The sequence below is a fragment of the Carya illinoinensis genome, chromosome 9, assembly GCF_018687715.1.
Source record: "Carya illinoinensis cultivar Pawnee chromosome 9, C.illinoinensisPawnee_v1, whole genome shotgun sequence".
In the NCBI taxonomy this organism is placed as follows: Eukaryota; Viridiplantae; Streptophyta; class Magnoliopsida; order Fagales; family Juglandaceae; genus Carya; species Carya illinoinensis.
In genome coordinates this window covers 2,837,613-2,978,533 of record NC_056760.1, presented here as the reverse complement: position 1 = coordinate 2,978,533, position 140,921 = coordinate 2,837,613, and the positions used below count along the sequence as shown (strand labels likewise).

The window sequence follows — 140,921 nt, the reverse complement described above, 5'->3', positions numbered from 1 at the left end:
CTATTCCCTCACCTTTCGAAGGGTTGACTAACATTACTTCCAAGTTCTCTGCGGTTGGTCTAGACACTAATGATCTTGTTGCGTTATCCGGTAATAATTATTCTTCTGAGCATCCTAAAAGTTCATTGGTATCAGCTGATACAGCAGTTAAATTCACCACGTTTAATCAAATTTTCACAGGCGCTCACACTTTTGGACGTGCTCAGTGTCGGTCATTCAGCAACCGGCTATACAACTTCAGCGGGACCGGCAACCCTGACCCAACACTAAGCTCATCATACTTGACTACTCTCCAGCAAACATGTCCACAAAACGGGAGTGGAACTGCTCTTGCCAATCTTGATCTCACAACCCCAGATAATTTTGATAATAGCTATTTCACCAACCTTCAAAACAATCAAGGCCTTCTCCAATCGGACCAAGAGTTATTCTCCACCAGCGGTGCTGCTACAGTCTCGATTGTCAATAACTTTAGCAGCAACCAAACTGCTTTCTTTGAGAGCTTTGCTCAGTCCATGATAAACATGGGAAATATAAGCCCACTAACGGGAAGCAATGGAGAGATCAGGTCGGATTGCAAGAAGGTTAATGGAAGTTAATGAGATATCTGGGTGTTAGATGATCGGTTGGAGCTAGCACACTCAACAAATTAAGCTCGGGAAACACAAATATATATATATATATATATATATATATATATATATGGTTCTTCTTTAAATAGTCAAAAGCTCGTTTTGCAAAGCCTGCGAGAAAGAATAAACAGTTTTGGATTGAAAGTTCAAGACTGAAACGCAGTTACGTTTGTTGGTACAATCATTTCAGTAATATGGGAGTCATGAAACAGACCAACTTTCTACTATATTTACGTTTACATTATCAAAGTAATTGCCTTTAGCCTTAATCGTGTAATGTAACTTTAGTGGTTAATTACACCAATGAATTGAATACAAAGGAACCTCTTTACAAGCTAGCACGTACATATTTGACTACAAGTATTGATCATGTCGCAATTGATATATTATATTATATATAATTGTGTTATTCCTTGGATCATAAGAATTAAGTGGAACTAAAGTCGTACGTGCATGCCGTGATCTTCATGCAGTGAATATTGCTTACCCTGTTGACAACATTCTGATTTCTGTAAATCAATTTTTGTAAACTCGGTGAGGCAATTTAAATAGAGTAATATTAGATATAGTCATGAGTTATTTTACTTACTATTTTTAAAATGAGTGTGTAATACTTGTATACTTTATAACTGCACAGTAGTTACACACAACTATAAATATTATTTCTTATTTAAATATTTGTTAAGTTAAATCATTCAACACCTAAACTCTTTTTTATTTTTAAATCGCTATCACTCCCAAAGAAAAATCGTGACTATGCTATTATATAATAAAAATATGAGTCGGAAATTCCACATCGATCAGTCATTAATCCTTACGAGTGAGATAATAAAATTCAAAATAAAAAGTAATATTTTTCTTAAATTCTATTCGTATGAGAAAATCATTTCGACACCTACATTAAAAGCGTTCAAACAATTTTTTTTAAAAAAAAAATAGTGTTACATCGAATATAGTCCAAACAAAGAAGATTTTCATAAGATGTTGATAAGATTTTGACAAATTCTACCATGTAACATATTGTATATAATCCTCATTCTAATAGTTAGGTAGATGCAGTAATATTACGAGGTTTGCTACATTTCCGTTTACACCGCACACTATATTTATTTTAATTTTTAATTTTATTTTTATTTTTATTAAACTAATAGAGTTCATATACTTATTATTTTTACACCACATACTTATTAAGAGAACAAAAAATTAAAAATAAAAATAAATGTATAATCACTATAAGAAAAATGGATTTTTACGACTAATTTATAACAACGAAAAGACTATTAACAATCAATTTAGACGTAAAGATGATGAAAATAATTTATTTAATATTATACACCATCAAATTAAGAGCTTATACTAGAAAGAAAATAAATTTGATCCAATTAATATTTAATTAGACAAGAGTCATGAGAGTGGGGTTTAGAAATACTGTAATTTAGGATTTCAAGGTATGGTTTTCTAAAGTGTAGTGTTATTATGCTTCTCAGTTTGTCGGCTTAGTATGCCCTTAATCTAAATTGTACATTTTTATTTTTTTTATTTTTTATTTTAAATATTTTTTAAACATATTTAAATATTTTTAAAAATTAAAAAAAAAATTACTAACACTAATAGCGGAAATGAAGGACATACTAACATTATTATTTTCCGAATGTGTAGTCCAACTGCAGAAGTCAATTTTATCCGTTCGATCACACTAACAATTGGGCACTAAGTTAACTCGGACGAAACACACTTCATCAAAACCGTCCGTTACATTCTGTATGCTCTAAATAGCACAAATACGATCGTACAAGAGTATTTCCCTCTCTCTCTCTCTCTCTCTCTCTCTCTCTCTCTCTGTGCGTTTCTTACACACTCGTCTGAAACCCCCTGTCATGAGCCTTATCGCTCTCTATCTCCATTTATCCGTGGCCTAGATCGCTGACCTGATAGGCGAACCATACATGGCGAGTCGACTGGGAGCCAATCCGGGTCAGGAGGTCACCACGTCGGCCTCGAGCTCAGATTGAGTCTGAGTTGATCGTCGAGTTCGATCCTCGCAGACCCAGGTGTTGAATTTTCTTCTCTACCTTTCAATTTAACTCTATTTATCTCTTCCCACTTGTATACCCCTCCATTCTCGTCCACACACTGTTAGCACAAGACCCAATATACCGGTCACCATTTTGATGACCTAAACCTAGTTTAAGGTCCTCATTTCGTCGTTACTGCTTGGGTCTTTACATCTTTCTATTTGATCTAGGTTTCTTGAATTCTGTACTGAAAATTAAGGTTTCTAAGTTTACTCATTTTTTTGCATCCAAGTTAGGGTTCTTGTGTCGAATTTGTTGTATTGTATTAGAAAATTTGAGGCTTTGTGATTTGGGTTTCTGTAATCGTAGAATAAGGCTAAGTTTCTTAATCTGGGGTAGTTGAATTTGTGGTGATTCAAGTTTTTCTAATCTGGGTCTGTTCAATTAGCGATGAGCCAGGAGACTTCTGATACAATGAATCTTGACTTGAACCTGGGTCCTATCCCCGAGCCTCAATCAGGCTCGGTACCTAATGACCCGTTGAATTTGGATGATTGGGTTGAAGATCCTTCTAGGCTTAGGGAAGCTATTAGGCTTAGAGCTCGACAGCAGCGGTGGAGGAGATGGCGGCCAGTTCACATTCCACCTGAAGCTCAGAACATTTCTTTGGAATTGAACCAATTGATGGTCAATTCTGGTGATAGGAGTACATTGCAGACAGGTGAGGGCAGTGGCCCTGCGGAAGATGGAATTAATGAGATTCCCAAAACGTGTGAAAATAACAATGGGATTTTAGAGAATGAGATATCAGAGAAAAACATCGATGTGGAAAAGGGTAGTGGCAATGATGGGAGCTTTTTTGACTGCAACATATGTTTGGACTTGGCTAGGAACCCTGTTGTGACTTGTTGTGGCCATTTATTTTGTTGGTCATGTCTATACCGATGGTTGCATGTCCATTCAGATGCAAAGGAATGCCCAGTATGTAAGGGAGAGGTGACAATCAAAAGTGTGACCCCAATCTATGGTCGTGGGAACAATATTCATGAGCCGGAGGAGGATTCCAGTCTGAAGATTCCTCTTAGGCCTCATGCACGACGGATTGAGAGCTTGAGGCAAACCCTTCATAGAACTGCATTTTTCCCTGTGGAGGAGATGATCCGTCGCCTTGGAGGTAGGTTTGATTTGTCCCGGGACTTTATTCAGCCACCAGAGCCTGACAGCACACGCGAAACAGTGGATAGAACCTTGTTGAATCGGATTTTGACATCTCGGGCTCGCAGAGAACAAAATTCAGTGGCTCCTGATGTAGTGGATTTAACACAGAGCGACATGAGTAGCCCTGAGATTGGAGAAAACCGCCACGTGCAGTCCCTTTTACTCCGAAGGTCACAATCTCATAGAACATCACTTCATTCTGCATTGAGTTCTGCTGAAAGGTTAGTTGATGCATTTTTGCGTAACCATCCTGTTGGTAGAAATCAAGAGCAGACCCAACCAGTTGATGATAGAGATTCTTTCTCAAGCATTGCCGCTGTTATAAATTCAGAAAGTCAGGTGGACACTGCTATGGAAATTGATTCCATGGTGTCCCTTTCAACATCATCTTCCCGAAGAAGAAATGATGTTTCAAGGGGTTCAGATGTGGATAGTGGAGATTCTCGTGCCCATAGAAGAAGACGGCTGCATTGAGAAAAGAAAATTATCCTTTTATTCAAATATCCTGTTATTGCTCGAGAAATACTCCACATATGCAAGTTCACCTTGACATAATATCGCGTTAACTCTTCAATGTATTCACCTTTATCTTGTATCCTGTTGACTGTCAAGAGGTGATTATTAAGCTTTTGCAGCATGTGCTGCTTTCAATTTGTATGAAATATCTAGCGTGAAATATTTATCCTTCTCCTTCAACTGATCTGTGATTTGAAGGGCAAGTCAAATTTGTAGTGGAACACTGGAGCTGCTTTATAAGTTTCTTTTGTACATAACCTCGGAAACTTTATATGTTCGAGTAAAGTTGCTTTAAATTTTCTCTGTTTTCTTTCTTCTCCGATTTGAAATTTTAATGAGGAACTCATAATTGTTACGGACATTAGATAGCTACTATAATTGTCATGGCTGGTGTTATTGTCGCCATCCCAATTTGATTTAACAGAATTGCATCTTTGTTGGTTTTAATTTGAAAATTTGACTCATTATATATTCACAGTTCTTTCTTTTGCCTAGCAATCCTATATGGGATATGCTATATGGTACACTTGATATGGTATTGTCTATCAATCATAGATCGACTCTTACTTTTAAGAATAACAAATTCAAGAGGTAATGGACAACGGCAACATAGGATAGGAATCAGATTAGGGTGTAGTCAATAACATTTTCTTTATATCTTAGTACTGTTTCCTTGAACTTTTATCTGAGAACATATTTTTTAGGTGATTTTTGGCCAATCATCATACGAATCAATTTCGAAAGAACTGAACTAAAAGGCCAACCTCTTTCTATTTTTGGAATTATTCTGGATGTACGCCTCTATGCGCAGTTGTTTTATGGTGGATGGTAAATGTGAAACAATAGTCTTAATAAATGTATGTTATACGTACTCTTATGTTCTTGAAAACTTCACATACCTTTAAAAGCATAACATTAGCTTGCCTGCTTTTACGTCTATTTCGTAGAACATGACCGGAAATTTCTTGAATGTGGCTTGTATAATGCACCATGCACTTTGTCCATTCGACATGTTTCCTTACGCCCCTCCCCCCCGGGATCTTTCCTACATCGTCCTTTCAAGCTTTCCATGATCTAATCATGCTACAGGCCCATTCTCAATTACTTGAAAGTTCATGTTTCCTGCAGTATATGCCGTATTTAACAAGATAGAGAGACAATAAGAGAAAAATTTGGATGCATGATTGTCGTTGTTGTAATCTGTGAGCAGGGATTTTGGATTTGTATGACCCGTGAAGTCATACTTTGGAATTATAATTCTCACTTTCATAATCGCATTTTGTTTTTCTTTTTCTATACTGCATGTGGATGTGATCCTCGAAGATATATGTTAACGTCTGTTTCGTAGTTTCATATGTCTGGAAAAAATTCTAGCAACTCAGACCAAGATCTTCAGAAAGAAGAAGGTGGACTTGGGGTAGTTTGGAGAGCCTCCAATGCCTCAGTGAGTCTCTTTGTTTGTCTATTAATAGCTTTTTTGTATTCAAAGTTCAAAGAAAGTTCTTTGTACTTGGGGCGTAGCATTTATATGAAGTTACGATGGGACATTCGGTTCCCCCATGTCAAGGTTAAACCATCCCGCCTCCATCTATTTTTGATGGGATCTTTAATGCAGTGGGATCTTCTAAGACGGAGCTTTCAATACAGTGTGGCTTCTAGGGAGTGTCTCGGCGGTAGATGATTGACACGGTCACTTTTGATCCCCTTCGCCAGATAATGGAGGGTCGTCTTGTCCACGTTCTCCATTTACCTAGCGATGTAAATCCTCTAATGTTAGGTGCAACAAGGGATATTAAAGTTTGCGTGTCCCATCTATCTCCCCTCATCTGCCTTTCTATGCTACGCATACTCCTTTCTCTTATAGACCCTGTGGGCAATTTTGGACCTTGGAAGGGTGAGACGTGAGCGAGGAACCAGCCCCCAGTTTTCAGGCACAAGCCCACTTAAGATGGGCAGGGGAAATACCCCTCCCAACCTAAGTTGAAGTTTCATTCATTAAGCACATTTAGGGTTTTGGTTGTGCCTAAAATCAGAACCATGAATTTTAAAAAGTTTTTCAGTTTGACATGGTTGTTCAAGGAATAGTTCTAAAGTTGCTTCACATTGAAAAAAGCTTCTAAAACCTTTTGGTTACACAAAATCAAAAAATTCATCTTATCTCATTTCAACTCATCATTACAACTTTTTTCAAATTTTTATATAAAATATAATAAATAATTTTATTTTTTCAAATTTCAATACAAAATTAATATTATAAAATTATATTATAATAATATTTTATTTATTATTATTTAAAACATCTTATTTCATCTGTATAACCAAACGAAATCTTAATTTTCAGACATGTGATCTGCGAATAGTGCTTTTACTTTTAGTTTGAGGTCAGAGTTGCTATATTAGTCAAAATTGTTTTAAATGGTTGTAAGTTTTGAAAAAAGCCTCCGCTGTCATGAAGTTGTTAATACCAAAGCGAGGCAGATGGTGTCTAGGCAGTATTATGCTTTAAAATTCACATGACGCATCCATCACCTGTGCAGCTGTGCTAATTGCCCGCTGAATGAATCTGCTGTGAATATTGCCTTTAAAAACTTCTCTTCAATATGATCATCAGAAGACAACCTCTCAACCAAAATACCAAACAGCAGTAGAAATTAAAGCTAATCTGGAAGCCTTGATTGGGACAGTAGCAGATGCCAGATATAATTCTTCCTCGGGTCCTGTTCCCAAAGGTTCATCCGTTTGCTTTATTTCCTTTCCATTTTCGCCCAGTGGAGGATCGACCATGGTATTTAAAACAACGAACTTTACCGTTGTACCAAGAATGCCATTTGAAAATTTTCGCTTTTAATTAACCATGAAAAGCCGATGGGAGACCAATAGACCGTGTTAATAATGCGTGGGTCGGTCCAATTAATATCTGAGCTCCTTTATTAATTACTCTTCACTTATAAAGTAGGAATACTTTGCATGTTTTCCTTTATTTCAATTAGTTTTGTTATTGTTTTTTTTTTTTATCAGAATACGATAATAAACAAGAGTTCCCCAAGGCCTGAGAAAATGGCAATGGGACGATATGATAGGCATAGGCAGCGACCATGATTGAGCACACGGAAGTCGTGTCTGTTTCAAGCCCCATGTCGTGCATTCCCACTGTCCTCCGATCTACAAACCTCATCATTACTCCAATTCCATCTAGTGTTTGAGTAATTGATGAACAGAAATAATTTAGCAAAAGACAACAATAAATCTACGAATTATATTATATTGTTACTTTTATTAAAAAAATTCTTATAAATGCTACTTTGGATTTAGAGATGAAATGTGAGGATTTTAAATAAAAATTGAATAAAATATTATTTTTTAATATAATTATTGTTTTAAATTTAAAAAAATTGAATTATTTATTATATTTTATATAAAAATTTAAAAAAATTTTAATGATAAAATAAAATAAAACACTCCAAACTCGATATTCTTATTAATTCGATAGAATAAATGAGAGAAGAAACTGAAATTCGCCCTTTTAAATGAAAAACAAAAAACATTTAAAACTCTTAAATTTTTAAAAAATAGTAAACACAGACGCGCTCACTTTTGTCAAAATGGAGCAGCGGAAGCCGAAAAAGGTCGAGATTCCACCCATAGTAGGAAAACTCGATCATTTACAGCCTATGCTTCTTCCTTGCAGGCCTATGGGCGAGATTAGGCCTGCAACATCCCAACAAATGAGCAAGAAAATAATCGTGGCCCCAGGTCCTGCAACCTACATCACTAAATGGGCCACCTTCTAGCAAATACAGCCCAGATTGGGGATGGGTAGGGTCAACGGTTGCTACATCAGTTCCATGTACAAGAAGCAAATAAAGCGTATAACTTATAAACAGAATATATTATTAGATATGGAGAAAAAACAATCGACTTAATAATTATTGGAAGTGTATCAGTAAACAGTACATAGAGAAAAGCAGATGCAGGTTTTCAGGATGGAGTTTTTGATCAGGGTCTACTGTCCCCATTATGTCCCAGCATTCCACAGCATTCCAGGATAGGAAAAAAAAAGGGACACTGGAATTGTGATGATGATATCGTGATGATTATGACTATGATAATGAAACAAAAGCTTGACAAAGGCCTAATAATGATGTCTACGGAGGGAGCAAAAGATCCTTCCATTTCCAGGGTTGCATGACTTGGTCCATGTCTTATCTCTATCTGCACTCATCTTGGTAATCACAAAAGAGCAATTATATGTTTACTAAAGTTGTTTTTAGCCTTCCATCATGAGTGCTGCACTCTGCAATCATTTACATGATTAATTTATATCATGCATGCTTACAGGAACTCTTTTTAACTCTTTCAATTTCCACATTAGCGTCTGATTTCAATCCATCCGTCCCTGGTTATGATCATGACACTGTTAATTAAAACGAGGCCAAAACTCCTTTTGTGCTGGGAATAGTCAACAAAATAATGACTAATATTTGCATTGCCATTATTGGGATTCTCTTTTCATTTCATTTCGTTGAAAAAAATTCCCACGATGTTATTGATATCATTACAAATAACTAAATGAAGTCAACAAAAACTCTACACTAAATATGAGAAACCCATCAACCTATACGTACAAGACGAGCGAAAAATGAGAAATTCTCAATGAGGATAATGATCTCTGGAAAATACTATACGCCATCATCAAAACCTGGAACGATCCTCCATTATAGGTGGCATTGAATTTAAATTGATGTACTGCTCCCGACACCTTAGACATAGATTTTAATTATTGATACGGCTTGGCCGGGGTTTAAATTTCGCTGGCAGTACGTCCAGGTTTTCAGTAACTATATGGTCGTTAACAACTCAGTCCCTTTCGTTTCCAACTAATTGTCAAGGAAAGAGTCCAAAGACGCAGAGAGAGAGAGAGAGAGAGAGAGAGAGAGAGAGGAGGGAGGAGTGGGGGAAGCAGTAGTAATAGAAGAAGATGGGATATTGATGCATGGTGGGACGGAGCCTGCATTAAAAGGGAGTAAATCTTAGTCACCACACATTCAGAGGGGGTGACAGAAGGGACCCAGAAACAAGTCATCATTGCAAAAAATAAATAAAAAATTGACAGTAGCCCTTCTGCTTCTGCACAGAGAGCACTGCTGCAGAGTGAATCTATATATATTTTTTGTTTTTGTTTCTCGACATAGCTAGTTTTTACCGTTACTAGGCCCATCTCTTGCTAGCTCCTCTGTCAAAGCCAAATCACCAAGATTCTATTGCTCACTCCCAGTATCTACCCTCTGATCGCTCCAGTCAGGAAAAAAAAGCTACTTCCTTCTGATATTTCACATCATTCTTAGCTCCTACTACACCTTTTACACCGAGCAGCCCATACCACCTACGAGTACGTATAGTTTCGAAAGAAAGATTATACACAAGCAGTATTTTTCAGGGAAAAAAAATTCTATTATCATTTGCATATATTATACATTATATTTTTTTTATTAAATATATGATATATGCATGGTGAAAAGAAAATTTTAATTAATTTAAAAAAATAAAACTAAAATAATTTTAAAAATAAAATAAATAAAAATAAGTATAATGTGTAATATATGAACATGATAATGAAAAATAATATTATCCACCACACTCTCATTCTATTTTCATCTTATTAAATAATATGTGACTTATTTATCACCATTAAATGATAAAGAAACATATAATAAATAATCATTCAACAATAATAAATTTGCTACATGATACTTGGTGAGACAAAAGTGAAATAGTAGTATAGTGTATAGAATTTTATTTATAAAAATAAGCTTATTTTACATCATTTACATGTGAAAAACTAGTATAAAGAGTTTTGTATAAGTATTTCTTATCTACCCTTTGATTAGTGCGTTTGAACAATTCTCAATAAACAAGTTAAGATAAATACATTCCCACGCACATTCAATATCCCTTGCATAAGGCCAACCATATATATATATAAAGGTTGCTCAAGATTCATATTCCAGTACCTAAAAAGACACGCAATTAATCCATACGAATTAAATCCAATAATTGGGTGGGAATTATATCCACCAAGTCTACAAGTCTAGAGAAAGTACATGACTAGTTGTAGTAGCTAGCTAGCATTTATTACAAGTTTATAACATTGCTATTCAAACACACAGTTTTTATTAAAATATATATATAGTAATTAGTATGTACACTTTGGTTATAGAGTTGGATTCCTTTCATAAAATATGGTAAAGAATGAAGATAGATGGACCCATGATGATGACAACCCTGGATGGAATGCATTGCATGAATATTCTCTAATTTAGCTTCATTCACGCTGTGATGTCAATGGGATTATTTCATAGTTAGGACTAATCAAAACCTCATACTCTTAACGTGGAAGAAATCAAATTGAATACGGAAGTTAGGGTCCCCCGAAAACATATTTAAATAAAAAAATAAAATAAAATAAAGGGTGCATGGTTGAACTAAATAAAATATAAAAGGTGAAGGGCAGAACGACGAGGCATGGCAGAGACTACTCAAAGCAATCAACCAATAATTAAGAGGAGGTGGGAAGGTGGGTGGGGGTCCATCAAATAATAATTAAAAAAAGAATGAGCAAACCCCAAATACATAAACATCCGACGTACAAATGATTGCTGTTGTATAAATTGTCTCCTTAAGACACTGCATCTTGTCCCCTTTCTCCTTTGGGTCCCACTCCTATCTCCACTCTGCTATCATTATTATTGATCATTCGTCTCGATGTATAGTGTAAAAATTTTCTACCTCTGCTGCAGCAGCAGCTGCAATCTGCATGCATCCCTGCTGCAATCTGCATCGCCATAGCGCCCTCGCGCCCATAACCCACCTCTCTAATCTCACTATCTCTCACGTCATTCCTCTGACTCCTCGAACCATACTCATCATTGCTTTACTCACGGGTCTGTCACGTGACTTCATCTTTTTCCCACCTAGAGCTAGCTCGCTTAGCCTCTATAAATATATATGGAAAATATATTGTATGCTGCGTAATTTTTCCCATCTCGTTACGTCCCATCCTTCCATGTATGCTGAGCTGCACTGCACTGCACTGCAAATTGTACGTATATACGTCCAGAGTAGACTTTAATGCTTGGTTGGGCATGTAACCATGCATATTGTCTTTCATTTTACTCATTTTAGCTTCAGTAAATTTCAGTTGTTTCAAAGAATAATATATTTGTATTCCTATGCCTAGAACAAACCAAAAAAAAAAATTTCTAATTCGATGTTTCGAATCAGAAGTGTAAAGTTCATAATTCACGTTACGATTATGTTTTGGAATGCATTTTTTACATCAGATAGCCGCATTTGTCCATTACATGAATACGAACATGACCTCTTTCTTTCCCAATTACGTGTCGTCTGAATCCATTAGATCTTTAACCTGAACAGTGAGTAGGAGGATAGGATACGTGCGGTATTTGGAGATCAATGAATCCTGTTCAGGATTATTAATATAGGACCATCCTGAAAACCCAAACAACGTACGAAACTCCGTTACTGTACTCGTATACGTAGTAAATATGCCTTTGAAGCTTGCACCTCCGATCGATTATAAATTTTGCACGTACGTACCTTTAAAACAGACATAGGGTTTGGATCTTTTGTTGCAAAACTTTCCGAACCGAACTCCCTCCTAAATCGAGTACATAGATCAGTGACTTGCATCAAAGGAAGTACTCGAATTTATTTTACAACCCTTTTAATTTTCCCCTAGCTAGATTGGTGGTATTCTTTTTCCCTGAACTTTGCTGTGGGTGTTTCAGTTTTACAACCATTTGTTTGGTATGGACCTATGGTGGTCCAAAATGTGAAGTGGCCCGTTCATGGAAACACCAGCAGGTAGTACCTATTAGTGTTATTTTATGTACATGAGGGAAAGATCATCCAGGTCAAACATGACAAAGCGTTCCCATGATTCCATCATGACATCCTTATATATAAGCCACGCATAAAAAATAATAGGTCGAAAACCTTTCTTAAAGCCAAGTTAACCAAAGCAAAAGACTTTTCAATGCCACTAAAATTAAAAATCTCAGTAAGCTGTAAACCTTCAACAAAGGCAACGATATTCTAATTCTGAGAGTGTTGGAAACTTCACCACAAACATCTGAATTTGCTTTGCCAACTATTTTGAAATTTGAAATTTAGGGTTGAATCAGGTTTTGAATTGTGGGATCAAACAACATTAACATCGACACGTGATTATTGGGTCTGGACAAGTATTATATTATATGTATACGTAACATAGTCAAAATAGGCTACATACTTTCCTCCACCTTATATGCGACTGCTCATAATGTTTAAGAAATAAATAACTGAGAGCTCCCCTCCCCTAGATTATGCCCGGTTTTAGGGCAGAGGGTCCTTCTCAGAGCTTTTTAGTGAGGAAAGGGTTGGGTGTGAGCTGCAACACTGCATAAATCGATGCTCGAAATGATTGGCTTTTTTATATTCCAAGATGGGACCATTCGCCTAACATGACTAGGTGGGAAGTCCATCTGATATGTCAGAAACACATGTGAATGCCCATCCAAAACATCGAGTTAGGCACTCGGCTACGTTTCCAGCAAATGATTGGTAGTTTTCTGTCTATTTAACAAGTTCATGATCATGTGCGACACCCCCCATCACCACAACCCTTGGATTTTTTTGGGTATCCAATATACAAGTCATGAATGTCATTTGATTATATCCTGACTTTTCATGTCCAGATTCCTCTCATGAAGTCAATTCCAGGATTGCAATTTCAGACTCGACAAACCCACCATCTCAATGAAAAACTAATACGAAAAATCCTTTTTTTCTCGATAAATCAGTACCTGAACAAGATATTAACCTGTTCTTGTCTGGATTGAGAGAAAAGGCGATATCATGCATATTTTTAGTCATCTCGAGTTGCTAACTTCATAAGCATATATATATATAAAAGACACGATGTCCATGCCCAATGAGTTGCCTTGACCAAATCACTAATACAAATGTCATATGTATGCTTAATCATTGCAATAAAAATGGTGATTAGGAATGTTGGAAGTAGTAGTTGGTGTGGCTTTTCGATGGGGTCACCTTTATCCCACGGTTCCCAGGGTCCCACCCAATAATTCATCCATATCTCTCTCTCAACTTATCATTAAAGCCTGCATGACTTCAATAATTGCAATGATCCCAAAAGCATGACATATCTGACCTGGTCACATCCTCTAGATGTCTATTTTAATCACGACTTTGTTTAAAAAGCTAACCCACGCGCGTGGGACCACCACCCTTCTCATTTATATCAAACATCACCAACCCAAAAACAATAAACTAAAACCATAAATGAAAACCCGATGGCTGGGACCCAGTTCTCATTTACATAACTCATTGGATACCTACATGCATGTCGACCCGACGATGGCTTTCACGCTGGTTGTTCGGGGATTTCATTGCTCTTGAGCTCTTAAAATTGAAAAAAAGAAAAAAAAAAAAAAGACAGACGCAAATTAGAAAGCTAGCCACCCTCAATTATGCCATGAAAATTGTTTCTCTCAAGAACAGAACTTTCCTTCAAGTAGCAAAAGATGGTCGTTTTGTCTGCCCCAGTAAAACACATTATTATGGTCAAATTCTCGTGCCAATCCGACTAAATCCTTCCCGATGTTCTTTTTCTCTGTTTTTTTTTTTTTCCCCGTCCACGCATCACGCTTACCACCTTTGGTGGTGACCCACTCAATTAGTGCCTGACACGTGGGTGAAACCAGTAAAGGTGCACTGTCTGATTGGTAAGTCAGCGGACCGAGCCATCAGTCCTTTCGTATCGAATTACATCACAGTTATATAACTATTTTAACTCGGAAAACTGCAAAGGCTTGAGAGAAAAAAGGGTGGGCGGGGGGCTAATAGAGTAATAGGCTTTCATCATTTGAAAACAAAGAAAGCCAACAGTCCGCTATATAATTGTGAGTTTGGTAAGAAATCATTATTCATTTTCTCTAATTATCAATTTAATGATGATAATAATGTATCCATTTAGTCAATGAAACAACAGGGCCGTGGCAGCCGTTGGATGACTTATCATTTTCTCATTGTTATGATGTGGCCCTTGTTGGTAAGAACACAATAATTTAGTGACACTCAGGAGTAATGATCACTTTAATTACTAAACAGTCTTTTTTTCTCTCCATCCATCTGCATAAATGTATTCGATCCTTGCTGGCAAAAATCTCAGTGTTCACTTATTAAAGGAGGAGTTCAAGAGGCATCAAATCCAGCAAAATTAATTAGGTAGCCTGGAAACAGACGAATGCCAGCCAGCGGCCAAGGTTGAATATGTTTCCTCTAGTTAAAACAGAAGGTTCTCTTGTGCGCTTCGTTCGTGATAAAAAAGATATCTAAAATAAAACATTCTCTTGATAAAAGGAAATTCTGTATTTTTGTTTTCTTTTTCTTCCTTTCACCACAAAAAGGACGAGTTTTCTACTCTTTTTATAACCCAACTGGCTATAGGCTAAAGCTTGATCATTAGACAAAGCCTTTCTTTCTTCCCCAGGGTGTGAACCGCTATATAATTAAATAGAATCACGTGCGCTTGTCAACCTGAATTTGTCGGTCAATCTTTACTCGCACAAGGCAAAAAGAAATAAAAAGGCAGTTGTTAGGGTTTCTGTTTGTGTTTACATTAAAAAAAAAAAAAAAAGTTATCGGATAGTCTCTTTTTATACTCCTAGTTGTTCCTCCACAATCCAAAGCCAGTAAGCCATCCTTTGGGGTACTTTTTCTCATTTGGTTCAACATGGAGCTAGCTTTGAGTCTCGGTGATGCACCGAAGCCATTTGCGTTTCTTGACAAAACCACGAAGTTGTCAAACAATGGTACTCTAGGGTTCTGCATGGGTGTTGGAAGTGGTTTCAGTGGAAGATCAGACGAGAAAAGAGACACCCGTGAGATTGGTGATAGGAGAGAAGTGATCAGATCAGGCGAGGGTGACAAAAAAATCTCTTCAGATCCACCTGTTCAGCTTGATCTTCTACCTTTCTCACCTGTTCCTCGCAGCCAGCCTCCAGCACAGCTTCGATTTCCTTGGCTTACTGATAACTGTAATGCCCACTTTGCCCTATACGCGTATGTTTGTTTATAACTCTGTTTAGTTTCTAAGAAAACGGTTGGAAAGACTGGAAAACTAAAAGTAAAGTAACCCTGAATCCGGTTTTGGTTTCTTGTTCTCTTCAAATTTTCTCAGTACGCTGCCAAAGATGCTTATTTTTTTGATTTTTCGCTAAGCAAACTAATTAAAAGAGTCAGGTTTCAAGATACGAGTTTTGGTAGGATCTCCGTACTCACTTTTGTGGTTTAACATGTATTTGCTTCTAAACAGTGGTGTCTGAACCGGGTTCGTCAGATGGCATGGGAAGAGGATTGGATGTAAATCGCTTCCCGATGGCGATAGCGATGGACGAGGTAGACGATGGGGCGGATCTGTCCTCTCCGAACAGTACAGTTTCCTCGTTTCAGATGGATTTCAGTGTTAGGAACCGTGGACGAACCAAGAGAGATTTGGACGTTGAGACTGAAAGAGCTAGTTCAAGAGCTAGTGATGATGACGAAAACGGATCTACTCGGAAGAAACTCAGACTCTCCAAAGAGCAATCTGCTTTCCTGGAGGAGAGTTTCAAAGAACACAGCACTCTCAACCCTGTAAGTCCAATTTCAAAAGCCAGTTATTTTATGCGTATCATTTAGACTCTTTTTGGATTACACGGGTCTTTAGAAACAGTTAATTCATCCATTTGTTGTTTCATGTGCAGAAGCAAAAGCTTGCTCTGGCAAAACAGTTAAATCTTCGTCCTCGACAGGTTGAAGTGTGGTTTCAGAACAGAAGAGCAAGGTATTTTAGGTTCTTTTTTTTTTTTTTTTGTTCTGTTAATTTATCCAGTTTTTTGTTTGCTTGTATTTCCAACTCGTTTTTATTTACGTAAGTTTTCTATTTGGAAAAAATTATATGAAAATTACAGGACGAAGCTAAAGCAAACAGAGGTAGATTGCGAGTACTTAAAGAGATGTTGTGAGACGTTGACACAGGAGAACAGGAGGTTACAAAAGGAGCTGCAGGAATTAAGAGCTTTGAAAACCTCTCAACCTTTCTACATGCAGCTCCCTGCCACAACTCTCACCATGTGCCCCTCGTGTGAGCGCGTAGCCACCACCACAAGCTCTTCCAATGCGACTGGTACCAACACCACAACCACCACCACAAACTCAGCTGCAGCCTTGTCGCTTTCAAAGGGTCGAGTATATCAAGTGCAACCTCACATGCACCATGCTCACCAGCCTACTTCTTGAGATCATCGATGTTACTACTCCTATATGTACTCCACTTTTCCAGTTGTATATACTTTTTGGCTTGGAACATTTTCCTGTTTCCCGTTGCGACCAATTTGTCCCTCGTGGTTAGTTTCTTTTTTTTTTTTGGAGTTTTTGGTTGGGGAATACAGAAGGGTGGATATTTGTTGATTGATCATGAGAAAAATACAAAAGATTTTATTACAAAATTCTCTAGTTAATTGTTGCTTTAGTTTTTGTTAAAGACTGCATTGTGTTTTCTTTCTGAGAATGCATAACAAAGGACTTGGGCTGAAGAACTAGAGGGAGATCAGCACGAATGAACTTTGGATGCCATTTATGTTGTGAAGATGATTTTGCATGGTAGTAGACCTATTATACAGTTGTTTTGTGATCCTACTTTTGCTGATGAGGATCTGCATGACCCATTTAATCTTATTAGCTATATGGTAAAGCAAGGCTCATTTGAGAGCAGGTTCAGTTACTTGCCAAACGAGGAAAAAGATTTCGATCTTGCAATCTGTCTGCAGCCTTGCAGGATCTGATTTCCTGCTGCCAGCGATGTAACCTTTAGTTAAATTCGCATTGCACGCGTCCATGGCACAGATTGTCAGATTTAATATAATCGGGTGATAAAGTAGATGTACTTAACTTGAAAGGGTAAAAGTTCAAAAGGAAAACATTTTGCTGAAAGCTCTCGTGATTATTTTTAATTAATTATAAGGTATGCATATGTATAAAAGCTAGCTGTTAGTTAATTCAACATCTGAGGAAGTTAGATGTCGGTGTAGAGTCTAGAGTCTAGACAACGATCCTTGGTTATCCACACTATATTTGATATTTGTAACCTAGCTCATTTCGGCTGATTCATTCCTTCTACAAGCCTGAAATCTCTACTACTACTTTTCTTTTGAGGCCAGCCACAGTACTCCTATTTGGTATTTTTCCCATTTTAGTCATATTTTGTTCTCACGTAGTGGCAGCCTGCTGTTCCAAGAATTTTGCAGCTCCGCTATTAGTTGACATATATTATCTAGTTAATGGGGTGATGAGAATGATGGGATTGGAGAGTATTTAAATTTAAAACTCATCTCATCCAATGTCGACTGGCATTTTGTCTGTTTTGTTGTTTTCCCTTGACGTTGTCATTATACACGAGGAAGGCATAAGTAGGAGGAGCTAGCATTCATATCGACCATACCTCGCCAATGGGCATATCTCATTCTGCAGGAATCCCAGTTTTTTAATTCAAAATTCTTTCAAAAGCAGTGCAAATGCAATGCCTGCCAAATTGGATTGATCCAATTACACATTATCAAAGAGATGATTGCAAGAGAGTCACATTTACATATTGCCACTATGGCCCAATCATTTGAATGAGAGAGATTCCTTAAAGACAAAATACATTCAGGTATTGTCAGTGACTCAGTTAAGGTACAATTAATTGGATTTGTCTAATGCTACTACACAAAAGGATGATAACGACTAAACTCTGCAATAGTGCAATTCAGTATGGTATGCCAACGAAAACAAGGCTAGGCCGAAACGATTTTTCATTTTCTAGTTATCCCACAAGCAACGGTAGCACGATTTGCCATGGGAGGCATGGAGCTGCCACCAAAGAGCTAGGAAGTTGAGATTTCCCCGCTCTAAAAATGAAAATATAACATAATGAACAGTAGCACTATGTGCTTGTTGAATTGAGCATAAAACTGGATGGTTAAGGCTGCGGGACTCGTGGTGATTATTGTTGGAGAGTGCATGCAGCACGATGATTTTGACTTTGGATTCCAAAATAGTACCGTGTTTGGAGGGGGGAGATAGAGGAACACTGCACTCTTCGAGACACCCGCGAGGGGAACCTCTTTAATGGGGGTGAAACCTTTCGGCAAGACAAGGGAGGTGGGGGAATTTGAATATATTTAATTGATGGGGATTGAACTGAAAAATTCATGAAAAAAAAGGAGCAAATCTGATATCAGGTAGTAAAAGTTAAATTGTTGTGCATGCCTGTCTGAGATTGATTTGCATGGAACAGCTAAATATAGGTGCATTCAAACACGAGGTCCCACATCGGACCTAGAAGATATAGGAGAAATGATTTTCCAACGAGTGCTCTTGTACGTTTCTCAACTACAACTCTGGCCAATAGATTACTACTAGGTTAACAAAACTATCACCACTCAATTCAATTTAACCGAACTAATCGTTATAATTTTTATAAATTTTTATCTAAAATATAATAAATAATTTAATTTTTTTAATTTTAAAATAATATTAATATTATAATAATATTTTATTTAACTTCAAACTTTCATATAAAATTATCTCATCTCATCCCACTGTCTAAACTTCACAACTGTGAGCCTTTCAGGCTTCATCTATTTAGCAAAGATTGTATATCAGTTTAAATACACCCAATTAGTCCAAAAAGACTCGTTGACGGAAATAAGAAGAAACAGCAATTATTTGGATCGACACATTTCGGAAAACTAAAATGGTTTGAGGCAAAGAAGTCAAGCTATATTTACGAACGTAGACCCGAGTTTTACCTGGCAATATTTTTTTAAATTATGAACTAATTAGCATTTCTGGAAGAAATTTATTATGGACCACGAAACTGGCACAAGCAAGTTTGAGAGCCTGTGTAACAAAAACAATATGATGGGCCTTAACAACACTATTCTTTAGTCATACATTGGAGCAAACGATGACACGAAAAAGGGCCCCCATATTATTGAAAACACAGTTTCAATTACATCCATCCACCACTAATGTTGTCGTGTGATCTAATTTTGTCAAGAATAAGGTTACTCGGAATCTTAATCTCAATTTTCATCATCCCATAATATATCATTAGATGATTAAAAATTATTTATTATATTTTATTTATAAACTTATCATTCAATGCCACGTCATATAATGATAAGATGATTATGAATAGATTTTTTCGTGTAAAAAGCATATCATCCATATTATGTGAATAGTAAGATTTAATTTATAACATTCAAATTTTAAAATTTATCTTTTAAATCAAATTAGGTCATATATGTAAGTAGTTTAATGAGTGCTCTGTATGCCTACTTAAGATGATCACCATTCCGTCATCTTAGGTAATTTCCCCCCAAAATTCAATTCAATAAATTTGTATTATGTCCCTGGTAGAGCATAATTGGTCCCCCAATAATGACTCTTTTTCGATGGCAGTAGGCAGAAGACGTTACAACAGGAAGAAGCACCAACAGACAGTCAGATTCATCATTCATTCAATAATTTTCTCACGTTAATGATTAACATTCTAACATCTCATGTGACAGTCGGGAAAAAATGGGTGTGTATTTAATTCTCTCTCCGATGACTTGTAATTATGATCTCTTGGTTGTGAGTTGGGAGAAAAATAGAGGGAGAATGGGATAGCAGAGAAAGGAGGGAGGAAATGGCTTGTTCCTTCCCCCGAGTCCCGGTGGTTGTTTTCGTTGAAGATGATTGATTAGAGAGAGTTTCTGCATAAACAAAATGACATGAAACAACAACCTAATCGTCGTCCGGGACACCGTAAGGATCCCATGCATAAGGCATGAGAGGGTTAAAACCATCACGTCTTTAACGAATACAGCATGAATGCAAAAAGGTAAATAGGGGGAAAAAGTAACGGCGAAGGGATGGGGAAGAATAATTACAGAAGGGTTTTACTTCAGAAAAAAAGAAAAAAAAAAAAAAAAAAACAACAGGATATTTACAATCTTGGCTCTATTTAAAAGAATATGAAGTGGATACAGGGAGACAGTTTTCCAACAACAAATTAAACCTTAAGTTGGAACCTCTACTCTACCCTTCCCTTCTTTCGTTATATAAACAAAGAGATTTTATTACAGAACAGATTGACATCCTCTTCCAAGAATATTCAATTTTTTTCCTATCTCTCACTCTCCTTCATAATTTATGAGAAATAAAACACTCTTTCTCGAGTCATCTCTCGTATCTTGTTTGCTACTATAATTCTAAAGGGCCAAAAAAGAAAAAAACTATACTTCACATTGGTATGATTGCAACTTAATGGTTCATAAAAATGAAGATGCAGCCCAAAGTTTGCGTAGTTTTACCTAAGATTTCTTCCGCTGTTGTTGCTTCTTGTGCCGTTCAACGAGAAGCTCAGCGAAGAGAATCTCATTCCATGCATCAGGTACACCGGGAAGGCACCAGTGGCTGCAGTCCTGAAACCTAAGTGGTGATCTCCGTTCCTCCTCCGACAACTTCTGCTTCCGATATATTGAAGGGTGGCCATCCTTCCTGAAATCTGTCATTCTTGTAATATTCATGTAGGTGACATGAGTTTTCATCCCTCTAAGAATTTTCTCCAAAACCATCATCTTATGTAGATATGGCCTCAGATATGTTTCATTCTTAATAGGCTGAGTCTCCTGGTCGCATTGCCCACCAGAATTCCACTGTCCACCACTGAAGAAGAAAAAAGCCAATCATTTTCTTGATGCAATTTCAATGATGCCGAATTACAAACACATTACAGAGGTAAAAAAGGTGGCATATTTATATATGCAGTCTTTTTCATTAATACATTGTTATCGTTTACAGGGATTTGAATGCTGTTAATCTAAGAAGACTTACAAGTGGGAGGAAAAACAATGTTGTACAATATATTTTTCTTCAAATGATCAAGTGTATTTAGGGGAAATAAACCAAAATGGTATTGCCTGAATTTATTCATCCAAAAAAATAGGCATCACCAACTTTCAATTGATTTTTCTCTTAGATTATTACCTGAAATGGGTTTCAGAATAACCTCTGAAGAAGACCAGAGACTTTAATGGATTTATATTGGCATCAATCCATCTGGCCCATGTAGTTAAAGCTTTTCTAAATGCTTCATCAACATTCAGTTCACCGTAGACATGGCTGCCTTCTTGATAATAGTTTTTCCTGCACTTTTCCATAGTTAATATCAGTTGACTCCAACAGGTTTCCAAATTAATATATCATCTTTCGCACAAATAAGAACAAATTTCAGCCACCATCAATATAAAAGTGAAGTTGAACTTACCCTTTGGAAGTTTTTTCATGAGTCCACCAGTGTCCGGTGTTAAAGATAATGAAATCGGCGTCTTTATATTGATAAGAAGATCTCCCCACTAAATCAAGCCGAAGTGTTTCCTTCTTCATTCCATTTTTGCCTGGCATTTCCCATTCTTGAACTAAGAAAGGAGTTACAAAGAACTCTACAGAGCAGTTATAATCCTACACGTCCATCCATTCCAAACCCAAAACAAAACAAAAAAGGAAGAAAGATGAAGATCACATGCTAAGAAAAATGATGCAGACGCTAAATAAAATAACGAAATTAATGCAGTATATGAACAACTAGGTCTGTCATTAAACCTACTTTGAATATGAAAGAGTAAGAAGCTTCCCCACGAAAATGGTGTCTCCCATTTGCTTCATAAACGTTACTCTGATCTTTTACCGAGTTCCTCAAGATGCAAACAAGAGATTCCCACATATTCCTATTCAGAGAATCACCTACAAAAGCTAGCCGCTTGCCTCTCAACAAATTCAACAAGAGACTTCCGTCCAACCTACGCATGACAATCCACCAAAATCAGTCTCATTAAAGAAGCGAACCCAAAAACTAAATTCATGGATCGTTTCCAATAGATGTACAAGGTATAGAACAAAGCTCATAAACATTTCTTTTTTCATAAGTAGAGCAAAGCCCAAAAATAAAAACACTATCAATAACTGAAAAGGATGGAACTCACTACCTAATCTGATCAAAGCAGAACAAGCCTCGGATACTAAACTCAATTATTAGTTTAAATGACATACATATATAATATATATATATAGCATATATATTAATTCAAAGCTTAGAAGAACCATCTAACAGTAAAACCAAGGTTTATCTATTTATAACACGCCAATCTCAGGATAACAGAACCGGAATCTCAAATTTCAATCGAAAGTCAATTTTTTTAAGGTTAAAAATATCGTAATAACGGTAAAAGCTAAATTTTCGTAGAAAAATAGAAATATACAATTACGCCACATACCTTGGGAGATGGCATCCCCTGGGTTTCCATTTCATTTTCTGGTAATCTTTATCGGGCCTGCCGTTAAGAATACAATTGAACTGCTCATCGATAAGCGAGCAAGAACCGGGTTTGTAAAGCGGATACAAATCGTCTCTCACCCATTCCCCATCAAATAAATCGCAATTCATCAAAGACTCCACCAAACTATCGTTCCCGTGCTTCGCCGACACTCCTGGTTTAGTCTCGTTTCTCTGTTTCTTCGATAGCCAAGCCGTATTATTCGACATCTCACCCTTCCCTAAAAAATCTTTCACTTCTTTCCCAGAATTGCTCTTCTCGGAAGAATTTGATTTCACAGGCAGAATCGCACTCTGATTTGGAGCCACCGGAGCTTTAAGGGCGGGTATGGTAGTCTGATTTGGCTTCAAAACTTTCAGTTTATCAGAATTTTCTGAACTTTGAGTTTGATTTCTCCCAAGAAGTGATTCTTTATCCACATTAGGAGCCGAATTCACCGGCAGACTTGCACTGTGATTGCTAGCCACCGGAGCCTCCGGAGCAACAATTTTAGATTGATTTGAGTTTGGGAGTTTACCCTTACCAGAATTCACTGAACGTTGAGTATTGTTTTTCACAGTGGAAGGTTCTTCAGTGAGATTAGGAGATTGAGATGTGGTATTACTAGATCTAGAGGTACTGTTTTGTGGAGGAGGAGGAGAAAAGTTGTCAACTTGCTGTTGTGCGGATGAATTGTCGGGGAAGAAGTTTGAGAAAATAGAAGAGAATTGAGATCTGTCAGAGTCACTTGCTGAACCCATACTACTATTGGTACTACTACCACCGAAAACGTTGATGAACCAAGGAGAGGCAGAGTTGGATGAGGGACTGAAGGCTAAAAAAACAGTGAAAGCAACAAAAGCAAACACGAACCCATATACCAAAACAGCGGTTCTTCTGGTTTTGAGGATGGGGAAGAGGGTCTTGACGTCTGAGATCAGGCTCCCGCCGGCGATGGGGATGTACTTTTTAGCCTCGGCCATGGAGGAGGGTTTTTCTTGTTTCTGCCTATTTTGCCCAAAGACCTTAAAGTGGAAGAGAGTGGTTAGAGAAAGTGACACAGAGTTGTGCCGAATACGGAGAAAGAGATGGAGAATTATGGCGAGTGTGAATAAACTGCAAACCGAGAGAGAGAGAGAGAGAAGCTGGCGCTGAGTTTACTTCGAGTGGAGGAGGACTCCTGTCGTTTGGGAAAGTGAGGTGTTTAGTATGTGCTTGTTCTCTTTCCTTTTTTTTTTTTGGTTAAATAAAACTTGTTCTCTTATTAATTCCACAACTGCTACTCTTAAAGTGTGGGGCCGTTCACCTTGAATAACTGCACACGTGTCATCTAGCAGAATTGAAAGTACACACGCCAAGAAAACTGTTCCTGAAATCAATGGATAGATTATATTTCCGTATAAACTAAGCAAATTACTGTTTATAATTATTTAAATTATCACTCTTTTATCGCCTTTTTATGTATGATTAATGGTTGATATATAAATAAAAATTAATAAATAATTTATTTTAAAATAAAAATAAATTTTAATAATTTGATGATAAATTATTTTTGGATATCATCAATCATTCACTCTCTTTTGATAAGTTTATCACTTAGAAGGGATGAGGCAAGAGAACGAGATGGGAATTAAGTTTGAATCTTAAGATCAGAACTAAAAACTAATTTCTGATATTAGTTGACTGTATTTTCTATAACAAAAGCTTTCTTAATAATTAAGAGCTATTTTCATGCGATATTATCGTGAGTGCTACTTGAGATAATCAAACATGAAAACAAATTGCAAATTACAAAGGATAGGCAGGTGGACTCCCTAGGATGGAAACGGAATCCTGTACAAACCATAATTCGGAGAGTAAATTGAAATGAGAATTGGATAAAATATTGTTAAAATATTTTTTAATATTATTTTTATTTTAAAATTAATAAAAATTATAATAATAAAATAAGATGAATTAAAAACAATTACAGACCTACATGTATCCCTCCAGATTTTTTGAAAAATAAAAATATATCCTAATTTTTAATCATTATTTTATAAATATAGAAAATGACCCCTTATAAAAATTTATAATCTCCATATGTTCTACAAAATTTTATAAAATTTCAATATATTTAGAAATGTCACTCTAATTTTTTTCCTATAACCTCGTAATTTTGTATAATTTATATATATTATTTATTTTCAAGAATGTCGTCTTATCACAATTAGATCAAAACTAAGTTTAAGAGAAATAATAAACTTATTAATATGTATCTCAAAATTTATTGTTATAAAATATTAGGCTTCTTAATATAGAATCTAAAATAAAAATATAATAAAAATCATTTAAAATTGGTAATCTATATAGAAAATAGTTGAGAGGTTTTATTCTTTAGACTTCATTCAATAAGAAAAAACTTATTTAACATATGAATTATAATATTATATACTTAATGTGATACAAGAATATTTAGAATTTACATGAAACTTAATAAATTAACTTACATACTAAAATAAAAGTGACATTATCAAATATCACTTGATAGTTTATATGAAACAAATAAATTTTAAATATTTCATTATAAAAATAATAATAAATTAATATAATTTCATGAAAAATTATTGTAAAAAATTTGAAATATATATTAAGATGTATTTTTAGAATTTTATTTTTATATATAAGTTACAAATTATCAAAATCTAATTTTATATATATAATTTTTATAAATTTTAAATTTTAATACGTTGCACGTTAAAAAATTTAACTCCCTCAAAAAAATTGCCGGTCCGATACAAAGGCTCTTATAAACCAAAGGTCCAAAGCTCCTCTCATCCAAGCTGCCGCCTCTAAGCGAAGTGTTTTGTAAGTCCCAAACGCAAGTAAAAAACTGACTTACCGTGTGGGACCGTACGTGGCAACCATAGCTCGTGCGATCCAAAACTTTTTAGAGATGAAAAGGTTGGTGATCTGACTCTTCCAACGCTCCCATGATCCGACCGTTGCTGAATTAATAAACTGATCTCCACTCTCTTATCTCCTCAGCAACAAAACAAAAAGTTCACAGATCGGACGCTGCAACCAATGGTGTTATATTTGGAAGCACCGCCTCTTATTTTTTCCTTTTTTGTTATTTTTATATGATTTTTCTTGTAAAAAGCACCACCGAATGTTGCTATGAATGATATCACGACCTGCTTGTCTTTGGCGATTCTCCCTTTCGTTTTTTTTTTTTTTTTTTTGGTCGAAAGCCGGTTTGGATGGTGACAAATTCATCCGATGAGTCTATGAAGGAAATCATAAAACTCATTTTTCTTTTAAAATTCCATATATATTCGGTACTTATGTAATATTATTTCTCAAGTAATTTTCGTGTGTATGTAACTTGAACAAGAAACCCTACGTGATTAGTCAGAATCACCACATAGTGAGGACATTAAGGTTGTGAAAGGGGGTTTTTTCCCGACCCTAGAATCCTGAGTGTAAGCCCAGATGCAGGGAGCTTATGTTGGTTAGATGACCCATTGGGCCATCATTAAAGACCCTCGACCTCGATCGCATCGAAAGTCTTTAAAGATGGAAAAATAAGGGATATGTAATCACAGCCTCCCAATGTCACCTGGCATCAGATAGCCTGTACGGCCAAGCCAACGGTAAATACAAAGAGTCCTTAATCCTTTGACAAATGAGTAGGGAGAAAACTAACAGAGAGAACTTGTAAATTAATAGAAATGATAGGAAATCATGTCAGATTAAATACGCAACTCTAAAAACTTCGTCACATTAAAAGAACTTGATTGATAGAACTGTTGAGGAGACACATTCCCCTGATACAAGGCAATCTCCAAATAATAAGAATTTTCTCTAAACTCCTTATTCACTTATACTAAATACTAAGATAATATCGATTTTGGTATCGAAAACTCTCTAGCCACCATATTGTGATATTTTCTTTGTATTTGTAGAATCAAGATTAAAAATTTGACTTGCTGAGTGCCTGATTTAAAAACGTGCGAAACAATAAGTTAAAAAATGGTTTCGGACTTTTGATAGTCAAGCTTGGAGCTCGGTGAAAAAACATTGTTATAACAAAAGTTGTATGTATCATTATTTAATAATTAATAAAAAAATACTTAATAATTAATAAAAAAAATATTTCACCCGAGATATCAGGTACATTGCAGATCTAAATAAATAAATAATACACCGGGTTCACTTATCGAGAAGGACACGTTACATGTTATTAGCTAACCACTAGAAAATACGAGAAAAAAACATGATTTCATTAGATGGTACAGAAAGATAGAAAACGTTATGGTAAGGGCTAAAGAATGCATGGCAAGTGTTACGTGCAGCAGACATGCTGGGATTCTCAACAGCAACCTGCAGCAATTAAAGGGAAAAATGTAGCGTGCTGCATGGCAGTTAGTTTAAGTAACTAGTTGCCTCACTGCATTTAATTGGCAATTAATTTGCAAATTGCAAAGCTACAAAAGATTCTTATTCCGGGTAGATTGATATTCTTTCTTTTAATTTAGATTTTTTTATTCTTAATTATATTTATTATATGTATCACATTTTAAATAATTAATAGAAACAGTTATTTAAAATACATCGCATCAATATATATATATAATTGAAGATAAAATAAAAGATAGATGAAGAATAGCGCATAAGACCAAACAGAGTCAATTAAAAAATAAATAAAAAAGAATTACATATTGCTTTGGGATAATGTTGAAGAGTTGAGCATGCGTTGGTGTATATTGAATCGAATAAAGATTGGATTCGTTCCCAATCAACCACCCATCCTTTTCGGAGAATTTATTTCTTTAAAATATGAAAAACAGTTGGAATGCACGTGATCACGACATCACTTGAAATAATCGTAAATCTCATCTTGAGAAAATCTCAACATTATAACGACTGATGTGATTTTAATAAGAAGCAATTTAATTTCTACTTAAATTAACAAGACCTGTTAATAAATACATTAGACTAACAACTAAAATTGACAGGACGGCACGATACTTGCTTCGAGCTTCCGTACGACTCAGCGTGGACCTCGCTGGACTTCTGGGTATACGCGTCAGCTTGCAAACCTGGATTCTCTGTCGGTGGTTCATCCTCTCATATCATCTTTTATTAAGTAATAATTGTGATTTAATTTTACTGACCACGGAAGAAGTGCCTATATATATGAAAAAAAAAAAAAAAAAAAGGAACGGAAAAATTATATAAATTTTATATTATAGCCACTTTTGAAAAATCTGACCGTGTGAATATTTAACGAGTAATATTATATATAATTATAATTTGTGTAAGTATTATATATTTAAAAAAATATTATTAAAAAATTAATTTTATAATATAAATCTTATATTTATTATTATTATTATTATTTTAAATTTATAATTTATATTTTATAACTGTAAATATTATTATAAATATTAATTTTCATATTATATAAATAGAATCGTACTGCAACTACAGGTGAGCAAACTTTGCATATTCTTTTTAAATGCTGAGATTTATTATTAAAATTTTAGGTTTTTAATCTAAATCTCAAATTTATTTATTTTGATAGTGCGGAGCGTGCATGTCATATAACTGTACGTACAAATTAATTTTTAATACACATGCATGCATTTTTCCATAATAGTTAACAAGTTACGTATGCAATTTGTATATAACAATTAATTGAACAATGAGGCCCACTGACCCAGGCGAAATGTCTTGTGAGAAAGGATAAAATATGTAACTCATATAAGACTGGGTCTGACACCTCGCTTTAACAAGAGACTTTTAAGTGGGAAGCGAATAAATTATTATTTATTATAAAATAAATCTAATCATCATATAATATTATATTAATTTATAAAATCTCTTTATATATAAAAAATTTATCTTTAAAAATAATCCAGTACTGCATGGGTTTGGTAAAAATATGCCTATGTTGAAAGTCCATATGCATTGAGGACACCATGCATTGCATGCTACCTGGAGTAATAATACTCTCAAGCTCTCAACCATGGGCACAACTTGTACGAAATGAGGGTTTGGTAACTATGGTCCAAATATGTGTGTGTATATATATACAATGCAATATATGTGTATATATATAGAATTAAGAAATTAATTAATTCTGTATATTGCAAATGACAAATATTATTTGAAGGTTTTTATATCACACATTATCCACATGATATAATTTGATTTATAAGATTTAAATTTTAAAATTTATCATTTCAATTAAATTAATATGTCTCATGAGTGATGTTTAGTATAATTTATAAAAATCTTCAAATAAAATTATTCCAAATAAGATATTCATTAAGTTGGAAGGCAAAGTGTTTATAATAATATTCATTGTTATTAATTAATATTTTAATATATTTAAGAAATAATATTTATAATTGTAAATATATAAACGTCACGTAATTATTTTAAAAAAATAAATAAATATAAGATCTAGATAAAAATAAAATTAATTTTTTAATATTAAATTTTATTATTTTATTAAATAATTATACGGCAGTACACATTTTATATACATTACTAAATATATTTATCCCTCCATCTTAATTTCTCATTTTCATGCTATTAAAATAAAATAAATGAGAATTTATGAGAAAGGAAAACGACAACGACGAAAGGACTTCTCTCTCTCTCCGAACATGCAAAGGGGTCGGGTTCATTTAAGTCCTATACAACTCATCCACCAACGCTTATCCACCGACAGGCGAAATGAATATATACAAACCTTTACAACTATATTCAAACTTTGTAAATTTGCAGGTTCGACCATATGGAAAAAGACAGACTGCACCATTGGATCCCAATCTCTCTCTCTCTGATCTCGTATCATTTCATTTTGGTCCGTTGGACACTTTCTCAAAACTCTTGGATCTATTTTGAAAGCCGATCGATCGAGCCGAGAGCGACTTCTCAAATAATTTTAAAGCTTAAGCACAAGCTTTTTACCAAAAAAAAACTGTATAGTTAATCCCTTTTTTATTAAAAAAAAACTTATAAGAGGCTTATCCACCACAAACTTATATCTATAAATTAATTATATTATTACATGAGCTGGTAACAGCGCAAAGAAAATCAAGTGTATCACGGCGGACTAAAGTGTTTTTCAGTGATATAATACAGCAAGGATCCCACTCGATCCATTTCCACGCTAGGGATTGAAGATGGACGGCTTAACACAACAACTTCACGTCTTTCATGGACGGTCAAAAGGCAATATATATATATATATATCGATATTAGATTATAAAGAAGAAGAGTCATAATGTGAGACCTAACCACAAAAGTTGAGCTAAAGTAAGTAATCGGTATGATTAAATTAAAGAAGAAGACTCATGATCATGTGAGATGTTGCCTTGGGTACTGGATATATATAGAAACATTTAAAAAGAAGAAGAAGAAGAAGAAGAAGAAGAAGAAGAAGCTATATATAATTCTTCTGTGCGTGCTGCATGCCTTTGCTTTCAGGTACACCTGCCCCTGAGTTTCGTCCATGATCATGAAGATCACAAACCACTCCCACTCCCACTCTTTCCTTCACGAAGTTATCATGACGTCGGCCGCCTGATCAACTGATCATCCCTCCACTCTTTTATATGCTCCAACCACCATTAACCCTAGTCATCATCCTGATAATAATGCCATGCCCGCACTTGCAAATAATAAACTATGGTGAGGGGCCTCCAATATGCATCTATATAGACATATTATCTACATGCATATATATGAGGATGGAACATCAGTAGTACTGTAAATGAAGACTCGATCGGAATTTGTCCAGATCGTAAAAATGAGGCCCCATACCACTCAGATTTTACCATTCATACGTATTAATTAAATCAATCCATAATCCTATATACAGTACCTTTGAAGAGTAACAAGATGTAAGAAAGATGAACACAATGAATTACCGTCATTTATGCAGCTTGTGTACGTCATAATTAATTGAATACACATTTGATTCGGTAATAAACAAAAGCTAGTTTATTTCTTTGATTAAGAATACTAATATATTTGGTTATCTATACCTACGTGTTAAATTAATCTTCATAAACTCATGTAAAAGTACTGGAATTTAATTACTAATTAATTCATTAAAGAAAAAGAACTAATTAATGTTAATAAGTGAGCATGCATGCATCCTAGCTAGTGTGAGCAAATCACTCCAATCCGTAAAAGTGACTGGAACGTGTTTTCTGGGGCAAGCAAGCACTAGTTTGAATATCTCTATCATGAGTCAAAGAAGAAAGCAGCATGCATGCCGCCATGCAGGCAAGCTGATCTGCCCCACTACTAATATTTAATGAAGAAGTTGCTTTTTCTTCTAATAATTCATCGTAATCTTATGTTATGTATGCATCAAGCTGCTGGAAACATGCAACTTAAAAATATCAACTTTAATTAATTTCATGATGATCTTAGAACCGCGGGTTACCCACATGAACTTCCAAAATATATGGCGCAATGATAAGAAGTACTAGATTAACAAATAAAAAGGCAGCCAGATTGACCTATATATATATATATATGTGTGTGTGTGTGTGTGTGTGTGAAAAAGGCAGTAGTGGTGGTGACAAAAACAGGATAAATTTGTAAGTTCCAGAAGCTAGCAGAATTATAAAAATGGCACTTTCGGAATGGATTAAAGTATCTAATCAGAATAGATCGAAATCCACGCTAGCTAATTAACCTGCATGCACATGACCTCCTGTTTGCACAGTTAATTAAGGACGCGATCTCTTCAATTGACTTATAACTTATGGGTTTCCATTCGGGCAGTCTCACTGGATTGGCTAAATGTATATTCAAATTTTAGTTAATATCACATGAATTTATATTTATTTATTTTATTTAAATTTAATTTTCACATTAAATTATCCATTTACTTTCTATATAATAATAAAATATTATTAATTTAATCATTTTTATTTAATTTATTTTTATCGTATTTTATAGTTCTACCAATTAAATGTTAATAATAATTATATTTGTTGAAGTGAGGAAATATTATTTTAATATTTGATGAAGTTACTGAAGTTTTCTATATTTGGTGAATGATTATAGCTAATATCTAAATTCTTTTAGCAATACCCAATCCAATGTGGGGGTTTTTTCGATCCTTATTAATTAAATTTTAACCGTCCTTAAACTTTGGTCAACCTAATGAGAATGCTCACCAATTGGGCTGGCACCAATTTTTGAACATAAGAAAAGATAGCAATATTCACTACAAGAAAAATAATTTTTTACGTTACCTAAATTAAATGCAAAAAATATAAAAATGTTGCATAAAAAACTTTGACAACTATTTTTTTTTTTTGCATTTAATTTAAATGATGTAAAAAGTTATTTTTCTTATAGTGATTTAAGAAATAAACAATTGTGCGCAATTGTCGCTACATTACCAGTAGTGTGGGTCCTGCCCATGAAGTGGTACTAACTTTAGAATGTTTACAGTAAGGAAGAACAAATATCACCATAAATGGGCCTGTTGTCTACTTTGTGAGTAAGGTCTCGATTAGGCGAAATGGGCATTTTGTTTAGCTACTTTCTGAGATCGTGATTAGGTGTGCTGGGCTTTGGGTTCTGAGTGCGATTACTGAATTTCTTGAGGAAATAAGAAATTGGTTGAAACCACACGAAATATGTTCTTCGATAGTGCTTGTAAGGAAGCATAAAAATAAAAACCAATAGGCTTTCAAGTTTCAACATGGTGGCATTGTGTGCCCACAAAATATATATCGTTTAGCAAGTCATGATCTGAGGTACGTACTGCGTACTGGACTCAATTTGATTTGATTAACAGCAGCAGTGTTTAATAAATTGAGATTAAGAAACCCGTTGTAACAAGTAAATTAAATAGCTTAAAACTCTAAATATTTTATAAAATAAGAAGGCTGTATCAATAAATTAATAATAAACTAACTAGGGAGAATTTATTTATTTTTTGAATATTTCATCATCTTTCGTAATTCAGATGATTTGGTATAAAAAATAAGATAAAATTAAATCTCCGTAGTGACAAGGCGCACACCTCCTTTCCAGGCTTACACCTTTACTTTTGTCCGAGAGCCCCGCGTCCAAGCACGTACTGTGCCAACACAAAATGTTTTTGAAACGATGCAATAAAACCGGCCCAGCACCCCAATGCCTAATGCCCAAACCATGATCATCTTGAGGTGTCAGCGATCGAGGCCCGAATTATTAATGCAGGGCGCCTAGCTTCTCTAGAAGACTCTAGTATTGCATGCCAAGAGCTCAAAGTTTCGTTCAATATGATCGTCGATTTTTTGAAATTTTAGGCCGCTTTTGTTCATAATTATGAGGATCAGAAAACGGTGGCCTCCTCCTCTTTCGGTTTCGCCGCATGCAGCACCGAAGCCGGATGTCGTTCTATCTTCAAGTGATCCTGATCACCCGGGTGGGAGTCATCATCCTGATCTCCAGCCGAACGTCACAGGCACGGTAGGAATATGAGGTGCTTGCAACCATCTATGTATTGAGTCTAAAATACCAAGGTGTTAATATTTGTAATCAAATTAAAGCCGGAACCAAAATAGGCAAGCTAGCTGCATATGTAGGCAGTAGTTTAAACCCATGCATGCAAGAGGGTCGAGACTAGTTCCTAGTTTGAAGGATGACAATTAATAATAATGATGACGACGATGATAATTATAAGGAGGCATATTTGGCTTTCGATACGAAGTAAAGGAAAGTCGAGTTGGTGAAAGGCCAGCTCGGCCGGTCAATATTAAGCAATTATTTAGCAGTACTAGCCCGTCATGACTCTTTAGTTCGACAACATGATCATATAGCCAAAGATAATAGTGGCATTAACAGGTGATGCATGTCTTTTTCGCGAACATGCCACAGTACCTACCCTTTCGTAGATTAACAAACTACTACTTAATCTAGATCTTTGCTCGTGATGTTGTTCAGATTTCATGCAAACGATAACACTGTCTTGCTGATGCTGTGTCATATATGGACCATCGTTGGAGATGGTGAAAAAGGCTCGGCCCAAGGGCTTGAGAATTGACGGTCTAAAGGGGGCCTATCGGACAGTTAAAACCAAGACTACGGCCATGATGGGTCTGGGCCCCCCAAGAGAGAGGCCTGTCCAGCCCAGACCAAAACTAATGAGATGCCACCTAGGAAGGCTAGGTGGGACATACGCCAACGTAACAGGCACCTCAAATCATTCCTAGCATGTGACTGTTAGGAAATGTGTGGGAGAAGTTATTACTGCCGCCGTTCACCTAGGAAGGCGTCGACTCCTCAAGTCTCTAGAAAACAATTGTTGAGAAGTGTGTAAGAGAAGTAACCATGAATTTTATACAGAAAAAGGAAATGTATGTACCATTGCAGTAGGGTAAGAGGTAGCCTAAATTATGGTTGTGAAACTGTAGTCTTGAAAAATTGTGCCGATAATGACCACAGCTCTCCCCGCAAAGGGAGAGAGACTTGTCTAAATTGGCCAAGGGGGCACCGAGACGTAAGTCGAAGCCCAACGCTGCTGTAATTATTACTCATAGCGTACCCTTTAGCCAGTTCACATGCACAAAGCATGAGGCATGATGGGACAATTTCTTAAGATGAAGACAACATAACTCCAAACTATCTAATATAAAAGCCTAATCGAGATATGATCAAACTCATAGAATCTTAAGGTAAAAAAAAACACTTCCTAAATTGGAAACTGAGTTGAGTGTCGAAGGGTCCCCTGACCACCTCTGAGTTTCCTTTTTTATTTGTGTGTATACAAGTTTTGTGGTATATCTCCTAGTTATATGAGGAGCCCTCATGGTACATACAAAACACATCCAAACAACCGTGTTATTTAGAATTTACGCAAGTGGTATCCCTTTATAGATGCTTGGGAGGAAGCTAGGGGGGATTCATTAATTTTTCTCTAAATTTTCTGAAGTGGAAAAAATGGGAGTGGTGAATGAGTTCCTTGGCCATGGGAACATTTATATTTTATAGTCAATAAATATTATCGATTTCAACTCATGATGATGTTGTTATAAAAAAAAAAACTCATGATGATGTTAATTATCTTTATCATGACGTACGGCATCGGCATATTGCCGCTTGCGCAATGCGCTTAATCATCCCCACCTGAAATCTCGTTAGAGAAGTAAAGGTCGTTTACCGCCATGTGTATTGAAATTTGAAACGGCAACCATCTCAATGCCGTTTACGCCACACATAGACGAATAAATAAAGGAAAATGCTACTCTTCCCATAAATATCTTGGCCGTCAATAAACGTGGTCCCCACGCGTGCTTTGCGTTCCCATCCCAACTCACCAGTTGCGGATAAGCTTTTCCTTCAGCCCTTTCTCGCATTTTCCGAAGCAAGTAAAGCATTAAAAAAAATTAAGTAAAATGCAAACTTGTACTCCATCCATCCATCCCAGTTCTAGAGCCCAGTAAGTCCAAACTTCACATTACCACAAGAGAATAATTTTCCGGGTCAAGCTTTCTTCCATCCCATCAGCCTAAATTCCACCGGAGTTCCCACTCCAATTCTCTTCTTCTTCATATTTTCTTTTTGAGAAAGGGTTGCTGAGAGATCATAATGTCTGTATTAGCAGCGAATTCTCATATTTTGTACAGGGAAGTCTACCACCGAGACCAACAACAGCAATTCTTATCAAGCAGTGGGAGCTTTTCGTATCCACAAAGAAGTTCCGGGCATTGGGTCGATCGTAGAAACAGAGATTGCAAGAATATATTGAGGAGAGACATACGAGTGGACGCTTTTTGGTCAGATTTGTCAAGACCCACTACGGTCGAGATGGAACCCATCAATGATTGTGATCATCTCGATCAGATTCTACTCCATGCAAAACAGCTATCTCAACCCATTCTCATCGACTGGTATGTCTCCCTTCCCATTCTCTCTCTATATCTGGCTCTTAGCATGACAGAGTTTTCTGCAAAACGGTGTTGTTTTGACGCACACCAAGTTTATTGTTTTAAAAGTGAGTTGTTAAAGAATTGTGTCGCACTCGCACAAGGGGCTGCAGTATCTAATGCCCTTTGAGCAAAAGTCCTAGGGCCAGAATACTTGTAGCTTCAATATTTGCGCTTATGCAGTAATCAAGACGCTTTTTTTGTTTTCGTTTTTGTTTTAATGTTTAGTTCTTGAACTGTATGCTTCTTCCAAAATTGTTATTGGAAGAGGTTGGTTTCCTAATGTTGCCAATTCGCGCGCAGGATGGCTGCTTGGTGCCGCAAATGCATATACTTGAAGCCTAAATTGGAGAAACTGGCTGCTGAGTATGACACCAAGTAAGCCTATGCTTGTTATAGAAGAAAAGCTTGGTAGTGAAAGCACGTGCTGCATTGTGACCTGAAAGCATGTTTCTACAAAATTATTTCTTGCGATATTAGCTTACATTTAGTTGGGTTCTCTGAACTTGGTCTAGCCATAACCACTTTATTTGGTAACTGTTGCTTGAGCTCATTGACTTGGAGGTCAAGTCGAGTCTTGGTTTAGCAGTAGTCATGGTCAAGTTTTCGATCTCTGCTCCTACTTTTCTTGATTTATTAGATCATAATACAGTTTAGACTTGTCATCAACAAGCTTACTAGGATTGAATAGCCTTAGCTCCCAGCTCAAATGTTTCATTCCTTTCTGGAAGACGGGCACGGGCTAATGGGGCAGATGCTTTCTTGGGTTAACCAGTATTGAAGTTCTAAGATCTGTATAATACCCTTTTTTAATGTTGTTGTCTACGATTATTATTCCAATTAGTTGATTGTTTGTTTTTCACCTGATTATAATAGGATCACATTTTATTACGTCGATGTCAATAAAGTACCTCAAGCTCTAGTGAAGCGTGGAAACATCTCTGTAAGTATAATTGCAAAGCATTTCAATATCTTGTTTACAGATCTAATATAAATATATGTATATATATTCACGTATATATCTTCATTCTACTACTCTGTCAATACCATTAGCTAGCCCTTGCTTACACGATTTTAATAATGGTTTCTTGTGTGTTCTCTTTCCCCAGAAGATGCCAACACTTCAGGTATGTCCGTCTGATTTTTTGCTTTGTCAATTAACTTGCTTGTAGTGGGGAGAGATCTCAAGGAAAACTTACAAACGACTTGAATATGTGAATTTCAGCTATGGAAAGATGGAGAGATGAAAGAAGAAGTAATCGGAGGGCATAAGGCCTGGCTTGTGGTTGATGAAGTGAGAGAAATGATCCAAAAGTACGTCTAATATTGTTGTTCCATTGGCAATCAATCTCTCCCTCTCTCCAAATTCTTGTATACGGTCTTCCTTTTTTTCTTTTCCTGCCCTTGGCGTGTATTGCATACATCATATAGTACTACACTAATATTTCATTCCATCTTGTCTGTAAGGAGTGGTTAATTTTGAGGGAAGATATCTATTTTTTATTTTTACCCTCTATTCGGAGCAGCATATATACCATTTTTATGGAATATTTTGCGTCTTTCATATTTGGTATGTAACGGTAAGTGAAGAAGTTCATAAATCTTATACATTCAGAGAATCTGATTTGACATATCAAGTGAACCATATTTCGTTTGTCTTAGACTATTTTTTTTCCCTTTTCTTTGAGAAATTTAGAACGATAGTCTTTGTGCCAAGTTCTAATTTCCGAGTGGTTCTGGAGCTGGCCTAAATAATTTTGCTGTTGTATGTTATATGTCAAACCCATCGCGCAGCAAAAGCTTGAGATAACAAAAAGTGAGAGGCCTTGTTACCAAGTCGTCGCTTTGGCCGAGTGGTTAAGGCGTGTGCCTGCTAAGTACATGGGGTTTCCCCGCGAGAGTTCGAATCTCTCAGGCGACGTTTCTTTCTTTTGTTATATATATTTTGGACTACCTTCCCCATCGTTCAAAAGTGGATTTGCACTCACTCGTTTGTTTATTGTTTTGTTTATAACTAAAATCAGGAAAGTGCCTTGTCGTTGGAGTTCCATAGCTCCTTTTACAAAGAGCTCTGGACTGAATGAAATCAAACAATGGACCACCACATTGGTATAGTTAATTCTCCACAAATCGTCCACAGCATTTGTAATTAATTGATGGAAAAATGAAATATAAATCTTTAAATGGGGTTTCTTATTTAATTTTCAATTAATTTCGGACTCTGTTTCATAAAAACAGAAATTTGATGGTTCTATTTTATTTAAACAAAATCCGGATGCCTTGACATGAGTATTGCACTCTAATCGTCAGGTCACTCCTCGATAACTTCTTTTATTATCCACAAATATCCTATCATTTAACTTATGGATAAAAGGATTTAAAGTTGACCGTTGAAAGGCCTCAAGAGACATATGAAAGCACCAGATATGTTACTCAGTAGATAGAAACTTAAGAGCCAATACACAAAAGAATGGCAGTTCTCATCACTTCAGCAAAACAGGAAAAATGTCAATCAGGCAGGAGAACAAAGGATTTCCAGGATAACAATAACATCATCAATCTTTGTTGCTCATCAAACGCTGCTAGTTTAGATGAATATTCCTCGTTTCGTTTCAACCAGTCCTACTTCTGGCTCCTTGAAGGAGCAAATACAATTGTATCAACAAGATGAACTTGGCATCTTCTTTTATGAACCTATTTATCCTAACAGTAACCACCTTATATGGGCTTCATTTACTAACTACTCCCGAGGTTTCAAGACTGGAGACCAACAGGTTCAAACCATAACTACTCTCTCACTGATAACCACCATTCTCAGCATCAGTGGTCTTTTTGAATCCTTCACAGACTTATTCAACATGCTATACAAGGATGTACTCCCTAACTTCACATGCACCCCCCACGTTTCCCTCATTTCAAAACTAGCCACAACTTATCCATCTTCAAGCCGCAACCGACCTCAGAAAATGCCCTTCCACCCCCCAACATCTAATTCTAGACTCTATGACCTCTTTACCTTCAATAAAAAAATAATCATCATATACAAGTTACATTTAACTCATAGCCCACCCTCCCCTCAAGTCAAACCATGACCCTTTAAAGGTTTTCACGCTGTTAATGCTAGATGAAGCTTTGCCATTCTTACCCTCCCCCCCCCCCCCCCCCCCACCCAAACAAAAAATATATATATACAAGTGACATTTAACTCATAGCCCACCCTCCCCTCAAGTCAAACCATGACCCTTTAAAGGTTTTCACGCTGTTAATGCTAGATGAAGCTTTCCCCTTCTTCCCCTCCCCCCCCCCCCCCCCCCCCCCCCCCCAAAAAAAATATATATATACAAGTTACATTTAACTCATAGCCCACCCTCCCCTCAAGTCAAACCATGACCCTTTAAAGGTTTTCACGCTGTTAATGCTAGATGAAGCTTTTGCCATTCTCCCCCACCCCCCCCCCCCCCCCCCCCCCCCCCCCACAACAAATATACAAGTTACATTTAACTCATAGCCCACCCGCCCCTCAAGTCAAACCATGACCCTTTAAAGGTTTTCACGCTGTTAATGCTAGATGAAGCTTTGCCATTCTGCCCCCCCCCCCCCCCCCCCCCCAAAAAAAAAAAAAAAAAAAATTGGAACACAAATTATCCCCAAATTACACGCATGACGTGTAAGCACTCCATCTCCCTCCCCCTCTCTTCCTACACTAAAACTGGCAGTGTACTTCAACACAAAAATCAGACTAAGCGTAATGCACCTAAAATATTCCCAAATTCTAACATACCATTAAAGACAAATGGGCCACATCAGGCACTGCATTGCCAAACATTACGATATTCAGCATTTCCCTATGGCTTAACCCAGCCTCATACTGCCAAAACTCGGTATAAGATTATTATCCAATACTAACTATCAAAAACAAAGACTATTGTCCAATAGTAAAATTTATCAACAAGAAGTTTTTACCAACTTCTAAAACTGCTCAATTACAGTATCAGTGATGGCAAACAACAACAGTCATTCATATGTAACGGAAACAAATATATAAGAAGCACATACATAACTTTCACCAATGGTTTTCTCTCCCCAAATGAGGCAGAAGGTCACTGATGAGTTCCAATATCTTGAATGCAGTATAAGATGAAGTAGCATGAAAGATATCCAATGTTGACAAAAGCATTATCTTAATAAGACACAAATTTCTAAGTTTAAGGACATTTTTTAAATTGGAAACATGGAACGGATGATAGTTCAGATCAAAGGGCAGTTATTAAAAGACTCAAACCGCCCAATCAAGAGATTCCACGACTTGAAACAATGTCTATATAATCCACAGATTTTCAGTGACACTCGATACCGAAGAAAGAGAGATTGATTGAAAATTCTACTCTTGAGATGGATCTTATCTCAAAAATCTCAAATACCGAAACCAAAAACAGCCCGTATCTTGTTGAAAATAAGATCCCGCCATCCCCTCTCGGTGTTCTCCACCACAGTCGCATTCCCATATCTGCAACCAAAAACAATCCAAAACAAAGGGAAATCATCTACCAAAAAAATTAATCCCCACATATGTTATGAACGAAAAAGGGAAAAAAAAAAAACTAACAAACTCATCAACTAAAGCGCACCTGTCTTCCTCAGGAATGTCAGCATGCGTCAGCTTGACAACTGTAACACCGGGTTGCGGCTCATCAAGAGAAAGTTTCACCTGCAACATTCATCCAAAAATAGTCACTATGCTGACTCACATCAACCACATCCTGATCAAACCAGAAAACAATGGAACTCACCGTCGAATGAATACCATCAGGCCAGTTCCCGAACCTCCACTTCTGCACAATTAATTTCGCTTCCTGCAATTCCACATTGGTCCCAGTCACCGACCCATCAAATATGGTGAACTCCCCACCCACCTCTTTGCTAATCCTCGCATTGCTCTGCGTAAAACCCTTCCACCTATTATCGTCCATCAGTATCTCAAACATATCCCTCGCCCTACAACTAAACTTCTCCGTCAAAGTTATCGTCTTGAACCCCTTCTTCGCCTCCTTCTTCTCCACCACCGACTCCTTCGGCTTTGTTGCAGGTGCAGCCGCCGCCGCCGCCGCCGAAGAAGTGGCCGACTGAGCCTTAGGCGCTACCTTCTTGACCTCCAATTCGTCCTTGGCAGGACCACCTTTAGCCATGCTCTGCACGTAGACCCTGACCTTCTCGAGAATCAAGGGTTTTCCTTTCGACAGCATGGCATCCTTGAGTCTCCGACCAATAGGGCCCTCGTCCTTCACGGAGACTTTCAATTCGGGGTCCTCGTCGGCGTTCTCGTCGGAAATGTAGGGGATCTCGACGAGACCTTCGGCTTTAAGCAAGGATTTACCGTCGGAGTCCTTGGCCTCGCCCTCCCAGGAGAGCGTGAGGCTGATCTCGTAGCCGGGTATAATCTTACCCTTGCGGATGTTGACGTAGGCCTCGCCCTCGACCTTGTCAACCTTCTTGGTCTTGATGAAAAGTTCGCCTTCGCCGTCGAGGACGGTGAGATCAGAAAGGAGCTTGGAGAAGAGGTTACGGGACCAAACGAGGCAGTCGGTCTCGGCCCAGTGCCAGTTGTGGACGTTGGCGCCGTCGGGTCTGTCCTCCACGATCCAACGCTTGTCGCCCTCTCCGTATTTAGCCATTGCCCAATTGAATCAATGTAAGAGAACACGAAGAAAAGTACAAAGCTAGCCTCCGAGAGGGTTCGTACGGGAGAGAGAAAGAGAGAGAGCGTGCGTGTGCGTGTTCTTACACAAAGACAGAGATAGGATTGGGGAGGCGAGGAAAAGTGGGAGAACGGAACTAAAAGCTTGGAACTTTGGACCAGGAGGAGGGGTCGGGGGTGCGGCGTCTGGAGGGTTCCTTGACTGGAAGACTCTAGAATTGCTATTACTTTTATTTTTTCCTTTTTTAAGTACGTACTTAACTGATTAAAGTTGGGGAAAGAGTTTGGAAGGGTCTGGAGAGACTAGAGATCACTGGCGAGTCACGACCGCTTTAAAAACACCAATTTTTTTGAGAATTCGCCCTGTTGGATTGGAGTGTTTTGTTGGGATTTATTTATTTATATATTAATAAAAAAGGGGAAGATACTTTTAGAGATAGAGTAATTGCCTTCATGTATAAACCAAGTGATTATGGCTCTGAGTTATGGTCCTGTGGATAACCCAAAAAGAAAGAACGGAGACAGAATGCTAAAAAATTGAGCACATGGTGGCTGTCAGGCTGATACGATGATGAAGGTTTCCAGAGCTCGGAAGGGGGATATTGGTCCAACGATTTGGGATTAGCTATTGTCAAGTTAAAGGTGCTCTGTGTTCGGATCCTTCTAAGTGGGCCAAGCTGGCCTTTTTAGGTATGTAATTTGAACATCCATGACAGTAGCTTTGATTGTCCAAGCCCATGTGGCGATGGTGGAGTGATTAGAAACGTTGATGATGTTTTTACTGCGGCCTTTTCAGCCCACCAAAAGTAGGGTGCTAACTTCATTGCGGAATAAAGAAAAAAACAAAAACAAAAAAAAGTTGAAACTGTTATAAACTATCTTGAATTGTATGACCATATTTATCTAGTCGTCAAATGCATAGTGCATAGTGCTAGCATAGTGAGCTAGCATAGTCCCCTTTGTACGCCTATATATATCGTTGAATTCTTTAAGAAATTCATAAGTTTGATATACAAATCAATAAGAGAATCTCTTCTCGTTCTCTCTTAACCTCTTTGAGTTCTCTTTCTATCGTTGAATTTCTTTCTCTATTTTCATGATTTTATAACACGTTATCAGCACGATTCTCATCGTCTTCCTTCTCTCTCCAAAAACTTCATCTTCTTCCTTCGTCTCCTGTTGAGCTTTTCCTTCTTTCTCAGATGACCAAAACCGATCGGCAGATCATGATCTGACGGAGCGAACGACTCGAGAAGATATGGTGGAGAGTGTCCTGCGGGAGCCTATAGATCGGAGATGATTCCATATTCCAGTTGCGTGGCTAAACAAAGGATCGGGATGATCGTCGACAGAACTCAACAGGTGCTGGGGATCATGTAGATCCTCACGTCCCAAACCTTGAACACGGGGATCCTGTAGATCCTCACCTATTAGACCTTGAACATGCATGATTCGAGTTTTGAGTTTCCGAGTCCGTAACATAACCTCCGAGTCCTGAGCTCCCAAAATAAAATCTCATGCCAAGTTCTCCGACAACTTAATTTTGGATGGCGGAGACCAATCACCAACCCGATCTCGGCTTCTCTGAATGTCTTAAGCTTTATCTCTTCGAACTCGTTCTATATGGCTGCGAATCTCATCCCCTTCCGAGCATCCTGGATCTGAGCTTGTGCGATGTCGGACCACCGAAATCCGGACCAAAACCATCCAACAAGTGCCTCCTATACACACTTGTTTCGATTTTTTATTTTCAGCTTACATGCTCCAGGAGCAGAAGCAGAAAGGATTTAAGCTCGTGGCCATTAAAATAGTGATTCCTTCGAAGGAGTTTGCACAGAAGTATTATCTCGCACCCTGCGCTCTTAGCCTTGACCTCCGAGCTGTACACCCACGTGATGGGTCCCATCCCGATCGAATACCTATGGCTGCAACTAAGGCGTGGCGAACGGGTGGTGTGGGACGGAGGAATAATTCTTTCCACACGTCCTCGCCACGACTCTGTTTGGGCACCTAAACGATGTAGCAGCTTTACGTAAAGCTGTACACCGACTCACTTGGCCATTTTTTTTTACCACCAACCACACACTTCAAGGCAGCCACGTTGACTAAGATGAGCTTGTAGATGAGAATGGAGATTCCGATAGAATGATGGCTGTGAAAGGTAGGTGGGTGAAACTATGAAAGGACTGTGAAAGGTAGGTGGGAATTGTAAAAAGTATGTGGGTGGAAACTAACGATTTGGTAAGTGATTACTATAGTAATAGTTGACTGGTTTGGTTCCCTCTTTATAAGAGATAGAGATAAATTTTTTTTATGATATGCATGATATATTTGACTAATAATTTTAATTTTTCAGACAGGAGCTATGTACTGTGATCTTTTTTTAATCTTATTAATTTTTACAGTGCATGAAAGTTCAGATGATACTGAAGATAATAGTCTTCTATTTCAAGTAAGTTTTTAATATATTATTTACAATTGCTGAGGTGAATATTAATAATTATATTCATTATTATTACTTGATAAATTCTATATTTATTCACATAATTTATATACAAGTTTTATTTATTCTTTTTGTACTTGTTATGAATTATTGATGATATAATTTATCTTAGAATGGAAATAGAGCATCCCTGAAGGATCGCTCTAAATCAATAATTTTATTGAGTACCTCATAGTTTAAATGAATAATACGTGTACCAAAAATTCATTATAATTTATGCACCTGAAGTTGCATAATTGAAATTGTGGAAAGAATATATATTTAAATGAACGTCTCGAATATGCTCCTGAAGTAGCAATATCGAGTATGCTCCTGAAGTAGCAATATGAAATGTAAACGTTCACAATATATTCTAAATATATATCTGGTCTTTCAGTGACCGAGCAAAATAATGAGTTTTTTTTTTTTGATAAAAATCATTAGTCACGTCTTACTAGATCTACATCATTCCCTGAAGTGAATGATAACGAATTTATATCATTCTATTCCTTGAAGTGAAAAGAATGATGCGTTTCATTCAAAGAAACTAAGAGATTGGACGTGATAATGAATATGTTTTCGGGCCAGAAGCTCGTATTGGAAAAGCTATAAGCTTTCTCTTTGAGATGAAATTATACAATTATTGAATCAAATATTATGATGCATCAAAAGGTGATATGATTCAAAATATTTGTATCTTTTCATGGTTATCTTGATTATCATATGTGAACCAGAAGTTCAGATAATAATTAAATTTTGGATGCAATAAGATAAAAATGTCTCATATTCTAGCTGCTAAAATCCCAGCGAGGATTGAAGTCCCTGTAGGACAATTAAGAAATTTAGCAGTCGAAAGACATGTCTAAAGGCATGTGAGACGTATTGATACAAAAGATAGAGCATCTCAAAAGAGAAAGGCATAAATAATTGGCGCTCCTGAAGAGGCCATACCCACAGAACAAGCAATAAAGTCCATCCAATTTTTTTTTTGTATAAAATTCTCCTATATAAACTCTTGAAGAGTATAAATCTCCTGAAGAGTGTCTCTTGAAGAGATTTTTCATGAAAATGTCTTCCCTTGAAGAGGGACAGGTACCTGAAAATAACGAGATCTCGTTACATTTCATGAATAATGGAGAAATTATGAATAGAAATAAAATTGTTGTCAACAACGTATTTCCATATGAGATGGCAATTGACATTACCAGAAGTAATGATGAAAGTGAATCAAGAATCGTTGAAGAATACGACGTAAAATATTGGCCAAATTTGAAAGAAACAATTCCTGCAGAATTGATTCACTAGTAAAATATGATGCATCGGGACTTATAGTCCAAACACCTAAAGAGGCGATGCTTGTTGAATGTCAGTGGGTATTTATAGAAAGGAAATAAAAATGTGATATATAAATCACGAGTCAGTTTCTCAATTCCTGCAGAATTGATATGCAGAATTGATATCACTAAGTAAAATGTGATAAATATTGACTTGAAGTCCAAATACCTAAAGAGGTGATTTTTGTTAAATATCAGTGGATATTTATATACATGATATAAAAAGCCTGAAGCTTTTAATATGAAAATGTGATATAGAGATCACAAGTTAGTTTCTCGAAAAAACAATATTGATATGTTTTTAAAGTGGTTGAAACGATTGAGATTTTTATTAGCTTGAAAGTTACCGAGAGTTTGGATATGCATGATTAATTGCATATTTATATGGATCATTGGATCATGATATATATATATGAAAATCCCTGAAGGATAGAAAATGTCTGAAACTTCTAATATGAATACATCTGGAAATATGTATTCTATCAAGTTTCAAAGATCCTTATATGATCTAAAGCAATCTAAACGCAAATGAAAACAAGCTATTATTGCAGTTTATATATATGATTTAAATGTCATTGAAACTCCAGAAGAGCTCATAAAAACTGCACATATTTGAAATATAAATCTGAAACCCTTGCGGCTTCAAGGGGAAGATGGATGATGTTATTAGTCATGAAATGTCATCTTTTAATACAATTAGTATTTCAGATTCATATTATGGGTTTGATATGAAATGTGCATTATTAAAGAAGAAATAAAGCACACAGAACATTTACCAAAAGATAGAAACACAAATATGAATATTTGTGAAATATTATTTTATTATCTTGAAACAAAAATTACATAAATTTAAGGCACTTTATCTCATTCTTCAAATGCTCTTGTTCTTCAAGAATCTGCATGGCATCCCTATCTAAAGCGGTGGGCAATCAAAAAGAAGATTTAAGCAAGGATTTTAAATTCCTATTCTCTTGTTTTATTGATTCTATCTTCATGTTGGACTCCAGAAGAAGTCGCTGAAGTATAGCAATATTCTCGTGGAGATCGTCAACTCCACAAGTTCTGGATTGCAGTCGCTGAGAAAATGCGACAATGGATGATGAGTATCGGGTACCGAGACTCAAAAACTCATAGATAGCTTCATTATCTGCCCTACGAGTCAGATCATTATATTGCATGATAGCACCTGTGGTAAAAGCAGGAACAGCTGATGAACGAGGTGCAGAGTACTTCATATATTGGTCATGAGAAGATCGCTGAGCTATTGTAGAGTAAAAATGCAGAAAGAGATTACAGAGTAAAAATGCAGTATGATTACTGAAAAGTGAAGAAGATGAGATGTGAATGAAGATGAGCTGAATATCTCTTTTATAGAGAAAATTATTATACAACATCTCTCGTGAAGCAAGAAAAAAGAGACGAAATATAGTTTCATAGCTCTGCGGCGCCCGACAGCACGCCTGACAGCTGAGGCGCCTGACAGCACGCCTGACAGCTGCAGCACCTAACAGCATGCCTGACACCTACAGAGGAGTTGAAAATCTGCGGTGCTTGTCTGATCTCAAAAGGCTGGCCACCGTTTTTATTAAAAATGAGGTTAGCGGTTTAATGTTGATGAATTCTCCACTAACTGTGTTATTTACAAAAATTCCAGAAGAGTACAACTCCAGAAGAGTAGTGATCAGCAGAAAGATATAGTTGTGATTATTTTATCAACATGGATCAAGTCCACAGTTAGTTGGATGTACAAATACGAGTTATCTTTCAAATACACACAAGAAGATCATTGCAATTCATGAGAAGAAAGTTGAAATTGATATCAAGAAGGTACGGTCAAGTAAAAAAAAAAAATCTGGTAGATTTATTCACTAAAGCATTACCAACTGCAACATTTAAGAAGATTATGCAGAACATTGGAATGCGGAGGTTTGAAGACCTGTTATCATGCACTTTTCAGGGGAAGTAATGTCTTGAAGACTTGTGCTGATTGTACTCTTTTTCCTTCGCTAAGGTTTTATCCCACTGGGTTTTCCTTTGCAAGGTTTTAATGAGGCAATCCTAAAGCACTCGGCGATACATATGAATACTGTACTATTTTTCCTTCGTCATTGGTTTTTTCCCATAGGGTTTTTCCTTGGCAAGGTTTTAACGAGGCATATTTTTTAAATATGGTCATCCAAAGGGGAAGTGTTATAAACTATATTGAATTGTATGACCACATTTATCTAGTCGTCAAATGCATAGTGCATAGTGCTAGCATAGTGAGCTAGCATAGTCCCCTTTGTACGCCTATATATATCGTTGAATTCTTTAAGAAATTCATAAGTTTGATATACAAATCAATAAGAGAATCTCTTCTCGTTCTCTCTTAACCTCTTTGAGTTCTCTTTCTATCGTTGAATTTCTTTCTCTATTTTCATGATTTTATAACAGAAACTTTGTGTAAATTGTGGTTTTGGAATGTGGAGCTGAAATCTATTCTTTAATTAATATAAAAATAGTGTTAAGGAGGCGGCTCCAATTTGACCTGGTTTCATAAATCTTACAAATTATTTTTTCTTAATATTTAAATATTATTTAAACATAAACATTTTTCAATTTTAAATCTTCAATATTTTTATTTAATTATTATAAATTTTTCAAACTTTCAGATAAAATATAAAAAATAATTCAATTTTTTCAAAATTTAAAATAAAAATTATATTTTAACTCTTTTATTTTTATAAATTTTTTATTCAATTTTTTCTCTTTCATTTTTTAAAATTCCATAAAAATCTTAACTTAAACAATTTTATTATTATTTATAAAATATCTCACTACTATTTACATATTTCTTATTTCATTTTATTTGTGTAACCAATCGAAACTTTTATATGACTAATTTAGAATATACATTTCATTTTATTTTTTAATTAATTTAATATTTTACATGTTAAGCACTTTCAAGATTAAAAAAGTACTTATAAATTTGTTTATTTTATATAAGAATCACGTCAAGTTATTTAGTATGAGAAACGAATATTCTAAATTTATTTATAAATAACTTAATTAATCGTTAAAGAGTATATTTACACAAAATTAAGAGAATTATTTTAAATAAAAAATACATTAACTACAATGAAATTATACAAAAATAAATTCATAAAGTAATATAGTTTGATGTAATACATTATATTATAAATTTACTTTTATAAAAAAATAGATCTAATATAATAATATAAAATAATGTCATTTTTTGATTTATTTATATATGTATATTGTTTGTCTACTGCGTAACTTGGGAACAGTCGTATCCCAACACGAATGATTTAAGTGGTGATGGGGATATTAGAAAGTTAGAGCATTTAAATCCGATGCTTCAAAATATCACTTTTCTTATAGTTTGAGATTTATTTTACGATTTTGATTAAAATATCCTTTACATCCAAATCATTATTTATGAATAATAATTATCTAAATAATAGTTTTATATAATAATTATAAAAATATTTTAATTAATTACAAAAATATAAAAAATAATTTAAATATTATCATATTCACAAAAAAATTATTGAAATTTTTATTTAAAATATTAACTGGAATAATAGTTTAAAACATAAAAAAAATATTGAGTAATTAAGTTTGTAAATAGAAATAATAGAAAAATATTATTTTAATAGAATAAAGAAATAATTGGAAATAAGATGTAGAAAATTTTTAAAAAGTGAAAAAAATTTAAGAAATTTTTAAAAAAAATATACTTTTAACTATATTATAAGAAGTTTAGAAATGTGAGGAGAAGGTTCTTAGAAAGAGAATGGGAATAATTACCCGCCAAATATCCCACGAAACTGGTCCACGAACAGTGTTGAGTGCTCCTCGAACGCCTGATCAGATTGCCCATTCCTTTCCCCATCTGTCTTCTTCCTTCATTTACAGCTCCGCTTTGCTTCCACAGCCACGCGATGAACAAAACCCAGCGTTTCAAACGAGTCGCCAAACCCAAACTACCGATTTCGTCTACCCAAGCCGACGACCACGAGACTCGACCGAGTAACCGCTCCAAGGCGCTGACCATTAGGGTCAAGCCCAAACCCAAATTGAATGCTGTTCCAATCCCAGATCTCTCATTTGACAGAATGACGATCCTGTCCCCTGATTTCTATCAGATTGACGCTCTAGATCTCGCCCCACGTTTGCTTGGCAAGCTTCTTAGGAGGGACGACGTTGTTCTTCAGATTACCGAGGTAATTTTCTTTCCTGGCCTCCGTTTGTTTCCCGAGAAACATATAGGAAAACTATTTGCGAAAAAACAAAGCTTTGTTTAAAATAGAGATGTGATACAAATTTATAACCTAACTACAACTATTATGACAGGTTGAAGCTTACAGACCGAACGATTCCGCTTGTCATGGTCGATTTGGAATTACAGCAAGAACAGCCCCAGTTGTAAGACACTCGACAGAATTTGGATTTAGGAGTTACATTGTGCAGTTAAAAAATTTAAAGCTCGTATTTTTGAGGCATTAGTAGTAAAATTCTTTGTAAAATGTAGATAATATTTGTTCACACTTTGGTTGTAGTTTGGACGAGGTGGTCATGCGTATGTTTATCTATGCTATGGTCTCCATACAATGCTGAATATTGTGGCTGACAAGGAAGGAGTTGGTGCTGCTGTGTTAATACGTTCTTGTGCTCCCATTGCCGGTATTTTTTTTTTTTCAAATTTTCAAAAGCTATTTTCTATTAACTTTATTGTGATTAATTATGTTTAATTTTGTGTTATCTTCATAATTCTATCAATCATGCCCTGCCAATCCAGTATGGAAATTGATTAATAGCGACAAATATTCATCTCAATAATATGGATGTGGCTCTCCAAATATTTGGGTTATTTGCATTGCTAAATCAACTAATTGTGTGCATAATTAAACACAAGAAAAAGTATATTTTTTGAAGAGTTGGTTTGGTTGCTTAAAATCCAATTTGATTTAGTTATATGAACAGGTTCACCCGTAGGAGAAGTAACCAAACAGCTTGTACTAGTGGTGTCCTCAACAAATTTACATGGGGGCCAAGAAAATGTTACCACCTGAAAGTCAATAGCAAAGCTTGAACATTTTGGAGTAAAACATGTGCAGCATTTTATTGCAACAATATGAGGAATTAGAATTTTAGTAATTTTTACAAATTAAATCATTATCCCACTCTATAGACGTGGTAGTGTTGTATAGTCCTTGAAATTACATCTTTTTTTAACCAGGATGGATCTAAAGGTTACTAAACAATGTTACATAAATGATGAATTAACAGTGTATTCCGTAGAATTTTGTGGATGTGGAGAGAACAAAACAATTACTGAGATCCTTAGTACGTGGATTCCAGTTATTCACTACTAGTTATTTTTCAAGTTTTCTTTTTGTTCCTTAGCTGTACATTGCATAAACTTGTACAAAGGACCCTTGTTCTATCATTATATCATCTAGAATGATCTTCTGTAGTACCTTTACCATCGTTAACAACATCACAGGATTGGGCACCATTCAGCAGCGTCGAGGCCGGGAAACTGACAAGCCTGTTCTTCTTACTGGACCTGGAAAGGTCAGTTCTTTTTCCCCTCTTTTAGTCAATTTGGTGTAGTATTTTCAGCTTTCCAGGTACCGAGCTTGAAACAATTGCTAATCCTTGCTTTAACGACGCGTTCTTGAAGCCTGAAGGGAACTGAATTAGTTTTTATTATCGGGGTTTCTGGGTTTTTCCACTGCTTAACGTTCTATATTTCCCCATATTTAGATCGGTCAAGCACTGGGGCTTTCCACAGAATGGTCTAACCATTGCCTCTATACTCCTGGTGAGCACATGGATCACAATTTTGTGAGTTTTACTTTTTGATTAATGGACTTCATGTGGCTCTAAACTGAATAAAATGGTGTGGCGCAGGTGGTTTAGAACTATTAGATGCTCCAGAGCCTGAAAAGATACTGATCGGTCCACGTGTTGGCATTGAATATGCTTTACCTGAGCATGTCAATGCATTATGGAGATTTGCCGTTGCGGATACCGCGTGGATAAGTGCCCCTAAAAACACCCTGAGGCCGCCCTGATCTTTTTATATAATCTGGATTGATTTAAAGGGTAATAGAGAAGTGTCGTCCTTACTTTTTGCAATATTTGGAGGAAAGGAAGATGTAAATATTGCTTTCCGTGGAACAAATTGAAATGGGCAGAACCTATTTCCAATTGTGACCAACTAATGGCCAAGTTGGCCTTTAAACAGAGATAGAGCTCAAGCTTCGAATATGTTATCCAGATTTCTAACAAAAAATATAATGATGGGATAATGTCTCAATAACTAGGCCAAGAAACGAACTTCACCCCTTTAAACATGCACACACTAATTGATCGCACTTGCCATCAATTTCTCCATATAATTTTGACTTAATACTACGTGCAGGGGGAGAACATATCCAACATTCCATCAGGCACAAAGATTTTCAAAATCCACATTTCATTCTATGGGACAACTCAACAATTAAAGGAACAAGTTTTACTACATACAAGCAAAGTCACGTACTAATCTACGTACCAATACTGATTCTTTCATACTTAAAATTTAAATTAACACTGTTTTTAATAAAATCTACTTTTTGATCAATCACAATAGATTGATGCACATATTAGTACACAATTGTGCTTGCAATTAGATTTTTTTCTAAAGGAACATAATGGAGAGAAATTAATTAAATAGATGTGAAGGATGATACAAAACAAGGGATGACACACACATTTCTTATCAGTTGGCGAATGTATATATTATGGTACAAGTGTCCAAGCTCTGGATGGACAGCCTGTGAAAGCCGCAAGAAATATTCCAAAAGAAAATCATTCAGATATCTGATAGAAAATCCGTAAACTATCAGAATTTACCCTGATGTATATACCTTCAAGTCAATTGAACTTCCAAACAAACCATTTGGAAAAGCAACCACCATCTGAAAATTAAAGATATTCCAATGTCAGACCCCGAGAAAATACTGTAAACCCTACACACAATTACGAAAAAAGAAAGGAGCCAAGAGTTTCCTTACCTAAATCTGAGCACTTAAATATAAACTGTTATGTCCAGAGGTCAGCCAGCCCCAGGTTCAGGCACATGGCAGGAGCAGTTAGCAAATGGAAGCACTTTCTTGGTGCCTTGATCGCACAGATAACTCAAATACATCGAATTCTTCCCTATAAACTAGGAACCGAACTGCTATAAAATTCAGTGAAGTCAAGTCGGAACAGAAGGAACTTTAGATCAACATGTTGCTGCAAAGGCAACTGAGAGAGGAAGCCCTCAAGCAGTGACGAATATTCCTTTGTTATTGCATCCAAATCTTGCCCCATATTTCGAAAAAATTCACTGGCACGTTGAGTGAGGGCCTTCCTGCCATCACCTATCCAGGACCCAGGTTTTGAAGCTTTATCACTTAATTGCCTCCGTGAGTTGCTCTTGTCCTGAGAGGGTAGAGAGGATTCTGTGGTTCTGTAGCCAACATGCAATTGGGCATATAGGAGTTTCACCAAATGTAATTCCTGCGATATTTAATAATTCATGTGCAGAAATATAGCAATGACAATACAGAAAGATCATTACCTTGCTTGCAGCTCACATATCCCTTCATATAATCGATCAGTATGACTTCGGAACCGCAATATAAGATCAAATAGGACAAAGAGTGATTTGCAAAGGGTCTGCGAACTTTCTCCAAGGAGGGATTTCTCAACTATTGAATGGAGATACTTCTCATGAGCAGCCAGTAGATCATCAAGATCCTTTGCTACCTCCATTTCACTTGAAAAATCCGACCATGACACCTCCAAGACTTCAAACATAATATAATACTGCAAGTTTGTAACAAAATGATTCATGCCATCCCAAAGAACTTGACATCGCCTCAATGTTGAGAGCAACTGGAACTTCACTGCACGTTGCAGCTTAGTGAAGGAATGAGAGGTAATACAATTTGGTTTCATAATCTTCCAGGCACCAATAAGCGCATGCTCCACCCGCCTAAGCTTCCACAGGAAATTAAAAATTATTAAATACATTGCCATAACAGACTCTGTAAACACTGTATCCAGTGGCACTCTTGCATCATATTCCAATGAGAAAACATCCCAGCCAATATCTCCAGTTTCATGTGGCATCATCTTGACTCTCAACCTATCCAATATGTCACGATCATCATACTGAGCATTAGAAGACCGAATTGCAGTTTCCAGCAAGCCAGCTAGTTTGAAAGTGCTAATGGTGTTAGCAGGCTCCGAAAGCTCTGGCCCAACAATATCCATTAGGTACTGAACAAAATCACCTTGTCCAAGCAGTAAGTACCGCTTAATTGCAAGACAATGCTCTTTAAACTTATACTGCTTGTAAATAACTTCCAACAAGTGCTTATCAATCCTCTTTGCCGCTTCATCAACCAAGGTCTCAAGGGAATCAGTTTCACCGTACCCCAGGCCCCCTCTCCTTGTTGTCATCCCAGCAGCTGTGGCAGCTTCTGTTGCAGCATCAGCCCAACCACGATCCTCACAACAAACACGAAGAAAATTTATTGACTTGCCAGTCCTTAAAATGCGCTGAGCAAGAGATTGAGAGATGAAGGAAGGAAGCATCCCAGCATGGAGCCTATAACCATCTCTCCAAAGAGACTCGACTTTCACAGGTTGACCCACGATGAAATATTCAGCAAAAATATCTTCCAACTCCCCTTCCAAAACCCAACTCCTCACCATCTCAAAAAGAGGAGAACAAACACGCTTAAGTAAACGCCTCATGAAGTCATGCACCAGCGGATCACCATGCTGGGCATGCAAATGAATAGCCCCAGCCATTGCCCCACCCCTCAAAACCCTACACTTGTCAACCAAAACAGCCATTAACCTCATTTTCACTGTTGGCTCTGCAAACCATACCGACAATCTTCTCAGTGAAAGATAATTCTCCGAGCACGCCTTCTCCAAAACCAATGGAATAGAATTCATAGACTGTCCTTCGAGCACTGCCAACAACTTATAGTACTCTGAAAGCTCATCTTGCAACGCAGCACAAAAGGCCTGCCCAACCGTTCCGACATCCTCGGCTGGAAATCGATCCATACTCTCAGTAATATACCCTTTAACCTTTCTGAACAACCACCCCAATTCACAAAGCTTCCGGACCATAACCCGGGTTGCTCTGGGAACCTTAACTGAATCCGGTAAAACATACCCATCGGCATTTTTATCAAATTTGACATACTTCCCGTCAATTCCTTGACAAGCATACAACACATCTCTCACCAAAACTTCTTCACACACCTCATTCTCTTCCTTAATCAAATTCGCGAACTCCCTAAATGCAATTTCAAGCCGATTTCCCGGGTCTTTTGAGACCCACAAAACCCCATTGCTCCAACCCTTCTCTTTAGTTCCCAACCTCCGCAAAACCCTCGAGCTGTTATCCAATTCGGTGTCGCTCAGCGCCAAGTTGGGCAACAAAAGCGAAGAATCCAACTGGGCATTCGAAGCTTTTCTATCCTCGGCTATGATTTTGAGCAAATAAAGGACAGCCCATTTGTTATTTACGCTACCGGGGCCGGATTTGGAGGCAAATTTGGTGAATAGTTCGGCGAAAGTGAGGGCTTCGGAGGACTTACCTTGGGTGGCCAGGCGACGCTTGATGGACTCGGCGATGGCGGCCGCGTCGGGGGCAATGGAGGGCGTCATTCGGCTGGAGAGGATGCGAACCGCGTAGCGGAGAGAGTTTCGAAAATCGGAGGAGTTAGGGTCTATGGGGCGCGAATCGGGGGTGAGGTTTTGGGAGAGCAAGCGTAGGACTAACTCTTTGATCAGATCTGAGACCTTTTGGTCGTCCTCCTCTTCCATGGCACTTTACAGTTCCCACACTTGGTACTGAGAGAGAGAGAGAGAGAGAGAGGATATTGAAGGCAACGGAGAGGGGTTGTGAATTCGGAGTAGGTGTGGCGAGTGGGAGTGAAGAAGGTTTTCCGAAATCTATAAGCGCGGGGAAAGGAGAAGCAACTTTTTGAAATGGCGTCTGATAAAATGCATTCTCTCTGCGTCTGGGGAGCAAATCAGGTGGCGTTGAAACTCGCAAGATCATCGGGTTTCTGCATTTGGCATGCTCTCCGCATTCGCAGCGATTTATTTATTTATTTATTTATTTATTTTTGTATATATAGAAAATCTATAAAAATATATGCGACTAATATTATATTACTTAAATTCTAAAATTCGTATATATAGATTTTTTCCATAAATAATGATAGGCTAGCCTATTACTACTCTTTTATATATTTTTTCATTTTTTATAATTTTTTATTTAATAATTAAAGAAGTAACTATAAATGAAATTTATTTTTTATATTTTTTTAATTGTTAAGGATATTACAAAATACTTAAAAAATAATAATAATAAAATAAAATTTTCAAATATATTAAAATAATAGAGGGTAGTAAAAAGGCACTAAGTATATCATTACTCTTTTTTCATACATAGGATGATTCTACACGAGAGGATAGATCAAGATATTTAGCCTGAGTAATTTTTTAGTTTTATTACCTACAAATTTGGTATGTCAATGTAGAATAATACTATTTTATCTCTTTATTCTGTCTTTTTATTTGGATTGTTCATGTATTTATATTTTTTTCTTTTATATATTGATTAAAGAAGTTGTTGAACCCAATGTTTCAAGTTTCATGTGATTATAAATCTACACATGTATTTTGATGATAACAAATGAATTCAAAGAATAAAAGAGTTTCAAACTCAAGTTGTTCACACAATGGAATCAAGTACATCAAAGAACCAAGTATGAGCAAGAAGGAAACAAGTTCACATTAAAGTCATAGAGTAATGTTGTAAATCTCTTAAAATTCGAAATTATGATTAATGCTCAAAATTAATATTTTATCATAAAGCATTAAAATACATTTTCTACATGTGCATGAATATTTTTAAAAATTAAATTTGAAAATTTTAAAAAATGATTGATTGTCATCTTTTGCATGTGCATGTCTTGATTAAAGGGTTGAACTTTGAAAATATTAAAGATGATTGATTGTCATCTTTCACATGTGCATGTTTTATTTGAATATTTTTAAAAGTGATTGATGCTTTTTTATACTTATACAAAAGGTAGATGATTTTGTTTGAAAAATTTGAAAAGTAAAGTGTGCTCATTTTGTCATATACAAAAAGTAAAAGATTAGGTTTGAATTTTTTGAAAAGGAAAGTGTGTTCATTTTGTCATATGCCAAAAGTAAAAGATTGGGTTTAATTTTTTAAAAAAAAGTGAATGATGTTGTCTTTGACAATTGAAAAAGAAGAACCTTTTATTTGAATTTTTTGAAAAAGTGAATGATATTGTCTTTGACATGTGAATCTTTTTAAATTTGAATATGAAGTCTCATATGCCTATAAATAGATCATTTGAGAGTTTCACATTTACAACACCAAGAGCATACAACATCCATTCAAAGCTTTCATTCTCTCTTCTCTAAGCATTGAGTTTTAATCCTTGTTCATTTTGAGAGATATAGTTTGCGTTGTATTGTTCTTATTTCACTTATTGATGAGTGTTTTCTGATAACCTACCCACTATCAGCTTTTGTATCAGAAAAAGGGTGTGTATAACCCTTGTGAGTGTAGAAAGTATTCTACACGGGGAATAGTTGAATTACCACGTGTAAGGTGATTGCAAGTGTAGAGGGTGTTCTACACGGATCCTTTGTAGCGGTGTTGTTCAAAGGTGTAATAGGTTTCTATCTCCACCTGAATGAGATTGAATAGTAAATTTGGGAATCATCAAGGGGTAGCTTGAGACGAGGACGTAAGCAGTGGGGCCGAACCTCGTTAACATACTGAGTTTGCTTCTCTCTTACCTTTACTCTTTATATTTATTGTTATTTCATATTTTGTTTATATTTTATATTATATATTTGATTTATAATTGTTATTTTTTTTAATACAACTCAATTCAACCCCCCTCTTGTGTTAGTCATCTGGGCAACAATTGGTATCAGAACTAAGAGCTCTATTATAAGATTAACTATCTTTTGAGTTAAGATCTTATGGCTAACATTGCAGTTTCATTTGGTGAAGGTCAATCTAGCAGTCGGCCTCCACTCTTTTGTGGAGATAATTACTCATTCTGGAAAGTTAGAATGAGAATATTTCTTCAAGCTCAAGGTAGAGAAATCTGAAAATGTATTGTAAATGGACCTTATATTCCAATAAAAATGGTTGATAGAGTAAAGGTCAAAAAGGAAGAAGAAGAGTTTGATCGTGAAGACGATAGACTTTATACTTTAAATTTAACTGCTATGAATTTATTATATAATGCTCTTAATGGAAATGAGTTTAATAGAATAATAAATTGCGCTACGACAAAGGAAATTTGGGATAACTTGGAAGTAACTTATCAAGTAACTTCGCAAGTTAAGGAATCAAAAATTTCTATTCTTACTCATGAATATGAAATGTTTAAAATGAATGATGATGAATCTATTTCTAGTATGCACACTCGTTTTACTAACATATAAACAGCTTGACAGCTCTTGGCAAAATTTATTCCAAGGTGGAGATAGTAAGAAAAATTCTCAACTCTTTACCAAAACGTTGGGAATCAAAAGTTACAGCGATTTTTGAAGCTATAGACCTCAAGAAGCTCGAAGTCAATGAACTCATCGGGTCACTTATCACCCATGAGTACACATTGAAAAGAGGAGAAGAAGAAGAAAATTCAAAGAAGAGCTTAGCACTTAAAGCTGTTCCTCATGAAAGGGAAAGTGATGAAGATGAGGAAAATGACGATAAAGATGAAAAAGTTGCGATAATAACAAGAAGAATTCAGAGGTTCTTGAAGAAAAATAGAACTCCTTCGAGAAAATTCTTCAAAAAGTTTTCCAATAAAGATTCGGGTAAAAATGACACTTTAATTTGTTATAAATGCAATCAACCTGGTCATATCAAGTCAGATTGTCCTCTGTTAAAGAAAGATCGAAACAAGGGCAAGAAAGCAATGAAAGCTACATGAGATGATGATTCAAGTAGCTCAGATAGTGAAGCAAGCAATGAAGAATCAGCAAATCTTTGTCTTATGGCTAAAGATGACATTGAGATAACAAATCTTGATAATATTGAAAATCCTTCATATGAAGAATTGCAAAATGTTTTAGAAGAGGTTTATGAGGAATTTGAAAAATTGGGTATCAAATATACTGCTTTGAAAAAGAAAACTTTTTCTTTAACAAATGAAATTGATATTTTAAGAAAAGAAAATATCATTTTGAAATATGAAAATCTTGAATTGAATAAGAATAAAACCGATTTAGAAAATATTGTTGAAAACTTTACAAATGGAAAAAGAAATTTTGAAAAACTTCTTGGTAGTCAAAGATGTGTTTTTGACAAGACAGGCTTGGGATATATGCCAAAACAAAAATACAAACCTTATAAAAATTTCTTTGATAATCCTTCTATATCAAAGACCAATAATCAAAATTCTTTTCATAAAAATAATTTTATCAAAAAAAGATATTATTATAATCATTTAAATTCTTCATATATGTCACATGCTATTTGCAATTTCTGTAATAGAAATTGTCATAATTATTATACTTGTCCAATTAGAAGAAATCATACAATGACTGTTAAGGCCATATGGATACCTAAAAATCTTGTTTCTTCTAATACTAATAAATAAAGGACCCAAAAAACTTGAGTATCAAGAAAAATCATTTTAATTGTTTTTATAGGTATGCATGAAGTCATCCACAAGCAAAAACAAGTGGTTTTTAGATAGTGGATGTTCAAGATATATGACGGGAGACAAGACTAAGTTCTTTGATCTTAGATCTAAAGAAGAAGGACACGTGACATTTGGAATCAACTCGAAAGGGAAGATCGTGGGAATAGGTAAAATTGGTAATGAATCTTCTCTCATAATTGAAGATGTTCTACTTGTTGAAAGTTTAAAACATAATCTTTTGAGCATAAGTCAATTATGTGATAAAAGATTTACAGTTACTTTCAAAATGGATAAATGCATTATTTTGAATGATCATGATTGTAATATTTGTTTTATTACTTTTAGAAACAATAATGTTTATACAATCGATTTTGAATAAATTACCTCATAATATGCTATTTGCTTTTTAGTTCAAAATGAAACTAGTTGGCTATGGCATAGAAGATTAGGTCATGCCAATATGGAACTTATTTCCAAACTTTCAAAAAATGATCTTGTGAGAGGTTTACCAAAAACAATTTTCTTAAAGACAAAATTTGTGATGCATGTCAATTTGGTAAACAAACAAAAACTTCTTTTAAAACTAAGAAACATATTTCCACTACTAGACCATTGCAACTGATACACATGGATCTTTTTGGACCAAATAGAGTTGCAAGTCTAGGAGGAAAATATTATGCATTTGTTATTGTTGATGATTTCTCTAGATATACTTGGATCATCTTTCTTGCTCATAAAGATGAGGCACATAATGCTTTTACCAAGTTATGCAAGAGAATTCAAAATAAAAAGGGTTATAATATTTCAAGTATCCGAAGTGATAGGGGAAAATAGTTTGTTAATAAAAATATTGAAACATTTTGTGATGAAAACGGTTTTATGCATAATTTTTCTGCTCCTCGAACTCCTCAACAAATTGGGGTAGTAGAGAGGAAAAATAGATCTCTTCAAGAGATGGCAAGAACAATGCTCAATGAGAACAACTTGCCTAATTATTTTTGGGCCGAAGCGGTAAGTACTGCATGTTATGTTATAAATAAAGTTATGCTAAGGTCTAAATTAGATAAAATCCCCTATGAGCTTTGGAATGAGAAAAAAACTCAACATTGGTTACTTTCATGTATTTGGATGCAAATGTTTTATTTTGAATGACAGGGATAATTTAGGCAAGTTTGATGCAAAATCTGATGAATATATCTTTCTCGGATATTCTATTAATAGTAAAGCTTATAGAGTATTTAATAAAAAGACTTTGACTGTACAAGAATCTATGCATGTAGTATTTAATGAATCTAATTCTCTACTGTCCAAGAAATCTATTGATGAAGAAACAGGAGGTATAAATAACACGGAAAGTCTCAATCTCAACAAAGAGAAAACAATAGAAGAAGTTCAACATGGAGCCATCAGGAAAGATCATCAAAATTTAATACAAGATGCAACCAAACAGTGGAAATTTGTGAAAAATCATCCAGTGGAACAAATGTTGGGAGAACCTTCACAAGGTGTAAGTACTCGATCATCTCTTAGAAATATTTACAATCATACTGTTTTTCTATCTCAAATTGAACCCAAAAATATTGATGACGCACTTCTTGATGAATCTTGGATTCTAGCTATGCAAGAAGAGTTGAATCAATTTGAAAGAAATGATGTTTGGACACTTGTTCCTAGACCCAAAAATCATACTATTATTGGAACAAAATGAGTTTTTAGAAATAAGAAAGATGAGTCCGGAGTCATTACTAGAAATAAGGCTCGACTTGTAGCCTAAGGTTTTAATCAATAAGAATGAATCGATTATGATGAGACATATGCACCTGTCGCAAGATTAGAAGCTATTCGAATGCTACTTGCATATGCTTGTTATAAAGATTTCAAACTTTTTCAAATAGATGTTAAAAGTGCCTTCTTAAATAGTTTTATAAATGAAGAGGTATATGTTGAGCAACCTCCAGATTTTGAAAATTATATTTCCCCAAATCATGTTTTCAAACTCACAAAAGCACTATATGGACTTAAACAAACTCCTAGAGTTTGGTACGAGAGACTCAGTGATTTCTTGATTGAAAAATGTTTTCCAAGAGGAAAAATCGACACAACTCTTTTCATTAAATATGAAAATGATGATATTCTTTTGATTCAGATTTATGTTGATAATATAATATTCGGTGCTACTAATGAAAATATGTGTCAAGTTTTTGCTAAAACTATGCAGGAAGAATTTGAGATGAGTATGATGGGAGAACTTACATTCTTTCTCGGATTGCAAATTAAGCAAGTAAAAAGTAGAACATTCATCAATCAATCAAAATATATTAAGGAATTACTGAAAAAGTTTGGGATGGAAAATGTTAAGGAAATTGGAACACCAATGAGCCCATCAACTAAACTTGATAAAGATGAATCCGATAAGCCAGTTGATTCGAAAATATATCGAGGTATGATTGGTAACTTATTATATTTAACAGCCAGTAGACCAGATATTATGTTTAGTGTGTGCTTATGTGCACGCTTTCAATCATTTCCAAAAGAATCACATTTAATTGCAGTTAAGTGCATTCTTAGATATCTTAGTAGTACAATTAACCTAGGGTTATGGTACCCTAAGCACACATCTTTCGATCTAATTAGTTACACAGATGCAGATTATGCTGGTTGTAAAATAGATTGAAAAAGCACTAGTGGAGCATGTCATTTCTTAAGTCATGCACTAGTTTCCTGGTTTAGTAAAAAATAAAATTCTATTGCACTATCTACTGCTGAGGCAGAATATGTTGCTGCGGGTAGTTGTTGTGCTCAAGTTCTCTACATGAAGCAACAACTTGAAGATTTTAAACTCATGTATAATCACATTGCAATCAATTGTGATAATACAAGTGCTATAAATCTTTCAAAGAACCCAATACAACATTCTAGAACTAAGCATATTGAAATAAAGTATCATTTTCTTCGACATCATGTGCAGAAAGGCGATATAATATTAGAGTTCACAAACACACACGATCAGTTAGCAGATATTTTCACAAAACCTTTACTAGAAAATAGATTATGTATGATCAGAAGAGAAATATATATGATGCATGCTATGAATATCTCTTAAAAGATAGACCAGAGTCAATAAAAATAGAGATAGATTTTTTAAATACTTTTACATAAACTTGAGATTCTTAGCCTCGTGTTTGAGACGCTCATTCTCTTCATACAATATCATGTCATTCTTATCCATGGGAACCGACAAGCGGAAGGAAGAATATAATAAAGATTTCAACTGTTTATTCTTCTACCGAATGATTCCTTCCCTTGTGTGAGACTCTTGAACAATTCGTTGAAATACAACAATTTGTTCTTTGAGCTTTTCAACTTCGTGATTTTTGGCTTGTAGCCGCTGAGAAAAAGCAACAATAGAGGAAGAGTAACAAGTCCCAAGACTCACCAAGTCATAAATAGCATCAGAATCTGACTTATTAGTTAGATTATTATTTTCTTGCTGCAACATGACACCAATGGCAGCTGCAGAAAGGACATGAGGTTGAGATGCAGAATGTCTCATAGATGGATCTAGAGAAATGTTAGAAGAATGAGCCATTGAGAAAAGAATAGAAGGCTTAAAACGAGAATGTTGAAGGAATGCAGATGAGTTATAGAGATGAGATGAGATGAAAACTTGATGCGGATTGGATGAACTTCAGGATTGATTTTATAGAGATAGCATAAAGAATAAGACAAACTATTGTCTCTTCAAATCTTATTTAGTCAAAAGAAATACAATATATGCTAGACACACATTGTCAAAAGTTTTCTTACTAAGCCAGCGAGATTAACAGTAGATTATCCCTATTTTTCTAATAAATGATGAACCTCTGCTGTTATCTGTCGATGTTGACCTTGTATCTGAACTCTTTCTCGTTCCAGCTCCTCTATTCGTGGTTGCAGATCATGAGCATACCAATCTGCAAATTTTTTCAACTCTTGGTTTTCTTGCTTTAGCCTTTTATGCTCACTATCCTTATTAGCAAGCTTCTGTCGCAACTCAAATATTTGCATGTTAAGATGATTAATCTCACTCACCCTCGCCATTAACCTCCGAGACATGATCGTAACAGAGGCAGCATATTGATTACTGAGCATTTTTGATTCTGCAATAATCTCAGAATCAGCCTTACTAGAAAAACGGTTCTCTGCTCCTATCATGGTATTGATGGCCTCAGGAGAGAAGATTGATGATTGATACGTCAAGGGTTCCTGATTCAAGTCTGGAACATTAGTGGAAGAGAATTGCTCAGCCATTCTATCGTTGTGGAAAAACAGAACTCAGGTCAAGAAGCGATTATTTTTTTGGCATCCGATAGATGAAAATGATCATTTTTTTATAACAACTCAGAGCCTTCAATCACGTTTGTCAACAACATCAGGCAATTATTTAAATCTCCAGCCGCACTAAATTCATAGAGTTAGGCCTCGAGACTTTGCAGCATTTGTCGGGTCACGGATGGCTCCTTTTTCAACTATCTACAGTGACTATTAAACGCATCGTTTTCTTCAGTCCATTTACTTGCTGCCGATCATTTTTAATGATGCCAAAAGGGGGAGAAGTTTTAGACTAGAACATTAACATTGTTTAAATTGCTAAACTTGTTATATATGCTTGAAATTATATTTATACTTTTGCTTGAAAAACTAACGCATATTTTCAGGGGGAGTTTAAGTATTAATACATGTTTCAAGTTCCATCATGTATTTGTCATCATCAAAAAGGGGGAGATTGTTGAACCCAATGTTTCAAGTTTCATGTGATTATAAATCTACACATGGATTTTGATGATAACAAATGAATTCAAAGAATAAAAGAGTTTCAAGTTCAAGTTGTTCATACAATGGAATCAAGCACATCAAAGAACCAAGCATGAGTAAGAAGGAAACAAATTCACATTAAAGTCATAGAATAATATTGTAAATCTCTTAAAATTCGAAATTAAGATTAATGCTCAAAATTAATATTTTATCATAAAGCATTAAAATACATTTTTCACATGTGCATGAATATTTTTGAAAATTAAGTTTGAAAATTTTGAAAAATGATTGATTGTCATCTTTTGCATGTGCATGCCTTGATTAAAGGGTTGAATTTTGAAAATATTAAAGATGATTGATTGTCATCTTTCACATGTGCATGTTTTATTTGAATATTTTCAAAAGTGATTGATGCTTTTTTAGACTTATACAAAATGTAGATGATTTTGTTTGAAAATTTTGAAAAGTAAAGTGTGCTCATTTTGTCATATACAAAAAGTAAAAGATTAGGTTAAGATTAGGTTTGAATTTTTTGAAAAGGAAAGTGTGCTCATTTTGTCATATGCCAAAAGTAAAAGATTAGGTTTGATTTTTTTTTTGAAAAAGTGAATAATGTTATATTTGACAATTGAAAAAGAAGAACCTTTTATTTGAATGTTTTGAAAAAGTGAATGATGTTGTCTTTGACATGTGAATCTTTTTAAATTTGAATATGAAGTCTCATATGCTTATAAATAGATCATTTGAGAGCTTCACATTTACAACACCAAGAGCATACAACATTTATTCAAAGCTTTCATTGTCTCTTCTCTAAGCATTGAGTTTTAATCCTTGTTCATTTTGAGAGATATAGTTTGCGTTGTATTGTTCTTATTTCACTTATTGAGGAGTGTTTTCTGATAACCTACCCACTATCAGCTTTTGTATCAGAAAAAAGGTGTGTATAATCATTGTGCATGTAGAAAGTATTCTACACGGAGAATAGTTGAATCACCACGTGTAATGTGATTGCAAGTGTAGAGGGTGTTCTACACGGATCCTTTGTAGCGGTGTTGTTCAAAGGTGTAATAGGTTTCTATCTCCACCTGAAGGAGGTTGAATAGTGAATTTGGGAATCATCAAGGGGTAGTTTGAGGCAAGGACGTAGGCAGTGGGGCCGAATCTCGTTAACATACTGAGTTTGCTTCTCTCTTACCTTTACTCTTTATATTTATTGTTATTTCATATTTTGTTTATATTTTATATTATATATTTGATTTATAATTGTTATTTTTTTAATACAACTCAATTCACCCCCCCTTTTGTGTTAGTCATATGGGCAACAGAAGTAATTATTAACATATTGATATTTTTTTATTTTTAAAAATATTTAAAAATATTAAAAAAATAAAAAATATATGAGCTTTGTCTAGAGGCATGTGGGCAGCACCCTAGTAGCACTTGTCAACGTATTATTGTTGTGGAATCTATAATCTATAATTAGAGTAGCAGCATTCCTCTATTATAATTAGAAAAATTAAAATATTAATAATATTTTATTATTGTAAGACTTATTTGAGTGAAGTGTTGGGCATGTAAAAAAATACATATTTCCAAATAATTTTTTTCCCCCAGGAGAACATCGGACGAGAGAGTAAATTCTATTGAAACAATTTTACAACAATGCGTTCAGTTCTTGCCCGCTTGGATAAGCCTAGGTTGGAGAAAATCTGATCATCTGTATACAATTGTTGGTTGGATTGGGTTTGGGACTTTGGGTTCAGTCCTTTGCACAACATAAAGTTCACCCTTTTGTACTTGGTTTTATCCTTTATTTGAAGTTAGAATTACAGCTACAAAATGGGACTAGTCATAATTGATATATTAGGATAATGAATTGAGATAAAAGTTGAATAAAATATTATTATAATAATATTATTATTTTGATATTTAAAAAGGTTAAATTGTTCACTTTGTGTAAAAATTTTAAAAAATTATAATAATTATATAAGATAATATGAGTTAAAAGACTTTTTATATCTAAACCCTCGCCCTAAGAGTATTGACATTGCTTTCTACTTTGAATTTAGAATTAGATTTATTTACCAGAAGTGCTACACTCGCACAAAGAAATATTTCAAAACTAAACTTATAAATTAACGTGCGATATGTTATATCTATTTTATAATAAAAGTAACTTTAGAATTTGACGTAACACGTCAAAATACATCATTTTATGAGTTTATTTTCTCTAAAATTCGTTTTGTGACCAAAGTGTGTCTCTTTATTAAATAGAGATATTGTGATACTTTGAGTTCATAATTCAATTCCATATTCTCAAAATGCAAAGCTTGGCCTAGCATCCAAGAACCAAACTTGACGCTTGGGGTGAGCACCGACTTAGTTGGAGTCAGACTCCCTTAAATCTGATTCTGACTTCAACTCCAATTTGTTGGGGTGGAGTTAAATTTGGACTTTTTTTGACCTTTTTTTTAACTTCATATTTAACCCTTACAAAAAAAGGCTTTCAAATCTCAAATTTTTCAAAAAAATTAAAAACTAAGGCTAAATTATTCACTGCTAATTTACTTTTGTACTAATATCTAACTTATTTTTATATGAGACTTATACTATAATGTCAAATTACATGTTATGATACTATGATATTACATATTATTTTGAGAGTCTAATTACATGTTATTATACTATAGCATTATATTTTATTATATTATATTAACGTCTAACTTGTTTATACACTAGACTTATTAGTTATTTCTATATTAGTGTATAATTTATTGTTATACAAGATTTATACTATAGTGTTTAATTACCTGTTATTCAACTAATGTCTAACTTATTTATAACTTAATTAAATACTTGATTTTCTCATATCTAATTACATGTTATTATATTTTAGCAAATTAGTATATGGGTTATTAATTTATTATTCTAAACTTATTTAAATACTAATATCAAACTTATTTATATAATTGATTATATATGGTAGTAATATTATGATGTTTATATATACTAAACTATCATTAGTCTATTTATATTATAAGATAAGTATATTATTCTATAATAATGAACTCATAATAGTATATTATTGAATTTAACTATATAAATTATCATTATATACTAGTATATATGATACATATAAATAAATAAATATTTTTATAATATATATAATCTCCGAGTCGGAGGGTAAAGTCGGAATGAGTCCAGCGACACCTCCCATTTCGATTGAAAAGGTGGAAAAAAAAACTTGACTCCAATTTCATTTGATCATAATCAAAGTGGAGCCGAAATAAAATCAGAATGGAATTCAATTCAAAATCAAAATTTTGAATTTTTGTTCCCTCATTCTTTAACGCATTTACAGAGAGGGCTCAGCGCAGGTTATGGCCTTGGAAAACTCTCCTCCGACCTAATAATATTTTAACAAATAATTAGGAGAGATGAGATGAGATTATTTTAAATAAAAGATAAAAATTGAATAAAATATTATTATTATTTTAAAATTTAAAAAAATTAAATTATTTATTATATTTTATATAAAAAATTTAAAAAATTATAATAATAAAATAATATAAAATAAATTGAGATGAAGTGAAACTTCCCTCCCAATCCAAACAACATCTAAATTATTTGTTGTGACTATTGTTTCTTCTGTGAAATACCGACAAAAAATAGAAAAAAAATCAATCGTTTTCTGTTGCCTCTTTTCTCTTCCTTCATCAGTTCTTTGGAAACGAATCACCTGGCAGTATAATTAACTTTCTGACGCCAATTTTATGACTTTTATCATTTATCATTTATTATGACGTCCATGCATAATTGCAAAATCATGGGCCTACATATGTTCTGTTGGAATTAAATACGATGGCAGGAGAGAGTAGAGCGAGCAAAGGAGCTAGATGGAAGATAAGAGTGGCAGACAAGATTCCCATGCATGGGACACCGTATAGATATATAGCTAGTAGCTCAGCTAGTTGGGATAAGGTTTGATCCATAAATTGATAACTACGAAACAATCATGTATATACTATAATTTCTTAGAATAATTCTTTTCATCAGCCACTATTCACCACCCACATCCCACACCTTATGAAAAACATCCATACATTCTATAAAAAAAACTCTTACATCCTATAAAAAGCTATAAGTGTGGGGTGTGTGATGTGAATAGTGACTGATTTGTAGCAAAACTCAATTTCTTATACGCATGAGATCATTCCAAGTGGCTTTCAATCGTGTTAAAATTTTGGAACCTTGGTTTGATGGTATGGAACGAGTGGGTGAGTTAGCTTGTATTAATCATAATGCTCGGTTCACCTACATAATCACTATTGATTTTCCATATTATTAGTGTTATCTTTTGTCGTATATACGGTCAGGAATATACTTAAAATCCATACAATATTCATTGCCAATTTGTCAGTCTATATTCAAGGACAAAGTTTGGAGCTTGATAATGCGCTACCAAATGAAGAAAATTGTCATTCCATTATTGATTTGAAGGAAGTTATGATATTGATGTGGAATAAAAAAAAAAAAAGGTGGAAGATTAGCTGAAACGGACACCTCCAAGTGGGTATTAATGCTGGATATATGTTGAAGATATGCAATGTTTGTGCAGGTTGTTTGAAAAAACGGGACAGACTGTGCAAGAATTTTTTTGTTCCAGTTTTTTTTTTTAATTTTTGGAAATTAAAAATAAGAAGAAAAGAATCCGATATTTAAAACGTTGCGTGCGGGTACGGTCAGTAGTCCGCGGTCGGGAACCGAGTCCGAATGCCCATAAAGACGAAACAAAGTTGCGGAAAAGTTTTGCAGGTAAAAAAAAAAAAAAAAAAAAAAAAAAAACCCCGAGAAAATATTTTCAAAACCACATTTCGCAATTGTGATTTGTGGAAGAATAGAGGCAGGGGCCGTTCGTGACCCGCACCGAAAGAAACAAGATATCCTTTTATTTTTTTGTTCTGCAATTTCCACACCCGGGTAATACGCGTAAGTCCCGGAGCTCGTGGCACTGTGTTGTTTTGTTTTTTCTGATTTTTTTTTTTTTTAAAAATTTATGTTTCTGATTCTGAGTGAAACCCATAGTTAATGGATTTAATTTGATCGTGTGCAGAGACATTTGGTTTGGAAATCTCAACAGGGTATTTGTAGTTTTCTTCTTTTTGGTTTGTTCTTTGGTCGTATATTTTGTGGGTTTTGTTTTTTCTTTTGATGGACGATGATGGGTTTGTTTTTTCTTTTGATGGGTGATGATCTTTGGATAGTTTAAATGGGTATTCTTTTGGTTGTTCTCATGGGAGGTTTTACTGCATTCTTGATTTGTTTAAGTGGAAAAAGGCAGTTTTTGGCGAGACCGAGTTTTGCGTGTGATTGATTGGTTGGGTGGGTGGAAGTTTGAAATTGGATTTTGCGTTGTATTAGTGTTCTTATACCTATTTTGATTTATTTGATGCATGGCTCAAGTGGGAAAGGTAGTTTTGGCACATAAGTTTTGAACTTCGTTGAATTTTACTTATTATTCTTTTTTTATTTTTAGAATTTTGAAATGTTTCTCTGTTCTGATTTGTTCTCATGACGGAATTAATGACTGATTTGAAAAGATAGGGATTGTTTTTGGACGAGTTCTTCTTGGCACTTGGTCGAATATCCGTCTGTGGGAATCACGATCCTATTGCTTTGTGCCTGGGATTTGATTGCTTCACGGTTTATGTAAATGGAAATGGTTGTTTTGTCAAAACCCACTTGGAGTTTGTCCCTATGCGATGAATATGCTCAAGTTGTAGGCGATTGGGTTTACTGAGTTATGGTGGAGGAATTTATGTGAAACTTTTGGGTTTTGGGATATAAATTTGCGTTTAGCTCTGTTGATTCCATTCTGTATAATGTTTGAAGCTGAATCATTCTTTAATTGTGTATTTCATTTGCTTGAAAACATTTTTCATATGTTTTTATCTCGTTCCTGTTAAGTGTGCATACAAGGTGAAGTTCGAAATTTATATCCATCTGCTTAGCACTGCTTTTCATTTCCTGAAGACTTTAAATTGCCTTTCAATGGGAAGAGTTTTATTAACGTTATTTCACTGGGGAATACAAATGGTTCATGAATGTCGAATTACAATATTTAGTAATTAGAGTAACCGACAAGTTGTTATGGTTTGGGATTTGTAGTATAGAACGCTTTTGAATTATAGAGGTCCACGAATTGTATATTATCTACCTGGAAAAACGGATTCATCTGTGTGTCTGTCTAGTTGTTGGTGGTATTTTTCTCACCTTTGAAAATCAGAAGAGTATTCTTGTGATACAATTTAATTAGGATGGACGTGCTAAGGGTTCCACCAATAAGCCTATATCACTTTAGGTCCACAAAACCCTTTTAAGTGGTGGGAGTTGCTGTGGGAGTAACATATTGACACCATTTTCTATACACAATGTTCAGTTCATTGTTAGGTCTATCTTTTATATTTGGTTGTTCAGTGAAAGTTGAATTCAATATTTTGTATTAGGTGTGTGTGATGTTCTTTTGCACTTATATCCTTTATATTTCTAACAGACCAATATTGTTATAGGGGACTAGAAGAGGAACATTTGGAGAGTCAATCAAAGTTCAGAATCTTGGTCATTGAGCTAGAAATATTATTAGATTTGTATTAGCAATGGCTCCTGGAGGCAGTGCTTGCAAAGAAGTCCTTGAATCTTATCCTACAGTTTCAGATTATGAAATAGCAACAGCAGAGCTGGAGACTAACAGCAAACCTACAAGAGCTACCAACGGTTTGGGTGGACAACAAGGGGTTTATTCAACTAATGGCGTGCATGAACTGCTTGAGTGCCCCGTCTGTACATGTTTGATGTACCCTCCTATACACCAGGTTTGCTAATTCTCATATTGTCCATTCCATTCCTGAACTTGTCTTTGATCTGTTTCAGATAGGAATCACATTTCTAGTTTTGGGATGTTCATTTGGAATGACTCTTTAAAGTGCTTTAGAGTTTAAATTACTATGTGTAGCGTGTTTGGTGATGTCTCCCATCTATGTACAATGTACATGCTTTTAATTTTTGTTTTCTACTACACTTGAAAGGTTGTATTGAAGCATCAAATGCTGTTGCAAAGCAAATTACATGTACAAGTAACTTTCCCAACATTATCAAATGTAACTGTACTGTAGGACTGTTTAAGCTAAAAAGAGAGAGGAATATAGAATTGTTAGTAAAGACTCTGTTGGGTTGCAGAACATTCTAGTATCTAAAATAAAATTCTTCGGCTCCCACTCCAATAAAAATTGTCAATTGTAATTTTTATTTATCGTTATATTATACTCACCTTGGTACTTTTACTGTAATTCACCCTGCAACAGGCTTGAGTTCTTACTGCTCCCATTAAATACGGAATCCAAGTTTGTAGGTGCAACTTGAATAACTGATTATTATAGATCCTAAAGGAATCCAATAATAACTTAATGTTAATATATGTGTGAATTATAAAAGAATTTTTAAGCACATGACAGCTACCAGAATTTTTTATTTTCAAGAACATGTGCTATTTTAATGAATCTGTGGAGTGGAAGAATTTGTTAAAAGGATGGATCCTGTTAATTGGCACCTTATTCAGTCTACACATTTATAATATATATCAATGTTCTTCCCAATCAGATTCTTAGCTGAAACCATGCTAGAGAAGTTTCTGGTCCTTTGGGGAAGCGTTTAGATTTACCTATTATTGTCTTTCCAAATCTATTTTTCAAATGATGGATGTGGTATACACCCTCCAAAAGAAAGGACGGTTTGGGTAAAACTTTGGGCAATGAATTTATTATCAGGTGGGTAACTTTGGAGATCTTTTAGGTTGCTGGATAGCTTATGCCCAAGAGATATGTCTTGGTTCGTGTATGAGGGGTTGGTTTGCAATGAATTATAAAGTGAAAAGGAAGCTTTACTATTCGGGAGGGTAATAGAGTACTATTTAGTTTAAGCGATTTAACTTTAATGTGATTTTGGAAGGCTTTGCATCAATAGCTTGCAAATTCCTTTTGATTAAACAGTGAATTGTAACTGCTTCCTTTGTTCAAGCTGGTTTGGATGTTAGGTTATAAAATATCAGAACTGGAAAGAGCTTCTTGTCCTTTTTCTCTTAACATGCTAATTGAGAAATTATTCTATTTCTATGCATGCTCATTCCGCATATTCTAGGTTTTCTGAACTCTCTTATATGTCTCTGGATTCTCATTTTGTAGTGTCCAAATGGCCACACACTGTGTTCAAACTGCAAGATAAGAGTGCACCAGTGTTGCCCAACTTGCCGCTACGATCTTGGGAATATCAGGTGTTTGGCTTTGGAGAAAGTGGCTGAATCATTGGAGCTCCCATGCACATACCAGGCTTTGGGTTGTAATGATATTTTCCCATACTACAGCAAGCTTAAGCATGAGCAACATTGTCGATTTCGTCCATACAACTGCCCTTATGCTGGATCCGAGTGCTCTGTCACAGGTGACATCCCAACTCTTGTTGAACATCTCAAGGACGATCACAAGGTTGACATGCATGATGGTTGTACCTTCAACCATCGATATGTTAAATCAAATCCACATGAAGTTGAGAATGCCACATGGATGTTAACTGTAAGTATTTCATGCCATGCTCCTAATATCTAGATGGCTGGCCTTCCCATTTCCATCTTCACCGAGTATGATTCCATTTTGGTATACCAATTGATGTTTTGATCTCCATTTTGGTGCAGGTGTTCAATTGTTTTGGAAAACAATTTTGTTTGCACTTTGAGGCTTTCCAGCTTGGTATGGCACCAGTCTACATGGCCTTCTTAAGATTCATGGGCGATGATAATGAAGCAAAGAAATTCAGCTATAGTTTGGAAGTTGGCGCAAATGGTCGGAAGCTCATATGGCAAGGAATTCCAAGGAGTATCCGTGACAGTCATAAGAAAGTTCGCGACAGTCAGGATGGACTCATCATTCAGAGGAACATGGCGCTCTACTTTTCTGGTGGGGAGAGGCAAGAGCTGAAGTTGAGGGTTACCGGCCGTATATGGAAAGAAGAATAACATAGAGAAAGATGATGGATGTTTAGGTGAGTGTACAGTAAGTCATTGGGGTCGCTTCATGTGGCAGCTGGTGAAGCTTTAATTGTTCTGATTAGGTCTCCTTTTGTGTTTACATGATGTTTCTGTAATTGGGGTCAAGTGCATTCTACAAACTTGTTTGTCAGCGGCCCTACTTTCCACAAACTCTGGTTGAAAATTTGTGTAAAAGTTCGAAACAAATAGTGGCGAAATTGTAGTGCCAAAAGATTCATTTGGTACGATGAATGGAGTTTTACATTTTTATCATTGCCATCAAACTGCAGGCTTTTGGCCATTAAGATTTAAATCTTTGGTTGTGGATTGTCATCAACTTCTTTTCGTCCTTACGAGATATTATAAGTTATGTCGAAAGTTGGAAAATTAATAAAAAAAAAAAAATGAAGAATTGCTCATGGAACGTGAGAGCATTGCGATGGTGCGGTAGGAATTAGGAAGTGCACAAGACGTGCATCAATGGTCGTGAAATTATTTGTTTGGTAAGATTGCGTTTGCACAATCGAACCCTGTTTAGAGATTTGGACATTAAAGATGTGAGTCGAAGTCAGAGATGAACCTGTTGGAATGCATATTTCGTGATCTGAGTCTATTAGACAGATCGTTATATCTTTTTAGACTAATGCTATATGCAGTCGTAGAATGTATAAATACCGTATAATCGTTTTGAAAAAAAGTGAGGTCCACGATTAAAAAATTAGTTTTTTTTATTTTTTTAATAAATAATTTTTTAAAATATCCAAATCCATCCTTTCACCTTTGAAAAGACTAACGTATTTCTTGTTTTAGCTGTGTTTTGATTTAATGAGGCATGGAATTTGTGTCTCTCACTCTGTTTTTAGGACGCGTGGGAGGCACTTAGACGTAGTCACGCAGGTTGGGGTAGTAGATTAGTTTTAGCGGTTTAAGCTCTCCAACCGAGTTTCCCGCGGAACAGAGAAACGTATGCCACTGCCCCAAAACAGAGATCCCATCCGAGGAAGTTAGAGAAAAACGACTTTCTGCTTCCTCTGTTTCCAGATCTCTTTCCTCTGTTCCTATATTTCTCTCTCTCCCAAATAATTCTTATTATTTTTCTTTGTCTCCATCAAGTTATTTTTGGTGTCTTGGCTCTTATCGGTTTGATCGGATCCTAGGTAAATGTTTATTTATTTATTTATTTTTCTCGAGAGATTTTTCACATGTTAAGAACATGAATACTTCGAATTTGCATACATTGGAAGTGTTTAGCTCATTTATCATCTCTCTTTTATACCAAACAAGTCAAACATTATTCAAATTTGCTTTCTCTTGTTACATTAGGTTTGTTACCTCGTTGTCATATTGAAATATAGATTACATTGGTGCTTTGAGATTGATACAAAGCAGAGGAACCTTTGAGAATTAGAGAAAAAAAAATATGTGGGTTTTCACTATTCTTCCGTTTTGTTTGTTTCACTTATCTCTAATTTTGAAGGTCAAGTGAAATTTGAAGGACTCTTCTGTTGTTCGGGCTCTTTCGTTCTTTTTTTGTTTTCCTCTCTTCTGCAGTACGTTAGATTCATGATTTCACGTATGGGCTTGGAATGATGTAGTTACAGGAACAGTGTTGTACTGAATAAAACAGTGTTCGTTGCTTTGAATGGGTTTTTGAGATTGCTGCCCCTGAGACTTGAACTATGTTCTGCTGTGGAGATAAGGAGGAGGAAAACCTCGGTCCACCAGCTAACCAATATACTGCACCACCCAGAGGGGGCAATGCATATGGCGGGGGTAACATACTTCCAACTCCTTGGTGTTGTTTTTTTAGTCTTCATGTACTCTTACATTACAATTTCGTGATCCGTGTTAGTATGTAAGGATAAACATGAGTTAAACAACAAACAAAATTGTCTAAATTGTTTACACTCTGTTTTCAGAGGCAACAAGACGAAACTTTTGCTTGTTTTTTTATATGTCTACAGCTGTAGCATAATGTTCACATTGTTCAGATCTTCTAAATCCAATATTTACTCTTAACATTCATTTATACCAGCAAAACTTCACTCCTGATTCCACTCTGAATATGCGTTTCTGAATTTATGTAGAAAGCATTGCCGGTAGATGTATGATGTTTAGACCCTTCAATCAATAACTACCGCACTTTCACACGGAAAAATAATATTTTTCTTGATGTTTGTTTTACATATTTATCAGTGATATAGGCAGCATATGACTCTAACGGGGAACTTCTATCATGAACAACAGTCTCATTACTATTGAACACACTTTAAATCACATCTTGAAGGGTGATGAAGTATTATTTTCTGTGAATGACAGCCAGCGAGAGAGGAGAGCCCAGGGGTTCCAACATGGTCAAAAGTGGAGCTCCGCAGAAAGTATTACCCATTGAAATACCAGCCATGTCATTGGATGAGTTAAATAGGTTGACCGGTAACTTTGGTACAAAGGCTTTGATTGGAGAAGGTTCTTATGGCCGGGTATTCTGTGCAAAACTAAGTAATGGTCAGTCTGCAGCAATAAAGAAGCTGGATACCAGTTCGTCACAAGAACCAGACACTGATTTTGCGGCTCAGGTGAGATTATAGAACAATATTTTTCCTCTGAAAGCAATATGTTTGGCACTTGATTTCACTGTTGTCATGGTTCATGCAGTTATCAACAGTTTCAAGACTTAAGCACGAGTATTTTGTTGAGTTAATCGGGTATTGTTTGGAAGCAAATAATCGAATCTTGGTATATCAGTTTGCCACAAAGGGTTCTTTACATGACATATTACATGGTATGACCAGTTATTAACTATAGAACTTATTTCCCAGTCCACATCGAATTGGGTTCATATTTGTTCTCTAATGCAGGGAGGAAAGGAGTAGAAGGGTCTGCACCTGGTCCAGTTCTAAACTGGAACCAAAGAGTTAAGATTGCCCATGGGGCTGCCAAAGGCCTTGAGTTTCTGCATGAAAAGGTACAGCCCCCCATAGTGCATCGTGATATCAGATCCAGCAACGTCCTACTTTTTGATGACTTTATGGCGAAAATTGCCGATTTTAACTTGTCAAATCAGTCTTCTGATACGGCGGCTCGGCTGCATTCAACTAGAGTCTTGGGAACATTTGGTTATCATGCCCCAGAGTAAGGCTTAGGTTCTCACTAATTTTAGCTTCCCTTCTGCTCTCTCTCTCTCTCTCTCTCTCTCTCTTTTTGTTTCTCAATTTCTAAGTTCCTTGAAGTCTCTGGTGGACCGTGAAAATGAACTATGAACTGTTTAATCTCAAGATAAAAGGTAAGCTATTACCTTTATCTGGATTGAATCGAAACAGGAGTATCGATAGTATATAACCTGAGGACATGTCTCTCATAACCTGCAAATGAAAGTAGTTCTGCAACCTTCTGAATGAACAGAATTTTGCAGTTAATGCCTAGACTGCAAATTACCTACCTGTTATGCCTTCAATTTTAATACTCATCTCTTATTCGGTAGTCTAAGGAAAAGACACTTTATTCTGCTCTTAAGATTATTGTAATCTGTTGTTGATTTTCCTTTTTTTTTTTTTTTTAAATAAACGTAATTTCTTTCTGTTCAGGTACGCCATGACAGGGCAGATAACTCAGAAAAGTGATGTTTATAGTTTTGGTGTTGTTCTTCTGGAGCTCTTGACAGGAAGAAAGCCAGTAGATCATACAATGCCTAAAGGGCAACAGAGTCTTGTTACTTGGGTAACGTTTTTTGCCAGATTTGTCTTGATTGCTTTGTTTTCTGCTGCTTCAATTTCATTTGCTTTGCAACCAATATACACCTCTGATCGGTATTCCAACTACCGCAGGCAACTCCAAGATTGAGCGAGGACAAAGTGAAGCAATGTGTAGATCCCAAGCTAAACAATGACTACCCACCGAAGGCAGTTGCTAAGGTGGTCGTCTTCTTCATCCTTCCCCTTAACATTGTTATTTCATGACATACAACATTTTAAAGTTCCCTCCTAGGATATCATGTCAAAACTTGACAGGATATCAGAAACTCGTGAAACCAGGCCCCTTTTAATTCTGGTCATTCCTCAGAAAATCTTCTCAGTTTTCGTGTAATTTTCTCAGTTGGCAGCAGTTGCAGCACTCTGTGTTCAGTATGAGGCAGACTTCCGGCCAAACATGACAATCGTTGTCAAGGCTCTCCAGCCACTTCTTAACTCAAAACCGGCAGGCCCGGACTCTCGTGCGTAGTAGATCTTCCTCAGAATCAAACCGACCTGTCTCCTGTCATTTGTAATTTTGTAACTCTTCCCATGTTCCTTGTAATCGTATTTTCCATTATTCTAATATTGACTGAATCATGCACAGCAACGAGCATGTGTCTGCTTAAGCTCTTGTGAGTTCCAAAGCATAAATGTACTTGGTGTGTATTCTTCATGATTTAGAATCAAAGAAAAAGAATACTTGGTGATGATGTAGCCGAAGCAAGAGGAAAAAATAAAAGTGAAAAGAAAAGGAGAAGAGGATAAGAAAATACAGTAAAAGGATATTAATCATTAAGTTTAGTAACATCACATCGTTGTGCTTTAAGTTACGGTGATCTTGATTGATCTGTAAACAGTAATAAAAAATATTAAATATTAAATAATAATAAAAAAATATAATAAAATATTAAATAATAATAGAATATATATCCTAAAACAGCCTTTTAACAACTGTGAGAATTCAGACAAGCCCACAAAAGGTTCAACGCAGCCTATCTGTTCTATTTGCTAGGCCTTATGGATGGGCTTTCTTTTGTCCCTTGATGGAGAAACCACCCTGCCAAAATTAGAACTGGAAGCGTAATTCTTTTTATTTTAAATAATCATCATTGCATAATATTTTAATATGGCATTAAAATGATTTATATTTAAAGTAAAAATTAATAAATAAAAAATAAATAAACTAATGCCATGTCACGAAATTATATAAAAAAAAAGATTAAAAAGTCTATATATAGCATTTATCATGCTACCCGATTCATTGGCTATTTTTCTACCTTCTCCGGTCGAGATTGTCCTGCCGTCTTACAGGAATTAAAGAATGAAAATGTAAACAGACTAACCTACCGGTGGATCCGTGTAGAAAGAGCAAAAAGCTCATGACAAATTAACGATTTTAAATACCAGAAAGCACCTCATCTTTCAACAACATGACAGCACCACAAACTTTTCCAACCACACGACACATACAATGACAACATTATTACCACAATGGGCAACATTAACTACACACACATATGTATATCCAATTGCAACAGTCCATCTGGATAATACGTGGCACTCAGTGATACAACATTTAGGATCTCTTGTAAACATCTTGTCTGCGACGTCTTCTTTTGCAAAATCACGCGCACGAATAATGGGTGGAGTTTTGAGTTCCATTCGATAAGCAAGGACCCAATACAAACTACAAACTCGACCTCTTGAGGTCACTTTTGTCTTTTGGAATGAGCCACTCGCTCAATGCCGTCGCCACTTCCACTTAAAAAACACCATATTACAATTATGTTATATAAGATGTGTTATATTTATGATTATAAAATATAATATATATTTAATAATAATAAATATATTATATTTTACATATTAAGATAAGAATAAAATAGTGATGTAGTATATAATATTACTGCTTAATTAATTACCAAAGATGTCAAAGGTGGCAGACTTCTTTTTGGGGATTCCGTAAACCAAAACTAAATAATAAATACCCGGTGGCTTTCGGGAAACAACATAATAAATACGTACGACGTTCGGGGAAATATACATGTAGCATAAAACTATGCGTTTTTGGGCCCTAAAGGCATGGCATGCTGCTCTAGCGTACCAGGTCCCTTAATTTTGGCATATTGGAAAAAGGTTGTGTTATTTATAAATTTATGTACTAATTATAAATAAAATTATTTTTTTATTTATAAACTGATTATTTAATGTCGCATTATAAAATTAGAGAAAAAAATAATAATAAATGAGAATAAGATGAACAACGTATTTGTAGCTTGTAAAATGAGGAAATGATGAGAAAATGAGATCTTCAGCTAATTTAATCCGCACGTAAAATTGAAATGTAACAGTAACTCAACATCCCTTTTAACGGTGCCCCCAAATAGCTCCCATTACCAATCTACAAAATATATAGACGGGGGGAACACCAAAACTCCATCGTCTTTTCGACCAAAACCCCTACGTCATTCTCTCTAAATCTCTTCCAATTCTCGCCGCACCAATCCAAACCAATCCATAGATTCACCTCCAAGCCGTACCGTTTTGATCCGGAGACTCGTCGATCTGTAATTTACAATTAATTCGGTTTTTTCTAATCAAATTGCGTGTTCAGCAATCCGATTCGATTCAATTTTCAGTTTATCGATCGGATTCGGTTCTTATCGAAACGAGAACGCGGCAGTAATCAAGGGACAGGAATGGAAGCATCGGTGAACGATTCTACAAGCGCCTGAAAAAGAAAATGCCAGGTCTAGCGCACAGGAATGACCAATTTAGTAATGGTTCAACGGCGTCGTACTCGCTCTCGGCCAACGTGTTTTGGTCCAGACATGGCGACGATGTTAGCTACAACCAGCTCCAGAAGGTACTAGAATTAGAATCCTTCTCTCGTTTTAAGAATAATTAAAATTGATTTAGATCATTGGTTTCTATTAAATTTATATGGATTTCGACGGGCGGGTTGAGTTTGTATGGGATCTTGGAGTACTAAGCGTTCAGACAACGAATTTTTGTGGGGCTCAGATTGTGATTTATAGCTAGAGGCTTTGTTTTGACTGGATTATGCGTATTTGATCCATCAGATCCATTCTAGACAGGTTAGCTTGTGGTTTATTTATTTGGAAACGCTGCACTTGATATATTACTTGTTTTGTTAACTTTAACTGGAAATCAGGATTTATGTTTCCAGTTGATGATAAACACATTGGCGCCTATTTCGTAGTACATAACTTTGTAGCTAGAGAATGAGATATTAGAGCTCTGGTTATTCGGTCTGTCATAATCCTGGATTCTTAGAAACTGGAATAAAAGGACGTAATTCATGGTGGGATTTTATGTGTCTCTTTATCTACAAAAAGGAAACCAAAATACATGAACTGAAATATGCACATACAAACTGGGGATAGAAGAGTTTGGCGTTTCATCTTGGAGTATGAGCCATTTTTCAATCCATTGATGAAGTGAGGTTCTAGGTTTTCTTGATTGTATCAACGATTGACGTTAAGCTAATAAGTTTCTAGGGACAATTATAAATTCTGATTCACTATATGCCATGTTGCATGAGTATGTGGTTGTTTAAGTTTGTGTGCAACTCACAAGATGGTGTGATTTGTCACTTACGAAATGTCTTTTACTTTTGACTAGTTCTGGAGTGAGTTGTCGCTGCAAGCTCGGCAAGAGCTTCTGAGGATTGACAAGCAAACCCTCTTTGAGCAAGCTCGTAAAAATATGTACTGCTCTCGATGCAATGGGTTACTGCTTGAAGGTTTTTTGCAGATTGTCATGTATGGAAAGTCTTTGCAGCAGGAGGGAGCAGGTGGGCATCTTCTCTGCAACAGACAGGGGGCCTCAAAAACTCAAAACAATGGTGGATCAAGTATCACTCAGGGTTGCCAAGATGAAATGCAAGATCCATCTGTCCATCCTTGGGGAGGTCTAATTACGACACGTGACGGGTCACTGACACTAATGGATTGCTATCTATATGCAAAGTCTCTCAAGGGACTTCAAAATGTAATTTCCAATAATATTTTATTTTGCAATTAGATTGTTAAGCTATACTGCAATAATTTAGCAGCTGACATTTTACCCGAATCAGGTCTTTGATAGTGCACGTGTGAGGGAACGGGAACGTGAATTGCTTTATCCTGATGCTTGTGGTGGGAGTGGTCGGGGTTGGATAAGTCAAGGAATTACGAGTTATGGCAGAGGACATGGAATTAGGGAAACATGTGCACTGCACACTGCCAGGCTTTCTTGTGACACTTTGCTGGATTTCTGGTCAGCTCTTGGAGAAGAAACCCGACAGTCTCTTCTAAGGATGAAGGAAGAGGATTTTATTGAGAGGCTTATGTACAGGTGTTTTACCTATATGCTCATTCCTTATACGCAACATTTAGGCTTCGTTTGGATAGTGAGATGAGATGAGATGATCTATGAAAAGTAGTGAAATGATTTGTGAATATTAGTGAAATTGTTTGAGTTGAGATGTTATATGGGGTTTTAGGAAAGGGAAAAAAATTGAATAAAAATATTATAAAATTAAAATATTGTTAGAATATAATTTTTGTTTTGGGATTTGAAAAAATTGAATTGTTTTTTGTATTTTGTTTGGAAGTTTGGGAAAATTGTAATGATTAGGTAATGATTAGATGAAAAAGTTGAAGAATGGAAATTGAAAATTGTTTGTGTTTGTGGTGTTTGGATATTAAGATAAGATGAATAGGATGAGATGAGAGACTTTTGCTATCCAAACTAGGCCTTAGTTTATGTTGGCCAAAAAATGAATGATAATTAATGGTAAATAAGTGAGTTTCTATTATTGGAACTGCCAGATGTATGCTTACATTGGAGGTGGTCATTCATGTTAAAACTGATGCAGAAGAAAAGAAAATGTTAATTTGGCTGCATATATGATGTTTACTTTTCACATTTTGTGTGGCTTAGGGGTTTAAGCCTTCTTAAACCATTCTGGTTTTTTCAAAGATTGTCTTTTGGTTCAGATGCCTTTAAAGTCTATCAAGTTATTGAAACATTGCTGTGGATTTTAATGGCATGCCATGCATGATTTTCTTGTCTCTAATGTGCCTACCTAGTTAGGGCATTAGAGTTGTAATACTGGCTTTGCCATTGATCAATACAATTTGTTTATTTATCAAAAAAAAAAAGTTATTGAAACATTTGATAGTCTCAGCACAAATCTGCAGGTTGATTAAAAAAAAAAACCTTATCTTTCATACGGACAACTTTATTGTAAAGCCCCAATGGAAGGCCCAAGCCACATGATCTATATTCCAAAATGACTAGTCAATGATATATTTGGAGCCCAATTGTAACATTATAAAGAGCAATAACTTCTTATTCCCAAGCAATGTGTGATCTCATACACCACCTACCCTTATCACTTATCAGAATGGGGTATCACAATCTCTGCCCCTTATATTTTCGACATTCTTGTTGGGTAGTCCGTCGTAGGTGACACAACTCAAGTCTCACATTTCTGATTGGGATATGTTTTGATACCATTTGTAACTCCTTAATGGAATGCCCAAGTAACATGATCTATATTATAAAAAGACTAGTCAATGATACAATTGGAGCCCCATTAGAACATTATAAAGAGTAAGAACTTCTCTTTTCCAAACAATGTGAGATCCTATACACCACCTATCTTTATCACTTATTAGAATGGGGTATCACAATCTCCCTCCTTATATTTTCGACGAGGACGTCGGGCCAGTCTGTCGTAGGTGGCACGACTGAAGTTCTATATTTCTTGTTGGGATAGGCTCTGATACCATTTGTGAAGCCCCAATGGAAAATCCAAGTCACACGGCCTATACTCCAAAAGGATTAGTCAATGATACAATTGGAGCTTTATTGGAACATTATAAAGAGCAAAAACTTCTCATTTTCAAGCAATGTGGGATCTCATACAGCACCTAACCTTTTTAATTATTAGAATGAGGTATCACATTTACAAATAAATATCTGATGGGCACGTAGTTAGGATGTTGATAAGTTTAGGCTTCAAGAGTGGTTGGGAGATGTGCTGTACGTGACAAAGTTTTTGTCAATTTTCTTTTATATATCTCACATGGGAAAAAGGAAATGGTATTAGATCACGAGAATAAACGAGTTGCAATCAAGGAGTATACTACATGTTTGTTTTTGGGGGCAAGCAACGCTCCAAATTTATCTTGACTGCACCTGCTTTTAGTTTTTCTATTTGGGGAATCTAGAGGGCCTTGCTCATACCAAAGGAGTCCATTAACTAGTAGATGCCTTGATCCTTGACTTTTGCTTGGGAAGTTTGAGACTCAATGAGATAAAGGTGCCATGCAAAGTATTCAGGACTTGCACTGTTTTTGGATGCAAATAGAGAAAGAGGAAAAAACAAGAGAAGGAAAAGTGAGCTAAAGCCGGGCAATTATGTATGGTTTGACTGAGATGCCAGGGAAGGAAATCTATTTGGTTTGAAGGAGATGGGTGAGAAAAGAAAATAATAAGGAAAATGGTTGAAGAAAAATAATTTTTCATGTCCTATTTGAAAGAAACAAAGAAAGGGAAGGGAATGTGTTCTCAATGGCCCACCATTTGACTCCTCTAGTCAACCGCAGAACTACTAAGGAAATGGCTTGTGTGATGATTTTTTGAAATTTCTCCTCTTTTATTCAGCAAGTCACCAAGCGCCCATACAACGTTTGTAGCAGTATTATGACGGTAGAATTACTATATGGGTATATATTTCCTTTCCTCTTCACCAGATAACCAATCTTAAGGAGCAGAATGACTTGGCACTGTTAGATGCATCAGCTGTAAATGGCATTATTAATTAGAAACGTTTCAAGATCCCTGGGGCAGGTTTCGTTATAGGACTGTTGTCTCCTATCAAAGTCTACTACTATGCGATGCTTCCTGTCAGGGTTTGCCATAGGAGAGTAGGTTTCTAAAACGTGTAGCATTCATTGGAAGGGGATTGGCAAGCTAAATATTTACACTCTTTCTGTAGTACCCTTGGCTCCATCCATGATTAAGATCTTGATAACTATTAGGAAAAAAATACCACCATGAGTGTAATTTGATACTTTCAAGAAGGACGTGGTGATATCATCATTAGAAGATTTACAAAATACAATCTTGTTGATAAGTGCATGTGTTCGAAGGCTTTAAAGGGTGGGAGCTGGCAAGAGGCAGTCAAAGGAAGGAAGAAATAAAGTCACATTCTTATAACTAGAGGCATTCCTTGAAAATTGCATGCAGTTATTTGCTTGTTTTGTCCCACTTGTTGCACATCAATTACTTGAATATGTGGCATATTCATCCAACGCTCTTGCCCATTTAGACTTATGCTAATGCTACATACTGTTCCGTTAGGATCTCATGTCACATTATTCTGTTTTCTTATAAGCATATGACATGCATGCACAGATTCGACAGCAAGAGATTTTGCAGAGATTGCAGAAGGAATGTCATTCGCGAGTTCAAGGAGCTGAAGGAGCTGAAGCGCTTGCGGAGAGAACCCCGCTGCACTAGTTGGTTTTGTGTTGCAGATACGGCCTTTCAATGCGAGGTGTGGCTTTGCCCATTCCTTCCAAGGGCCGAAATCCCCCCCCCCGCCCCTCCTCTCTTCCCTCTCTTTTTGAACCCTATCATTACAAATTCTTGTAAATTTCAACTTAATAGTTCAAAGAAAAATGCTGAGATGGTGGTTTTGATACTTTGATAACATGTTTTGGGGCTTTCTGTGTGGATTCAATATGGATGTTGTGCCTATTATGAAAAAAAAGGTTCTTTTTAATCTTCTCAGGTATCAGATGACACAATTCAAGCTGATTGGCGCCAAACTTTCTCAGACACTGTGGGAACATACCATCACTTTGAGTGGGCAGTTGGAACGGGAGAAGGGAAATCTGATATTCTGGAATTTGAAAATGTTGGAATGGATGGAAGCATCCAAGTCAGTGGCCTAGATCTTGGCGGTTTAAATTCATGCTTTATCACTCTGAAAGCTTGGAAGTTAGATGGTCGCTGCACTGAGCTTTTCGTAAAAGCTCATGGATTAAAGGGTCATCAATGTGTGCATTGCAGGCTTGTTGTTGGGGATGGGTTTGTGACAATCACAAGAGGGGAGAGTATCAGAAGGTTTTTTGAGCATGCTGAAGAGGCTGAGGAAGAAGAGGTAGGGTAGCTCTATCTCCATAGGTCTAGTTAACTTCTTTTGATGCATTCAGAATTTGTTACTTTCTTGTTTACAAATATCTATGAAGGTAATGCTTTGTGAGATTTAGATTAATCTTTTATTTTGTCTAATACTTTCAGGATGATGATTCCATGGACAAGGATGGAAACGAGCTGGATGGAGAATGCTCCCGTCCCCAAAAACATGCGAAGAGTCCTGAGCTTGCCCGAGAGTTTCTTCTAGATGCTGCAACTGTTATTTTTAAGGAACAGGCATGTTCACTTTAGTAACCATTTTTGTGTGTGTGTGTTTTTCTTTTTCTTTTTAAAATATAACAGGTTTTAGGAAAGTAGTACTAGAAACACAATGATTTCCAAATTCAGGTACTAGACTGGTAGTTGGTCTAAGAGGAGACTATAATTGCATAGAGATCCCTTGTACTATTTATGATTGGTTCTCCACAGAGAGTGATTGAAGAAGATGTTTGTCACATAGTTTTTGCAAGTTTTTTTCCCAAATTTGGAAGATGATCCCTCTATGCATTATGTGGTGCCTATGGCAGGAGCGCAATGCGAGGACTTTCGAAGATCAAGAGAGATCGTTAGGGGAGCTTAAACTTTTATTTTTTAGAACTCTCTGTAGTTGGGCTATTGCTGTTGATTTTAACGGCATGGCCTTTCATGATTTTCTTGTCTCTAATGTGCCTACCTAGTTAGGGCATTAGAGTTGTGTACTGACATTGCCATTTTTTGATCAATATACCTTATTTATTCATCAAAAAAAGTTTTTTTCCCAAAATAAAAGAAAGAGTTACAGTAAGAATGTAGAGGTGGAAGAGTCCAACTGGCCTGTTGTTTGATCACTAAACCCAAAACAAAATAATGGACATAGGATTTATTTTTATTACACATGTTTAGCTAATCAAGAAAGGGGTGCTCCCCCCAACACAAAACACAGTGATGGAATAAGTGTGAACATGTTGAGATGGTTAGTGTAATAAGTATTCAGCAGCCAACAGTGGATAATAATGATGAAAAAATGCAGTAAACAATGATTCAATGGAAGATTTTCTTTCCAACCTTAAGATCTTGGGATATGAGGACTTGTTGGGTGGGTTCAATTTCTGTGGTCTAGATCATTAAGCTACCTCATATGCCTGATCAACTGTTCAATTCTTTTGTTATTGCTACGATTTACAAGTATAAATAAAATTCTTTCCAAAGAAATAGTTGGCCCATATAAATTCTCTCAATTTTCTTAAAGTCAACTCCAAATGGTTTAGCAGCTGTCCAGTACTCCTGAATTCAGTTTCAAGTATTGTTGCGTGTCTTTAAAGGCATGCTAAAGTGGAGCTTGTCTATGTCCCTATATGAATGTATAACTCGTTCTTCACCTGATTCTTGTGAATGCCATCTTTCAGGTTGAAAAGGCTTTCAGAGAAGGAACAGCACGCCAAAATGCACACAGTATCTTTGTCTGCCTTGCACTGAAACTGCTGGAAGAACGTGTTCATGTTGCATGCAAAGAAATTATCACATTGGAAAAGCAGGTCTTGATATTTTTGGTATTTAAGTATAGGATTTTAGCCCCCCAAAAAAATAGACTAGGCAAACCATTTCTTGGTAGAAATTTGTCTCACTAATGTGTTCATTCCCTATAGATGAAACTTCTTGAAGAAGAAGAAAAGGAAAAACGTGAAGAAGAAGCACGCAAAGAGAGGAGAAGAACGAAAGAAAGAGAGAAAAAGCTCCGACGAAAGGAAAGGTTAAAAGAGAAAGAAAAGGATAAGGAACAAAAATGCTCAGAGTCAAATCAAACCATTTTTCATCCTGATGTCTCAAAGGAAGAATCATCACATGAGGATCCAAACAATCCCCTCAGCTGCCGGGATTCAGTTAGTGAAGGTGATACCATTCTATCTAGGCCTGGATCTCCTGATATTCAAGAAGACTTTTCAAATGCTTATAGTAGTTCGAAAATGCAAGACCACTCCTACGATAGTCCTGATGGGGAACTTACCTATGAAAAAGATTGGAATGATTCTTTTACAGTTGAGCAATTGAATTTTTCTCGTCGGAGACCAAAATTTCAGAAAGAAGTTCCACTGGATCCATTTTTGAAGTGGTCTGACAGACGCCGATATGTAGCTGCAGAATGTAGGCCTGCTGTGGTTAATAGATCTGAGCCAAGATACTATGGTGATAACATTGAGACTCCTTCCAGGGGCATCAATGGATCCAATAGGCAGTTGAGGATGAATGTTCCAAAGTCAAATGGTCGACATTGTGGCCCTAAGTTTAATGATAAGTTTTCAAGTAACAGATTGAGTGATAGATATGACCTCCATTCTTGCAGCTGTAACCAGAACAATGATTATAGACCAAGGGTTGATACACACATTTCTACAATCAGAGTAAGTCGAGAGACCAAAGCTGCAAGTAAGTTAGAACCTGCATTGGATATGTCTAAGCAATTTTATCGTGGTAACAAGTATAATCAAATAGAATACTTGCGTGACGGTTGTGGAAGACCCAAAAACAAGATCATCTCAGGGAACAATCCTCCTGGAAAAGAGGTGCTTCATCCCAAGAAAGTATGGGAGCCCCTGGAATCACAGAAAAAGTATCCACGAAGTAACTCAGATTCTGAAATCACCTTGAGGTCCACCTCTCTCAAGGTTGAAGGGGCAAAACCTGATAATAACCTTGCCAAGTCATCTGGTGACACGTGTTGTCGTGAACACAGTGAAGATTCAGCTGATATTGATCAGGAGGAAAGCAATTCGAAGGGATCAGGACACTCTAGCATAGAAACCAACAGGCCCCATGAGAATGGATATAGTGTGGGAGCAAAGGGCCAATGCAACTTAACCCAAGTGGCTTCTGAGGAAATTGGATTATGTCCTCTTAGTTCTGCAGGGAGTTCTGATAAAACTGCATCTAATAGGATCTTGGATCCGATTGTGAGTACTGTGTCGAGTTCTGATAACTTCTCAGCATGCTTGAGTGAGGGTGACAGCAATACAGCCTCTTCAAATCATGGAAATCTGGAATCCTCTTCCACATCCGATTCAGAAGATGCCAGCCAGCAATCAGAAGGAAGAGAAGCATGCATCCAAAATGGCATGTCAGAGTGTCATGTAGTAACGATGGTGAAAAACCAGAATTCAGATGGCAGGAAGGTTATGGGAAGCAGTGCATCAGTTGGTCTTTCATTGGATGGAGCAGCAAATGCTACTATGGGGAAACCAACAACAAGAATTTCACAAAATTTTGATAGTGGGTTGTCTGCTGTTAGCATTGGTTCTCAACATCAAGGCATGCTTCCTCCAATGCATAACCAAAACATACACTTTCCAGTGTTTCAGGCTTCTTCAACAATGGGTTTTTACCATCAAAACCCAGTTTCATGGCCTGCAGCTCATGCTAATGGATTAATGCCCTTTCCCCATACCAACCCCTATTTGTATGCTGGCCCTCATGGGTACGGTATAAATGGAAACTCTCGCTTCTGCATGCAGTATGGTCCTCTGCAACATGTAGGTGCCCCTGTATTTAAGCCCAGCACAGTCCCAATTTATCAACCAGTTGCCAAAGCTAGTGGCAGAACTGCTGATGAGCCAACTCAGATCTCTAAGTCAGGTGCAGGACAAGAAGCTTTTAGTAAAGCTAGTACAGAGAAGTTGGTTCCCACCGGACCACATCCAAAAGAAGCACTGGGGATTGAAGGTGGGCAAAATGATAATTCTGCCAAATTGCATTTGGATAACTCTGGGTTTTCCTTATTCCATTTTGATGGCCCTTTTGCTCTTTCAACCGGATGTAAATCACATCTCATGCCTCCACAAGAACGAATTGCTGGGGATTTTTCTCAAGAATGTCCAACAGACCATGAGAGTGATCATTCTTCAAATAAGAATGAGAATACAGTGGAAGAATACAACTTGTTTGCAACGAGCAACGGTATAAGGTTTTCATTCTTCCAATATAGTAATGAGAAAGTGTAAGGTAGCTGTTGGGTATTTTAGTCCCCATCTTCAAATTTGGCAATGGAGGTTTGAGTACTTTGTAATTCTGTTCACAATAATCTTCAGAAATGGTTTGATTGTTATGCCATTTCTCTAATTGTTTTCCTGAGAGAGAGAGAGAGATTAAAAAAAAAAAAAAGGAAAAAGGATTTCAAGAGTGCATAATGTTTGAAGAGTTTTCTGTATGAGGTCAGTTTTTATTTTTTATTTTCATAAATGAAGCATCCGTTGGCATTAAATTATTTTCTTGGCTTGTTGGAATTGAAAGGCTGAAACGTTTAGATGTTAAGAGTATCTCAAAACATTTTTGTGAATAGTAGTGTAATAATTTGTAAATAGTAATAAAATAGTTAGTAAATAGTAATGAAATAGTATGAGAATAGTAATAAAATAGTGTGAGAATATCGAGTTACTCTCAAATGATGGTTAGCTTCAATTTTGATTACCATTTCTGGTGGAATGATGGATATATATATATACATACACACACACACTATATAGGATTAACCTCCCCAACTGTAATACAACAGGAAGTGTTTTACATAGGCGAACCTCGTTGGCTCTGTGAATGTTGCCTAGGCTGGACAATGATCACACTCTTGCGCTATAAGTTTGCCTGGCGAAATGGTTTCCGCGAGCAACCTGCAATTTCCATCATGAAGTTTGGAGAACTCACATAAATGGATTAAAGGCATGTTTGGATGGTGAGATGAAATTTTAAATCTCTCATTATTTCTTTTCCAAATATCCTTCTCATAATTAGTTTTTTAACTTTATAATATTTTTATTTGACTTCTAATCTCTCATTTTTCAAAATTCAATAAAACATCTTAATTCAAATAATTTCATTACTATTCATTACTAATCATTTCTAAGTGTCGAAACGAATCCTAAACTACGTATCTAAGATAGACATGCCCCCTAAACAAGATGTGTGGCAAGCAAAGGCCACATGTAGTGTCTGTCAGTCACCAAAGAAATAGATCCACAATAATCAATTACAAAATGAAATAAAATACACAACTCTTGCAATATGAAATCGTGAAGAAAAATTCGTCATGATGAAACGCTTTGATGACACAGAAATTCAAGTTTTGTTAGGTACAATTCCCCTTTTCAGTTTCTCGCCTAAGAGAACTTCAAAACAGCAAGATAAAAACCGGGCTCATCTACAAATTCAACCATGTCAAAAGTATGATTAGCTGCAACTTTCTGTAAAGTCGTCTTATCGGGTAAATCTGAAATTATGACATCCGGATACTGTTGTTGCTGCTGCTTTAAGACTTCCCTTCCTTGGGGATGGCTGATAACCACCCTTGCACCTGTACAGCCAATATAAAGAACTTATAACCTTAAGTCGTGACATAAAAAGGAAGCAAGAGCACAGTATAAGAACCATGCTATTCTTTCAGCAGACAGACAAAGCTCTGCTAATGATAAATGATATATATAAGCCTCAAATGCACAAGCCTTGCACAAGTCCTTTATAAAAAAGTGGATCCCACCATGGAAAAATATGAAAAACTCATTCTTTCTTGATAAGGCCCACATTTTTACAAAAGGCTTGTACATTTGGGACTTACTCCTAATGAGAAATGATATATATACTAGTAGTCTATGCAAATACAGCTTCATCCACACCATTTCATCATTTATTTATTTATTTTGATTTGTAATTCACAACCACACCAACTCCATTGTTTATTACAACAAAAGCTGTTCCACATCAAAGTAGAGCAAGTTGAAGTATTTTTTGTCCTTGGCGAAGTAACATATACTACAAGCAGAGAGTTGATATAATGAAAGTTATGCCAAGAATCGGGGTGTGTTCTACTTAGATGTATACAGGAGATTTGCATGAGTCAAAGTCAAGGGAGAATGCTGCTTTAAAAAGAAACTATTAAGTTCAAGATAAATAACAGCACATGAAAATATCTGCTAAAAAATTACCAGGCAAACAGCGTTTTGCAAGTGCTTCAAAGACCTGATCAAGTTTAAAGGGCAGAGCAGGCAGAAAATAGAGGAACACAACATCTAGTGGTGTCCACTTCTCTGGTAAATATATAAGTTCTCCTTGCCAACACTTAACATTGTCATATTTTTCTTTGATGCCAGCTAACAGAAAAAGTGAATCATGGACGACAAGCAAAAGATTGCATGGTGATGAATCAACCAACCGATCTATAAATCCTTCAGAACCAATTGAAACCAAAACCTTAGAAGTTTCTTCAATCTGTCCTGCAGTAATAATGCGTTCAATCTTTTTGTTAAGCTCATCTTCAGATATCAAATTATCTGAATCAAGAAATGACCAATCTTTTTCAACAAAGTCTTCAAAGTTAATCACAGACACTGGTCCTTCATTTGAAGGAATTGTAGCACCAGTGGATAACTTATGAGTAAGTAGTGAATGATGTGGAATGAATTGAACTGAGAGAGAAAGTGGAAAGGATTGATGAACACGATAATGATGAAAGTTTGTGCATAAATTTTGTGGTTGCACTTGAAGACTTGGTGTGAACTGCCATCTAGGCGATGTAAGGAGAAGAGAAGTAGGTGAACAGAGGGAATTCATGGAAAAAAATTCGTCTACTCCCTTCTGGGGATACTCCGTGTATCAGAGGAGCAACTTCAGCACTAAGTGCCTATTTGATAGTGAAAACTGAACCGAAAGAAGTCACGACCAATCTTTTCAAAGATCCTCTGGTCAGTCTATGATTTATATCCCTTGCATCTATTCTTGCTGATCACCTGTATCCCTTCTTGTTCTATGTCTCTGTCAAGAGAAAGCCAACAACGTTGATGCAGAGTACTAATGTGAACAAAAAGCAAATCCGAATAAAATAACTTTGATAGTCCAGACAGCTAAATTGTTGTACACGGAATATAAGTTGTTGAAAGTAAAAGTTGATTTTATCATAAATTAATTATACATACGCTAATCTCAACTATCAGCCATCAGCTTTTAACCTTCAACAATCAATCAAGAAATTACACGACATACACAACATCTCATAAAGAATAAAAAACAAAAGTGATAATTAACAGGTTTTGGAGATTAGTCAAGCAACAGCAGAACCGTACTAGGATTGAATTGGTAGATGGACTCCCAAATCAACCAAATTCCATTTTTCTAGAACCTCTTACAGACACCATGTATCTTATACGCATATATCGGACGGTAGCTTTTTCCCAAGACCCTAAACACGTAGGGGTGAGACAAAGCAAACTCATTCCAGAGTAATTCTATAAATATGGCTTTATTTTGTCGTCACAAACGAGCATTGAAACAAAAATTGGGAAAAAAAGAAAAGACATTGAAACACCGGGTCTCAATTGAAACCTGAGGAAACAAGCCAAAAATAAAGCCATTTAACTTTGGAGCAACTTGATGGATTAGTCGAGTGAAGTCTTTTCATTTTGTAAGAAGCTAAAACAAGCACCCAAAAAAATATCAGAATTGCATTCTCTCGTGTATGCCTATGTCTGAAAAAACATCAAGTTCACAAAGTAAGAACATTTATGCAGGAAAAGAACCTGAAATGATACCGGAGAATTGAATTCTAACCTTGAGCGCTGCAAATCAAGGCCTCTTGGGACTTTGCGAAGTTATTCTCGCGCTATCGCTAGAGATGATGGTTGGGAGTTGGGACCCAGCTTGGAGCCTTCACTGAAATGAAACCCTAATTCTGGGCCTTGGCCCATCTTTTCGGTAGTGTCTTCGTTCCGGTCCATTGACCATTATCTTCTGTGTCACTTGTGACCGAAAGGTTGCGCGAGAGAATCTTATGTTGGGCTTTTTTATGTGTGTGGAGCCTGGTTTTGTTTGTGGTGGCCCAGTTAATGACTTAACCCAATAAGAATTAGTTGTGACATTTTAGTAGATTTTCAATAGGTCATACAACGGAGGCTTAGATCAATGTGTACTTTATATATTGTAAGAGTTTTGCTTGTACTATTGTATGAGTTTTGTTACGTATAAGCGACCTTACGTATCATTGTTGATGGCTTTATATTCAAAATTCAAATTGGTACTATTTTCAATCAAGTTTATTTTGTGACCAATCACATTAAATGAGTATATATATTGGTGAGTAGAATCGCTTACAACTTGATTTTTCTATATTTGTGTTATACCTTTGAGATCTATTTTGGCTTTTTGATTTGACGTACTGATTATGGTTTATTTATATATTGTGTTATACCCTTGTATGACTGCTGCACTCATCTTTGTTATCATCATATATCATCTATCATACCATTTTTTTTCTCATTTGTTTTTATCACATAATACAAGTAATAGAAACATTTCTATAATTTATTAGAGAGAGTGTGTGTATAAGAGTGTTGATGAGAAAATATCACTTAGGATAACGGTCATAAAAAAGAGTAAATATAAAATTGTTGGACCAAAACCTAAATTGTATGTAGACATATAATATCAAGGTCACAATTCACAGAAAGCAGGCTACTAAAATGTGCAACAAGCCACCAAAATTCATTTGTGTAAAAGGACAAAAAGTCAAAGAAGGATGCAAGCTCAAATTCAAGGCTGGCTGCTGGGGAGTCTGCTAAGAACCGAGTGCTCTGGCTTATGATCACACTCAAAATCTAGATGAACAAAGGCCCGCTCTACTTCAGTGAGCTCCTCAATCTTTATCTGCAACGACTCTCCGATTGTGTGGGCTTCTTTCAAAGGCAAATCCTCTGGCAGTTCGATATCAACCTGATTTTCTAAGGGGAAAATGGCAGTAAAGGTAATCAAGGATAGTTAAATGAAGGCTTAAAAAACCAGAGGATATTTCAAGTTAACATTGAAATGAGTACAGTTTAACACAGTAAGGAAGAACAGTATAAATTAGTTTGTTCTTGAAATTCGTTTTGGAGCTTATCCCAAGTAAAAGGAAATTCAATATAAAGCCTGTGTGTCTGTCTTTATATATTAAGAATATAATATAAATAATAGTTTATTTCATCTCATCAGTTTATTACTCTTGTTAGACCCATTCATTGAAACAAAGTTTGACCTACATATTAGGGAATGTTAAGAATATAATACAAATAATTAAATCTATATCTTTTGATCAACTTAAATTTTTAGGACAAATAGTAATTTCACTTACTATCAAGAGATGCTGAGTTCAAATCAAACCCAATACTTCTTAACATATATAGACAAATATAAATGAGTGCTTAAACAAAAATCAGTCAACAAACCTCAACAAAATAAAGAACGCCAAAGGTGTAAGCACGGACTGTATCAACACGTTTGATTTTTGGTGGTGCCTGAGGACAAGGTATGTGAGTTTCTGCAGGACTTCGGGAGGAGCAGATTGTCCAACCAGAGAGACTACATGAAGAAGAAACCAGTAAATAAGAGAAGCATAACTATCATGTAAATAAAATAAAGCTTTGAGCATTAAAAAGGAACATGCAAGATCGTCCCCACAAAATCTCTATATCAGAAATTGTATTATTTAGGAATTATATCTTTAAATTATAATTCCTTGTCAGTTCTCATTGATGAAACAAACCGAGGAGAGAGAGAGAGAGAGAGAGAGAGAGAGAGAGAGAGAGAGAGAGAGAGAGAGAGAGAGAGAGAACCTGCATTTTCCTGTACAGTTCCAGTCCAATTTGAAATTGTATGGAGTGCAAGGATTATTGCACCAATTTGGTCAATCCACCAATAAAATTGATTTCCAAGAACAGCAGCAACCAAACCAACTACATTTGTTACCACATCAAAGTAATGGTCCTGCAAATCATCATTAATAGGCAAAACAATAAATTATGACTAGGGATCACTCAAACAAGCCAATAACATTAATAATGTATCATGGAGAAATGACTTAATTGCTAAAATCCGCAAGCTTTCATATATGTAGCATTCATTAACCTTTGCATAGGCATGGACAATTTTGTTTCCTGAGCTTCTACAGTAAAACCAAAGGGCCAGTTTCACTCCAGTATCGGTCAGCATTATTGCATACAACCAGACCAATTGCTCCGAGGTCATTTTCTCAGAAGGTTGCCCTTTGATCAGTTGTTCTACAGCCTGGACAAGCACTTGAAACCCTGTATGGATGGGGTTACAGTATGATTGTAATGTTCTCATGAGCTCATGACCATCAACTATGTCAGAGAGTAAGTTTTATATATATAATAAACAATATATATACATATATATAATGGTGCACATTCATTATAATAATTATTTCCTGAGCAACATGATTAATAAATGGTCAACTCATATATAGCATAACAACATACCAAGAGTAGCCATGACAGCAGCAAAGATTATAATGCCTACTGGTTGCATTCTCAACTTTCCAATAGGATACTCGTAGATATTTATAGTTTTCATTGAAAAATGTGTGAACCAAAGTATACCACCAGCCATTAGATCTAGCAATGAATCTAGTGTCGATGCTGCAATGGCTAAGGATCCACTCGTCACCCTAACATATATCTGCAGTTCATGAAAATATAGTCATTCCATACAAAACATGGCCCCATTTTTTCAGAAAGAAAAAAGGACACAAACGAAAAGGGATCGCAATTGAGAGAAAGAAATAGACAGGGTTTAAAATGGCATCTGACGAAACAAACAATTCATATTCATGCACAAGTCCATACTTTTGACTCAAGTCCATCATCATCTGATCATCCTAAGGTGGCAGTAGTTATAACAACAAGAAGGTCATTCAGGGTCTATATTATGCAGAGGAAAATGTTATGTAAAAGAAACAAGAGCGTTTTGAATGCTATAGCATGGAACAACATTTGCTGAACCCTTTCTTACTTCAAAATACCATGCAACAACATTTAGTTTTTGTTGTCGTCATGTTACAGGACAACAAATGTGAAGGAGATAACCTTGAAAGCTAGCAAAAAAATATTTGCGCAGTTAGAAATGTTCATCGCTCTCTCGTGCTGGGCTTGTTCTTCAGAAACTTGCGCTTCATCATGATCAGTAACATCGGGCGAATCTAGGGAGTCTACTTCCTCAAAAGACCTTAGGGTGGCGAACTGTTTTGCGTAGTATTCCTTCTCCCCTGAGATCAGCAAATTAAAACTAAATGAATGAACATAGAAATGGCAAGAAAAATTATTTGAATAGAAATGGCAAGAAAAATTATTTGAATGTATGAGATAAGATTAATCACTTATACTTGATGTTCAAGCATCATATGCAGTGCATGCAAGCCAAATTAACTCCTGACAACAATAATTTCTGTAAATGGAGCAAAAAAATATATTCATTTCCTCCGACACTGTATTCTAACACCCTGTGTTGTTTAATCCAACCTCTTCGGATAAAAGGTGGGGATGCGGGATTAGAAAGAATGAAGGAAATATTTTCCCTTTTTTTTTTAAACGAACAACAAAGTCCGAAGATTTTGGGGTGTATACCTTTGATTAAGTCAGCGTTTTCAGAAAGGTCCAAACGAAAAGGACTCTCGGGATCGAGCCCGGAGCGAAGTTTGTCGGGCAATTTGGAGAAGAAGTCGCACTTGAGAGCAGTAACCGTGTTGCCAATTCGAAAATATCGGCCATTCGGGCTGAGGTTTTCACCTTCACTTTTCAGCAGTGGCTTTGTTACGTGATCGAAACCGCCTTCCATTCACTCAGCAATCAGAATTTGAATGTTTAAAACACCAAAATAAAACAACTCATAGATAGACAGTTCCATGAAACCAAAATGGTAGAAGGCGAGGCAGCTAACAACATTAATCTTTTTTATTGGAACCAAAACAAACCCACCAGAACCATAACTTCAATCGAAGCAGAAAACCCAACTGAAACAAGATGGGGCTGTCAATCTGTACCCGTGACTGGAAGAAACATATGGGGAGCAGAAGCATTGCCTGTTTTTTTATATGCATGAACAGAACGTTTCAGGAAACTAGAGTCATAGCCTGCTTCTGCACGGGAGTTTGTTTTATGCCGATCATAATTAGTCCCTTTTTTTTTTGTGCTTTGTGAATTAATAATTGTGAGTGAGTGATGGGAGCCTGAGGCGGCCTCACCATGAGCACCCACCACCCGTGTTACCGCCACCTTCACGTGTTGGCCTCGGGGATCTTTTCAGTCGACGTTGGATGTCTGTGGAGTCCTGAACTGAAAGTTGAAACCCCCCAGTTTCGGGCGGATGCGCTTACTCTGTTGGGCTGTGCTCACCGGATAATGTGCCACCCCCGAGATGGTTGCATTCATTACAGACATTTTTAAGCCTACCTTATTCTACTTTCTAATGGAAAAGATACTCGGTTAAAAAAAAACACACACACACACTAGATAGGCTCATCCCAACGAAACGTGCTGGCGGCTCCAACCGTTGTCCTTTTCCAATTGCAACCCCGCGTAGAAGACGATCGACATCTGCACCGCTGAGTTATTAAGATTTGATTTTTAAGAGTAAAAATTATAAACTATTATGAAAAACTAAATTATGTTATATTAAATTAAGTCTACTTGTTTATTAGTATTAAAGTAATATTAGATTGTAAATATTGTGTAATTTTTTTAAAAAAAGAGTGAAGATTATAATTAAAAAATTAATTTTTAATAGATTTTATATTTACTCACGTTTATTAAAAAAATTACACGACATTTACACATTTTATAATTATAAATATCTTTTTAAAAATTTAATTAGTAGCTATGTATATTTCCAGCCATGTGTGGATGGTATGGTACCACGGTGGACACCCGCATGCAAGTTCAATTCAAATAGAGTTTTGTTATATATAAATACAATCGTACACTAATCTGTATATTAATATTGATTTATTTATATTTAAAATTTAAATTAATATTATTTTCAATAAAATCTACTTTTTAACTAATTACATCATATTAGTGCACAGATTAGTATATAATTATGTTTGTAATTATATTTTTCCATTCAAATGTTCTGAAGGGTAATCCTTATAAATATATATATAATTTTATTATTATTATCATTATTATTTTATATTTAAATTTAGATTAAAAATTTGAAAACAGAATTTTTTTACATAATTTAAAAGAAAATAAATATAATCAATTAGCATAATCATATAATTTAAGGATGAAAGAAAAAAAATAGCTGAACCAAAAACTGCAGTAAAAAAAACTGAAAGGATACGATTCCCTCTCCCGAAACCCACTACGAGTGAAAAGAAGTGCGAGTCACAGTAAAACTGGGTTCAAAGACATCGAACCCCATCGAACTCTCGAAAAAGCACTTTCTCGCTGTTTCCTACCTGCCAAACAACCACCTATTCCCATGGCCACACCTCAGATCTTCTCCTCTTTCAAGTACTCCGACAGCCTCACCGTCGTGGCCATTTCGTTTTGCACCGCCATAATCTGCGAGGCTATCTCCTGGCTCCTCATCTACCGCACCAACTCCTACAAGTCCCTCCGATCCTCAATTGACAAGGCTGCCAAGAAGCTGGAGACGATGAAAACCGAATCCTCCGCCAAGATCGCCAAGAAATCTAAGACCAAAAAGATGGACCGCGTCGAGACCAGTCTCAAGGAGTCGAGCCGCGACCTCTCCCTCTTCAAGTTCAAGTCCGGCGCCGTCGTTGCCCTTGTCCTCTTCGTTGTCTTCGGTCTTCTTAACTCACTCTTCGAAGGCAAGGTCGTCGCCAAATTACCATTCAGTCCCGTCAGGATCGTTATGAAGATGAGCCACAGGGGTCTACAAGGTGACGATCCAACCGATTGTTCCATGGCCTTCTTGTACTTCCTCTGCTCAATTAGTATTCGTACCAATCTGCAAAAGTTCTTAGGGTTTTCACCACCACGCGGCGCCAGCTCCGGCCTCTTCCCCATGCCAGATCCCAAAACCAATTGATCTGGTTCACTGCTACTCTTCCTCTTCTTTTATTTTTATTTTATTTTAAATTCAAATTATGATTGTTATGTTCTAGATCATACGGAACTGACCGTTTTTCTGATTTTAAGCTTCCTGAAAGTATAATTATCTGACTCTTTAATGAGAAGTAGGATCGATATGAATGGTAATTGAGATGAATTTGATTAGTTGAGCTTTCGTGTTGTTTCGGTTATGCAATTTCTTAAATTTTTCACCTTTTTATTTGGATTAATGTGTTTGTTATGGATAAGTTGCGAAAAATGTAGTGTCTTAAGCTGGATTGTTTATGGTAATCTTATTCATGTGAGTTTCAAGTGTGTTATTGTCAAAACTATTGCACCTCGTAATCTTCTGCTGGCATTTGAACATTATTTATCAGGATCTTTCCATAAAAATATTGTTGAAATAACCAATTTTTCCCTCGGATGTTTGGCTTTTGTTATCTCGTTACAGTATACTATTTATTGATTGTAGAAGTTTTTTTTTTAATAGTTAAAAAAGTTGATTGTAGAAGTTGAGTTGTGCAAAGATGGTTACGGGCTCCAGTGCTAAACTTACTAATATTCTTGCTCTTAAAACTTTCTACAAGACATTCAACTTGGTTTGTAGATTGGATCTATTTGTCGCAAAAGGTACAAGAATAGAAGGGACCATTGTCCTGCAATGGTAAAAGTCTTAGGCTGCAAAGTGCAATTGCGGGGATTCGAGTCTTGAGAGTGACCTTACAGAACGCCACTTAGTGAGACCAGCATTAATCAGTGACTGTTTTGTGGTTGATTAAAATTGTCATGGGATATCTCATTGTTTTCTTCACACGTGGATGCTGTTGCTAAGTGCTTTCTGCAGATAAATCTTTTGTGCATTCAGGAAATACTATTAGTCAGATGCTTTACCTGAAACTCCTTCCTCAAATCAATCATGTTTAGTTCTCTTGAAAAAACTCAAATGCATTAATATTGATCCTAGGAGATTCTAATTATTAATAAACTGTTCTGTTTGCACGCTACTGTTTCAACTCTGCCTAAGTTGGGGTGTGTGTCGGGCATTTGTGCGGTATCACAAAGAGCCATGGTTTTTTGTCAGTTTGGGATTTACTTGTGATAGTGGAGTATGTGAATAAAGAAAGGGGCGGCTTTTTTAACCAACTCTAATTGAAATGTTGCTTTTAATTTATACTTTGTCCCCAATATAAGAAAATTAAACTTGGTCATTTGAAAAAAAAAAAAAAAAATCATTTTAAAGGTACATTAACAAACTCTGGTTTGATTATTAGTTATGTATTGTGAATGAATTAGCATCCATAAAATTCGATTTGCCTTATGAGAAAGGATATGAGTGGAAATGTTGATTCCTATTCCCACAGTAACCACATTTAGCAACTTATCTTGATGCTTAGAAATCCTTTTACTAAGTTGTCATTCATTGTGATTGTACTTTTGCCTCTTATTGAATTGCTTTTGTTCATGATGCTTGAAAAAGATTATACTTAATTGATCTATACCCTAAAGAATGTCCTTTTTTTTTTTTCTAATTTCGTTTGTGGCATATACTTGTGTCGCACTTTCTAAGGTCAGTGATATTATTCAATAAATTCGGAATAGTAAAAAGTATTAGCATAAAATACATTTATTCTTGCTGGATTGTTTTAACCAATATACCAATCGTTTTTACCGTGAGACTTTATATTTTTTAGTTATGCTATATATAATCACTTTTACGTATTTTTTACACATTAATTGATGTGATTGGCCAAAATATTTATTTTATATTAAAAAAATGACGCAGCTAGTCATATTAATAAAGTGCGCAATGAAGACGTAAAAGTGATTGCATATTGAGTTTTTGTATATTTTGATGGACTGGGATAGTAGATAGTGTAGTAATTATGAGACAAAGCAAGGTTTATTGGTTTTCAGTTATTTGGGCGATATAAATTAACATGTATCCACAGTTTATTTGGTTCTACTTTTATTTTTGGCATACAAGTGTGCCATGTTTGTACAGGATACTATTTATATTAAACCCAACACCTGTTTTAAGTGGTGGCATTGCCATTTGGTCTTCCTCCTCCCCCCAGCTGTCAACGCTCAAATTTGGATGAATTAGCTAGAATTACTATCTTAGTTTCTTTTTGCAATCGTCTGGCTAACGTTGGATGGGTTCAAGTCTGGGATAGGCTGCGGGTTGAGATGGGTTCAATCTGGACAACTGAGAAGTATAACTTTAATTTCTCAGTTCTTTTCGAGTATAGAAGGAATTAGAAATAGAACTTTTAACATAACGAATCATTATTATTTAGCTTCTTTTGCTTGTGATATCAAAGCTTTTACGAAATTTAAAGTTGAAATAAACTTGAAATACGACGATTGTCTTCACAGATATCATAACTGTGGAGTGTGGGACGGGAAAGTTCTATTTTTCGTTATTAAATTGTCATTTTCGCACATCATTTTAAGATTATAATAATGTGTCATGTCATTCAGATTTTATACATCTAACGTAATTTATGTTTTAAATTTAATATTTTAAGTGACAATTTGATGATTAAATACGTAAATTTTCGTAGAACTCGTAGTGGTAGTTTGAGGAAAAAATAATAATTTCGTAAAATGAAAACATAGATATAGATGTGAAAATAATAATTGGAGATAGATATATAAATATAGAAAAAATAATAATTTTATTAGGGTTTGGATTCTATCAACACGGGCTTAAAGCCCAAATCAGAGCTTGTCCAATTGCAAATACTAGAATGGGCTTAATTAAGCCGAGCTGGTAATCCCAAGTTTCTATTACCCACGCCTGGCCTGGGTTATGGATCGAAACCTGCGTACAAAACGACTGTCGTGACGCCGTTAGGTGGGGTTTTCTCCTTCCAGAGAGAGCGAGCGAGCGAGCGAGCTGGACCTGGAGAAATTTATGGCATAAGGAGTCTTATTGCAGAAATTTAGGAAACGCCGCCGCCGGGGAAAAGAATACAAGCCGATTTCGGCAAATATGCCTTAAATTTGAAGCTAACTGTTTTAGTTGAGGTTTGAGTAATTTATGAGTCGGCCCAATAAGATTGCCATTCTTGTTATGGAATCACAGAAGCAGACATTTTGAGTGGGAATGACTAACCTTTAGACTACCGTACACTTGGTTTGTGTGGTTTAGCACGTGGCCATTCATCCTCCCCCGAGAGAGACAAAAAAAGCAGTACTACGTAGTATATGTTTTATTATTTTTTGGTTTTATCAGGCTAACCTAACTTGGGGCGACTCCTACGAATCATAGAAAAATTATTTGTTCATTTTGTTGCATAATCTTTCTTGCTTTCTTTTTGTTCTTTCCCTCTTTGTTTCTTTGAGTTCAATGCATGGAAACACAATTTATTAATATAATAAAATATTTTCTTTTTTGAAATAATTGATAATTTTATATAATATCAATCATTTAATTAAATATCATAATAAGATACTGAATTTGAATCTAGACTCTACACTTTACTCATTTAATTATATACATAACGTGTTTGACCTATTTATTGAAAGAGAATCTAACTCAAAGATGAGAAAGATAAAATATTAAAGATATAATATAAATAATTAAATTTATTTATTTTTATTCAAGATGATTTATAATTGGTTAAAAGCAATGTCCTGCTCTTTTAACAGCTGAGACAAAATAAAAATAAGGGGATCTATTGTTTGAAAACTCAAAACAGGTGCTTAATTAGCTTGTTTCCTTCTTTAAATAAATAAATTAATTAATTAAAAAAAAAAAAAAAACAATATGTGTTTGGGCTTTTGAGCTACAAGGTGGTTGACGCTCAGCTCACGTCCTCCAACACAAGACGAATGTCTTCAATGGGAGGGATCAGATGTCAGGAGTGCTGAACTGCACCATTTGTGTATGTACTCCTTCAAAAAGAAGAGCTAGCTCTCTAACCATGGTTAATATCTAACCTGTCGATCCCACGTGTCCGGTTTTCACTTAGCCGCGCGCAGCATGCATGCACTTTGTCAAGTTTCTTTCCTAAACCCAAAAACTCGACATAGACCCAGTACTTTCTTATGTGTATATTATAGAATCTTCTTCATACTTCGACATCCACTGCCACTGTCTCTCGTAAGCCTTTCCTTTCCGGATCGTTATAGTCAGTGTTTCGATCTTTTCTCTCTCTGATTTTAGCTACATTTTCTTGATAATTCGTCAAGATGCTAGGAAAAGCTATCTCTGTTGAAAGCTCATCAACCAGTACTCTATCAAACACTAGGACAAGGCTGGGCCTGGGTGCATGGCCGAGTTTGCACCCTCCTTTCGTATGCCCACTCTGCTCCAAAACTTTTCCAACCTCACAGGCTCTAGGAGGCCACCAGAATGCGCACCGGAAAGAACGCAATAAGGGACAGAGATTTTATGTCGAGAAAAGCCGAGCAACAATGAAAGAGATCATTCTGACACCCGCACCTCTAACAGCGGTACCGCCCAATGATGATCGGAACTTTGAGCATTTGGTCCTGTCTACGACTAAACAATATGGGGCGAACCATGGTCATGTAAATTATTATCATTCGGAATCAAGGGTAGGGTATGGATCAATTACTAAGAATGCACAAGGGATAAAGCTTGCAGGGCTGGAATATGGTCCTTCTGCGTCTGAACACGTGGGTGGATGCAAGATTAACCTAGGCAGGGCTGCTTATAGGAAAGATAAGCATCATCCTTATGTCAAGCCTAAAGCAATTTCCTTTCTTGAGCTGACTCTGGGGAGAACGGCTGTTGAAGTGTCAACTATGGCAACTGGTGCAGATGAAAATGATAAGGGATTTTATGGAGGCGAGCATGGCGCCGAGGTCACGAATTACAAGGCAAAGCTAGATTTAACTCTAAGGCTCTAACAGCAATAGTAGTTCTCAACTCTCCTATAAATACATAAAATATATGAGCATTAGATATAAGTGCGAATATGTAAGCTAGCTAGAATTAGTGTGCGTGCGCGCGTGGGACAAAACAAAAATTTCTAAAAGCTTTTTCTTCACCCTGCCCTTTCCTGTTTTATCATTCCTATGCTGCTGAAACATGCTACGAGGCATTTCCAAATCATATATATGAGTATGTAAAGGTAAGACAACATGAGATATGTAACCTAATGCTCAATTGGTTTTGTTAGTTGCTCTTTCGTTGTGTTTTCATGCAATTCAGGGTGTTAGCAGGAAGGTTGAATTTGATCAAATGGCAATTAAACTTCAATACCGTTTTCCTAGTGTCTTTTGGATCAGCTGATCATCGACTGAATATTGGAGCTGATGATCATAATGTTAAGTACTTTTAGTTGTTATTAACACTCCATCTTAAAATAGTCGTTTATTTGCAGACGATGAAATCAGAAAATCTATGTATGCATGGCTTGATCACCCGAGAATAATTGCCATCATGTTAATTCTCATGAATTTTACTTGTGTGGCAAAAAGCTATCGGTCTACTTAGTAGAGATTCTCTTATAATTTTAATCTATTCGATTTGGATACATCATAAACCTTTTATGCTAGAATTAGATTGTTTTAGAATATAGGCCGTACCATTTGTACGAGACTTGCATACACTCACGGATAAGATTCTTATACTATAATTTTCATCTATCGACTCCTCCTTTCACAGACGAATGTGGAATATATTTATCATTAAAAAAAAAAAAAAATAGATGCATGAAATCTGCAAGCTTGTACATGATAAATGCTTTAACAACACAATTCGATAGGTCCCAACGAAATGAATATTGGATTAGCAAAATGTCGCTTTAGAATCACAGTTAACAGTCAAACTCTCCTATATATAGTACATGCGGGCGGATAAAATGTCCTTTACACTTAGAGAAAAACGTCACATTAGATAAACAAACAAGGGGACATCAATAAGCAAGAAGCTGTCATTTGTTATATACACAATCAGGAATTTCCTACCATGCACACCAAATCACTAAACACAAACCTCTCTCTCTCTCTCTCTGAACCAATAATCCCATCGATGGCCCAGTTCATCATGGAATCATTTTCTAAATCCCAAAAGCGTCACTGTCAACTCGCTGAGTCACTCTTGTTGACTCAGAGACATCAGTTTCAGCACCATGGGAACTTTTCAACTTCGCCACAAGAACCCACATATTGGCAAGTTCGTTTTCTAGATAAGCTTCTCTTTGCTTGGATTCCTCCACCTTTCTATGAAGCTCGGCCTCCCTATGATCCTTCTCTAATAGAGCGGCTTCATATGAATGCTCTCTCTCCCGACTCACGGCCAGTTCTCTCTTCATATCGGAGACTGAACCACCTTGATCATTTCTCTTGACGTGACTCTCTCTCCGGCCATTTCTGACTGCAGGACTATTTCTACGCTGAGTAGCCGAGTTCTTAGATGCCGCCAGCTCAGCAGCTAGTCTCTCATTATGAGTCATTAGCTTGGCAACTTCTTCTGATAATGCCTTGAGCTCAACAGCAGCTGCTGAGGCTAACCCTTTGGCATATGAACTCTCCTCTGCCAGTTTCTGGTTCCGAAGTTCTAGCTGTTCTTTTGATTCTCCAAGTTCTACCACTTTCTGCTTCAGTTCTTCAATCTCCTTTTCCTTATTGACAAAATAAGTAATATCAACCCACTTGACAAATCAAACAACAAAGAGCGCCATCAAACAATGATAGAATGATTCCTATATTGTCAAGTTGCAATCAGCGTGAAGAAAATACAGGGAAAAGGAGATGCCTTCATCAGTACTAATTTTTGTGTTGATTTCCTTTTTATAGCATGCATTGTAAAATAGAAAAATTCATTTTGAGATGGCTATCCTCCGGTAGCATTAGATAATGGAGAAGTAGAGAAACCTGTGCTTGTAAGAGCAATCCTTCGCTCATATCATTTAATGATGCACTCCCTTTGTCTGAGCCATCCTCTCCATGGCAGTTCTTTGTTTCAGTAAATTGTTGAGAATGACTGATTACGGGAGTCAAATTTCTTAACTCTAGTGCATTGGAGAGCTTCTGCTCCAAGGAGGCAATTGTGTCCTGCAATTCTTCACATTCACCGATCTGAAAGAAGGTAACAAGAAGTCACGACTCTGAGTAATAGCATAACTAAAAACCCAAAAAGATAAAATCACAGAATTTTGTTTGTGTGGTTCTTGTACCTTTTGGCTGAGCTGCTCTTGAATCACACGATTATCTGCAGCTTTAACCTGAAAAATAAAACATAAAAGCACTCGTGACAGCAGAAAATGACAACATTTCATACATATCATAACTTTGTTGATGACTTGATTTCTTTGCAACACTCCACTTAGATTTGTTAAACAAACCTGAAACTAAAATATGGATATTTTTGTAACTAATCAAATAAAAATCTTGGATCAAGATATACAGAGCTGATCACCTCAAGTTCAAAGGACTTCTCATTCAGTTGAGCCATCAATTCAGAAACAGACTGCAGCATAAAACAAGCAGCAGCATAAGTTTGACATGAGAAACCAGAAAGCCGCAAACACAACAAGAAGGAAAGCTAGACTTACGTGTGATAACTCCAAATTATCCATCCTATTGTGTGAGGCAATAATGGAATCAGCAATATGTTTTTCCACCAAAGCTATTTGTTCATTCTTTGCCATGATTTCATCTTTCAAACTTTTGATCTCCTCCTAAATTGAAAGATAACTATAAGATATGAATTCTAAGGCAAAATACTCGCAGTTGAAGAAACAGTCCAGGGTAGGGTAACAAGATACTACATGAATCTGATCCTTCTGGGGGTTTCTTGCAGCCTCCTCAGACAACCGCTTCAAAGAACTTGAATGGAGTGCCACCTCTCCAGACAAGATCTTTTTCTGCTCCCGTAAAAGTTCAATCTGATCAATTGATTTTATGCTAGTCTGGAAAAAATTCAAAAACAAATAAATGAGTACATGGAGGTCTAACTCTGTTCATATGCAAGGAATCTGGGGAAAGATTTATAATGAACCTTTTTATTTGGAACTACAATGTTTCGAATCAGCTTTTGGGAAGAAAATACACCCCAAAGTTGTGCAAAAGAGGCTAAGATGGTATTTCTAAGGGAGAACAAATTAAATATTCGAGCACTCAAAGCAGCATGGGACCTGAGGTATTAGTAGAGATAAAAAGAAGGAAGTTGCAATGGAAATTGAGTGCGGAATTTGACAGAGCAAATAAAGTACCACATACGAACAATTTGTACTCTTATAATTATCAACACATTTTTATAGGAGAGCGATCATTTTATTAATGAAGGCAAGCCAAAGCCCAAGTACACAGGTAGTATACAAGATAAACACCTAGCTAGGCAAGGCAAGTATATTTTCTTAATTGACAACAACATTTGTTCACTGACATGCACTTCAAGGGTAACATAAAGAAAAACTTAAGTTTCATTAACACAATAGATTGGTAATGCTGAATTCTTGGGCTACAGGCCTAGAGCTGGGACCTATCAAAAAATGTATTCATCCATCTTAAGTACCTTTTGATAATGGAAGTTTTTTTTTTTTTTTTTTTTTTTTTTTGAGATTTTTCAAACCAATATGCTGTAGCAAAGCATATTACAAAATTGAGAACTTTTTTTTTTTTTTTTTTGATAAGTAAACGACAAAATTGAGAACATAACACTGAGGAAATGAATATGTTGGCTTGTGTACAATTTAATTACATGATAAAAAGCAATCAATCACATACCAGAGGCGTTTCTTGCCCCAGGAAATTATCCCCATGAACTTCACTGTCCTCTCTAGCCTCAGATAAAAGATCCGTAAATGGAGGGCTTTCTGCAAGCAGAGAATGGGAAAGTCTGGTTTCTGTATGGAGGTTACTACTTTCACCCTGAGGGGTTGAAGGTGTACTTATAGACTTTATTCCACTAGACTTATCACTGGTGCCTGTTGAAGTTCCCAAGCCACTATCTCGTTTCTGACAAGGCAAAAACAAAAAGTAACTGGCAGAAGCTCCAAAACTTGAAAATAAATTAGAGAAGGAATAAAGCAAAAGAGGAAAAAAAAAGGTTATGTTATTTAAATATGTCTGAGTCTTTAAGTTTGCATAGACATTGACAACCATTGAGCTCACAGATAATCAAGAACATGGAAGGAAGTAGAACGAAGATCATCATTGCATGGTCATAAAGTAGACTCTTAATCTTTTCTTGGTATAATGTTTTTAACTAAGATTTAAGCTCTGTTTTTACTTCTGGAATTATTGGAAGCAATAATTCAAAAAGTCTCATGGGAAACTAACTTTTATGCCTCCCGCTGTCTAGGAGTTTGTAATAGATTCCAATGGAAATGGAAAATTTGAAACGATGCCAACAACCTTCTCAGACATCACTCTTCTCAATCCCAAGAACTTTAAAAAGAAAAGACCAAAGATTGCCAGCGACAGAACAGTGAAGTAAGAAGTGATCAACAGACTCGTCGCTACACTTTCACATACAACACCAATCCACCTAGATAATATTCTTTCTTTGACTTTGTCCCGAATAGAATTCCCTCCAGAGCAACTGTTCAGAGGAAGAAATCAATTTTCCTAGGCACTTTAATACCCCAAATACCTCTCCGAGGAAATCACAAAAGGATTTGAGCTTCTAATAATATATTGGTAAAATTTAATTGCATGAATGAAAAAACACTTTAATGACCAATATTTAGAATTAAGATGTTTTCTATAGATTATTGAATCCTATAACCATGACTAGTAGTGCAGAGGGAAGAACAGAAAGAGTGAGAAATGAAAAATGGAATCCAACTCCAAGAGATGCTAACGGTACATGAAAGGGATGAAATACATGGAAAACTCCAAAAGTTGCAATACCTATACTATCAGATGATTAAAACATAAGAACTGATGAAAATCGCTAACTGATAATTAAAATTTAAAGGTAAAAGGAAAAAAAGAAACATAGATCCATGCAATACATACCCGTAGCTTTAACCAGTTCAACAATCCATGTTTCCGGGTCTTTTTCTCCTCCTTCAATGTGTCATCAGTGGTTTCAGCATTCCCCTCAAGAGAAACATACAATTCAAGGTTATCATCATCTAATACCAGGTCCCGCCTTTTGTGAGGTAAGTATGCAAGCTGTATGTTTTACATAAGCAACCACTATCAGATCAAATAGATTGCTTACTATCAGATAAAATAGAAGTGAGGAATAAGAAGAAGAAAAGGCAGCATAAAACAAAAAACAAAGAAAAGAGGGAAAGAAGCTTTTGGTACAACTCAGTCATACCTCCTCTTCACCAAAGGAATGTCTCCTTCTATTACCGGGTCGATGAGGAATTCTTGATGATTGCGATGCTTTTGTGGAGACCAAAATTAATTTAGTCAACCGTTGAATTCTGGCTAATAAAGCACCTTTAGCTTCTTCTTCTTGTTCCAATCGTGATTGCAGCTTGACTTGACCATCCTCTAGCTTTACACACCATGTTATACAAAAATAAAAGATTCAAGTCAGTTGTTATTTCTGTTTAGTAATAGTAAATGTGTTAGTAGCAATCTAGAGGAAACCACTCACTGTCTCCTGAATGTAACAAAAACATGGGCATAGGCAAAACTTGCAGTGGGACCAAATATCAAAGTAAAAGATCAAGTACATAAATATTTAGAAGAAATGAAGCCCTGGAAATAGCCCAAAATTAACCACATCAGTATGATTGTACCTTTTGTTTTAAGACCACAAGATCATCTTCCTCGGTATCTTTTAGTTGAGGAACTGTAACAATCCCCCTCTTCAACTGTTCTAATTCTTCCTTTAAAGAACGAATCTCATTTTGGTATTTTTTTATAAGTGATTTCTCATCGATAATCTGCAGGTTGCACGATTTCTTCATATAAGTGCCAAAGAGGATACTAGAAAAATAAAGACAACTCAGAGAAATAACAAAATGAATGGACCTTGTTTTGTGCTGCTTGGATTTCAATGTGTTTGGCGCGGTGTGCAAATTTGAGAGTGTTATGTGTCTCTTCAGAACTGCTTGAGGAAGGAGTGACAGTGCAAATAAGCTGTAATTTCAGATGACAGATATAAATGAGTAAATAAAAATCAGTAATTAGTACCTTCTCATTAAAAACAAATTAGCTACCACCAGACATGTTCTAAAATTATCATATCATTCACCCAGATATATATCAAGCCAGTTTCAAAAAAATATATATCTATGAGAAGCCTTACAGATACACGTCCATGACCACTCAATGAAGACTGAAGAAGCCTGGTCAGTTTAGAGTCTCTGTATGGTATATGAGTAGCCCGGGAATCTGTTAACTTGGATATAACCTATGACAACCACAAATTGTTACATTTGCACATAATTATATTTTGTACAATTGCATAATTATAAGAGATTGTACACAAAGAACCAACAGATAAGACCAAAAAAAAAACTGCAGAGGTCGATAAGCACTTGCTAAAAATAATATGGTAAGAAATATGCCACGAATCAAACCAAAAGGGAGAATGTGTGTCTCAGAAAGAGAGAGGAAAGGGGGGGGGGGGGGGTGGAACAAGAATTGGTTCCATGCTCAACCAATCTGTTTAAATTGCATGTGGTCACTGTAAGCAAACCTATTAAAACCATTCTGGGTTTGTGAGAGTTGAATACCAAGGGAAGTGACCTTGCCTTGCCGTATGCAATGGATTTCAAATCCAAAGTGGATTGAAGTTCCTCCTATATATGACTAGAAACAAGGACCTATTTCTTCTTCTAAAAAGGCAACTTTTAAATTGGCTGTCTGTAAACAATTTCACAATATCACATGGGATATAAATTGACATCTCAAAAAAATATTCTAAGCATAGACAAAACATGTCTCATATTTCAGAAATCAACTCAAGTGAATTTTTACCAAAAAAGAAAAGGAATCAACTATGCAAATTCAATTATGAGTATCCACTAAGAAGGGAAAAACTTAAGATATAGATTTTACAGTATTGCTAATGAAAAGTTTTAGTTAAATATTTTATAGAAGTCCAGACCCCAAAAAAGAGTTACCAATATTTACTACAAGTTTTTCCTGTAATCTCACTGGTGGTTGTGTTTAGTCCTTCGATGAGAAAGACCATTTTAAACATCCATCAAAACTGTAAAATTAGGAGCCACAAACGTAATATTTCAGTTTACTGTCTCACACAAACATGACGTAATAGTAACAGAAAAAAAGTATAAACCAATAGCACGCTTTAGAAGAAACCAGAGCCACAAAGATAAAATTTGATTTTATAATGGAATCAAAAGGATAAGCAAACAAAAAGCACTCTGAATTCAAAAAATGCTTGACCAACATAATGTTTGAGGCCTCACAGTTCCAAGTGTCAGGAGGCTCTTATTAATATAGGATCCTTCTTTCCGTCTCACACCCGTAGTTTCTGCTTTTGAGCTCTCAGAACCAGCCAGATCGATGAGGTTCTGCAGGTATAAGTAAAATATAAAATAGTTATATACATTGGGAATACACAACAACAGAATCATTTTTTAAGTGAAATATGGAACTAAAGGAGGTTAAGATTCCTAGTTGAGGCAGGACAACAAAGAATTGAGAGGAAAGCTTAAATAGATAAGAGAAGAGAAGAAGATGCAGAGAAGAAGCTAAGCAGGAGAAGCAATAAATTTTTTTTTTTTGATAAGTAAATAAATTATATTATCAAAAGAATAGGCAATTGCCCGGTACAAAGTATAGTTTCCATCGCTACGTATGGGCGATGGACATCAGAAAGTCATGTAGCTCTAGGCCATTAAAATCAACCGCTATGGTCCAAATACAAAGAGTTCTAAAAAAGAAAACTTTCAATTCCTCCATCGATCTCTCTGTCTTCAAAGGTCCTTGCATTGCGTTCTCGCCATAAACACCACATGATGCATATGGGTATCATCTTCCACACCTCTCTTATCTGTTGGTTGCCTCTCATATTTGTCCAGCTAGCCACTACTCCTGCCACCTTCTTAGGCATAACCCAAGCCAAGTCGATTCTGCCCAGCACCTCATTCCATAACCCTCTTGCTATCTCGCAGTGTATTAAGAGATGGTCCACCGATTTGCCCCCCTTCCTACACATACAACACCAATCTACGATAATCACCCTACGCTTCCTCAAGTTATCAGTAGTAAGAATCTTGCCAAGGGATGCTGTCTACACAAAAAACGCAGCTTTGGGAGGCGCTTTATGTCTCCATAACTTTCTCCAAGGGAACTGGGCAGGTGTCTCTTGAATAAGAGCCTTATAAAAAGAGCGCACCGAAAAAATGCCTTTGGCTACAGGTATCCACCATAGGCTATCCTGTGAAATACTCGCTTCACTTGAATACAGAAGGCTATAAAAAGCTTCAAAACTGCTCATCTCCCAATCTTGTGCCGCCCTACTAAAGTTGATGTTCCATTGGATTTGCGCCCCCGATCTTACCCTTACTTCTGCTATTGAAGCTTCAGTATCTCTTGCTACTCTAAATAGTGTAGGAAAAGATTCCTTTAGAGCAACATGGTCGCACCATGTGTCATACCAGAACTTTATGCGGTCTCCTTCTCCTAGACGAAAGTGAGTATGGCGTGAGAACACCTCCCACCCTCTTCTTATATGTTTCCACAAATCCACTCCGTTTGCTCCTCTCACTTCTTTTGTGCACCAACCCCCCCATAATTCCCCATATTTGCTCTCTATTACCGTCTTCCAAAGGGATTCGGGTTCCTTATGATACCGCCACAACCATTTATCTAGCAACGCCCGATTGAAGGTTTTCATATTTCTAATACCCAAACCCCCCTTCGAGATAGGTCTGCATACCTTTTCCCACTTAACTAAATGAAATTTGTGTTCCTCTCCCAATCCACCCCACAAAAAATCCCTTTGAAGTTTCTCCAGTCAGATTGCCACCTTTGCTGGAATAGGGAACAATGACAAGAAATAGGTAGGTAAATTTGATAGAGTACTCTTGATCAGTGTAATCCTTCCGCCTTTTGACAAGTATAATCTCTTCCAACCGGCTAGACGACTTTCCACTTTCTCTATAACTGAATCCCATATTGGAGCCGCTCTCGAAACCGACCCCAGCGGAAGCCCCAAATATGTCATGGGTAACACCGCTGTCGTACAGCCCAAAATACTAGCCAACTGTCTGATACGCTGAACTCCTCCAATGGGTATCATCTCTGATTTTTGCAAGTTAACCTTTAGACCGGACATACTAGACGACTTCATCTCTGGGGGAAGGGAAGAAAGAAAGTCACCTTTCTCAAAATTTTATTCCATTCACAAAATAATTTTGTCTCCTTTAAAGTATAAAATATCTTTAAACAAACTAGAGAATGTCTTAATATGATTAGGGATTTATTTCAGATAAACTTCTAAGCAAATAAAACCCAAATAAGACTCCTAAACCTAATCTAATTTGAAGTAAACGTCCTAATTGAACTCAATTTGTTCAAAATAACAACTCATAAAATAAATAAAAGATAAAACCAAATATCAGTACTACAGACAAATTAGAACTCTTATTTTTTCAATTCATTCGTCCCACATCACTAGTGAAACATGGAAAGGAAACAAGTAGTTTCAGTTATGTCAAACAATTACCAGTTGTGACAGGCTTACAGCTTCTCCTTCACTATTTTCACCACATGGGCTGCTCTCAACCGTCTGTCAACAAGGTAGTAAAAGAAGTTTTAAGTTCAAAGGAATAAAAACCCAAAATGAATATGTAAAAAATTAAATCATTGGAAGATGAGATGGTTTACTCAATGAAAAGACGAAGAAAATGGAAAAAATATAATAGCATCTCATGCTTCTAAATGAGGGAACAACACCCATTTTCTTATAATAATTGAGGGGGAAAAGAAGAGAGTTAAGCACCTAATAACATTTTAGAACAAACAACCGTCATATATGCATTGCCTCACTAGAAGGGCCAAACAAATAACCAGCACTAATGGCAAAGTCATGCCAAAAGAGAGCAATAGAACTTTTTTATAATAATTTTTATAAAATTCATTTAGAAATTATATCAGATAGCAACAGAATTAAAAATTGTGGCTCATGCCAAAGAATGTAGAGCAAGAGTTGCTTTAAGCAATTTAAGGAAACAGGTAGATGATGTGTTTTTTTCTTTTTCCCTCTCTTCCCAGTTGAAGTTTCCTTGGGAGGGTGGAGGCTTTTGGAGTAAGTGTTTTCACAATATTATCTGAAGATGTTCATTTGATAAGTTTGTAACCATTCTTGCAAAAATAAAATTTAAACAACATGCATCATTTGAGGAAACCCGATAAGTAATCATGGAATTGACTGATTATTATACTGTCAAAAGATAAATGTACAAAATTTCCATAAAAGTTAGGAATGGTGAAATTATGCAAAAACATAGCAACTAGGTTGAATATAAGTCGATTAAGGACCTCCACATTACTTGGATAAGAACAATAGAAACTAAGATTTATTATAAACAAAAAATAATGTTGTGTAAATAGTTTAGTTGCATAAAGAGAGCATTACAAATCTCCCATTTTTCTCTATTTAAAGGTGTGAAATCACAATTTATCCCAAAAGATTAAGCTGATGAGAAGAGGTAGATTCAATTACTTATTTTATATTTTAACACTCCTCCTCACGTGTGGGTTAGGCTCTCCCTCAATAGATGGCCCAATACGTGGAATATTTAAATAAATGGGATAAATTGTAGAGTCAGAGTTCAAACTCAGATACCATGTGAAATCACCCCTCATCCCAAAAGCTTAAACTGATGGGAAGAGGTAGATTTAATTAGTTATTTTATATCTTAACAAAAGGTATATATGGATGAAACAGAAGTGTTCAAGCAAATCCATAATATAACTGATAAGTTGGTTGTTAACTTGTTGACCTAGATAACAAGGCCATTCAACTAGGAAAAGTACACTGCAGAGTTCAACTACATCAAATAATAGATAGCTGCATCATCTTTTTTTTTTTTTTGATAGGTAAACAGTAATATTAATAAGAATAGGCAAAGCCCAAGTATACAAGATGTAATACAAGAGATAAGACCTATCTAGTTCGCTACAGAAGAAAGAAGATAGCTGCATCATCTAAGGGCCAGTAAGCTGGTAGACCATATATATGACAGACATTTTATGCTTATTAAGTGTTATCATTCCACTGCAGGTTTCTGCACACAAAAAGATGGGTGTATGTGCGCAAGTGCGTGACTTTGTCTTTGTGTCTGTGTCTATATCAAGAAAATGTGAAAAATAAATCTAATCTAAAAAGGCTTGAAAAAAGTTAGAATGACCTGTAAGTAACCAAAATGCAACAATTAATTAAACCTACATTATGCTTCCACCAAGATAGGGAAAAAGTATCACTGAAATAGCACGCTAAGGCGATGCTCTTGTATATGTCCCATATACCTGGGCTTTGCTTATTCTTATGATCAATAAAATTTTGTTTATCGATCAAGGAAAAAAAAAAAAGATAGGGAAAAATACCAGTGTAAATATCGTATGGCTCCTGCTGCTGAGTAAATTAAAATTCGTGGACCCCACATGCCTATGCTCTGTCATTAACAACTAAAATCTTAGAAAAAACATGAACAGAATTTCATGAATGGTGTCAGGAAAAGGGCACAATGTGGGATTAAGCCCTCGATTGATGACAAGCAATCTAGATATTTGGTTTCACAAACTACTCTGACATAATCAAAAGATATTGCCCTGATTTTGACTTTGGGTATACTTATTGATCATCCTGTCACAAATATGTTTTGACAATGCAAGAAGTCTATAGCATGAGTTCACGAGTGACAATAAGCCGTTCATAGATTTTTTTGAGAATAAAATAAGCTGTTCATAGATAATGGATCATTTACAAATACTCCATCACTACTTTTGATCCACCCTTTTTCTTTTGGCTGTCATTGCATGACAAAAAATAACAATGGATTTGTACCTTCTCCAGCAGCTATTAGGGAAAGAGCATGAGCAGGGGAAAGTACAACTTCTTCCTTTATTCCTTCAACAAAGATGCCCTGCAGATATCGCTCGATAGTTAAAATAGCCATACTTAACATATAGAAAACAAAGTTTTAGATAAACCATCAAACCATGTAATAATCCAAAGCAGTGATTCTGAAACTCAAGGCTCCAGCATAAAAGAGTCAGAAAGGAGTGTATGTCGTATCTTTCAATGTGTAACACTAATTGTCTAACAAAATAAAGTCCCACTGAAGGTAAAACAGGTGCCATCCTTGGCAACAAGGTCATTTGAAAAATAAGAGAATGAGAGAAGAATTGCTTCATGTTCAGAAATCAAAATTTGTGTATACTAGGTATAGGTAAATAACTTCCTAGATGAAAAGTCATTTTCTCTATTGAGTGCAAAAAAATACTTGAGTAATTGTTTTAGAATGTAACTAACGACTACCTGTGCATCCTCTCTAATTCTTAGATTCTGGCCTGCTGGGTTCAACAAGTCATTAATAACCTGAAATAAAAGAAACCTTAAAAAGATAGCCAAGAATCATAAGCCAAAAAAGCAATAAATAATGTGAAGAAGCTCACCTCATTATAGATTTCCAAGTATGACACCCGAAGAAGAAACTCTCGATTTGGAGTCTAGTGCATATACACACGTCAGAATGTAGTTTAATAAGTAAATTTAAGGTTGGAAGTTACAGAAAGGCTAATAGCCTAATATCCCTCATGCAGTACCTCTTGGATGATACTGAAAGCATCCTTCACTGCCAGTGGTATAATTCCAGGGGACCTCTGATCACCCTGCAATTGTCATATGTACCATATAAATGCAAATAGAAGTTCTGTCATAAGTATATTAATCCATAATATAATTGAATACATCTTATGGTGCAGCATATGCCAAATGAAAGTTCAAACAAAAGGATGGGACTTCAAACTGAATTGGGTAGAGCGTGACATCTAAAATTTCTTTCTTTTTGTTGTTGTTGATAAGTGACGTTTAAAATTTCTAAATGCATATGCAACATTGAATTGTGTAGTTAAGGAATTTGTAATCTACATGGATGTATGCGAAACATGATGATATAATCTAACCTATGCATAAGACAACCTAGAATGAAAAATTAACTTTTAGAAAAAGACAACACAAATATAGTGGCTAGTAGGGTGAAAAACATAACACAAGAATGTAAGCTCCTGCTGAACGCACTTCAAATACAAAGATAGAGAAAATATACCACAAGTCTAAAACCCCCACCACTTACTGGTTCTCTTGGAAGCACCAACAAGAGGTAATGGTAATAAGTTATCACTTATTTCTTTTTCTTTTTCTTTTTTTCATAATCATCACTTATCTCTTTTTTCCATATGAAAAAGAAAATGTTGCTGTTGACGTAAGTAATTTCTTATGTCATATATGCAGAATTACAACTTTAAGGTGATAGTACAGATGCAATGTACATAGAATAGCAATTTTAAAAGTGAAGCTACTCAACGGGTCTCAAAATCACTTAAATATTTTTTTTATAAGCAAGATAGGCCTTATTAAGAAAATAAAGCTACTATGGGAAAATAGATTTCCTACATAAACACCACCTATATAACATTGACCAAAGGAAAATGATATAATGCCAACTATATTACAATTGGTTTACAATTGTATATTAAATAATTATTTTTTTATTGTACTTTAAACTGTTACTAGGACAATCATTTTGAATTAAAGTAAAAAGAAATAATTTTTTAATATAAAGTTGTAGATAAATTGTAGAATAGTTGGTGATGTATCATTGTCCTTGACCAAAACATGATGAAAGCATTCAGGAGTCAATTTCACTCCTGTTACACAGAGATAGGTCATGAATCAGCTCTACCAAAAAAATATGACAGCACACCAAGTCATAATTTCTAACCGTGCAGAATATTGTGGAATAGCATGTACATATAGGAAAACTTAAGGAATATGCATTATCAAATGTATCTCAGATAAATTTGTCGAGATACATATATATATATATTTTTTTTACCTATAAAAAAAAATGTATCTCACATAAATAAAAAAGGAGGGGCATAAATATATCATCTCACATGCATTGTGTGGGTCTTCCCACTGCTTGTCACCCCATATGCAAAAATTGTACCTGTAGCAAAAGGAAAGAATGTAATAAAAATTTAAACAGTACTCTTCATGACATCAGCAATTTAAAGAACAATACATATGACAATCCAAATAGTATCAGTCCATTTCACTTTAATGCAACAACTGCTAATAATTTTGATTCAAACAGTCAACTTGTCATCCCGCCTAAACAGAGCACCTAAAACCCACCTAAGAGTACCATTCCAGCCCATCCTTCTCTGGCTTACAATCATTGCTTTGTCATTGAATACCCAATGATGATGACACTTGGGATATATTAGACAAATTGTGAAAGCTCGAAATAATGAATGAATGGTTAAACTATTTTTTTTACCACTAATGCCTTCCATGGAGCCACTAACAACATGCTGAGCAGCAACATCATAGACATGGCGAGTTGTGGTTGTAGGGCCAAATACTCTATCTGTGAAACAGAAAACCATAACTTAGAAAGGAAAACCTAACAACTCCTTGAATTCTCTGGAGAATGAAAAGGAAAGAGACGTGCATTCAACAACAGGATTATAAAATCGTGGGACAAGTTCAAACAGAAAGCGGGCTCTTATACAATTTCAGAGTTTTATATAGTTTACCGTAAGCATAAGCTATTGATGGGTTATGCTCGTTCCGCACGACTGTATCACCATCTGCATACCATGCAATCTCTTCTCCTTGACGGATTTCCCTTGGACTGCTCCAAACATAGACCAAAACCAACTTAAAACACTCACCAATAGATATTTTCAAAACAATGGAGTTTGGAAAGGTGAGATGCACCTTAGTGGACGAAACCGGACTGTCACTGTGACATTTTCTTTGGATCTCTCTGCATCCAATGGTAAACTCTCTGAGTAAAAGTATCTAGGCTTACTTTGAGCCGATGAAGATGCAGGAGAGCTCTGACCATCAATAGATGTGTCCAGAAACTGTTTGGAAGACGATGTGGTTGGAGATGAAGGAGAATTAGGAGCTTTACAGTTGCTCGAACCCAATTTCTTCGATTTAGATCTTTGTTTTGACGCCATTACGACTTCCAGTCAATCTTTCAACAGAACAAAATAAACATTGACTGCAATTCAACCAGAGACAAGTTCAAATTATGAATTCTTCGAAATATTACGCTCTTTACATTTCTTTATGAGTAATTTCTTACCAGAATGTGTCATAAGTTTTTTCTCCAATTTAATCTGCCAACACATTGATAACTAAAAATGAGTTCGTAATTAGTGAAAACATCATCAAAATTTGAGCTCATCAAGTATCTACGTTGCTGTTTGCTTGCCAAGAAAATGAAGGATAAAAGTTTAAATAACAAATCAATAATTTTTTATTCAAGTATCATTTTTAGAACTGAAGAAGAGTGAACATATTAACTCCTTGGATTATTTGAATTGACATTCTCCAATTCTTGTGTAGCGTGAACGCCACTTGAAAACTTAAAACTGCAAAATCTGTATTCCTCCATTTTCTCAGCAATTAAACAGAAAGTATGCAAACAATTATCGAATCAGGCAAGAAAACGAGAAGAGTCAAATTGAGAAAAGGCGCATGAATTGAAACCAAAAAAGAAAACAAATGAAAACAAGGTTGAAATACGTCATTGCCGCGAAAGTGACGGGAAAATACATGCATTCCTCAGTCAAACTTTTCAACTGTTGAAACATGCAACGAATATAGAAACTCGGGATTATCTTCTTTTTTCCCTTCGTTTCGCCCATTTTCTTGAGAACCAAACGGAGCAAGATTTGACGGTTACCTTAAATAAAGCAGACGAGCGTTAGCAGCAGAGCAAATCCAGCAAATGCGTAGTGCTGAGAAAGTCGGTAATCAGGGAGATCTTCTTCGAGCTGAGATAAGCAGATCTGATAGCGAGAGTGCGGGCGGGCGAGCTAATCAGTCAGAGAGAGAGAGAGAAGAGTCAGCCATCTAATTCCGTTTAGCTTTTCTTGCTTGCCTTGGAAGCGATGCCCTCCATTGAAGGGCAAAAGCACTTTACCACACTCAGCTTTTTTCAGAAAGGGCAGAAGAGAAAAATAGTTCTTGACTTCATCATTTACCCAATTTATTCTCTCCCTATGCTACAGCCAACCTATGTGCTAGTCTTTCTTTATTTCTTTCCCTTTCTCTCCAGCTTTTTGTTTTGAGAGGGCAGCCTCCCCGGACGTGCGGGAAATAGGACTTTGCGACGTGTTTTTAACGGGATGATTTTTACTGACCCGCACTAAAAGGACCAAGGAAGCACTCTTTTTTTTTTTTTTTTCCCTTTGTTTCTTTATTTTTTTGCCAAGAATTCCATGTAGGATTCGAAGGGACAAAGAGGAAAGAGGGCTCCGACCGACACGCCCAGAGAATTGCTTAACAGTTAACAACGAGTTGTGCATTTTGGACAGCTTCCCCGATCAACTCGTTTAGAGCAACGGCGACGGCACAAACATTTTCGTACTATTTTTTCGTGTGTGCGCTTTTGGCCTTTACCAGATTTATTTTTTTTTTTCTAAATCATAAAAAGTTACACACTGATGGTGATGCGCACGCATGATCAAATAGGCTAGTAGCACTCGTTTAAATAATAAAATACCTCTTCTTGTGTACTCATTTAAAAAATGAAGTATAAAGGACCAAAAAGTGTTTAATAGTACTTCAAACAATTAGAAGGATCATTTATTTGAGAAGTCATTCTTTCTTTTCCTTCCGATCTTAAAATTGCATGTCAAAATTAGTCATAAATGTTATATTTTACATTGAGTAATAATGTTAAGGAAAATTCCTCCGAGCAGCCAGTTTAAAATTTTTAGTCCACACACGTGATGTGGTGAACTTGGTTTGAGCACCACATCACAATTCTAAACTTCTTCCATTGAAACGGTTCTGAGTTTGATTTCAAATAGTAAAAATCAATCTATTTAGTAATTCAGGATGAAGTTTAAGAGACTAGCGAGTTTCTTTTACTCAGAAGCAAGTTATTTATTAACTTGAAGGTAAATGGGTTGTTAATTTCAAAAAGCCTGAGCTAAGCAGGGGCGAGATAGAGATTAAAGTGGAGATAGAGGAAGAGGGAGAGTCTCACCTATTGGCTCAAGGGGAAAGAAGCATTCTCATGGAGGAGAAGATAGAGATACGAGAGGCAGAGTAAGCAAGCTATTGTGTATATCCAATCAACTCTATGGTCAAAGATGTTTGATATGGTGTTGCTCTCTAGTGCAGGTGAAGGTGAGGCCTACTTGATAGCCCTTCAAGAGACATTGCAGAATGATCTTAGCAAAAATGTACAACATAATAAAATAAACAAAACTGTGCCTCGCAATGGAAAATCAAAAGGATCTAATGGTGGAAGGGGACTCGAGTGCTAGGCAAAGGGAGGGGCGACGCGGGTGTTTCACAAAGGAAGTTGAGAAGAGATGCAAGTGCTAGCAAATTCGAAATGCCTATTTTCTTCTCCTCAGAACGACTTTCAGCATTAAGGAAAATAAGAAGAATATAACATCTACGTCAGATGTAAGTAGTAAACAATGGTTAAACTGTAGCAAAACTCAATGTTAAATGGTATATAAAATTGTTTATTGTTTGAGAGTGAAATTTTTTTATTCTTTATGATGATTATAACGAGATTCTAATTATATTATTGAATAATTATTTTAAAATACAAGTACTAATGTGACATGAAACGTACACAAATTATTACAATAAAATTAAAGAGCTTGGAATACATTTCCGTCGAGTTGTTGTTTATCATTTACAGGAAATTCCTTTCCATCTTACTCCCAACAGAGGAGGGAAAAAGTCGTCCGCCAACCACTCATAGCTTTTTTGGTTTTTTCTCTGCTCGGTTGGAATCTAATCACCAAGGGGGCATCTCGGTTCCTCTACTTTTTTTCTTTTTTTCGAGGTTGGGGCCATCTACCTTTTTTTAAATTATACATTTCATTGGGATTAGGTCAACTCTACTCATCCGGCCCGAAATAGTATGAGGAAAAAAACACTGTTTTAAGATAATATAAATTATTTATTTATTGAGGGATAGAGAAGACAGTAATGAGTGAGATTTATGTATGATGTAATGAATGTCACATAAACTAATAATAAATGTTACCAAAAGCAACTGGATTAATGGGTGAAACTATGTCGACCTGGGAAGCAGGACGACGATTGCCACCTCATCATATAATAACAAGTGTTGAATTGCATATTTGGTCGTTGATGGAGATGTATGTCGCGCCAACGATTGCGATGTAACCAGCGACGTCAAGACCTCTAAAGTTTATTGTGTAATATTAATTTTTTTTTTAAAATATTTGTGACAGCAATAAAATGGAATCCAATAACTAATACTGATAGCGCTATATCAGCGTAGTCTGCGTTGGCAGTGGAATAGTGTTGGCTTAAAAATGAGTACAGCAGAGAGGGTTGGAGTAGGCAGAAAACATCATTTCTAATGATAGCAGGGGGAGAGAGGGTCCCTTTAATCTTTTTGAAAACGGGTATGGAGTCTATTGACATTACAATAACGCAAGAATGACCAACAAAAGGCTGTTGAGATTAGAAGCAATGATACTTTTTTGTTTTTATTTGCTTTATGGTTAAAGATAACACGACTACACGTGCTACAATTATGAGCATCCCAAATTGATTCAAGGGCAGAAGCCGGTTGGAGTCTTTACGAGCAAAAGTTATTCATTGTCCTTTATTTTATATTTTGTCACACCGGTTAATTTGATATATATTTAAGTAACGTTAAATAACTTTAATAAAAAAAAATAGCGAAGGTAATTCAAAATAACAAAATTCTAATTCTAAATAAAAACTAACATTCATCTGAATTTAGTTTTCTTCGAGGAAGGCCTCTCAACAGTGCTAAATATTTTGAAACCTTCTCACTTGTATTGGGGTAATTTATAAGGCAATTGTTGCTGTGATATTTATTTTTATGACGTACACCACACTTTATTTTATTTATTTTTAATTGTATTCTTCTTAAATTAATTAATTTATTCTACTTTTTAACCATACACCATATATTTAGTAAGAGAAAAATAAAAAAATTATGTACAGTTTGTGATGTGAGAATGATGAATAGAATTTTTTTTTTTATTCTATTATAAATATCATGTCATTAAAAATAAATATTTATATAAAGATTTTGCGATGAAAAAAAAAAAAAAAAGAAGAGAAGACTGAAGGATAATATTTGATATTGGGCCCTAGGCTCCGAGGACAACTTCGGGCCTAAACAAAAAGGCCCAACTTGAGTGGATCATTCTGTTCGTAAAACCTAATTAAGGGGGCGGGGATGAAAGCAGGGCCATTTGAAGCAAAGTCGGCCCTCGTAAAGAATAAGAGACAGAAGCCGATGCAGCGAGTGTTCGTCAAGCAGCGAGCTCGAGCCGTTTGCGCGTACACCAGCGGTGAATCAAAACCCCAAGTTCACAAGTTGCAGGCAGCAACAAGACTGTTACTCTTAGGTACGTACCCATTTCCAGAAATAAAATAAAATAAAATTTTAAAAAGATAGGAAAAAAAAGAACTATTATCGTGAGCTTTGTGACCGTATCGATCCCGAAAATCTTTGACGGTCATCAATCCACGAGATATTTCTCTTACTTCCTCAAATCATACTTGCAATAATTTCTCATCGTCGATCATTAGAGCAAACGGATAGTAAATTTTGTTTAGATTCTACTTTCAATTAGGGTTTCATTTATCCGTTTAACGAATTCGCTTTAAGATTTGTGTCCACCTGTTAAATTTCGTTAACGGTATTTTTGGAAATCCGAGAGGCGAGGAGTGCTCTTTTTTGACAAAATCGCCAATAATATAAACATTCACATTTTTATTGATCGGTATCAATAAGATAAACATTCACATTAATACAAGCTTGGGATGGGAAAACAATCGGCGTTGCATCGTAACATGATTTACCTCATTCTGACGTTCAAATGACTCTCAATTAATTTCAAGTGACTGGTGATGCACTTAATGCAATAATCTGGACACTGGTTTAACATCAAGTTTCTAGTGACTGGTGCTCTTTTTTCAATTCATTTGTTATCCCAATATACAATAATTTAGACATATTTGTCTCTAAGTTTCAAAGGATATCTTTTGCTTGCGTTCAATGAAGGACAAATCCTTTCTATAAACCTTAGAAACTCGATATTTTGAGTTGTTATGCATATTTTCTTATCACTGTCCCTTATGCTACCCATAACATCCAGGCGACAACGGCTACCCATTACTGTGTTCATTTATCGGACGCAGGTTTGACAGTACTCTGGGGATGAAAGAAAGGAACACTAGTAACACCCTCAAGCGAATTTTAGTGAATTGTGCAGCCCAGGTTTGTTGATGAGCTTTGGATTTGGAAATATGTATCTTTATTTGAACTTGAGAATGTTCATGTAGAAAAATAGTGAGAACATAAAAACGAAATCCTTGTTAAGTTAACTTATAGAAAAGAGCACAGCGTGTAATAGATGTAAATAATAGTTTCTGTGCTTATCTTTCATTTTTGGTTTATTTCCCAAGGCTGATTTATTTAAGTGTTGAAGTATTAGTGGAACATATATATTTTTTTTTGATAAGCAGTGGAACATATTTCTTATTGATAGGCAAAAGACTATGGACGCTGTGTTGCGGACAAGGTTCCAAAAGTTGAGCATGATATGTGTTTGAAAGAATTTCTTGCACTAAAGAGTTGCATGCAGAAAATGGTATTGTAATTTGTTATTGAGGAAAAAAAAAACTTTATAGTGTAACAGCATGAAAAAAACATGTTTGAAAGAAATCTAACTGTCTTTTTCCGCCTTCTTGAATAGCTGCAAGGAAAGGTTTGACTGTGTGATCTGTTCTCTTCACTATATTGAGACATATATTGAAGACCGCTGGCACCATGTGTAAAGTTTGGAGCCAGGAAGCCTGCAGAAAAGAGGTGTTTCATTCATCTATTTCAAAAGAATTAGTATTATTGTTTCTTCTAGGCTGTCATGCTCGATATATGTATTGTTCTGTTCCCCTGATACGATCCTTTCTATTTTTTTACAGTGTACTTAAGAGTATATAATTTCAGTTATTTAAGACTGTTCACACAAGTACTTGCCATACTTTTCCGCCTGGTCAAGGTCAAAAGGTGACTAGGAGAGATGTCTGGGAAAGCATCGAGTTCACAGCCTACTGTCCGTTTGAGTGGATCCGGTGGTCTGTCACATGTTTATATTCAATATCCGCCCTTACGATGCAACATTTCTGGATCAAGGGGTTTATTTTATGATGATGGAAATAAGTTACTACACTCCCCAACATCTGATCGGGTAACAAGAGAAATTGTTATTTTTTAATAAGTGGGTAATAAGAGAAATTGTACTCTTGTACCTGCATCTGAACGATTTGAACTTCATTTTTTTGTATAAAATGAAATTAAAGATTTGAACTAAGTTGGGTATTTGAACATTTTTTTTTTTTTTTTGTAATAGGTCTTCTCATGGAAAACTGTTCCCTTTTCTTCTCTTGCTGACCCTATTTCTGATTTGATAAGTGAGGGACCCATTTTATCTATACGGTATTCTTTAGACGAGAAGTTTATAGCAGTCCAGCGGTCTAATCACGATATACAGTTTTGGCATAGAGAAACTGGGGAAACTTTTAGCCAGAGGTGCAGGTCAGAGTCTGAGAGTATTCTGGGGTTTTTCTGGACGGATTGTCCATTATGTGATATTGTATTTGTAAAGACCAGGTAAGGGAAGCATCTGGATGCTCTATGTGAATATGACGAATAAATGCAGTACTTTGAAATTATTAACTTTTTTATTGGCACCGGGTGTCCGGGAACAGTGTCCCAACTAATCCCAGGGGTACTTTGAAATGATTAACTATCATTTCTATCAGTATGAATTGATATTTGCTGGCTGCTCCTCCCCGCTGCCCAGCCTCTATTCACATCCTGCATTTTCCTTCTTAGTATTTCTTTTATACTGTTTTTTAGGGGTGGTGTTTTGGGTTTTGTGTTTGGGGGGGGGGGGGGGGGGGGGTTGTTTCTAGAAATTTTGGAATTTTTTTGGTTTTATTCTCTCCTTCATGTTGCTAAATAGATTGATATTACAGTGGGCTGGACTTCTTTGCATACAATTCTGAGTCAAAGTTGCTTCATTTGGTGGAGACAAGGAAATTGAACGTTAGTTGGTATGTTTACACGCATGAAAGTCGTTTGGTTCTACTTGCATCTGGAATGCAGTGCAAGACTTTCAATGGATTTCAGGTATGTTCCACCATTGTCGTTATTAGCTTACATCTCCTTTTTAGCCCTTGCTGAGGCATGGCTTGGATAGCTGATATTATGTTTATGTGTTTGGAAGCAGAAATTAAATTGACATGGAACTCTTCATAATTTCATTTCCATTGAAAGTCGATTTTTCATTCCAAAATGTCTCATTCTTTTTTTTTTTTTTATAGATAAAAAGAAATTTATTAAACCACGTAATTAGGCATAGGCCAAGTACACAAGGAGTATACAAGAGAAAACACCTAATTACAAGCTAAGAACTAGATAAAGCAACATAGAAATCATGAAAACAAGTCCCATCCAATACAATAGCCAATGCCCAAACTAATAACGTATGGAAGTAAAAATCTTTAGGTCCCATTTGATTACATAGATGAGATGAGATGAGATGTTTTGAATAGTAATGAATAAAAAATTGTTATAATATAATTTTGTAATACTATTTATCAAAAAAAATATAATTTTGTAATATTAATTTTGTATTGGGATTTGAAAAAGTTAAGTTGTTTATTATATTTTGTATGAGGATTTGAAAAAGTTGTAATGATGAGTTGGGATGAGATGAGATGAGATTTTTTGTTTTGGTTAACCAAGTGGGGCCTTAATCCCTACCAACAAGGGTTATCTATCTTTGAAACAACGACCATTCCTCTCATTCCAAATACACCACATAAGATATAGAGGAACCATCTTCCAAATGGTTGTGTTCTTCTCCAACAAGGCAAGAGATCCACCACCCTCCTAGGCATCACCCAGGCAATACCAATCTTATTAAAAATCTCGTCCCAAAGAACCTTTGCCACTTAGCAACGGAGAAGTAGATGATCCACCGATTTTCCATTCCTTTTACACATGAAGCACCAATCCATAATAATTAGACCAAAACATCTCATTCTTATTGTACTCCAGACCTTGGATTAGTTGGGGAGTCCTTGAGCTGTTCCTCTCCCTCAGTGTGATGCATATGGCTGGTTTATGTTCATTCCTTTTTCTCTCGGTGTGCAACATTTGAGTTATCAATCTCATACAGTATAATGATGTTAGTTTAGGGTTTGGTGTTTCATCTTCTTTCACGATGAAGCCTCATGGATAGGGGTGTAAATCAGTCTGGGGGGAATTTTTGGTCCATCATTTTCTTCGGACCAGACCGGACCGGACTGAACATCCATAGGGACCGGTAGTTATAGGTTAGGTTTGGTCCGTCCGTTCGGCCCAACCCAATCATTATTATTTCTTATTTTCTTATTTTTTTCAAATAAATTAATAAAAAATTACAAAATATATATTACTAAATAAATTACTAAATTAAAATTAAGGGAATTATTAATGTGGATTATGTAATTAATTCATTAAAAAAAATATTTTATATGGTCAATGATAATAAATTAGATGCAAATTACATCATTAAATTATATAATTACTATATAAAATAATATATTATATTATTAAAAATATATTTAAAATATATATAGAAGTTCGGTCTAGTCTGGTCCAAAATTTATAGACCTAGGGACCAGACCGAATTTTTTCAGTCCATGATATATGGGACCGAGACTGATTGGTCTGGAGTTTGGTCTAGTCCGGTCCGGTCGGTTTTTTGGTGTGGACCAAACTCCTTACACCCCTACTCATGGATTATTATTATTATTATTATTATTATTTATTTCAAATAGCTGTCTTCTACTTGCAGATTTTACTTTTATAAGCAAAATACTCTAATGGTAGAACGTTTCCTGTTTTCTGTTCAGTTGGTGCAGTTATGTGCACTCAAGTTCTTGCAACAATGAATACCTTTGTTTGTCTGCTTTTTTCTGAAAAACAGTGTAAATGGTTGGTTGGAAATACGGGTCTAGAACAGAATATTTTCATTATTCCATGATCCATATATGAATGAAGTTTCTTTGGTGTTCCTTGACGTGCATATGTCATTTAACATGGCTACTGATAAGAGCTGCTTGGCTGTCCTTTAGCATCTCCTATTGTCTGACACAGTTGCAATTTTTTCTGCGTAGCTTTCATCCATGGGGATTATTCGTTTACCAAGGTTTGAGATGGCAATGGCTAAACCTGAAGCTGACAGTAAGCCTGTCCTAGCTGCTGAAGATATCTTTATCATCACTGTGTAGGTGCCTATTGTTTAGTTTCTCCTGCTCGTATATTTAAATTGTTTCCAAGGTCATACATTTAATACCTGTCACTTTTTACAGTTATGGTAGAATATACTGCGTGCAAGTTGATAGGGTTGCAATGCTCCTCCACTTGTATAGGTTTTATCGTGATGCTGTTGTACAACAGGTAGCTTTTGCACAAAATTCTTTCTTTTCCAATGCTTTTATTTGCCCTAAAATATCTGCTGGTGGCAGACTGGAGGATTAGTTCAAAGAATTTGCATGTCTTTAGTCCACAAAATCAGGTAATATTAAATATCTAGTTATGAAAACAAAACTTAGGATGTTACTCTTTACTACAGTTTCCAAATGATAGAGATGAATATACGAGACTTACGAGTGTATCATGTAATAGGATATATAGCTGTTGGCATCTTGAGAATAACCTTAACCTGATCTCACTTTTAAGGAACTTATCATTTCTAAAATAAGAAATTGAAAATTGAAAATTATTTGTTTTATTTATTGTCTGTCTATTAGATGCCTAGCTTATTTAAAATAAAAAATAAAAAAGCTAGGGTGAAAGCCTTCCTCCTACCAAGAGAGATTTCTTTAACTGGTGGGGAAAAAGGACCGAATATTGTTGTGCATAATCCAAAGTGAAGCAGAGAGCTATCCTTTTTTTTCAATGACTGATGTGATCTTGTCTGTCGTATGCTGTTTTCATGTGCATGTTGTATGTGTTGACTACACACTCTAATTGCACTTAGTTTCTTCTTTTATATAATGTCTTTCCATTTGCAATTTTAGTTTCTTCTTGCTCTCTCTCTCTCTCTCTCTCTCTCTCTCTCTCTCTCTCTCTCTCTCTCTCTCTCTCTCTCTCTCTATATATATATATATATACACACACACACACCAAACTCCAGTGGTCTTCTCTTGTATACTACTAGCATACTTCAGTTCCCCCCCCCCCCCCCCCCAAAAAAAAAAAAAAAAACAAGGCCAGGAATCTCAGCTTGAAGAGCACAAATTGTTATTTCTGGTTTTCCTTAATCTCTTCTTGTTGCAGCTTTTAATCTCATCGTTGTCAGATCAAACACAGATGTGGGAGAATTTTATTTGGTGCATGTATTATAACTTACACATTTATGCGTCTTCTGGACCACAAATGATTTCGTAATTAGACATTACTCTTAGTGTAGTGTTGACTCTACTTACAAATTGATGTTGATTATCTGCAGGGTTCTTTACCTATTTATTCAAGCCGGATTTCTGTGAGTGTGGTTGATAATGTACTGCTTGTTCACCAAGTTGATGCAAAGGTCGTTATACTGTATGACATATTTGCAGATTCTCAGGCACCCATATCTGCCCCACTTCCTCTATTATTGAGGGATCTCCGCAGATATAATTCTTCTGCTTCTCAATCTGGTAGGGAAGATTGCGAAAGTTCAGAGGCTAATATTGTAAGTGAAAATGAAGCCACCATCTATGGAGATGACTGGACTTTCCTTGTTCCCGACCTCATATGCGATGCTGCAAACAAGATTCTGTGGAAGATTCATTTAGATTTGGAGGTAAGTTGTCTATTCTATTTTCTTTTTATCATTTTTTAATAATACGATATTCTTCCCGTGAATGTGTAATATTCTATTTCTTTGCAGGCAATTTCTGCCAGCAGCTCAGAAATGCCTTCAGTACTAGAATTCTTGCAGCGGCGGAAGTTGGAAGTCAAAAAGGTAGTACTCTTTATGCAGTTTTGCTTTGCTCAGCATGATAGAGTTAGAACCTTTCTTTCACGTTCTCCTTTACATGATTGTTTATGGGGCATATATACAGCACATTGCAAAGAGTTCTTCTAATTGCAAGCCAACGCACTATTCACACCGTTGACATGGCAAGATTTGATTTGCAACATTCAAAATTTTAATTTTCTCTTGCAAATCAAATTATGCCATATCATTGGTGTGGAAGGTGTGTCCTCCACATTGGCTTGTAAATAGAATTTTTTTCATTTCAAATAATTCATTCCTTATTCAGTAATTACAAACGCATACCTCATTTTGGAGCATCTTGAACCCTCAGCTACATTCAATTTTTCAATTTATTGCTCTTCTTATTAAACTATAAATGCATGGCTATCATTAGAAATAAAGCCAAGAGCCCAACTAAAATGCAGTGGTCCTCATGTATGTAATAAAAGATTGCCCTGTTCGGATAGTGAGAGTGTTTCCTCTCATCATTACAACTTTCTCAAATTTTCACACAAAATATAATGAACAATTCAAATTTTTCAAATCTCAAAACAATAATAATATTAAAAAACAATATTCTAACAATATTTTAATCAACTTACCATCTCATCTCATCTCATCTCACTATCCAAACCCCTAAATATGCCGTTGTTTGAAATTGTACAATTATCCTTATGCCTTCCAATTTTTTCTGCCCATCTCTATTTAAGATTACTTGATGAACTAGCCGTAATTCTACTCCACTTCTGCTGCTTCAGGCTAAGCAATTGTGTTTGGCAATGGCACGCACTGTTATTCTCGAACGCAGACCTGTGGCAATGGTTGCCAGGGCTATGGATGTTTTAGTTACCTCTTACTCCCACTCTATCAAAATGGGAAGCTATCTCAAGGGAATCAAATCTGAGAAGGCATTACCTTCTACTGCAACATATGTTGGTAGTCCTAGTTCTGCAGCTGACACAACTGCCAGTAGGATGGGGGTACTTGGGAGGTCTGCTAAGCATGAATCTGCTGCTAGTGCGGATAGTGAGCACTTTAATAGAACTTCAACCTTTTCAACTTCAGACACTGAGGAGAATGCCAGCTTTGAACCACCAAAGACCAATCCAAGTGATATTCAGTCTGTTGACAGTAGAATGGATGTGGGCGCTAATGTTCAGACATCATCTTCCCAACATCATCTTCTTGGAGCAAGTAACACCCCATTGGATGCTAACGTTTCCGAGCAGCAGGAGGAGCTTACTTCACCGGCAATTGCACCTGATGAGATGTATGGTTTTGTGTTTACTCCTGTTGAGGAGGAGATGGTGGGAGATCCTTCGTACTTGGTTGCCATCATTGTCGAGTTCCTCCACAGGTATGCTTTATTCTATGACTTTGCTCTACAAGCAGAGCCTTGATGGTTTTATTTTTGCAGTCTGAGCTCTTCTTCATTGCATCATTGTGATCTTATGGATTTTTGAGGAACTCAACTTTTACCAGGAGTTAGTTGATCATTAATAGAGGGCTGATGCTGCTCTGTTGTAGTTTGTTGTGAGCCACTCACATTGATACGACGGCCTCATCCATGCCCAAATTTTACAAAAATGTGTAATAAGCTCAAGAAAAACTCCCATCAAATATTATTTGCAAGTTAAACATTACAATAGTACCCAATTTATGGCAGAAAAGCTTGTGATTCCTTTCTGGACCTGGCTGAAAATGTAATCAAGCTATTATAAGCTGCCTTGCTTCTACCTGATGGGCTAGGAAATTAGTCCAAGACCTGGATTACTGATCTCTGTATTATTAGGCTACCTTGGCTGGATGAGTGCCTGAAAGTGATAATCTAATTAAGGACTAAACGGTTGTACGCACATGCTCACACGGGCACACGCACGCGTGCACACACACACACACACCTATTCTGTTACTCGTACCTATTTTCATTTCTCTCTTCTTGTCCCATGAATCCTTCTTGTATTTACTTTTGCAGTGCGAACTCAGAAAAGATTAAAGTGCATCCAAATCTTTATGTTCTGACCATACAACTGCTAGCACGCAATGAGAGATACACAGAACTTGGACTGTTTGTCATAAACAAGGTATCCACACTCTTTCCATCTATAAGTGTGTGTGGGGCTGTGAAGTAATGGAAGGCGGTCTATGCTTTATTTGTATTGTGGTTTGATGCTAACAGAGGAAGCTGTTTTGTCACAGATTCTTGAACCTTCTAAAGAAGTCGCATTGCAACTCCTTGAGTCCGGTCGTCAGAATATCCAAACCAGGAAGCTGGGTCTGGATATGCTAAGGCAGCTTTCTTTGCATCATGACTATGTGTTGTTTTTAGTGCAAGATGGTTATTATCTTGAAGCTTTACGTTATGCTAGGAAGTATAAGGTAATACCTACTTTGCCAATTTCATTTAAAAAAAGGAGAAAAAAGGTTTTCATTCAAGTTTTTTTCAATAGCTGATTTTTTTTTTTCTCCTGTTAATTTATCAGTCTGTTGTTGAAAATCTGATTAGATGGATAGCCTGTGTTTGGTAATATAAAGAACTTGATTTCATAAAACTCTTGTTGGGAGCTTTATAAAATCTGAAGAACAGAAGAGTGTGTCTTTATTGCCCAATTCCTTTCTTCATCTGTGATTCTGGTTTATAGAAACTGCATTTTGCCATGCTTTGCTAAATTTTTTGGGATCTGCTATTTGTTGGGAAGATGGTTTTGATTTTCCTTTTTGAAATTTTAAGGCCAACGAGATGCCTCATCCAAAGGGGGGTAATTTTTTCACCTGCCCAATCCTTTTACTGATGGAATTTCCGTTGTATATAAAGGGTCTTCATTGTATTTAAAATTCTGCCCTTTTATTGTCTTTTGTATTTTCAGGTCAATACTGTCCGGCCTTCATTGTTTCTTGAAGCAGCATATGCTTCCAATGACTCTCAACGTCTAGCTGCAGTTCTGAGGTTCTTTTCAGATTTTATTCCCGGCTTCCAAAACACTTCAGATCACAATACCTATTATCGCATTCTCAATGAGATGAGCTCCTCAATTGCTGGTCATTGTTTCTGAAGTGCTTTATGTGCTGGTAAGTGTTTAAGGACTCTTGGCAAGAACATCTCTGATATGTGAACTTTTACAACTGTAAAAAATATGAAAAGCTACAATTTGGTCAAGTAAGGTTTCTTTTTGAAAGACCCTCCTATGAAAGTCACCAGCCCCTGAAAACATACAAGATGGTTCACTTTCATGAGTGATTTAACACTTACTTTTTTCAGATGTTCGATTAAACTCAGTTGAATGGTTCGTGACTCACTGATTGTCTTTCCTCCTAATCATATGTTAAAGTGCGTTTTCTGGCAATGGCTTGTGGATTACAGCGGATTCCAGCACTGGATGAAAGAAATTCCTCATCAAATTATTTTCCATAGACAAGGCACAACTTGTTTCGCATTAAATACTGGCAATTCCTGGAGACATATTTTTGAATTTTTGAGGTGAATATTCACTCTTACTTAACCATTACCTCACTCTCCTTTTTCTACCCTTCAAGGTACAAATTAAGGTCCAAAGACAACTTGTAACTTCTTTACTTTGTTTTTCTACCCCTGCAAAGTTTGGTGGATCTAGACGAAGGATTTAAATTCTGAAGGTACTTTACAGATATGACAAGTAATCACGTTGTACCACCATCATGGCAATGAATTCTAATATTACAGCAGTGTTTTGTTAAGGAATTGACGTTGGTGATCACCCTGTGCCGAGCTATGAATGCTCGAGGGAGCAGTCTCTGATAATGATGAAGTTAGTTGAAGGGTAAAATTGGCCTAGGACACAAAGGTAGATCTTGGCTTAAGGTTTGATCATCATCCGAATTATCAGGAAAAGAAAGTCAAATGCGATGATTAATTATATGGTTAATCCCTGCCTGCAGAGCTTCCATGCATTTTTAGGTCCCTCGATACATGGCGCTTTGCGGCTATTGGGTGGTCTCGTCCAGCCTAAGCCCCAAGAAACTGTGCCTGTAATAGGGACAACTAAAGTTCTAGAAATGCATGCGCGTGCACCAACACAATGATAACAAAATGTGTTGCAAATTCAGCCCTCGTGAACAATATAGGTAACTCTGGCCCTTTTTAGTTCATATATATACCATCTCAAATGAAACACTAGACTCTCCTGGCCCGGTTTAGTTGGCTTCAGTCACTAAGTTGTTGATCCACTTAAAAATCAATTGATATTAAGAAAGACAATTAAAATTTTATCCTACATGCATGTTTTTAGATGGCCGTGACTTACGGCTTATTCCAAATGTCAAAGTACCGTCAGTTGTTAATCATTTAAAACCAATGAACTTTAGGGAAAATGCATAAAAATCTTTTGCTGTATTCCATATCGTACCATATAAGGTTTTTAGAACAATGATAAGAAGCCGTAATATTGTGGATGCTCTTAACAACTTGCATCCTGACGTCTGGTATAGATCAATAGCCAGAATTAGCAGAATTCCAGCTGTGGATACCAAGGTTTTTTTATTCTCTCTTTTGATGCTATTATTACTAATTTCACTCTTCGCTTGAGACAGAAATCCTTTCCCAAAAAAAGTGCAATAATTTTTATCTGGACCCATTCCGGATATATGTTGCAGGGTTTTTGTGACAACATGAACCAATGTTCATGTATTGGTTAGGATTTCCAATCAAAATGACTTGATATAGATCATCTCAGGAAACTCCAAGATGCCAATAATAGCTAATAATGATGGAATTGCCCAACTAAATGACATCAGTATCAAGAACCCATAGCCTGGTCGGGGAAGAAAACGGGACCCAATCGGCCTTCTTGGCCTGGAGATAATTGATGGGAGTGATTCTTTAGGTAACGAACAGGCGGCATGACATGATGGCAGTTGAGGTAATGCAACTTTGATATCTGCCCACGTTTGTACCCACCCTTTTCTTTTTCTTTTCATAAAGATAACAAGGATATCTAGGAAACTGTTCTCGAACATGAGACTACTACTACGAGAAACAAAATTATTATGTTGGTGTTTCTATAACTAGTTATAGTGTACTTGATTAGGTTTTCTTATAACTCGTATGTATATATAAATATAAATATTGGGTGTCTCTCGTCCGTTTCCATCAACTAGGCAGTGCCCACAAATGGGGCCGGGTAGTGCAGTGCTAAACATTGGAGGAAAAGTCAAGAAAGTATATGTGTGGAGGAAGCAGTACAAAAGATGATAAAAACACAAGACATGGGAGTACCGAGTACTTGTTTAGGACCACCTTTGAGTATGCCAGAGAGCATTGGCTATCAATTAAGGCAAGTACTATGGCCTACCAACTACCAAGTCATGAATACATCCAATCCAAGCCTCTCTCTCTCTCTCTCCCTCCCATCTACATGTGCGGTTGCTCAAACAAAGTACCATCTCTTCTGCAGACATGGAAGAAATGACAAAGTTCCCGATGTTACATTGCCAAAGCAAAGAAGCTAGGTCAGAGTAAAATTTCATTCCCCGGAAACAGAAGGCTTCTTCCTACTTACGGTAAAAAAGACTCAGCAGAACAGATCAGAGAATATTTAAAAATAATAAAATAAAATAAAGGGTTGTGATATCAGCAAGGATGATCTTTAGTCGTCCAAGAAAAGATTCTCATGTCGATGCATACTTCTTTGAAGAAAGAAATTTAACCACGGATCACTTCTGCATACGTACTCCTCTGTTTTTTATTTCAGGAACATGACTCCGGTCATAGTAAAAAACTTCAATTATAATTTGATCCAAATAATTATATAGTAATTAATTAAATTGATAATGAAACGCATGTAGGAGATTATTCAAAATGTCTTTCATCATGTCAACGTCTTGATTAAAGATGTGGGCCAAATACCAGTGATTGAAGTAAATGTGGGGAACATTGTTCATGTGAACGTCGCTAACTTACAACTACCAAATTCAGATACTACATACGGCTGTGCAGCACTTTGATGTCCTTCTCGATCGAAGACCATATAAACCTGAATGAATCTAAAAGCTCTGAAGAACTTAAAGCAACAATATTCTCAACAACATGACACTTCATGATAAGTGATTGATAGAGGTTCGATTACTATTTGGTTTAATTATCTCAAAGGCTAATTCATCATTAAGTTTATATATATATATTATTTTCTGATATTTTATAATATTTATGGCTGATTATAAATCGTTATTCTGATGACCGAGTTATGGAAAACCATATACCAAGTTGCAAAGATATTTCAGCATATATATCCTCGATTAACCATGCCGATCCACATTGATATCAGTCAGTGCCGTACGGGTCGGCAAGTCAATTTGTGCTTTTTCTTCAGTAGTACTTTCACCGCAAATCTCAAAAAATAAATTGATCCAAACTCCAAAGCATGTCATGATCAGGAAAATATATATATACAAAGACGCTTTAACTAATAATTATGAGATCATGGCTGCAGAGTGCTGGGTTTTTCTTTTGTTTGGAATTTATCAGATCAGCTCTAATTTGATATAATGCACGCAACATAATTTCTTGGTCATCGATCCGAGCGTTTCAAATCCTAAAAATTCACATGATAACTCGCCTAACAACTAGTAAACTGAAAAACAATCCTAGCTAGCTTCGTCATCCAATCATTGCAAATCCAAATAAAATCCATAAGGAAAGCGATGGGATCATGACCAGCATTATCATGAAAAATTCGTGGAACTAAATGAGATATTCCCAGAATATTATATCAAAAGATCACACACTCACAGTTTTGATATTCTATCTCCATAATTTGAAATGAATTTCTTAATATATTTTAAATAAACAGTAAAAAATTGGCGTGAAAGATATATCATTTGTAAGTAGAATGGGTAGTAAAATGTGATGTTATAATTCCCTTACAACCATGCACTATGTATCCCAAAATTTCCATGAATTTTCATAATATGGTACATATATATATATATATATATATATTTATATAAATAATGGTTTAAAAGTTTATATACATGTTACAGCAATTTTGAGACTTAGGTACTGAAGGCCAACCACAAGCAATTTTCTTCACATGTTGAATTTTTATACCATTTCTTGGTAAAATATTACCAATATTATTGATAAAAATTCGAGCTATTTATAAGGTGTGAGGTCTAGCGTGGATCGCCATTAATTGAAGTTAGATATATCACCAGGAAATAGATGCAAGTACGTACTATATATTGAGAATAAATTTTAAAATAAGGTGGTAATTAATATATGTGGAGGAATTCACAAAAATGCATCATGTGACCAGTAGTTCTGATTCAGAAATTTCAATTCTCTGCTTAGGATGCTCAAGTCCACTAAATAAAGGGCGATTCCAACGGTATATTTATTTATCTGTAACATAAAAAGGAAAGGGACGAAGGATATATATATATATATAATAGAACATAATTAAATAAATAAAAGAAAAAAGAAAAAGATGTCCCCACTGCGTTAATGCAACATCTGAAAAGATGCTCTTTTGTGGTCCAAACCATCTAGTTTCAGACAACAATGATATCGTACCCATCGAGCTTTTAATTCAAGGGGTTCAAAGAGCCATCCTTACATATCTATATATATATATATATATATTTGACAGTTCAGGTCATACATGCAGAGAAAAAAAAGCCCACCATCCATCATGATTATTAAGTTAGCTAGACCCATGCAGCATGTATTGTTATGTGTTTGATTGATGGTGCTTCTCTGCTTTTTATCCTTCAAACAAAATGGTGGGCACTCATGTTCTCATTACCACTTGCATTGGTTTGATTTCTTGCAGCGTCCACATGATCATTTTGCGTTTCTGTTTGGTTCTGTTCTGCCAAAATATCTATCATCTATCTATCTATTTTTGAAGCTTATAATTATTATGTGATATTGAAGTAGCAGTACGTACTACTATTACTCACATGTGAAAGTGCCAAAAAAGAGAGAACTAATGTTTCAAAATCCGTATCCTTAATTTACTTCGATCTGCATGCGCGCAGCAGCTTCTAGCTAGCTAGTAATAAGGTCAAGTCAATTCTGGCCGTCCAAGTGCAGGATTCTAGATAGACATGCGATTAATGGCTGGTGTGGGACACATCATCATGTATGGATTCTAATTATATATAACTGGATCGATATATATATATCCCGATCATAGGCGTTCATGTGATCATATATCAACCGTCAGAATTACATCAGTCGTGCTATATGTAATTACAATTTTACGCATGTCTTATTTTATCAATTTTTATTTAAAATATGGTCAGAATTATGTAAATAAATTAATTGTAAGTACAAATTAATAACATTTTGATATATATATATATATAATATTCATTGATTATCTCCCATTTATGAACCTACTAAATTTGGTGGCTCTCTGCAGTTACCACTAAATGAGTCCAGTAAAAGATGGATGACAATAAAAATAAACATTAACTTTTACCTTCTTATAACATGAAATTCATGCATGTTCAGAGATAGAACAACTTTTTATTATTATTAATTTTTGTCCATTTCTATAAATTTTATTTAAAATTGTGCACTGTAAGCACGTCAATATTGGCCTTTCAATTAGTTGATAGAAGTTATATATATATATATATATAAAAGAATGTCCCTTTATCGATCGGCAAGATATAAATTAAGCAACATTTAAATTATTTTCTTCCGGAACGACCTATATATTTCAACATGATCAGCACCCGATATTAAAATGAATTATTAAAAAACCCTGATAACTACTATTACCTGATCTGACATGATAAAAAGTTAAAAACTTGTGAAATGGAAGCTTCAAAATTTTGAAGGAGTAATGGTGACAAAAATGAAAAAGAATGTCGCATCCAAACAAGGCTTTGGTTAGAGCTGGGACATGATGACCGCTCTTTTTCAATCCATTCGGTCCACACATGAGAACGCATGTTGCAGGAGGAAGGTCGATTGCTGTTGGTATCAGAGAGAGAGAGAGAGAGAAATGATCTAGGCCCCAAAGATGAGTTCTCGGAGGCAATGTCGTGTTCAAGCCACCTAATGGGAAAGAGAGATGAGGAACAACAAGATAGTGACCTTTCCCCTTCACCCACAAAAGACAATTAAGCAAGCGGCTAAGAGATCAGAGCAGAGAGAGAAACCTGAGAGTAGAAACAAAGACACCATGATCATGATGAGCCATGCAAAACCAAACTAAACCTCATGTGCTGCTTTGAAAGAGAATTTAGAGTTTCTCAAGATATTGACATTTTAATTTGTTTGTGGATGAGAAGTAAATGGTAAATTCTTGGGTTTCCAACAAATTAATCAATCACCCGAAAAAGAATCTTGGACTTGATATGCGCGCACCAGTCAGCCTCAATTTTTCTTTCCTTTTTTTTTCAAAGACTTTTATCAGTTAATATATAATATTATATAGTTTATTATATGGCCTTTGGGTATAATATGGGTGCGCGCGGTGGCCTTAATAATTTGTAGATTAATGACTTCAGAAAGCAAGCATGGTACGTACATAACTACGTAATTAAAGCTCATTAATCCCTAATCAAGCCTGCTTTCATTAGCATTACAAGATTGATCAGGAGATCAAAAGCAAGCTGTGCAAGATTTGAATACCTATAAACGTAAAGTACTATCCTATTCATGAGTATTAAATACAAACGAATTGATTAATATCGAATAAATTATTAAGGCTTAGTTCATGAGTTAAATAATTATAAAAACGAGAATGACTAAATTAGGGTACTACGTACAACAATTGAGAGACGTCATTCAAAAGTTCCGGATCGAAGTGAATTGTGTGAATTCATAGCTGGGTTTCATAAACCTATGAGGCTAATTAAGATGGCTGGGAAGATATACAGAATACAGTCAGCACTAGATCATTTCATAAAAAATAAAAAAAAGTGTCATACACAAACATATGTATATATATAAACGTATAAGCTCATGCTTAAAAATTAGTGCCCGGCCACATGCATGCAAGGCCAATTGCAACAACATTTAAAAAGAAAGGAGTACCGGGTACTGGGTACTGTCTTTAGAGTCATGAAACGTCGCGTGTGATGTTGCCACATGATGAGGCAAAGGAAACGGCAAGTATGCCCAGGTTCACATCAGATAATTTTCTACTTTATTTGGAGAGCATATTACATGCATATATATATATATATGAGTGGTGCAGTTGCATTGAACCCAATACATACAATATACATGCATATGTACATATATATAAATATGGTCCCCTCTCCCAATATTGTCAGTCACAGTCCTCTCTGCGACAATGACTTTAATGGCAAATTGGCAAAGAAAGAGTGTTTGTAGTTGCATGAATGAAGGGCGGTGGGTTGTTGTTGTTGTTGTCGTTAGGGTTAAGGGAAATATGGGTTTTAAGGGGCATGTTGAGTTTGGGTAGGGGTCCACTTCGAGATGGGAGTGCATCCATCGAATTAAGGGCTGTTGCTTTGATCGTCATGTATATATCCGAAAGCGAAATCTGCATATGTGCATATGGCGGGGGCTCAGCCTAAGTGGTCTAAGATCGAAGGGCTCGTAATCTATATGACAAACCCCAATAAATTGTGTGTGTGTACGTGTGTGCGTGCGTGTGCGTGTGTGTGTGTGTGTGTGTGTGTGTGTGTGAGAGAGAGAGAGAGAGAGAGGTCAGATAGCGACTTGTCTGCGATGGCTAATTAGAAAGGTAGAATTATGAAAGAAGTGAGAGGCAGTTGGGACTGGGAATAATTGCAAAACGAGTGAAGCATGCACGAATAAAGCAGACTGTTTGTGCAGAGTCTCCAAAAGTATCATTAATTTACCCCTTACAACAACAACAAAGATCTCTCTCTCTCTCTCTCTAAACTACCTGAAATGGGGAGAACAAACTTTTTAAAGCTAACAGACGGTTGATATAATATATATATATAT

General features: G+C 35.9%; 16 protein-coding genes, 1 non-coding gene and 1 pseudogene across 35 annotated transcripts in view; 12 read left to right on the top strand and 6 right to left on the bottom strand.

Annotated features, from left to right (window-relative positions):
• Nucleotides 1-970, top strand: part of LOC122275396 (peroxidase A2-like) — a 1,738-nt gene extending 768 nt beyond the window's left edge. Inside the window, exons 3-4 of the mRNA XM_043084429.1 lie at nt 1-90; nt 181-970. The exon at nt 1-90 is cut by the window's left edge and continues 76 nt beyond it. Of these exons, the coding sequence (XP_042940363.1) occupies nt 1-90; nt 181-599 (509 nt within the window). The 3' untranslated portion in view covers nt 600-970. The remainder of the gene's footprint in view (nt 91-180) is intronic.
• Nucleotides 971-2,435: 1,465 nt separating this feature from the next.
• Nucleotides 2,436-4,684, top strand: LOC122276519. The gene is made up of 2 exons (XM_043086311.1): nt 2,436-2,683; nt 3,096-4,684. The coding sequence occupies exon 2, from the start codon at nt 3,098-3,100 to the stop codon at nt 4,337-4,339; it is 1,242 nt and encodes a 413-aa protein (XP_042942245.1). The 5' UTR covers nt 2,436-2,683; nt 3,096-3,097; the 3' UTR covers nt 4,340-4,684.
• A 10,255-nt stretch (nt 4,685-14,939) lies between these two features.
• On the top strand, nt 14,940-16,988 carry LOC122275242 (homeobox-leucine zipper protein HOX11). The gene is made up of 4 exons (XM_043084225.1): nt 14,940-15,501; nt 15,780-16,099; nt 16,210-16,289; nt 16,417-16,988. The coding sequence occupies exons 1-4, from the start codon at nt 15,198-15,200 to the stop codon at nt 16,742-16,744; spliced, it is 1,032 nt and encodes a 343-aa protein (XP_042940159.1). The 5' UTR covers nt 14,940-15,197; the 3' UTR covers nt 16,745-16,988.
• Nucleotides 16,989-20,479: 3,491 nt separating this feature from the next.
• On the bottom strand, nt 20,480-24,076 carry LOC122276707 (protein trichome birefringence-like). Its single transcript, XM_043086611.1, has 5 exons — nt 22,810-24,076; nt 22,143-22,335; nt 21,804-21,997; nt 21,524-21,682; nt 20,480-21,202 (listed from the first exon to the last, which is right to left on the bottom strand). The coding sequence occupies exons 1-5, from the start codon at nt 23,829-23,831 to the stop codon at nt 20,848-20,850; spliced, it is 1,923 nt and encodes a 640-aa protein (XP_042942545.1). The 5' UTR covers nt 23,832-24,076; the 3' UTR covers nt 20,480-20,847.
• An 11,130-nt stretch (nt 24,077-35,206) lies between these two features.
• LOC122274973 (thioredoxin-like 3-1, chloroplastic) lies at nt 35,207-37,447 on the top strand. Of its 2 annotated transcripts, none has more exons than XM_043083860.1 (5): nt 35,207-35,750; nt 36,090-36,164; nt 36,663-36,729; nt 36,899-36,913; nt 37,012-37,447. In XM_043083860.1, exons 1-5 carry the CDS (start codon nt 35,449-35,451, stop codon nt 37,108-37,110), a joined length of 558 nt encoding a protein of 185 aa, XP_042939794.1. In that variant the 5' UTR covers nt 35,207-35,448; the 3' UTR covers nt 37,111-37,447. The 2 variants fall into 2 exon arrangements, with proteins under 2 accessions (XP_042939794.1, XP_042939793.1); XM_043083859.1 differs by having other exon boundaries at nt 35,211-35,750; nt 36,896-36,913.
• A 178-nt stretch (nt 37,448-37,625) lies between these two features.
• Nucleotides 37,626-37,707, top strand: TRNAS-GCU. Its single transcript has one exon. It is a non-coding gene; the product is annotated as a tRNA-Ser (tRNA).
• A 2,132-nt stretch (nt 37,708-39,839) lies between these two features.
• On the bottom strand, nt 39,840-41,846 carry LOC122277218 (activator of 90 kDa heat shock protein ATPase homolog). Its single transcript, XM_043087145.1, has 3 exons — nt 40,577-41,846; nt 40,415-40,494; nt 39,840-40,293 (listed from the first exon to the last, which is right to left on the bottom strand). The coding sequence occupies exons 1-3, from the start codon at nt 41,456-41,458 to the stop codon at nt 40,200-40,202; spliced, it is 1,056 nt and encodes a 351-aa protein (XP_042943079.1). The 5' UTR covers nt 41,459-41,846; the 3' UTR covers nt 39,840-40,199.
• A 7,238-nt stretch (nt 41,847-49,084) lies between these two features.
• LOC122276182 (DNA-3-methyladenine glycosylase) lies at nt 49,085-51,576 on the top strand. The gene is made up of 6 exons (XM_043085746.1): nt 49,085-49,523; nt 49,654-49,725; nt 49,860-49,983; nt 50,807-50,877; nt 51,070-51,127; nt 51,217-51,576. Exons 1-6 carry the CDS (start codon nt 49,242-49,244, stop codon nt 51,378-51,380), a joined length of 771 nt encoding a protein of 256 aa, XP_042941680.1. The 5' UTR covers nt 49,085-49,241; the 3' UTR covers nt 51,381-51,576.
• A 426-nt stretch (nt 51,577-52,002) lies between these two features.
• On the bottom strand, nt 52,003-55,463 carry LOC122276181 (gamma-tubulin complex component 3-like). Of its 2 annotated transcripts, XM_043085744.1 has the most exons (3): nt 52,916-55,462; nt 52,365-52,804; nt 52,003-52,268 (listed from the first exon to the last, which is right to left on the bottom strand). In XM_043085744.1, exons 1-2 carry the CDS (start codon nt 55,186-55,188, stop codon nt 52,510-52,512), a joined length of 2,568 nt encoding a protein of 855 aa, XP_042941678.1. In that variant the 5' UTR covers nt 55,189-55,462; the 3' UTR covers nt 52,003-52,268; nt 52,365-52,509. The 2 variants fall into 2 exon arrangements, with proteins under 2 accessions (XP_042941678.1, XP_042941679.1); XM_043085745.1 differs by lacking the exon at nt 52,003-52,268 and having other exon boundaries at nt 52,660-52,854; nt 52,916-55,463.
• A 13,100-nt stretch (nt 55,464-68,563) lies between these two features.
• LOC122276031 (E3 ubiquitin-protein ligase SINAT2-like) lies at nt 68,564-73,221 on the top strand. Of its 7 annotated transcripts, XM_043085446.1 has the most exons (5): nt 68,696-68,861; nt 68,986-69,013; nt 70,442-70,744; nt 72,110-72,496; nt 72,616-73,221. In XM_043085446.1, the coding sequence occupies exons 3-5, from the start codon at nt 70,529-70,531 to the stop codon at nt 72,934-72,936; spliced, it is 924 nt and encodes a 307-aa protein (XP_042941380.1). In that variant the 5' UTR covers nt 68,696-68,861; nt 68,986-69,013; nt 70,442-70,528; the 3' UTR covers nt 72,937-73,221. The 7 variants fall into 7 exon arrangements, with proteins under 7 accessions (XP_042941381.1, XP_042941380.1, XP_042941378.1 ...); XM_043085447.1 differs by lacking the exons at nt 68,696-68,861; nt 68,986-69,013 and adding an exon at nt 68,564-68,687; XM_043085444.1 differs by lacking the exon at nt 68,986-69,013.
• Nucleotides 73,222-73,785: 564 nt separating this feature from the next.
• On the top strand, nt 73,786-77,389 carry LOC122276030 (probable protein kinase At2g41970). Its single transcript, XM_043085441.1, has 8 exons — nt 73,786-74,105; nt 74,544-74,721; nt 75,268-75,524; nt 75,604-75,730; nt 75,807-76,080; nt 76,533-76,665; nt 76,773-76,859; nt 77,041-77,389. The coding sequence occupies exons 2-8, from the start codon at nt 74,628-74,630 to the stop codon at nt 77,164-77,166; spliced, it is 1,098 nt and encodes a 365-aa protein (XP_042941375.1). The 5' UTR covers nt 73,786-74,105; nt 74,544-74,627; the 3' UTR covers nt 77,167-77,389.
• A 1,678-nt stretch (nt 77,390-79,067) lies between these two features.
• LOC122276028 lies at nt 79,068-89,130 on the top strand. The gene is made up of 8 exons (XM_043085439.1): nt 79,068-79,545; nt 80,325-80,693; nt 80,779-81,038; nt 84,111-84,252; nt 84,490-84,861; nt 85,002-85,133; nt 86,282-86,410; nt 86,522-89,130. The coding sequence occupies exons 1-8, from the start codon at nt 79,423-79,425 to the stop codon at nt 88,865-88,867; spliced, it is 3,873 nt and encodes a 1,290-aa protein (XP_042941373.1). The 5' UTR covers nt 79,068-79,422; the 3' UTR covers nt 88,868-89,130.
• Nucleotides 89,131-89,922: 792 nt separating this feature from the next.
• Nucleotides 89,923-91,463, bottom strand: LOC122276032. The gene is made up of 2 exons (XM_043085450.1): nt 90,839-91,463; nt 89,923-90,210 (listed from the first exon to the last, which is right to left on the bottom strand). The coding sequence occupies exons 1-2, from the start codon at nt 91,461-91,463 to the stop codon at nt 90,017-90,019; spliced, it is 819 nt and encodes a 272-aa protein (XP_042941384.1). The 3' UTR covers nt 89,923-90,016.
• Nucleotides 91,444-97,246, bottom strand: LOC122276029 (annotated as a pseudogene).
• A 748-nt stretch (nt 97,247-97,994) lies between these two features.
• LOC122276329 (calcium load-activated calcium channel-like) lies at nt 97,995-98,928 on the top strand. The gene has a single exon (XM_043085961.1). The coding sequence runs from the start codon at nt 98,160-98,162 to the stop codon at nt 98,733-98,735; it is 576 nt and encodes a 191-aa protein (XP_042941895.1). The 5' UTR covers nt 97,995-98,159; the 3' UTR covers nt 98,736-98,928.
• A 3,889-nt stretch (nt 98,929-102,817) lies between these two features.
• On the top strand, nt 102,818-103,917 carry LOC122276328. Its single transcript, XM_043085960.1, has one exon. The coding sequence runs from the start codon at nt 102,956-102,958 to the stop codon at nt 103,637-103,639; it is 684 nt and encodes a 227-aa protein (XP_042941894.1). The 5' UTR covers nt 102,818-102,955; the 3' UTR covers nt 103,640-103,917.
• A 581-nt stretch (nt 103,918-104,498) lies between these two features.
• LOC122276327 (kinesin-like protein KIN-7K, chloroplastic) lies at nt 104,499-120,104 on the bottom strand. The gene is made up of 25 exons (XM_043085959.1): nt 119,611-120,104; nt 119,008-119,041; nt 118,632-118,923; nt 118,448-118,545; nt 118,189-118,278; nt 117,803-117,855; nt 116,450-116,515; nt 116,300-116,353; nt 116,163-116,222; nt 115,689-115,767; nt 115,229-115,296; nt 113,346-113,408; nt 111,082-111,186; nt 109,953-110,057; nt 109,676-109,783; nt 109,441-109,587; nt 109,011-109,193; nt 108,701-108,859; nt 107,465-107,695; nt 106,507-106,647; nt 106,291-106,416; nt 106,155-106,205; nt 105,913-105,960; nt 105,611-105,814; nt 104,499-105,357 (listed from the first exon to the last, which is right to left on the bottom strand). Exons 3-25 carry the CDS (start codon nt 118,877-118,879, stop codon nt 104,794-104,796), a joined length of 3,051 nt encoding a protein of 1,016 aa, XP_042941893.1. The 5' UTR covers nt 118,880-118,923; nt 119,008-119,041; nt 119,611-120,104; the 3' UTR covers nt 104,499-104,793.
• Nucleotides 120,105-123,150: 3,046 nt separating this feature from the next.
• On the top strand, nt 123,151-133,706 carry LOC122276325. 11 transcript variants are annotated; one of them, XR_006228829.1, is made up of 17 exons: nt 123,151-123,313; nt 124,110-124,188; nt 124,460-124,561; nt 124,667-124,779; nt 124,893-125,158; nt 125,321-125,580; nt 125,949-126,102; nt 128,139-128,248; nt 128,334-128,421; nt 129,476-129,811; nt 129,899-129,973; nt 130,747-131,345; nt 131,964-132,072; nt 132,188-132,367; nt 132,856-133,057; nt 133,350-133,466; nt 133,586-133,706. XR_006228829.1 is itself a non-coding variant. In XM_043085957.1 (17 exons), exons 5-16 carry the CDS (start codon nt 124,991-124,993, stop codon nt 133,039-133,041), a joined length of 2,181 nt encoding a protein of 726 aa, XP_042941891.1. In that variant the 5' UTR covers nt 123,151-123,313; nt 124,110-124,188; nt 124,460-124,561; nt 124,667-124,779; nt 124,893-124,990; the 3' UTR covers nt 133,042-133,057; nt 133,248-133,706. The 11 variants fall into 11 exon arrangements, 9 of the variants coding, with proteins under 9 accessions (XP_042941891.1, XP_042941888.1, XP_042941889.1 ...); XR_006228828.1 differs by having other exon boundaries at nt 133,248-133,466; XM_043085957.1 differs by having other exon boundaries at nt 129,476-129,508; nt 129,593-129,811; nt 133,248-133,706.
• The last annotated feature ends 7,215 nt before the right edge of the window (nt 133,707-140,921 follow it).

Excerpts from the sequence above, each read along its gene's own strand:
- LOC122276519 (XM_043086311.1), top strand. The coding sequence starts at position 3,098 with ATGAGCCAGGAGACTTCTGATACAATGAATCTTGACTTGAACCTGGGT.
- LOC122275242 (XM_043084225.1), top strand. The coding sequence starts at position 15,198 with ATGGAGCTAGCTTTGAGTCTCGGTGATGCACCGAAGCCATTTGCGTTT. Across the intron at positions 15,502-15,779 it reads TCCTTGGCTTACTGATAACT|TGGTGTCTGAACCGGGTTCG; the intron begins GTAATGCCCACT and ends GCTTCTAAACAG. Across the intron at positions 16,290-16,416 it reads TTTCAGAACAGAAGAGCAAG|GACGAAGCTAAAGCAAACAG; the intron begins GTATTTTAGGTT and ends TGAAAATTACAG.
- LOC122276707 (XM_043086611.1), bottom strand. The coding sequence starts at position 23,831 with ATGGCCGAGGCTAAAAAGTACATCCCCATCGCCGGCGGGAGCCTGATC. Across the intron at positions 22,336-22,809 it reads AGGGGATGCCATCTCCCAAG|GTTGGACGGAAGTCTCTTGT; the intron begins GTATGTGGCGTA and ends TGTCATGCGTAG. Across the intron at positions 21,203-21,523 it reads TATTCTGAAACCCATTTCAG|TGGTGGACAGTGGAATTCTG; the intron begins GTAATAATCTAA and ends TTTCTTCTTCAG.
- LOC122274973 (XM_043083859.1), top strand. The coding sequence starts at position 35,449 with ATGTCTGTATTAGCAGCGAATTCTCATATTTTGTACAGGGAAGTCTAC. Across the intron at positions 35,751-36,089 it reads CAACCCATTCTCATCGACTG|GATGGCTGCTTGGTGCCGCA; the intron begins GTATGTCTCCCT and ends ATTCGCGCGCAG. Across the intron at positions 36,165-36,662 it reads GCTGCTGAGTATGACACCAA|GATCACATTTTATTACGTCG; the intron begins GTAAGCCTATGC and ends TGATTATAATAG.
- LOC122277218 (XM_043087145.1), bottom strand. The coding sequence starts at position 41,458 with ATGGCTAAATACGGAGAGGGCGACAAGCGTTGGATCGTGGAGGACAGA. Across the intron at positions 40,495-40,576 it reads CTGATGGTATTCATTCGACG|GTGAAACTTTCTCTTGATGA; the intron begins GTGAGTTCCATT and ends TGAATGTTGCAG. Across the intron at positions 40,294-40,414 it reads GACATTCCTGAGGAAGACAG|ATATGGGAATGCGACTGTGG; the intron begins GTGCGCTTTAGT and ends TTTTGGTTGCAG.
- LOC122276182 (XM_043085746.1), top strand. The coding sequence starts at position 49,242 with ATGAACAAAACCCAGCGTTTCAAACGAGTCGCCAAACCCAAACTACCG. Across the intron at positions 49,726-49,859 it reads CAGCAAGAACAGCCCCAGTT|TTTGGACGAGGTGGTCATGC; the intron begins GTAAGACACTCG and ends CTTTGGTTGTAG. Across the intron at positions 51,128-51,216 it reads CCATTGCCTCTATACTCCTG|GTGGTTTAGAACTATTAGAT; the intron begins GTGAGCACATGG and ends GGTGTGGCGCAG.
- LOC122276181 (XM_043085744.1), bottom strand. The coding sequence starts at position 55,188 with ATGGAAGAGGAGGACGACCAAAAGGTCTCAGATCTGATCAAAGAGTTA. Across the intron at positions 52,805-52,915 it reads ATATGTGAGCTGCAAGCAAG|AACCACAGAATCCTCTCTAC; the intron begins GTAATGATCTTT and ends TGTTGGCTACAG.
- LOC122276031 (XM_043085447.1), top strand. The coding sequence starts at position 70,529 with ATGGCTCCTGGAGGCAGTGCTTGCAAAGAAGTCCTTGAATCTTATCCT. Across the intron at positions 70,745-72,109 it reads TGTACCCTCCTATACACCAG|TGTCCAAATGGCCACACACT; the intron begins GTTTGCTAATTC and ends CTCATTTTGTAG. Across the intron at positions 72,497-72,615 it reads ATGCCACATGGATGTTAACT|GTGTTCAATTGTTTTGGAAA; the intron begins GTAAGTATTTCA and ends ATTTTGGTGCAG.
- LOC122276030 (XM_043085441.1), top strand. The coding sequence starts at position 74,628 with ATGTTCTGCTGTGGAGATAAGGAGGAGGAAAACCTCGGTCCACCAGCT. Across the intron at positions 74,722-75,267 it reads GGGCAATGCATATGGCGGGG|CCAGCGAGAGAGGAGAGCCC; the intron begins GTAACATACTTC and ends TGTGAATGACAG. Across the intron at positions 76,666-76,772 it reads AACAGAGTCTTGTTACTTGG|GCAACTCCAAGATTGAGCGA; the intron begins GTAACGTTTTTT and ends CAACTACCGCAG.
- LOC122276028 (XM_043085439.1), top strand. The coding sequence starts at position 79,423 with ATGCCAGGTCTAGCGCACAGGAATGACCAATTTAGTAATGGTTCAACG. Across the intron at positions 84,862-85,001 it reads AAGAGGCTGAGGAAGAAGAG|GATGATGATTCCATGGACAA; the intron begins GTAGGGTAGCTC and ends TAATACTTTCAG. Across the intron at positions 86,411-86,521 it reads TTATCACATTGGAAAAGCAG|ATGAAACTTCTTGAAGAAGA; the intron begins GTCTTGATATTT and ends CATTCCCTATAG.
- LOC122276032 (XM_043085450.1), bottom strand. The coding sequence starts at position 91,463 with ATGAATTCCCTCTGTTCACCTACTTCTCTTCTCCTTACATCGCCTAGA. Across the intron at positions 90,211-90,838 it reads TGCAAAACGCTGTTTGCCTG|GTGCAAGGGTGGTTATCAGC; the intron begins GTAATTTTTTAG and ends TTGGCTGTACAG.
- LOC122276329 (XM_043085961.1), top strand. The coding sequence starts at position 98,160 with ATGGCCACACCTCAGATCTTCTCCTCTTTCAAGTACTCCGACAGCCTC.
- LOC122276328 (XM_043085960.1), top strand. The coding sequence starts at position 102,956 with ATGCTAGGAAAAGCTATCTCTGTTGAAAGCTCATCAACCAGTACTCTA.
- LOC122276327 (XM_043085959.1), bottom strand. The coding sequence starts at position 118,879 with ATGGCGTCAAAACAAAGATCTAAATCGAAGAAATTGGGTTCGAGCAAC. Across the intron at positions 109,588-109,675 it reads TCCAAGCAGCACAAAACAAG|ATTATCGATGAGAAATCACT; the intron begins GTCCATTCATTT and ends TGCAACCTGCAG. Across the intron at positions 106,206-106,290 it reads ATAATTTGGAGTTATCACAC|TCTGTTTCTGAATTGATGGC; the intron begins GTAAGTCTAGCT and ends TTTATGCTGCAG.
- LOC122276325 (XM_043085951.1), top strand. The coding sequence starts at position 124,991 with ATGTCTGGGAAAGCATCGAGTTCACAGCCTACTGTCCGTTTGAGTGGA. Across the intron at positions 129,812-129,898 it reads AGATTCATTTAGATTTGGAG|GCAATTTCTGCCAGCAGCTC; the intron begins GTAAGTTGTCTA and ends ATTTCTTTGCAG. Across the intron at positions 131,346-131,963 it reads ATTGTCGAGTTCCTCCACAG|TGCGAACTCAGAAAAGATTA; the intron begins GTATGCTTTATT and ends TTACTTTTGCAG.